Source organism: Takifugu flavidus, chromosome 4, assembly GCF_003711565.1.
Source record: "Takifugu flavidus isolate HTHZ2018 chromosome 4, ASM371156v2, whole genome shotgun sequence".
Taxonomy (NCBI): Eukaryota; Metazoa; Chordata; class Actinopteri; order Tetraodontiformes; family Tetraodontidae; genus Takifugu; species Takifugu flavidus.
In genome coordinates this window covers 17383915-17520562 of record NC_079523.1, presented here as the reverse complement: position 1 = coordinate 17520562, position 136648 = coordinate 17383915, and the positions used below count along the sequence as shown (strand labels likewise).

The window sequence follows — 136648 nt, the reverse complement described above, 5'->3', positions numbered from 1 at the left end:
TCACTTGAATCCTACCGCTCACAGACTCTGACTCCTATGACTCCCTATGTCAGTCTGCTGCTGCTGCTTCTACTCGGCCTCTCTCAGGCACAACCTGTCAAAGAGGAAGGAAGCAACGCAGTGGATGAAGAGGCGCCCGTTGACATCAGCACCAGAATTCTTTCCTCTAACAATGGCAGCAAACAGATCCTGCTGGAAGGAGACTTAGTGGCACCTAAAAGCCGAAATGCCATGAAGTGTTGGTCCCAGAGCTGTCTGTGGCCAAAAGGTTCCAACGGCTTGGTGGTCATCCCCTACACCATTAGCAATGTGTATGACAACTGGGAGAGGGACACTATTGAATATGCCATGCAGTCCTTCCACAGCACCACCTGCATCCGCTTCGTGCCCAGGACCAATGAGTACGACTACATCATGGTGGAGAATGGAGACGGATGTTACTCCTCTCTGGGTAAAGAGGGGTACGGACAGGTGCTTTCTATCAACAGACAGGGCTGTGTCTACTATGGAGTCGTTCAGCACGAAATCATGCACGCTCTGGGTTTCCAACACGAGCAGACCAGAAGTGACCGCGACTACTACGTCAGGATCAATTGGGAAAACATCTACTCCGATATGGCCTTCAACTTTTACCTGCAGGACACCAACAACCTGAACACTCCATATGACTATGGCTCCATCATGCACTATGGAAGAACAGCCTTCAGTATGTATAATGGTGTGGAAACCATCACCCCAATCCCAGACCCCTATGTTCAGATTGGCCAAAGGGAAGGCATGTCCTATTGGGACATCCAGAGGGTCAATCTGCTCTATGGCTGCTAAAGACAAAGTTCTCATCCAACACAAATGAAATTATGTCCCACCTTTAATTCTACTAAACTATGACATGTTTACTATTGATCTGTTGTAGATTCTTTAGTTAAATCAATGCAAATCCTGCAGAATAAAGTTGAGTTTGAGCACATTATTTCTTCTTTTGCCTGTATTTGTACTTCTAGAAAACTTTAAAATAATGAGTCCGAAGGTAGCGAAACAGATAACATTTTCTTACAATCCCAAATGCTATTCCACTACAATCTGTGCAATTTAGAGTAATAGCAAATAAGTTTTTTTTTTCCTTTATCCCTTTCTAATGCAAATATGCTGAAGATCCACCTACATCTTTGTTGAATCTCCTCCAGTACCATGTCTGATCTTCCTCCATCTACTCACATATAGTATTTCACTCCTTGAACCACCTGACTCTTTGAAATCTCATCTGAACTTGCTTCCGCTAGTTCTAGCAGAAGCCTGCCTTCCCTCTGTGCCCCCTTTGTCTTTGTCTTTGTCATCATCCATTCTTCTGTCACCACTGGGATGATTATTTTATCCTTTTAGACTGCAGTGATGATCATAATTCTAAAAAATACTGACCAACTCAACCACATAAGCAAACTCAATATCACCTTCGCTCCGTCTTCATTAACTGACTCTGTAGAAGACATTGATTCCTTGTTGTTTTTATCTTTTTCAAATTAAAAAGTGATAAAATGAACATTCTCCTCATTGGTTCAAAATCAATAGAAACCAAAACATATATTTGTCTTTAGGTGTTGACAACTTGACTGCCTTCCTCAAACTCCATGGTTAAAAATTTGGGTGTCATCCTCAACAGTGCTCTTATTTTTTTTATTCCCATATCAATAACATCACCAGGTTTGAATACATCCACTCAGGTAAAATGAATTCCTTGAGCCCTTCTCTCACCCCCATACCATTTCTATCCTCATTCCAAACCTTGTCACTTCTTCCCTGGGTACTGCAATCCTCTTGGTTTGGTCTCACACAGAAATCCATATATGAACATCAGCTGATTCATAATTCAGCTGCCCTCACCATCACTACTCCATCCACAACGTTAGTCCTCGCTTAGGAAATGATTAGGAAATTACTGACGCGGCATGATGCTGAAAGATTACTCCATGCATTTGTTACTTCCAGATTGAACTACTGGAATTCAATATTATCAGGATGTCCAAACAATTCTTTGAGAAGCCTCCACCTGATCCAAAATGCTGCAGCTAGAGTTCTGACAGGTATTGACAAAAGAGATCACATAACTCCTGTACTGGATTCTCTTCATTGGCTGCCTAATAAAACTGCAATATTTTTAAAATCCTTCTTCTGACCTACAAGGTCCTCAGAGGCCTAGCTCCATCCAACCTGGAGGAGCTAGTGACACTTTATCATCCAAATAGACCGCTCTGCTCTCAGAATGCTGGTTTACTTGTGGTCCCCAGAGTCTCTAGAGGTAGAATGGGGCGGGGGGTGGCAAACATTCAGCTTCCAGGCCCCCCTGTTGTGGAACCAGCTCCCTGTCCAGGTACGTCAGGCTGACCCTATCTTTACTATCAGATTAGACTTCAGACCGTCCTCTTTGAGAAAGGTGATAGTCAGTAATTATGTAGTTCAAGTTATTGTTCTAGTCAGACTAATTATCATATTTAGCGGGTAATTATTAGATTAACGTCGTAGCTATGCTGCTTGAGGTCGAGTCTGCCGGGGTCCAGAAACATGATCACCTGACAGGCCTCTGTCACCCCAATGGTTCATGGCTGCCTCTCCTCTCCTCTCCTCTCCTCTCCTCTCCTCTCCTCTCCTCTCCTCTCCTCTCCTCTCCTCTCCTCTCCTCTCTTTGGATCTATGTACAGCAGTAGGGATGGAAAACCTGAAAAGATGAAAAAAAGGTCTTCTGACAAGGTTTACACAGCCAACTATTGAAACATCTTATTTTTTATGCTGAAGTGTTGCTTATTCTAAATCAGGACACTTAAATCCTTAGCTTTAACATGTTAGTGCTAATTACTATGGTGACCTTATCAACTGAGATCAGCAATTTGAAGAAAAACTCTAAATCTCATCTCATTGACATCATATGTGGCTTAACTCTTTGAAAGCACTGTGACAATGAAATAGAAATGTCTGTATTTTTGACATTTATTTGTTTGGATTAATGTAAATATTTCACTGAAGGCAAATAAAAACTGGGTGCAACCCAAGTACCTGAAAAAACACATAATGCTCACAAAACATGTCCAACCCAGAAAACCAACTGTGTTCATGATCACTCCGGATAACCAAACATGTTGGACCAGAAAAGTCCTCCTAAAAGGTGTATTCAGGCCTTACTGTAAAGATCGCATCCCATAATCCTCCAGGAGACACACCTGTAGAGGAGAGTATAAAAACTCTGGCCTGACCTGAACAGCACATCAAGCTTCAAGCAGTCTCTCCACATCTGCTACCTACAGAAGCTCCACAGCCACCTGAACCACCTTGAAGATGACTCCCTATGTCAGTCTGCTGCTGCTGCTTCTACTGGGCCTCTCTCAGGCACAACCTGTCAAAGAGGAAGGAAGCAAAGCAGTGGATGAAGAGGCGCCCGTTGACATCAGCACCAGAATTCTTTCCTCTAACAATGGCAGCAAACAGATCCTGCTGGAAGGAGACTTAGTGGCACCTAAAAGCCGAAATGCCATGAAGTGTTGGTCCCAGAGCTGTCTGTGGCCAAAAAGCTCCAACGGCTTGGTGGTCATCCCCTACACCATTAGCTATGTGTATCAAGACTGGGAGAGGCAGATTATTGAAAATGCCATGCAGTCCTTCCACCGCACCACCTGCATCCGCTTTGTGCCCAGGACCAATGAGTACGACTACATCATGGTGGAGAATGGAGACGGATGTTACTCCTCTCTGGGTAAAGAGGGGTACGGACAGGTGCTTTCTATCAACAGACAGGGCTGTGTCTACTATGGAGTCGTTCAGCACGAAATCATGCACGCTCTGGGTTTCCAACACGAGCAGACCAGAAGTGACCGCGACTACTACGTCAGGATCAATTGGGAAAACATCTACTCCAATATGGCCTTCAACTTTTACCTGCAGGACACCAACAACCTGAACACTCCATATGACTATGGCTCCATCATGCACTATGGAAGAACAGCCTTCAGTATGTATAATGGTGTGGAAACCATCACCCCAATCCCAGACCGCAATGTAAAGATTGGCCAAAGGGAAGGCATGTCCTATTGGGACATCCAGAGGGTCAAACTGCTCTATCGCTGCTGAAGACAAAGTTCTCATCCAACGCAAATGAAATTATGTCCCACTTTTAATTCTACTAAACTATGATATGTTTACGATTGCTCTGTTGTAGATCCTTTAGTTAAATCAATGCAAATCCTGGAGAATAAAGTTGAGTTTGATCACATTATTTCTTCTTTTGCCTGTATTTGTACTTCTAGAAAACTTTAAAATAATGAGTACGAAGGTAGCGAAACAGATAACATTTTCTTACAATCCCAAATGCTATTCCACTACAATCTGTGCAATTTAGAGTAATAGTAAATAAGTTTTTTTCCCTTCACCCCTTTCTAATGGCAAATAAATGCTGAAGATCCACCTACATCTTTGTTGAATCTCCTCCAGTACCATGTCTGATCTTCCTCCATCTACTCACATACAGTATTTCACTCCTTGAACCACCTGACTCTTTGAAATCTCATCTGAACTTGCTTCCACTTGTTCTGGCAGAAGCCTGCCTTCCCTCTGTGCCCCCTTTGTCTTTGTCTTTGTCATCATCCATTCTTCTGTCACCACTGGGATGCTTCTTTTATCCTTTTAGACTGCAGTGATGATCATAATTCTAAAAGATACTGACCAACTCAACCACATAAGCAAACTCAATATCACCTTCGTTCCGTCTTCATTAACTGACTCTGTAGAAGACATTGATTCCTTGTTGTCTTTTATCTTTTTCAAATTAAAAAGTGATAAAATGAACATTCTCCTCATTGGTTCAAAATCAATAGAAACCAAAACATATAATTTGTCTTTAGGTGTTGACAATTTGACTGCCTTCCTCAAACTCCATGGTAAAAAATTTGGGTGTCATCCTCAACAGTGCTCTTATTTTTTTTAATTCCCATATCAATAACATCATCAGGTTTGAATACATCCACTGAGGTAAAATTAATTCCTTGAGCCCTTCTCTCACCCCCATACCATTTCCATCCTCATTCCCAGCCTTGTCACTTCTTCCCTGGGCTACTGCAATCCTCTTGGTTTGGCCTCACACAGAAATCCATATATGAACATCAGCTGATTCATGATTCAGCTGCTCTCACCATCACTACTCCATCCACAACGTTAGTCCTCGCTTAGGAAATGATTAGGAAATTACTGACGCGGCATGATGCTGAAAGATTACTCCATGCATTCGTTACTTCCAGACTGAACTACTGGAATTCAATATTATCAGGATGTCCAAACAACTCTTTGAGAAGCCTCCACCTGATCCAAAATGCTGCAGCTAGAGATCTGACAGGTATTGACAAAAGAGATCACATAACTCCTAAACTGGATTCTCTTCATTGGCTGCCTAATAAAACTGCAATATTTTTAAAATCCTTCTTCTGACCTACAAGGTCCTCAGAGGCCTAGCTCCATCCAACCTGGAGGAGCTAGTGACACTTTATCATCCAAATAGACCGCTCCGCTCTCAGAATGCTGGTTTACTTGTGGTCCCCAGAGTCTCTAGAGGTAGAATGGGGGGGCCGAACATTCAGCTACCAGGCCCCCCTGTTGTGGAACCAGCTCCCTGTCCAGGTACGTCAGGCTGACCCTATCTTTACTATCAGATTAGACTTCAGACCGTCCTCTTTGAGAAAGCTGATAGTCAGTAATTATGTAGTTCAAGTTATTGTTCCTGCTGGAAGGAGACTTAGTGGCACCTAAAAGCTGAAATGCCATGAAGTGTTGGTCCCAGAGCTGTCTGTGGCCAAAAAGCTCCAACGGCTTGGTGGTCATCCCCTACACCATTAGCAATGTGTATGACGACTGGGAGAGGCAGATTATTGAAAATGCCATACAGTCCTTCCACAGCACCACCTGCATCCGCTTCGTGCCCAGGACCAATGAGTACGACTACATCATGGTGGAGAATGGAGACGGATGTTACTCCTCTCTGGGTAAAGAGGGGTACGGACAGGTGCTTTCTATCAACAGACAGGGCTGTGTCTACTATGGAGTCGTTCAGCACGAAATCATGCACGCTCTGGGTTTCCAACACGAGCAGACCAGAAGTGACCGCGACTACTACGTCAGGATCAATTGGGAAAACATCTACTCCGATATGGCCTTCAACTTTTACCTGCAGGACACCAACAACCTGAACACTCCATATGACTATGGCTCCATCATGCACTATGGAAGAACAGCCTTCAGTATGTATAATGGTGTGGAAACCATCACCCCAATCCCAGACCCCTATGTTCAGATTGGCCAAAGGGACGGCATGTCCTATTGGGACATCCAGAGGGTCAATCTGCTCTATGGCTGCTGAAGACAAAGTTCTCATCCAACACAAATGAAATTATGTCCCACCTTTAATTCTACTAAACTATGACATGTTTACTATTGATCTGTTGTAGATTCTTTAGTTAAATCAATGCAAATCCTGCAGAATAAAGTTGAGTTTTAGCACATTCTTTCTTCTTTTGCCTGTATTTGTACTTCTACAAAACTTTAAATTAATGAGTATGAAGGTAGTGAAACGGATAACATTTTCTTACAATCCCAAATGCTATTCCACTACAATCTGTGCAATTTAGAGTAATAGCAAATAAGTTTTTTCCCTTCATCCCTTTCTAATGGCAAATAAATGCTGAAGATCCACCTACATCTTTGTTGAATCTCCTCCAGTACCATGTCTGATCTTCCTCCATCTACTCACATATAGTATTTCACTCCTTGAACCACCTGACTCTTTGAAATCTCATCTGAACTTGCTTCCGCTAGTTCTGGCAGAAGCCTGCCTTCCCTCTGTGCCCCCTTTGTCTTTGTCATCATCCATTCTTCTGTCACCACTGGCATGATTCCTTTATCCTTCTAGACTGCAGTGATGATCACATTGGTCCTGGAATTTCTTAAGTTCTGTACTTCGACCAATCCATTTCATTTTGTACATTATTCCTTTTGAAAACATGAATAATGCTCTGAGAAGCCTCCAGCTTATCAAAAATGCTGCAGGTAATGTTCTGACAGGTACTGACAAATGAGATCATATGACTGCTGTGCTGCCTTCTTTTCACTGGCTGCCAGTTAAATCTAGAATAGTTTTCAAAGTTCTTCTTCAGACCTGCAAGGTTGTCAGACACCAAGCTCCATCCTATCCAGAAGAGCCAATAGTACCCTATAATCCCAATAGACCGCTCCATTCTCAGAATGCTAGTTTACTTATGGTCCCCATCATTAAAGTAGAATTGGTGGCTGACTCCCTCTCTACTTTTAAGATAAGACTTTCTCTTAGATAAAACCTTCCTCTTTGAAATAGCTTATAGTACAGAATTACTGTAATGATCATATTTAGAAGATCCTCTAATCATTAGGCTACCGTCTAGTTATGCTGCTATCGGCCTATTTCGCCAGATACAGAAACATGAGGTTTTTGTTGCCTCTCCTCTCCTATAATCTCTTATACTGATAGCCCATTTTAATTAACGTATTTAAGTGATTTCTTTCTTCTCTGCCCAGCCAGCCATTAGCAGGAGGGTCGCTTCATATGAGCCTGGTACTGCTCAAGGTTTCTTCCTGTTAAAGGAAAGTTTTTCCTCGCAACTGTTGCTTGTTGAGGGTCAGGTCCTGGGTTTCTGTAAAGTACCTCGAGACAATTTTGATTGTAAAAAATGCAACGATGATTTGATTTGGATTTGAGCACGCTGATTTTGTTTATCTACTGACAAGCAGGCACAGACTGAACTCCAAAATGCACACACGAGCAGAACTGAACTCGGACTGGTGCTGCCAGCACAGCTGTGGATGGGAGAGCGAGAGAGTACAGGTGCGCGTAGAATCAAAAATTGCAAGTCTAAACACCAGAATGAGCCGACCTCAGACCACATTGGTTTCTCAATGAACTGGCACAGAACATAGGGAAGAAACCGGCTTTTAACTGGCAGACGACGAGATGATGAGAAGCAGCTGCCCAGGTAAGGTGGGAGGAAAAAACAGATCTCGGCTCCGCCCAGCATGGAGCAAAACATACACACATGGGGAGATACCAACAAGACACATAAGGGGCAGGGGAGATACAGGCACCAAGAAGTAACACTAACAGAACCCACCCCCCACCCCCCTTCAACGGGAACCTCCTGGATACCAGGATGTTGTCCCATTGTAACAAGGAACAAGGAATCCACGAGCGTCCTCGGATCCATACCCCTTCCCAGTCCACCAAGAGTTGGAGACCTGCACCATGCAATGCACCATGTAGGCAGAGTGATTATCAATAAACCGGGGGCGTGGAAGGTGGGGACAGAGGACTGGTGGAAAAAGGGTTTAAGTTGTGACACATGAAAGGGGGGATGAATCCTTATTGAGTCTGATCAGACAGCGAATGGACGAAAATCCTTTTGATGGGTAACGGAACAAAGTAGCGAGGTGTAGTTTTGCTCGACCCAGTAGTCAAGGGAACATTGTGGTTGGACAACCAAAACAGACTGACCTGGTTGAAAATGGGGGGCTTGCGGCAGTAGTGGGCAGAGCACTGGCTGGTGTTCTGAGCATGCTACAGGGCTGCCCGAATACTCCTCCAGACCTCCCGGGTCCTTTAGATGAACTGCTGTATCTTGTTCATGCACAGCAAGTAATGGGGGGTTAGCCTAGGGAGGCCTCAAAAGGGAATAAGCTGGTAGCAGAACTGATGAGGGAATTGTGGTCATATTCCACCCATGGGAGATGAGAGCACTATGAAGATGGATGGGTTTTATCAACACAGCATAGGGCTAACTCCAGGAATTGACTAGCCTGTTCGATCTTCCGTTGGATTGAGGGTGAACTGGGGTACTGTCAGACACCAGATCAGCGGGAATGCCATGAATTCGGAATTCGCGTTTGAACAAGAGGTTAGCGTTTTCCAGCTCTGTGGCCCTGTGGGGAGCTTGGGCAAGGCTTAAAAATAGGCAGCTTTGGAAAAACAATCTACAGTCACCAAAATAACTATGTTACCTTTGGACACAGGAAGGCCAGTAAAAAAGTCATCATGATGTGGGACCCTGGTCTACCAAGGATGGGTACATCTAGAGCAGTCTCGCTGGGGCTTCATGCCAAGCCTTAATCAATGCAAACTCCCGAGCTTCCCTGTCCTGAGTAGGCCGCCAGAAGTAGCAGCGGATAAGGAAATTGGTCCTGTTCATTCCAGGGTGGCAGATGAGCTGGGAGGAGAGCCCCTATTGTAAAACCTAAGAACGGACAGAGTTAGGGATGAATATACAATTGGATGGTCCAGTACCTGGATCAGGGTGGGATTCTGTTGCTGAGCCTCCCTGACAGTCTGCTCCACCTCCCAAGTGAGCATACCCACCACTCAATCAATCAATCAATCAATCAATCAAAACCTTGTTCAGGACACAGATAACTTCCAGAGGCCCTGTAGTCCAAGGCAAACTGACAGGGTGGAAGGCGATGGTAAAATCGAATTGGTCAAAGAATAATACCCATGCTGTGGTCTCTCCATATGACAAAAGGTTGTGGTGCCCCTAGTGAGTGTCGCCACTCCTCATACGCCAGCTTTAACGCCAACAGCGCACTGTTCCCCACATCATAATTCTGCTCGCAAGGGGTGAAACTACAAGAGAAAAAGACACAGAGGTTAAGTTGATTTTCAGGGCCAGTGTACTGGAACAGAACTGTACCCACCCCCACATTGGAGGCCACCATAAAGTGTTTACTGGGGTTGGGCTTGACCAGGACCAGTGCTGAGGAAAACCGCTGCGTCATGTTCAAAGAAGCCTTGTTTGCCTCAAGTGATTAACTAAAGCTCACATTTACAGAGGTGAGTTTAGTAAGGCATGAGGCGATCTTATTGTAGTCTTGTATAAACTGTAGTGTATTTTTTCCTAGGCTTAGAAAGCTTATGTTATTTTAACTATCTTCTAAGAATGTGAACAATGTAATGTGTTATATTAAGAGAAGACCTCAAGACATGAAGTCTATGGAATAAGGAGAGTCTGTGCTCTAATGATGATCTGGCAAATGTCATAATAAGTGATTGATGAAGACTTATCTGTTCACAACTGTCTCAATGATGTATGAGGTGTGATAACAATGAATATAAAACACTGTATGAAGTACTAACAAAGTCTGCACCTGTTTTTAAAAAAACAAACAAAAGAGAAGCATTCCTAACACCAATAAAAATGAATGATGGGAAAGAGTAAACACAAAGGGGGAAGGCACTGCCATTTTAGACACCAATAGAAAAGGTTTATGATGAAGTCACATCAAAGTAATCCACCAATAGAAACAAAGTGTTAGGTCTGGGTTTTCTCCGGGACCCGAAAGCAGGCAAAATGCAGTGGGAATAATGTCCAAAACCAAGTTTTATTAAAAGATCAAACAACCACTAGCTCAGAATGATTGCCTGAGAAAATGAGGGTTACAGGGGCTTTTCTGTTCATTACCCGAGCAATGATTCTTTCATCCAGAGCGGAGGCTGTTATGAGTGTTGGAGGGGCCTCCAGCGAACAGCCGATCTGAGCTGCAAGATTCTCATCAAGCAGATTGTCCTGGGCTCTGGAGTCATCCAGAGATCTAAAAGAGAAAACCCCACTCACAACACATAGTGAAGGTGATAGATGGAGTCGATTTAACAGCTGGGCCTTGGCCCGTAGAACCCCAACCATTACTGACGGGCCCGGTCTTTTGGCCGCAGTGTCCACGCCGAAACAAAATGTCCAAGTTGACCAGAATACAGACACTCACCTGCTTGAATCCTGTGGAAACGCTCATAAGGTGTTAATCTGACATGTCCCAGCTGCTTTGGCTCTTGCTCCGCACGTTGAGCGAAAGAGGGTGAGGTGCCGCATAACTGGGCGAGTGTGGTTCATGTATGCTGTGGCATGGGGGACACCAGGGAGGAAGCAGAGGTGTGGATGGCTCACTCCCGACATCTTAAATGGTTATCCAAGGAGATGGTGAGGGTGAGAAGGATATTTAGGTCATGAGGGCAAGCTCTCCCAAGCTCATCCTTGCTCATCTGTGCAGGTTTCCTGACAGAGATTCAAGAGATGAGTGGCCACATTACCAGAACGGTCAGGGTGATCGGAAACCATCTGGAAACTCTCTTCCGACTCCCCATACAGCAATGACCGGACCAGACCAGACCAACTGCCTCTGTCCAAGCTACGCCTTTCCATGGAGTAAGTTGACAAGATAATTTACTTTGGAAACATCTGCTGCAAGCAAGAAGGCTATTGCTGGAAAATCAAACTGCACTGGAGGAGAAAACAACAACACTTCTCCAGGTCACCCTAGAAGGGCTCGGGATCACAGACACGAGCGTCTCACAGCGGAGCAGCCCCAGCCCCGCTGTTGGCAGATTCTGGGTTAGGAAAAGCTGTGCCAGTGATCAGGTGAGCGAAAGCTTACAAAAAATCGAAAGTCTAAACACAAGATTGAGTCGAGCTAATTAGGTTTCTCAACAAACTGGCACCGAACCTGGGGAAGAGACCAGCTTTTAACTGGCAGATGATGAGCAGCAGCCACACAGGCAAGGCGGTGGGGAAAAAAAGGGTCACGGCTCCGCCCAGCTTGGAATAATACAGACACACATGTGGAGATACCAATAAGACACACAGGGGGCAGGGTAGAGACAGGGACCAAGAAGGAGCCCAAACAGATTTACTGTGAGCATGTGAAAACACCTTTTGGGCATGATGCACCTTTAGTTACTGATGAAAATAGATCTAAACCACTCTGAGGATTCAATCAAACAGCTGTCAATTAGGCAATTTTGGTTGTAACAGACGTAATATAAATAAAAAAGCAACTGAATAATATCGGACCTTTTAAACCACTGGTGTAAAAGGCCATATTTATCATAGAATGATTTAGATTCCAAAAATTCCTCTAAAACTCCATGTCTTACTTTATAAGCCTTCATCAATTGGGTGCTGAAGGCCCCTAAACTTTATATAACCCCAATCCTGAGCCCTGTGCACTTAAACAATAAACTTAATGAAATAGCATTAAAGACAAATAAAGAATAGTAATTTTCTGCATTTGCTCCTCCTGTACTATGACTGCTGAGATGAATGGACATAAAATGCAGAATAAAATCTTCAGGAATGTTTTATTTAAGTTGCACATTTAAGTTTTAAGTTGCACATTTACAGTTAATCAGAATAATCCGATTAAGTTAAGTTAACATTGTTAAAATAATACATTTAGCAGGGTAAATGGTTCGTAGTTCATATGTTTTTGTTATGAGATTTTGTAGTGTTAAATCTTAAAATAAATAGTGCCCGTTGTCTACTAACACCTTGATGACAATTGGACAGTGTTGTCTTCCACAATGAGAGTAGAGAGTTAACTGGAAGTTCTGAGAAAGTCCTAGAGAACAGAATTGAGTCTGAGGTTGATTCACATGCTAAACAGGACTGCTGCATCAAACCAGGAGGAACTAATGAAATGAAAATCCTTCATTTCAACATTTCCCTAACCTGTTCATGTTCTTCCTGGAATTTTGAATCCTTACAGATCTGACCAACAACACTTCAGGTCTGAAATCGGAGCTATGCTGTGCTCCGCCCTAGAGAGCTTTAAAAGGCCTGGGGACACCTGAGACACCTCATTGTGCTCAGACATCATCTGCTTCACTGCTTCCTCCACCCGTTCAGTTTTTGCATCCATTTGTTATTCCATAATATTTTGCTTTAGTTTGCGTCTCTTTTATCCCTGTACTTCCATCATGAGTCTCAGCCGTTCCAAGAGAATTAGCTCCAGCAACTCGGTTCGAAGCAGCAGTGGTGGACTCGGTCGGCTGAGTAGCTTTGGTCCAGTTCAAGGTGGATTCAGTGGCATGTCCATGGGCAGCTCTCTGTATGTAGGCACCAATGGGTATCTCCAAAGCCCTACAGCCCCACTCACACCCCTGTCAGTTAACAAAAGCTTACTGGCTCCCCTGAACTTGGACATAGACCCAAACCTTTTCATAAACCGGACTCATGAAAAGGAACAAATCAAGAGTCTCAACAACCGTTTCGCCAGCTTCATTGACAAGGTAAAGCTTTATTTCTTTTCTAATTAGTAATGCTATATATGCATCTTACATTGTACATCAATTTTCCACTGATGTCATACCTGGTAAAATATTTTGATATGCACATGTGATTATGGTCTTTTAAGTTTATACTCCCCACAGCTCTAACAGTTGATTCCTTTTTTTATACATGTCTTATTAGTGTCAATTGTTGGCAGTTTTGTTTGTTTCTTTGCAGATGAAATACCTCTAGGAGTAGTTTGACAGAACAACATCATGTTGTGATTTAAAAGTTAACTGCTTCTATATGAACAAATTATGAAAATGCACAAGTTGTTCGGGTTCATACCTCAGATCAAGACTGGACTAATTCCTCATCCTAAACTTGAAATGGAGAGTAAAATAATAAATGCATGGGAGCTTGATGTAAATAGGGCACCACAACCTGCATTTAGTTTGTCGAGAAAAGAACGGCTCTATGGTAACCTCAGATATCGACACTGTACCAGCTACATCGTTCCTTTCTCACGGATTAGGTAACACAGTCTGACAGTAGAGACATTGTTCAGCTCTGCAAACCAGCAGCGATACGTTTCACTGTGGGAGAGACAAAGAGCTTTTGTCTAAATGCACAAAACCGACTCTGTGAAGAGGGTTAATGTCCCAAACAGCACCAAGATGAACAAAAACACCACCTAGGCCAGAGATGCACAATATAGAAAATACCTATATCCGCATCCATGTGTGAATTTGTAACAGATAATTTATCAGTAATCACAAGAACCATTAATGCTCATAGTGACAGAAAGACATTTGAGTTAATTAGCTAATTCCTTTGTCCTCAAAGAAACATTCTAAAAAGCTAAAGGCTCTGAATTAAATAAATGAACATTTGTCATGATTAAATGAAATGATGCCCTCATACAGATAAAAACAATGGCTGCGATAGTAAGGCCACGAGGAAGTGTGAAAGATTGCTGATACATGTTGTTACATGAGCAATGTTCCGCTTTTATAAGGGTAGATAAATCATTAAAAACAGATTCAAAACTATGTCAAATGCTTCCAGGGATTGAAACTCTATTGACATACTTGATATTTTAGCTATGCCCCCCTCTTGTCCTATTGTAATTTGATAAATCAGATCAGATATCTGGTTGACTAGTATTTCAGAGAGAACAGAATAGGATCCTCCAGGCGAAAGTGCAATGAATAATTCTGGACCCCTGCATGAAACCCAAGCCCTGTTCATTCAGAATCCACTCAGGCCAATCAGATAAAATTCCGAAATGGTCTTTTGCTTCCTCAAATGATTGAAAAGGGACTAATGTAGGCAGCAGGTATTTACATATATGTTGCCAAACACAGCCTAATTGGATTAAAGGTCTCTATACCAGCAGCAGATGAAGTTCAATAGCAAATGACAACATACATGTTTCCAACAAACCTCACAGGTGCGTTACCTGGAGCAGCAGAACAAGATGCTTGAGACGAAGCTGGAGCTTTTGCAGGGCCAAGGGGCTCGAGGCTCAAATGTGGAGCCCATGTTTGAGACCTATATGTCTACCTTGAGGTGTCAGATGGATATAGTCAACAATGAGAAGACGAAACTGAATGGGGAACTGAAGAACATGCAAGGCCTGGTAGAGGACTACAAACACAAGTAAGAGCCTGTTGTTACTCCCAGTGAACAAATAATGAAGCCTGATGATCAGCAATGACAGTAAAGGATCTGCTGTAGACACCAGCAGCATCAGGTTTCAACAGGGAAACAAACCCAACAGCTTCATATGATTACACCTTTTAGAGCAACATTCCTAGTGTACTGCCTGAATTTGACAATAAATATGTGCCATAAGGCCTCACAAATATTCCCATTGGGTTTTACGAACATAATACTGTTTGTTTTAGTGAAAAATACCCTTACATATGAATATCATATTGACTTCTTTATAACCATACATGGAATTGATACTTGTTAAACAGATCGTTTGTATGCAACCTTATCATGTCTGTCACAGATACGAGGATGAGATCAACAAGAGAAACAACCTGGAAAATGATTTTGTTATTCTTAAAAAGGTCAGAGTTGGCACACAAACACATTCATTCATAAGTTACATTTCTCTGTTTTAAAGCTCATAAATGTCTTTTTTGGTTCAAGTTGCCAGCTACCAGTTTGATGAACAGCATTTGATTTTCACAAATATTAAAAAATGCATTTATATTTGTTAGTTGGGGGCTGATTGCAGCATCCAGTAGGCCATAAAGGCCCCCACCGAGCTGAAGGCAGGCTGGACTATATAAATAGAATCCTCAGTTAAACTGGAAGCCTTTGATTGAGGTCAAACTTGGGTGATAAAATGTGCTGATGAGTAGAAATAAACGTTCATCCCAACGTTGAAACGCCACAAACAATGTTGGGGGATGTGTAAGGTTTCATTTGTGTGTACTGGTGCGTTCAGGATGTGGACTCAGCCTATCTGGTGAAAGCTGATCTGGAGGACAAGGTTGGCTCTTTAACGGATGAAATCAACTTCCTGCGTAACATCTATGAGGAGGTATTTTCCAGGCTTTCGTTGTGACAACACACCTTTCCTCTTTTGCCTTATTTGCATATTTCTGGTGTTCTTGTATTTTCTTTCTGGACACGGATAAACTGTTTTGGCTAATTGATCTGTCTCGATGTCACAATGAAATTAAATTTGACCTTTTATATTTTTATAATACCTTTAACATTTGGTGTGTGTGGGTTGAATAACAAATATTGTATTGTCAGGTGGAAGAGGAGAGTTTTAATGTTGACATAAGTGTGTCTCAATCTGTAATTTGATGTCAAGGTCATAAGCTGAACTAGAGATTGAGCAGTTTCTTCCTCACCTGCTCACGTGTGCTCATTAATGGTTGATCGGGTCTCTTGTTTCCAACCCCAGGAGCTGTGTGAGCTGCAGGCCAGCATCAAGGACACGTCGGTGGTGGTGCAGATGGACAACAGGCGCAGTTTAGACATGGAGCAGATCGTTGCTGAGGTCAAAGCCCAGTATGAGGAGATCGCAGTCAGCAGTCGAGAGGAGGCAGAAGCCTGGTACAAGAGCAAAGTGAGGATTCCTCAGAGGGTGGTTAGGTTCTATCAGGAGAAAACTCTAACAACATGGCAGAGACTCTGAAAATAACAAGGTGACGGTCGTTGAGAAGAAAGAGGACAGCATGCCGTCAACCGGACCAGATGTAGCTTTCATCTTATAGATTTAACAACTCAAATATATTAAAATTCAACATTAAAACAGCTGTGATTTCTTCACATTAGAAGCAACCATTCCATTTGAGCTTTATTGAAAAGAATAATGATCTAGAATTTTGACCCCTTCATTACAACTCAAGGATAACGTCTCCTGTCCTCCTTCGACAGTACGACCAAATGTCCATGCAGGCCACTCACTACGGGGACAAGCTGCGTGCAGTGAAGGCGGAGGTGTTAGAGGTCAATCGCCTGATCGGCCGTCTGCAGTCCGAGATAGAAGCTGTCAAATCACAGGTAGTAAAGCGGCGACGGAAGGTGCGGTCAATTTCTGGAGGGCTTATTTCTGTCCTCTCTCAGCGTGGCAATCTGGAAAACCAGCTAACTGAGGCAGAGGAGCGTGGAGAACTGGCCATCAAAGAGGCCAAAGCCCGTGCCAGGGACCTAGAGGAGGCTCTGCAGAGGGCCAAACAAGACATGGCCAGGCAGCTCAGAGAGTACCAGGTGAGCACGAGTCATGGGAGGGTGAGGAAAAGAAACAGAAGGAATTTCATCCCTTCATCTTAGCTGGGAAAATAGTTACCATGCATAGAAATGTAATAGTTCTTCATTCCTTTTACAAGTGATGGGTCAGTCGTTTACAAAACATTTACAAACTTTTCTGCTTTCCTTAGTTTAAAATTCAATTTGATGCATATAAATGAAACAAGAATACTTTATAGAATTTTAAATGGTAAAACATTTGTTTGAATCTATTTTTTGTTGCCCTTAAAAAAAAAGAAGCACCTATTGGGCTGCAGCTATATGCATTAATAGTTATGCAATAGTTGCTTTTTATTTGAGTTTAAGGACCCAAATGGACCTGTAGAGTTTTAAGTAGGCCACTAAAAAACTGATGTCATCATTTTTGGTGTTATCATTTCTATTACATGTGTGTAGTACGCTTGTGTATAAAACTTAATGTGCGGTGTTAAGGTACATTTAAATTTGCATTTATTCTTTAACATGGCACATGGACCATTAGCTTTGAGGAGACTGCTGGCTGATCAGGCTTAAAAATTCTGTGATGCTCATAAGATCAGTGGTTTAAATGCTCTAGTTCATTCTCCAACAGACAAAACTTTTACTTTCTGACTAAATGGAATATTTTTATATTGCTATTAACCTCAAAAACAAAAACTCTGACTTCCCTTCTGCTTTTTCACCCGAAGGATCTGATGAACGTGAAGCTGGCTCTCGACATAGAGATCGCCACCTACAGGAAGCTGCTGGAAGGAGAAGAAGACCGGTGAGAGAGCCAGAACAGAAGTGCAATTGTGTTTCTGTCTCTTTCCATGCATCTCAACGAAAGTGGGTCTTTTCTTCCAGACTCGGGCAGCATTCCGTCCTCAACATCCAGACGCTTTCAAACTACAGTAAGTGGGAGCACTGACAAACAGACACAGTTACAGCTCTGTGGGGTGGCAGGGCCCTGATATTTCCTCCTAAAGATCTCAAATGTGAGAGCTGGTGTTGCAGATCTAAATGTGGCTCCTGAGTGACCCTTGTTGGTAGAAACAGCTTTTAAAAACTCCCTTCATATTAATCCCATTGCTTGTTTGAGATGGAAGAAAACTCTCCTTTAACAGGAAGAAACCTTGAGCAGGACCAGGCTCATGTAGGGGGACCCTCCTGCTGATAGGGGGGCTGGGTAGAGAGAGAGAAGTTGTGGTAGGAGAAGGGGAAGGACAGGTAGAGGAGAGAATAGGCAGAGATCATAGAGATACATTAATAATACAAGCTGCTGTTATAAGAGTATAGTGGGTCATATAACAGCACAGCTAAGATGTGACCTAACGATTAGACGACCCCCTAAGTATGATAATTTGTCTGTCTATGATAATAACTGGAACTACAGAATTAGTAACAATAAGCTTTTTCAAAGAGGTAGGTTTTAAGCCTGATCTTAAAACTAGCAATGGAGTCAGCCTCCTGTACCTGGACAGGGAGCTGGTTCCATAGCAGGGGGGCCTGGTAGCTAAATGCTCGGCCCCCCATTCTACCCCTAGAGACTCTGGGGACCACAAGTAGACCAGCATTCTGAGAGCGGAGCGGTCTATTGGGCTGATAAGGTGTCACTAGCTCCTCCAGGTAGGATGGAGCTAGGCCTCTGAGGACCTTGTAGGTCAGAAGAAGGGTTTTAAAAATTATTCTAAATTTAACAGGCAGCCAATATAGAGACACCAGTACAGGAGTTATGTGATCTCTTTGGTTGTGTTTGGACCCCCTGATAATAAAGAATTACAATAGTCCAGCCTGGAAGTAACAAATGCTGGACTAACTTTTCAGCATCATGGTGGGTCAGTAGCTTCCTGATCTTTGTGATGTTCCTAAAGTGAAAAAAGGCACTTCTAGAGACTGTTTTAATGTGTGAGTTAAAGGACAGATTTTGGTCAAAAGTTACTTCAAGATTTCTCACAGAGAGACTAGACCAGCGGTCACCAACCTTTTTAAAGCTGAGGGCTACCTTAAGATTCCCAAATGGCTTGAGGGCTACCAGCTCAAAACATATGTATAAACAAATCAAGAAATCAAAAGCATACAATATTCACACAAAAAAAAGCAATAATCATAACTTTAGGACAAGTACTTGTAAATGAATGTGGTTATGTTTCATTGTCAAAGTGACATTTATTTTGTGCAAATAAACATGTCACAATTTCATTTAACAAAAAACAGAACTTAAATTGTTTTTCCCAATACATGAGATTGAGCGGTATAATCAATGATGTATTAGCTAACAAAGGCAGGAATAATTGTCATGCGCAGCCTTGCCTAAGGGCTCGCCTGGATTCTAACCGATAAATGTCCGCACCAAAGTCAGTGGCATAAACCACTGACCTATCCATCTGTATATACTGTAAATAATGTGAATACATATGTGTGAAACCCTAACCCTTTCAATAGAATTTCCATAAGGCGCAGCATTTTTTTTTTTTTTTTGCGAACCATAAGGGCTATTTTTAGAACAAGTCCAGCGGGCAACTGAGAAGGAGCCAACGGGCGACTGGGTGCCCACGGGCATAGGGTTGGTGACACCTGGACTAGACCTTCCTTCATCTCTTTGTCTGATGTGCAGGTATTAAAAGTACCAACGGATACCAGAAGAGCAGCATCTCTCCTCCAAAGCTGCTTGTGAAGACAACTGAGACCAGAGACAGTTCCAGATTCAGCACCCACTGAGACCCAGGCCACACACCCACTCTACAGCAAATGCTCGCAGGACAGTCGGAGGACTTTCACACCTCTTACAATGTAGCTCAAATTTTAAAAAAATGAATATATCAAATGTTCTCTCATGATCCTACACTGCAAATCTATTTAAAAAAGAAACCCTGAAGTATTGCATTGACTATATGAGTATTCAGACCTCTCTGACCCTTGAACTTTAGCTCCCATGTACATTGATTATAGTTGATATTTTCAATATCATTATCACTATTATTACGGCTAATATTATCATTGTTATTACAGTACAGCATAAAGGCCACAACATAAGGAAATGTGGTGGGAAAAGGGTCTGAAAACTTTCCAAAAGCTCTACAAATTTACTCCAGAAAAATATCCTACAGTTTATTCAACTACATTTCAGATCAAAGAAAACTTTCGATTTTTTTTTTTTTATTTTTTTTAAGTTTTGCAGCTTGGTTTCTTCTTTCTTCTTTCTTTTTACTCACCAGATGGTAATTTTTCAGTAAGAGTGTGAGCGGTCAAGAAAACAGGGGTCAGAATTTTAATGTGATCCAAAAACTCACCAAAGAATGAAATATTTAAGTTGAAAACTGTTATTAAGTCAAATAATTGTGTGAAAACAAAATGGTTACCTTGTTGGAGATTGGCCAGCTCATAACGGGGAACGTGGTCTCAGTGTGCCTGTGTGCACCCCACAACGTGCTCCTGATCTCCTCCTCCAGCATCTGGCAGCATCTGGACAGTCTGTGGTGAGACAAGACGGTGTCTGGTGTCAGGGGACAGGTGGACTTGTGGACTCGGGTCGCCCTCATGAAGTTTGAAGGTTGGCTGTAGGTCATTTTGAAGGGGCCGTGGCAGGAAATTCCCTTCACCTAAAACAGGAAATGACCAGCAAACCATTCCTAATAGTAATGTGTACCACACAAGTGTAAACATATAGACTAGTATACAGCTAAAGTATATATATGGTTAATTGAGATTGATCGAGTAGATGATTCATTAAGTATTTGAGACATTAATTAATCAAATATAATTTTGTGACACACATAGGGTAGTAAATGTATTCATCTTGCTGTACTCACCATTTGGGTTTCATTAGCTTAACTTTAGTCTGTGGAAGGAAATGGTGACACATTATTTGGGGTGACGTTTAAAAATTCTGGTTTTAATGATTACCGTATATTAGATATTTATAGTTTGTGGTTTTATGATACCTGCATGAAAACATTGTGTTGTGTATATACATGAATAAAAATAGAGGTGAAATCACACATCTCTGATTTTATCCTTTTTTTCATATTGGATTGCGATGAAACTTGAAATTGAGATTCACCTGCGGAAGGCCTCCGTTTCTGGGGATTTTTAGTTTCCATTTGAGTAAATACGTGGTAAATCAGCTGGAAATACAAACAGTTTTACACAAAGTTTCACAGTTACAATGTTGTTCAGACCCAAGGTGTCTCCTCTCCTCTCCTCTCCTCTCCTCTCCTCTCTCCTCTCCTCTCCTCCTCCTCTCCTCTCCTCTCCTCTCCTCTCTCTCCTCTCCTCTCCTCTCCCATTAAAAGAGAGAGGTCATTAAAGAGAGAGAGGTCATTAAAAAATAATTAGTAGTACTAGTAGTTTTCTGAGCTTTTGCTTCTCTCTTTCACTGTATTTTTACGACTTTACTTTGAAAGGCTGATTTCCTTTCGATGCCGACCGCCGTTTTCGCGCCAACCCGTTGCATTGTGGGACGGGTAGTTGGCGGAAGTGTGGCGGCAGTGGGGGAGGGTTCAGCACCGGGTTGGTGTTTACAGTGTCTATTATTGATGTTGTTTTGCCATTTTCCTTTACGTTTTTGGCCAAACGTATACTTGCAGCGATGCGGGAAGAGCAGTCGTTAGACTCCGGGTCGAGCAGGATGGAGGAGAGTTCGGTCCGGACAGTTTTGGAGAAGTTGTGCCAGGAGCTCAACATGGACGAGCAGACGGCTACCGAAGCCATGCAGAACTTCACTGCTATATGGGCTACACACACCTTAGAGGTAAAGCTAGTTCCGGGTCCACTCGTCCAAACCCAAGTCTCTCTGTCTGTCCCCATGTCTCTGTCCGCTCCTGAGATCTCGATCTGTCTCCCTAATGTGTCTCTAAAGGCTGTAAACGTTGGACATATTCCTTCAATAACAAACTGCAGGATATTAAAAACACGGTGGTCGTGCTTTTACATTTGTGATATATATATACATACACACCCCTCTATATTATTATGTCATACACTGACATTACAGCTGTAATACAACAGTTCTTGTGTGTCCATGAAACAAATCCATGTACCAGTGTTTTGGTGCCCAGTCCTGGGGTCGATAAAGGTTTTGCACAGACCATGGGGCTTGTTTTTATTGTTCAATAGTTCTTATTCAGCATCTGCTGGGGGTGACTGATGTTGCTGGGTCTTGGCAGGGGGACGTGGTCCACTGGTTGGCCTGCTCCTTGTATGCAGCCTGTCGCAAAGGATCAACGCCCACCGTTGGCAAAGGGCTGATGGAGGGGAACTGCGTCTCCCTGACGAGGATCCTGCGCACTTCTAAACTCAGGTCAGCCGCTGTTGACTGTCACTTTCAGTTGTTGTTCTGTTTACTGCAGCGCTGTGCATTTAGGGGGCTCCTCTCACACTCGTAACCATCTCTCTCAGCCTGATCCAGTTCTTTTCCAAGATGAGGAAGTGGGCAGATATGTCAAATCTCTCCCAGAACTTCAGACTTCGATTGAAGCAGCTGGAACGCAACTTTGAGGTCTCCATGGTCATTTTCCGCAAGTTTGAGCTCATTTTTGTGGACATGTTTCAGAATCCTCAGGGAGAGGAACCCCCACGTAAATCACGTACCAGGAAACACAGGCATGGCATGTGTGTGCAAGTGCACACACACACACACACACACACACACACACACACACACAGACATCCCTACACTCATACACTCTCTAGCACTAAAATGACGACTTTGATGTTATACTACATTTGTAAGGTGTTAACAACATATTTCACATGTGCTTTTTCTTCATTCCCAGATTGTTAATGATGTAAACCAAATAAAGCCATTTTATTCCTCTCTAGCACATCCATAGTGATGTTGTAAGGAAACCAATGTTGATTTGACACGACAGATGTTTAGCATACTGTCACACCAATACTGACGCATTAACACTGCAACATACTGTACAAGAACTGATATTTTTCTAATTATGTATATGTGCCGCATGCTTTTCATTTGTCAACAAGCAGTTATATAATACAAATTTAATTTCTTCAAATGAAAGCAAAGCCCAGTCATCCACACCTCACTAAATGTCTTCCCTCTGTTTTGCCTTGCAGGCGCCTGCCCTGTCACATCACTGATGTGTTTAAGTTCTGCTGGACTCTTTTTGTCTACGCTAAAGGTACTTAAAAACGCAAAAAAGGTTTTTACATACAGACATACAGAGCTGGCAGAAATGTTCAGGCATTGTGCAGATGGTTGCTCTGAGCCCAACGAATGCCAGAAGTCCTTCAGTTTAGATTTAATATTTGGTTTGTCCACCTTTTGCAGCGGTTATCCATTTGCCAGTGTGTCAGTATGTTTCCTTTCTTTCCCAACTCGCTTCAAAGTCAGTCAACAGTTTGAGTTCTGTTTTTTAAGTCCATTATCTTTCGTCTTTTAGCGGTTTCCTTCTGAGGCAGGTAGTTCTGATATACCAGGCCGTGTTCCCCCAGTCCACACTATAGCTGGGGCTAACGTGGCCCGTGCTAGATTAGAGCCTGGATATATTAGGTCTTGGGCCAGTTCACTCTCTGTGGTATGAACTGGTATTTCTTAATTTTCCAAATATTTATTAGGCTTTCAGCTTTGTCTGCTAAGGTAACCGACTTAAATCTTGACCACAACCTTGAATACAGAGACGTTTATTACTTCAAACTGGAAGGGCAAACTATACTGGGCATTAATCTGGCCTGGTACACCAGAAATATTTTAACAGCCAATTTAACAAAAACAACAGAAACCTCTGAACTATGCCAAGTTTTGAAAGAATTTTGGCCACTATTGCATGTGAATTAAGGTTTCATGCTTCTTAAAATGATTCAAAACTGTTACTTAAGCAGTTTTAATAAATGATAGACATTGTAGCACCGTCCCACCCGAGATGGATGGTAAATAAAAAGATGTTTGTGTGATTAAAGGCAACTTCTGTATGATCGGGGATGACCTGGTGAATTCATACCACCTGTTGCTCTGCTGCCTGGACCTGGTGTTTGGCAACGCCCTGCTCTGCTCCAACAGGAAGGAGCTCATCAACCCCTCGTTTAAAGGTGGGTCCACTCCACAGAGAGCTTCTGAAGACATTCTGGGCATGATCCAGTTGATTTTCCGCTCTTTGCGTTGTCGAATGTTAGCTCGGTTCTGGACGTAACTGAACCAGAAAGACGTTCCACTGTATCGTGGCCGTGCCTATATATATTTTTTATCACACACACAAAATGACCTCAGACGGAGGCAAATAAACATTTTTGGGAGGCTTTGGAAGCTCAGGGGGTTCTGCGTGCTGTGTGTAGGACTGCCAGCGGCGTACCATGCTGATGGCCGCGCTGCGCCCCAGAGGCCTCCCTGTGTGTTGGAGAGGTTATGTGAGCTGCATGACGGACTGGTCGTAGAGGCCAAAGGCATTAAGCAGCATTACTTCAAGCCCTACATCCAAAAACTCTTTGAGAAACAGGTACTGAACGCATCACCTATGTTTCAGAAGGACCTCCATTTACAAGCACATCTCATTAAACTCTAACTTTAAATGTTTAAATCCTAAACAGATCCTTAAAGGTAACGAGGAGCACCTGACCGAACTGTTGGACCCACAGAACTTCATTGAAAACAAGTGAGGCCCCGTGGGACCGCCAGGGTGCTCCGGCTGTTGCGTCAATGTCTTCACCAGGTCTTTTTCCCCGCAGCAAAGCCTTAAACAAGGAGTACGAAGAGTACGTGCTGACCGTGGGAGATTTTGATGAGCGTGTGTTTCTGGGAGCCGACGCAGATGAGGAGATTGGAACTCCGCGGAAGATTGTTCGGGACTCGTCTTCCTGTCAAAAGAATGTGGAGAAGGTAAAAGAAGATGTGCTGATTCTATTATCTGCACGTAGTCCCAACAACTCTGAATGTTTTAACACTATTTCGTTTGATCTGTGTGTGTTAAAACACTCTGTTTTTAACATTTCTTTTAGCCCGCTTCTCTCCTTCCATCCACGCCTCTGACCGGACATGCTTACCTGAAAGAGAACAAGGTACTGGGGACGCCCATCTCCTTGGCAACCCAAAGCGTCAGCCGGTTGCAGAGCATGGTGGCCGGCTTGAGAACGGCTCCCAGCGAAAATCTGATGCAGATCTTTAAGTCAGTATTTTTTAACGGCATTACACTGTTTGTAGTTCACGATTCAATGGTGGTTATGTGGTTAGAGGCAATTCACAACCAGAAACAGGTTACCAGTCATGAACGCTTCTCTTAAATGGATTTAGTTTGTTACGTTCAATCAATTTACCAGTTTAATCTTATGATTTTTCAGTTCAGTGTCATGAAATTGTCATTTTATATTCATTTCACATTTAAGTAGACTGTGTGTAACTTTTTAAATAACACTAATGGCCATTGATGGACTTAAAACCGGAACATCCATCCATCCATCCATCCATTCTCTGCGCTTATCCGGGGTCGGGTCGCGGGGGCAGCAGCCTAAGGAGAGAAGCCCAGACTTCCCTCTCCCCAGCCACCTCCTCCAGCTCATCCGGAGGGATCCCCAGGCGTTCCCAGGCCAGTCGAGAGACATAGTCTCTCCAACGTGTCCTGGGTCTCCCCGGGGGTCTCTTACCGGAGGGACATGCCCTGAACACCTCACCAGGGAGGCGTCCAGGGGGCATCCTGACTAGATGCCCAAGCCACCCCATCTGGCTCCTCTCAACGCGGAGGAGCAGCGACTCTACTCCGAGCTCCTCCCGGATGGCAGAGCTTCTCACCCTATCTCTAAGGGAGAGCCCAGCCACCCTACGGAGGAAGCTCATTTCAGCCGCTTGTACCCGTGATCTTGTTCTTTCGGTCATTACCCAAAGCTCATGACCATAGGTGAGGGTAGGAACGAAGATCGACCGGTAAATCGAGAGCTTCGCCTTTCGGCTCAGCTCTCTCTTCACCACAACGGACCGGTGCAGAGTCCGCATTACTGCGGACGCCGCACCGATCCGCCTGTCGATCTCCCGCTCCATTCTTCCCTCACTCGTGAACAAGACCCCGAGGTACTTGAACTCCTCCACTTGGGGCAGGATCTCCTCCTTTACCCGGAGAAGGCACTCCACCTTTTTCCGGTCGAGAACCATGGCCTCGGATTTGGAGGTGCTGATTCTCATCCCAGCCGCTTCACAGGCGGCGGCGAACCGATCCAGTGATAGTTGGAGGTCACGGGCCGATGAAGCCAACAGGACCACATCATCCGCAAAAAGCAGAGACGCGATCCTGAGGTCACCAAACCGGATCCCCTCAACACCATGACTGCACCTAGAAATTCTGTCCATAAAAATTATGAACAGAATCGGTGACAAAGGGCAGCCCTGGCGGAGGCCAACCCTCACCGGAAACGAGTTCGACTTACTGCCAGCAATTCGGACCAAACTCTGACACCGATCGTACAGGGAGCGGACAGCCCGTATCAGCGGGCCCGACACCCCATACTCTCGGAGGACCCCCCACAGGACCCCCCGAGGGACACGGTCGAATGCTTCTCCAAGTCCACAAAACACATGTGGACTGGTTGGGCAAACTCCCATGCACCCTCGAAGACCCTGCTGAGGGTGTAGAGCTGGTCCACTGTTCCACGCCCAGGACGAAAACCACATTGCTCCTCCTGAATCCGAGGTTCGACTATCCGGCGGACCCTCCTCTCCAGTACCCCTGAATAGACCTTACCAGGGAGGCTGAGGAGTGTGATCCCCCTATAGTTGGAACACACCCTCCGGTCCCCCTTCTTAAAAAGAGGGACTACCACCCCGGTCTGCCAATCCAGCGGCACTGCCCCCGATGTCCACGCGATGTTGCAGAGTCGAGTCAACCACGACAGCCCTACAACATCCAGAGCCTTAAGGGACTCTGGGCGGATCTCATCCACCCCCGGGGCCTTGCCACCGAGGAGTTTTTTAACTACCTCGGCAACTTCAGCCCCGGAGATACGAGAGCCCATCTCCAGGTCCCCGGGCCCTACTTCCTCACTGGAAGGCGTGTTGGTGGGATTGAGGAGGTCCTCGAAGTATTCCTTCCACCGATCCACAACATCCCGAGTTGAGGTCAGCAGCACACCATCACCACTATACACAGTGTTGACAGTGCACTGCTTCCCCCTCCTCAGACGCCGGATGGTGGTCCAGAACCTTTTCGAGGCCGTCCGAAAGTCGTTCTCCATGGCCTCACCGAACTCTTCCCATGCCCGAGTCTTTGCCTCGGCAACCGCCGTAGCTGCACTCCGCTTGGCACGCCGGTACCCATCTGCTGCCTCAGGAGTCCCACAGGCCAGTAAGGCCCGATACGACTCCTTCTTCAGCTTGACGGCATCCCTCACCGCTGGTGTCCACCAGCGGGTTCGGGCATTGCCGCCACGACAGGCACCAACCACCTTGCGGCCACAGCACCGGTCAGCTGCCTCAACAATGGAGGCACGGAACATGGTCCACTCGGACTCAATGTCCCCCGCCTCCCCCGGGACATGGTCAAAGCTCTCCCGGAGGCGTGAGTTGAAGCTCCTTCTGACAGGGGACTCTGCCAGGCGTTCCCAGCAGACCCTCACAACACGTTTGGGCCTGCCAGGTCTGTCCGGCATCCTTCCCCACCATCGGAGCCAACTCACCACCAGGTGGTGATCAGTTGACAGCTCCGCCCCTCTCTTCACCCGAGTGTCCAGAACATGCGGCCGCAAATCCGATGACACAACCACAAAGTCGATCATCGATCTGCGGCCTAAGGCGTCCTGGTGCCAAGTGCACATGTGGACGCCTTTATGTCTGAACAAGGTGTTCGTTATGGACAATCTGAGACGAGCACAGAAGTCCAATAACAAAACACCACTCGGGTTCAGATCAGGGGGGCCGTTCTTCCCAATCACACCTCTCCAGGTCACACTGTCATTGCCAACGTGAGCATTGAAGTCACCCAGGAGGACGAGGGAGCCCCCAGAAGGGGCACTCTCCAGCACTCCCTCTAAGGACTCCAAAAAGGGTGGATACGCTGAACTGCTGTTTGGACCATAGGCACAAACAACAGTCAGGATCCGTCCCCCCACCCGAAGGCGAAGGGAGGCTACCCTCTCATCCACCGGGGTAAACTCCAATACACAGGCACTGAGCCGGGGAGCAACCAGAATTGCCACCCCTGCTCGTCGCCTCTCACCATCGGCAACTCCAGAGTGGTAGAGAGTCCAACCCCTCTCAAGAAGACTGGTTCCAGAGCCCTTGCCGTGCGTCGAGGTGAGGCCAACTATATCTAGTCGGAACTTCTAAACCTCGCGCACCAACTCAGGCTCCTTTCCCACCAGAGAGGTGACATTCCATGTCCCTAGAGCCAGTTTGTGCAGCCGGGAATCAGACCGCCAAGGTCCCTGCCTCCGGCTGCTACCCAAAACACAATGCACCCGACCCCCTTGGCCCCTCCTGCAGGTGGTGAGCCCACGGGAAGGGGGTCCCATGTTGCCTCTTCGGGCTGCGCCCGGCCGGACTCCATGGGCAGAGGTCCGGCCACCAGGCGCTCGCCAACTTGCCCCACCCCCAGGCCTGGCTCCAGGAGGGGGCCCCGGTGACCCGCATCCGGGCAAGGGAAACTTGGCACCAATGTTGTTCCACATCATTAGGGGGTCCTGGGCTACGCTTTGTCTGGTCCCTCACCTAGGACCTGTTTGCCATGGGTGGCCCTACCAGGGGCATATAGCCCCAGACAACGGAGCTCCTGGGATCATTGGGACACGCAAACCCCTCAACCACGATAAGGTGGCAGCCCAGGGAGGGGTAAAACCGGAACAGTATACAAATAAATAGTTCTATGCAAGTTATTTTTTAAAGCGCAAGGGCATTAGTAAATATAGTTATTGTATTCTCAGTGTTGCTCTACTAGCGTGCTAATTAATCAACACATAACTCTTTTGTTCTTTCTATTCTCACTTTTTCCAGTTTGTGGTTTATTGTCTTTTCTTTATAGTTTTAGCTTCAAAAATGGACTCATTGCTAAGTAAATTGTTATTTATCGTTTATTATACACATTTCCTGTCATCTTTAAGTGCTCAAAGCACTTTTACAGGACCTTCAAAACCAGGAACGGTGAACGTGGTTGCAGAGAAGTTGCTTATCGAGCAAAGTCACCGTTGACACAGACTGGGCGTGTAGGTCCAGCGGAGCGGTGGCTGGACCATCTGAGTGCAGTTAACTGTAGTTTGATAAATATGTAAAGTTTATCTTTTACTTCTATGTTGCCAGGTCTTGCTCCAGAGATCCCACAGAGTCCATATTGGCCAGGGTGAAGACACTGGGGAAGACTTTCAAGGAGCATTACGCTCTTGACTCAGAAGACATGCCTACTTCTCATATAGGTGCACCCCCACACACACACACACACAGAATACACTGTCATCTGTGTAAAAACGTATCGTGTGTGATATGATCTCCAACATACAAACAACAGTGGGCCCAGAATTGACCCCTGTAGCACTCCAAAAGGTTTCCTTTGCATGAGATGCTTTAAATCATAAATAACAGCTAAAATAGGTGGCGAACAGGTCCTGCTAGGATTTCTGAGTAGAAAATGATCAGAAGTGTCCTACAGCCAAGGGCCCCTTGTGGAGAGCTTCACTACAATGTGGAATTGGCAAGTACAATAGTGGTGCTTTAAACCGCCTGGCCTGTATGCAGGCTCGCCACACGAGACTCAGACAAAGCACCATGTGGTTGGGGAATTTTTCAGCATCTAGCACTGATATACTTTATATAACGTAAGGAAGGATGAATGGGAAAAATGTACTTAGACATAGAAACCAGCTGCCAGATAACAGGATGTTGAAGGTGAAGGGTGAGTTTTTCAGCAAGACGCACAGCTCAGTTGGGTTCAGAGGAAGGAAATAAAGCTGCTGACATGGCCCAGCCAGTCACCTGACTTGACTCCAGTTGATAACACATGGAAAGGATTTAAGATCAGAGTTCATAGAAGAGACCCACAGGAAGATTTGAAGACTGCTGTTGTGGAAAATGGGTCAAAATCACCCGAGCCATGCAGGTGGCTCGTGTCTGCATACGGAAAGTTGTCTTGAAACATTACCGACAAAGGTTTAAGCAGGAAATACACTCCAGCATCTTCATGTTTACCTTTATTTTTACAGTTACCGTAGTTTTACCATACACGATGTGTTCGATGCTCCAAAACTGACCCTGAATATGCAGCAGCAGGTTCATGGGGGGGTCCTGCTCCTGGCGGCTGGGCAAATACAGGAGGAGGCTTGGGAGGGGGAATCAAAATGGTTACAGCCAACGTTTCGCCACGTTTGCGTTGTCGTTTCAGACTTTGCAGAGAAACGTCTGAAGCTGGCTGAGATCCTTTACTACAAGGTTTTGGAGAACGTCATGGTTCAGGAAATGAAACGACTGCATGGCAAAGACATGAGTGTAAGTTTGAGAGCGTTCTCGTTCATTATTATTGTCCCTTTGAGCTTAAAGGATCCATTGAGGAATGATGGTGAAGGCGGCCATTGTATGCTAAGGCTTTGATTCCAAATGCTATAAATCCACCAAGCACAACGTTTAGCCACCTGCTCAATATTGGATCATTATGATTGGTGCCTCTTTTGCCACCAAACCAGCCCTGACGCATCAAGGCATACTGTCCTCTAGACCCCTGAAGGTGTGCTGCGTGCCCAGTAATGGCAACGTCAACGGCTTTTAATTGTAATCGTAGAATCAAAGGGAGGTTTGAGTCTTACCTTTGCTGTAGTTGATTTATGTGAAGCGTGGCTGTGTTTATGTCCTGCTAATATCGACCTTTCTCACGTTATTAAGCAGCTTTTGTCTGTTTTGGTAGATTTTACTGGAACAGGATATTTTCCACTGCTCCCTGATGGCCTGCTGTCTGGAGGTGGTCTTGTTCTCCTACAGCTCCCAAAGAACCTTTCCTTGGATCATCAACATCTTCAAGTTGGCTTCTTTCTACTTTTTCAAGGTCCAAGTGCTCCGTCTCGCATTCACTCAGTCAGCAAACTGTGAGACCTCCATAGTAAGTGTGAATTTGCAGGTGATCGAGGTGTTTATCCGCTCGGAGGAGGGCTTGTCGCGTGACATGGTGAAGCATTTGAACCAGATTGAGGAGCAGGTTCTAGAGAGCCAAGCGTGGAGCACAGACTCAGCCCTGTGGAGCGCCCTGCAGGCTGCTGGCAGCCAGGTTCCCACCGTGGAGGAGGTAAGGCGCTCGACCGTCAAGGGTTGGCTGGGATTTCAGGAAGCTTTTAGGGATTTTGAATAAGCAAAAGGCCTTAAATGTTGACTTGGGTAAAGTCTTGATATTATAGTGACATTTAGATCCTGTAGTTGGTGAAGCACATTTGGCAGCACGTTCAGGCTCCGGTCATTTGAGTCTTTTTTTAATTTTTTCTCCTGTTTGTAGCCAGGAACCTCAGTCGGAGTCACAGTCAGGTTCTTGGTCTCCTCTCTAACCAAGATCCTTCTGCTCAGTTTGACTAAATGAGCATTTCTGGGAAAGGTCCCAGAAGAGGTTTTCTGAGCCTTTTAGTTTTCACACTAGTTTTGGCCACATTTCCCAGTTGAATTCCTCTTCGTCCCAATACTTCTCTTTTATCATTCTTGAATAAGTCAAACTTGTTTAGATCTGCCAAAATAATTATACCCTGTAGTGGAGACTCTCCCTGGTCCCGATGGTTGTGGACCTTTGGACCAAATGTGGGTTAAAACATGGAAGGTAAAAAGCAGGAAGACCAAAGATGGCATTGTCCTCCAGTGGCAGCTGTATCAAAGACAAGATACCAATATTTTCACTTCCTTTTTCTGGTAGAAGTTGTTTTGTTTTTGATTTTTTCATTCATCTCTCTCAGGTTAATTTCTCCTCCAGTCTTGACACCGGTCATGGTCCTGGTTCTGGTTCCGGTTCCGGTTCTACCCCTGGCGCAGCAGCCGGATGTCAGTCCCCTCTGCCTCTGGTCACCCTGTCGCCCATCATCCACCCCCGCATCAGGGAGTTCAGGTCAGGCCTGGGTAGCACACGCAAAGGTGGGCGTTCTTCACCCTGTTCAACCAAAGGTGCTGCCTGGGTGTGTGTGGCCGCAGTCCTAAGGGCTTCTTTCTTTCTTTCCCAGACGTGCCTCCTTCTCCGTTGTCAGTTCATGACCGCTACAGCTCCCCAGTAGCTGGCAGCGCTAAACGGCGTCTCTTTGGTGATGACCACCCATCTCCAGGAGTACCTCATGGTTTGACCCTGATATCACCAGCTAAAAGACTGATGATTGGCCCGAGCAGCACCCTGAAGATCAGTGCTCCAGGCTCCCAGGCGGCTCTGACCATCCCACTTCAAAGTAGAGAATATTTTTTTGGGTTTTTTTTGCTCTTTAGGTAGGCCTCGCATATAAAAAGCCTGCTTTCCTTCTCATTATCTGTGCAATGTTCCCAACTCCAGTTCAGCCATGCGATTCTTCTGGAACCATCAACGCTCAGTTTCTGCTGACCACCTCGCTCGGTCCTGCCGTGGCCCTGGACCCTGCTCCCCCCGATGCCCAGGCAGGAAGCCGGCCGCGGCGCACAGGATCACTTGCTCTGTTTTTCAGGAAGGTAAGAGCCGCACAAGCGTCTGTAAAGACCACAAACTACAGCCCAAGCCTTCTCCCCGAGCCCTCTGTCTGTGCTTGCAGGTGTATCACCTGGCCAGTGTACGTCTGAGGGATCTGTGCTGGAAGCTGGACATCTCATCAGACCTGCGGGGGAAGATCTGGACGTGTTTCGAACACACTCTCATCCACTGCACTGATCTGATGAGGGGCCGGCACCTTGATCAGCTGTTGCTGTGCAGTGTTTACATCATGTCCAAGGTGAGAAAACAGACTAGCTAGCTTCATATTTGGTCAGCAGTGTCCGCAACTCTGATTTAAAAGCCAGTGTTTTAATATATTAACCTCACAAACCTGGAAAAGCATGTTTGAACATCAGCAGTTGAGCAAATGTGAGCAAAGAAAGTAGCAACCCAGCAAAACCTCTGTTAAATGAGGAATATTGCACCGTTACCGAGCATTAGATTCTGGAGGACTTTTTATAACCGGCTCCATCAAAACAACTGGAGGGGAAAGCAGCTCGTGAGGAGGCCTGATTGCTCGGATGAGGCCCTTCAAATCAGCCATTTTTACAATGTTAGGTGCTGCAAAAGATCAAGAAATCTCATTGGAAATTCGAAAAGGTTTAGCTTAACCCTTTCTGTCCTTGCAGATCACCAAAGAGACCCACTTTTTCCATGACATCATGAAGTGTTACCGCAGCCAACCACAGGCCCACAGCCACGTAGGACACCCCTTGTTCTGGAATATTTTTACTTCTTCATTTAAAAAAAAAAAGCCCAAATCAAGACCATTTGTGTGTGTAGGTGTACCGCAACGTGTTGCTGCGTCACCGAGAGTGTGTGGCCGAAGAGAACATGGAGGTGGATCCTGCTTCGGTTGCTGATTGTGAGTATTAAAACGACGCCTTGAAGCATGTAAATATGGTGGCTGCAGGAAGGACTGTAAACGCACAAGAAATTGTTATTATTGCAGTAAATTCACCATTTACATTTCTGTTAGAATAGCTGCGAGTATTTAAAGGGCCTGTTTTTATTGCCAAATTATCCCAATCGCAGTGTATAGAAATACACTATTTCAGTCATGATGTCACTGTTTATGTCTCCCTCAGCGTTTCTACCTACAGAACTTTACACTGGTACTAATACCTAATACACGTGCTCTGTTTTACATATACGAGGGTTCATATTTATGGAAGGACTAAATCAAATCAATCTTTATTTATATAGCGTCTTATACAATCAAAATTGTTTCAAGGCGCTTTCCAGAATCCCAGGGCCTGACCCCAGAGAAGCAACAGTGGCAAGGAAAAACTCCCCTTTAACAGGAAGAAACCTTGAGCAGGACCAGGCTCATGTAGGGGGACCCTCCTGCGGATGGGGGGGCTGGGTAGAGAGAGGAGGAGAGGAGAAGGAGGGGGAGAGGAGAGGAGAGGAGAGGAGAGGAGAGGAGAGGAGAGGAGAGGAGAGGAGAGGAGAGGAGAAGGAGAGGGGGGAGAGGAGAAGGAGGGGGAGAGGAGAGGAGAGGAGAGGAGAGGCACACACAAAAATACACTATACAACAGGCCAGCGGGGCCGGAGGTCATCATGCTTCTTGCGGTTGATGCTACAGGTGTAGAGACTGAAAGACCCGTTAAACGTGCCCCTCTCTGTCTTTCAGATAGCAAACCAGAATAATTCCACGCGTATCTGCTCGTGTGTCTTCTCTTTCTGTCCTTCCCTCCTGCTCTGTCTCTCCCCCCATACGAGCCAGGTCCTGCTCAAGGTTTCTCCCTGTTTAAAGGGAGCTTTTCTTTGCCAGTGTTGCTTATGGAGGGCTCAGGGTTTCGGTGCCCAACGTCTTTTGTGACTTAAAAGCTGACGTTTTGGTCCCTGCGTTCCAACAGCTGCAGAAAAAACGAGCCAGACTTCCGGGGACGCAAATGTCAGCCAGCCAGGAGAGGAGGAACGAGGCGACCTCATCCAGTTCTACAACAGCGTCTTTGTCTTGAAGGTTAAAAACTTCGCTCTGCGCTACGCCGTCAGTGACAGTGAGGTATGGATCCAAGGTCACGTGACCCGGTGAGACGTATGATAACCACAGGCACGCTAACAACCCTCTCTGTCTGTTTGTGACCCTCAGGTCGGAGCTCCTCCTCTCTCTCCTTTCCCATCCGTCAGAGCTCAGCCTCTTTCTCCTCGCCGGGTTTCCCAGAGACACTCGCTGTACGTGTCCCCACACAAGAATTCCACCCTGAGCCACACGGTGAATTCTTACTCCTACAGGATCAACAGCAGCCCATCAGAGGTGAGATCTCCCTCACACACACACACACACAAATTCTATCTTTGTGAGGACAGCCACAGACCTGGTGCCTTGCCCAGCTGCTAACCCAACTCTAACCATCCCAACTAATCCAAATATAGCCAAATGTAACCTCAGCCTACCACATTCTGCTGCATTAGCCGTTACCCATTTCTACTCTCCATCAGGAGTTAACAGCCATCAACCGCATCATCCAGCAAGGCTGCGTGAGCAGAAAGAGGGTCTTCACCATTGAGGGGGACGTCCTGTCGTCAGCCTCGTACTCCCCCACTAAGAGGGCTTGTTCCCAGAGCAGCAGCAGTCCAGATGTGCTGCTGAAGCGCCTGCAGGATGTTGTGTCTGAGCGCCAGAGCCACTGATGCACAAACTTGAGCCGATGAGGACTGTAACTCCCAGGGAGCTGAGCCGAGGCCTCCTGGACAACCGCGTAGTTTAGCCTGAACGCTTTGACCCGGGTGGATCACTAGAGCGGGCCATACACACCACAAGTGATCTCATTTTAGCCTGTTTCTATTTATGTTTTTAAAGAAAATGTGGAGCATTTGCAGGATATGTAACACACCGATCCGACCGCTAATCATGATTTTTTAATGTTGGAATGACTTAATGAGTCATTTGGTGTTTTAAATGTGTTTGGCCAGTTTAGTGCCAGTGTTAAGACTCAATATGTGATACTCAAGCTGCGTTTGAAATTGTTCCATGTTTTATGCCAGCGTATAAAACGCAAAATATTGATTCAAACAGGCCTCTAAAACCAAAAGAAACACACAAATGAATCCACTGATTGAGCTGTAGAAATGTGGTGTACAGAAAGTGCAAACTCAATCTGGTGTTGTGTTACTGCTGAATTAGCATCAGTCCTTTCTGATATCAGGGATTTAAAAGCTGGCCTGCTTTTATTGTTCAATGAATCTACAGATAACAGGAAGACAAACCGGTCCCGACATTAGCAGTGGCCTCGTTTTTAGTTGGTAGTTCTGGAGGTTTTGATTTGATACTTTTACAAGATTTTCAGTGACCCATGTGTTTATAAATGCTAAAGCGGTGGATAGTGCTGTCATAACAGGCTTTCTGCTCATTTATGACCACAGTCAGTGACTCAACGCTGCCTTAGGACTTGCTTATAAACTGTGAAGAAGTTGAACGTTCCCATATGTATTTGTACATATATTCTGTAGTGTGTCCCTACATAGCAGGACCATTTCATCTCTTGAGCTTTAGTAGATCACCATCATCTCAGATGGTTCTTGTTTAGGTTTTACATCAGTCAATCATTGTCATGACGACAGAATTTGGTCCCGATGTGATACAAAGGTGTGTCAGGTTGTGGTCCTAGTCCGGACCCTTCAGGATTAGCACCCGTTTGTCTGTTTCTAACTGTAAATGCTTTTCAAATTTTATTCTTTTTCTTTATGTCTGTGTGCTCGGTCAAAGGAAGCTAGCTGTCATGGTTTAAATAAAAGCTGACTAAAGTAAATTCATGGAGGCTCATGAATCTGACCTGGGGTCTGTGCTGCTTCAGAGCCTTAACCCTTAACAACAGCACCAGCAAACCTGTTCATTTCCTGATGAAGTGAAAATAGCTGCAGACGTACCTTACAAACAATCTCACAAACTCAGAAATACATGGCGACGACACCAGGCAGGACACATTTTTACAAACCACAAAATTCTCCCAAGAATCACAGTTTTCAGCTGAATCTGATCCAACAGAATGACGCTGTTTCCCCACACAGACACATGCAGCAGTCAGTGCTTGAGCCGGTCACTGCCCATGGGTTTGGGTTCTGTTCACCTCTGCTCAATCAATCTTTATTTATATAGCGTCTTTTACAATCAAAATTGTTTCAAGGCGCTTTCCAGAATCCCAGGGCCTGACCCCAGACAAGCAACAGTGGCAGGAAAAACTCCCCTTTAACAGGAAGAAACCTTGAGCAGGACCAGGCTCATGTAGGGGGACCCTCCTGCTGATGGCCGGCTGGGTAGAGAGAGAGGAGAGGAGAGAATAGACATAGATCATAGAGAATACATACAGAAATACATTATATTAAGTAAATTGTGCTGCCGGTGGAACCCACTATTTCCGTTTTTCCGTGACGTCGCAACCCCTTGGAGCGCCAAACTTTCCCGCCAGCTGCCGGACGGTTGTTGCGCGGTTGTGATTTTACCGTATCCCGTCCGATAGAGACAATCCCGGGAAGAGAAGGTTGTGGACCAGCGCTAAAGGGGAGAGGAGCAAGCACTTTACCAATGGGAAGGGGCTGAAGCTAAAGTTTGAGTCAACGGTGACATGACATATATCATGTATAGTGGTCCTTGGTTCTAAATCATATTGTATACGGGCGTTTGGATGTGGTGATCAAAACGCGGGGATATTAAGTGGATGTTGGCTAGTTAATATTGAAGGCTGCCTTGGATGACGCAAATAAACACCACGTACTTATTCGTTTGAATCTTTATATGCACGATTTGATGCATTATTTTTTTTTAAATGTGTAAGGGGGACTTGTTAAACCAGTCATCTATTTAAAATTTAAAAAGATGGATAGTAGAGGATTTAAATTTTAAATCCCCTACTATCCTGATCATTTGTGGCTACTGCTGGTTGAGCTATTCTTTCCTTCTCTGTCAAGCTGTTGATCTGTTGGGAAATAAATAAGCCTGATGACAAATTTGCTACAGCCATTCTAAAAATGACTTGTGCTATGTTTATAGTTCTCATGCTGAAACTTAAGGTCTGTAACTTGTTGGCATGAACTTATTAGAAGAGGACAAGAGAGAGCGACTTGAAGAGGTTTGAACAGCACAACAGAATGGAGAAGAAGCAGTGTGTAGCGGATGTCCTGGAGGGCCTGACGCTAAGCCGACGCTGGCTGCCCGAGGAAGGGCAACGAGGTCAAAACAGAATGTGCAAGGAACATTTTGAAAGATTACAAAGGGAACATAATGAGTTCGGAGAGGAAAGCCAAGGGCCTAATTCAATCAGGACCGCTTGATGAACTAGCTTTTAAAAGTTGAGATGAAAAAGTGAAAATGATGTCTGGAATCCCTTCACGTTCCACGCTACGAGTAGTTTGTTATATCATCAGACTATCTGGTACCCGTCTCTCTGTCTCATGAAAGCAAAGCTGTGCCTTTCACTTCTCAGTCATCTTTTTGGATCACAATTGCAACTGCCAGCAGAATATTTCGGAACACCGCTGACGTCATACCGGTTATACGAGGTTTGTCCCAGCGCTCTTGCTTTGGCCAAGTCGATGAGCTCTAGAGGCCCGCGGTATTTAGACAGTTCTTTCGTAGATGTGCCTGTTTTATTGAGCGCTTTCAAATTTCTATTGAAAAGTGAGACAAGAGCAAGAGCACAGACGTAGCCTGAGTACCAACATCAGCATACCAGGAAATATCCCATTTGTGTAACACCACAAGGAACACTGTCCTTCGTATCAAAAGGTTGGGGCGCCAGAACATCATAACTGGGAACTGTGGTTTCTTAGATGGTGACGTAACATTGGCCATTAGAGGAAACCTCTAATGGATTTGGAGTCCACAGGACTTGCATCAGTACGAATCCATATAGAGTTAATGAGCAAAGCTAGAACTCGGTACACCATACTTCAAAGTACAGTGGGAATATAAATGCTAATCTAATGCCTCTACGATCTAGTCCGTGTGTGCTGTGCACCACTTGTTCCTTTAAGCGAAACATTAAAGAAGTGTTTACAGTGGACTTTTTTTTTCAGAAGTGAAATGACGATTGGCACTGGTGAGCTCATACTTCCAATTAAAAGAAAATGCATTTTCTGTTCCAGTGGTTTTATTACTACATATTGGTTTTAGTCACTGTATGGTTTCCACATCTGTATGTCCATTTTTACATGCTTTTTAACTGCTTTCTCTTTGTTTCCTTTGCACAAGCATGGACAGGACACACAGATTGGTTATTTTTGTGCACGTATGGGCAGATTTGTGTGGTGGCTCTCCATCTTCTTGACTCCTCAACCTCTTTACTCTCATGTTCAGTGCCCCATCTGAAAAAAGGTTGTTTGCCTTAAAACATCACCTCATGGTAACAAAAGATAACCAGAACATTGTTAATACCGGGTTTCCCTTGTAGGCCCCAGGGTAGCAAGTTTGTAATATGTCTTGAATATAAACAAGGATAATGCAACATTAGAATATGAAATTAGTCGATCGACTCACTTGTTCTTCTGTTTAGCTTAACCCTGTGAAGACCTCCTCACTCTTTAGGTGCCGCTTCTGGTGTGAGCCGGGCTCTGGCTGATAGATCTTGCTCAGGACTCCAGGCTCGTGGCACATGGGTGCATGGCCAGGGGCAACAGTCAAAATGGCACTTTTTATCGACCAATTCTCATGTTTCGTCAGATAAATGTAGCGTAGCTGCACACTCACCAATCCAGTGCATCTGTAACATGTGACATATAAGAGTCTTGGTCCCGATTGTGTAGTTTTATGGAATAAACCAATGTTTTTCTGTGAGGTTAACAAAACAGAGAATAGCAAGCAGAGACCATTCGTCCAGTTATCAAGTGTCGACATAAAGGATAGGGACACTTGTCAGACTTTTAAAACCTGAGACTTTGATGATGATTTGTTTCAGAATTTGGTCTCATTGTTCAATGCAGAGTTTTAAAACGCAAGTGAAAATGTTTAAATGTAATTTAAATCCATATTCCAAATCTTGGGATATTACAAAAGAATCAGTCAACATAAATAAGAGACTTGCTGTTTGGCTGTAAAGGAGATTTATTTACTGACACATGCGTGAAGCCTTAACTCCTGTGTCCCTGTCCTGGAAGTGTAGGAGACATAAAGACAGTCTGTTCTTTTTAATCTGTTATGTACATCAATGTGGTAAAAAAACGTGGCTGTGAATCTGATTGAACCTCAGAGATTCATAGTCATTTAACCGACTGCCTTCTGGAGAAATCAGAGGAATCGGTCCTGCGCGTGCGCGATGCGCTCCTGCCCTCCTCCCTCTCCTCTCTCACATGAACCCGCCGCAGCGGAGCATTTCTCGGATCTCCTCTGCAGACATCCGCCGGTAGTTTCCCAGGTAAGAGCTCATCGCCTCACCCATGCTTACATCGACGCACCGTTCTGCGTGTTTGCGACTGCGGGGTGTGATTGCGGGGTGCGGTTGCGGGGTGTTTGCTGGGCTCCAGCCTCGCTCCAGCTGTGCAGGAACCGGCACCTGTCATTGACAGCATCGCTTCTCTTCTCTCCTCCCTCACTGTGTCCATCTCTCATATTCCTCCCACGGACGCTTTTACACGGGCCTCACGTCGGCGCGCGCGTGTTCTGATCGCATGTCCACACGCTGGATGGACAGATGGACACAGAAGACCGGAACCGCTCATTGTTGTCGCTTCCAGAATTTGGCGCAGCGCAAGGTCACGGTGTTTCCGGTGAGCCTGACGCGCGCTAATGAGAACCAGTATTTGTATCAGTATGCTACACGTATCCTACACACGCGCACGCACACACGCACAATGGAGAAGGATGTGTGGATGAGGTAGCTCGGGATGTGATGCAACTGGCGGAGATTCTGGCTGAAGATTGGATCAGAACGGTGTGATCCGGTTTACTGAACTGTGGAGCCTTTAGGAACCCACGGTTCACTGAGACGTACTCATCGGTGAAAGGAGGGAATGTTCCTGTCAACTCAAGGACCGGAAGATGACAGAGGCTGTGACCGTAGCCAATGACAACGGCGCTCCCCGACGACTCCCTGACCTCCTCTGTTACAGACACCATCGGTGGTGAAGGATGCCAGTGAGGATTCCTCCTCAAGCTTTCCAAAGAGATCTCTCACGAGGATCTAGGCGGTCTTTCCGTCCCTGCTGATGACGCGCCCCTCCTGGGACAGGGTGAAAGACAAGAGGCAGCGAGTGAGATCATGAAAGCTTAATTTAATCAGGCATGGTGAACTCCCCAGCCAAGTCTGCTCCTCATCTTTCAGACCAGTATGAACTGGTTAGCAGACACACAACAGTAACCAGTACATCTGGACGTCACAGCAGAAGGAGGCAGGAGGCAAACTGTCTGACCCAGGTCTGGGTGCACCACAAAGGCAGAAGCCCCAGTCTGCTGCCCTGGTCCACGCTGGTTCACGCTGGTCCACACGGATTCATACTGGTTCATACTGGTTCGTGCTGGTCCACACTGATTCATACTGGCTCATACTGGTTCACGCTGGTCCACACTGATTCATACTGGTTCACACTGGTCCATACTGGTTCACGCTGGTCCACACGGATTCATACTGGTTCGCGCTGGTCCACACTGATTCATACTGGTCCACGCTGGTTCATACTGGTTCATGCTGGTCCACACTGGTTCATACTGGTCCACACTGATTCATACTGGCTCATACTGGTTCACACTGGGCCACACGGATTCATACTGGTTCATACTGGTTCATGCTGGTTCACACTAGTTCATACTAATTCAAACTAGTTCATACTGGTTCACACTGGATCATACTAGTTCATACTGGTTCACACTGGATCATACTAGTTCATACTGGTTCATGCTGGTCCACACTGGTCAACACTAGTTCATACTAGTTCAAACTGTTTCACACTGGATCACACTAGTTCATACTGGTTCACACTGGATCACACTGGTTCTGTGGAAGTTAAAAGTCAGACCAGTCGGCTCCTGTAGCTCAGGTCGGTGGGCGGCTGTAGTTCTGTATACGGCCCACGCAGACTCCGACTCAAGTGTCCCAAAGACAGTTAACGTCAGTTTAATTATAAGTACAACAGCATTAAATACAGTTGCCACGCCCCAACCCCAAGTTAACAAGTCACAAGTCTGCCAAAGCCCAAAGTGTCACGCAACAACGCAACTGGTTCCGTTGTGCTCAGATGGGAGCAGGAGGATACGTGATTTCAGGCAGATGCTTATGTTATTTTAAAAGTAATTGTTTTTTACATTTCCCCTGTTTATAAAGGTCATATTTTACAGGCCACCCCGGTGGAGACTCTTCCTCTTATAAACAAACAATTACATTTCTGTAGCGTCGCTGTTAATCATGACTGTCACCATGACGACGGTGCTTTGTTGAGACACTCACAGGAAGTTCCTGCTATAGTTCTACTATATTTCCATATGTATCATGCTGTCATACGTTTTCATTTTTAAGAGTTTCCATTAATCAGTTTTCTTAAAGTTGTCTTTGTCATAAGAGTTAAATCAATTAAGAATTCTTTAGCTATCATGAACTGATTCTCAGGGTTTCAAGGTTTTCACTCTTTTCTCAGTTTTTAATTGTCGGTTAATTACTGTACCTAAAGTATAAATCCAGTCGTATATACTATATAAAGTGATGTTATTTTTGCTACTAATATTATTTTTGTTTTTAACTAATGTGAATGTGCTGGTTATTTTTATTTTTTTGTTATCATTCTGTGAAATAAAGACTGGAGTGGTTGTGAAGACATGAGCATACCCAACAGATGTCTCTGGAGACGTCCGTAGAGCTTCAGGAGCTCCAAGGAAGAGGAAGGCAGCAGGGCATGAGTCCAGTCCCGACCTTGGCGTCCTGGCGAGCAGCCTCAGTGTGCTGCACTGTCCAGTTACTGGAGAACACCCCCAGCCTGCAGGACGACCCCCCACAGCAGGAGTTTCCGTCAATGGGTTGTCCAACGCCAGCGGTAACTAAGATCAAGACATTTCCAGACACAAGTACATGATCGCCGAACGTGTGATTGGCTACTTATGGGGCACGCATCAAAGAGTACGACTGACACACCGGAGCTCCCCAGGAATCCAAAAACTGAATCTCTTTCAACCGTTCAGTAACAATGCAGAACGCAAACCTGAGTTGGAGCTACGCAAGCATTTGACCAGTTAGCATTAACGTGTGTTGGTTTGTTTCCTGGAAACCAAACATATCCTGTTTTCTACAAACCTAACAGTCTGCCACCTCACCAGCCTCCTAGTCTGCTGTTGGGTATTGGTAGGTGCTGGTAGCTACTGGTAGGTTGCTAGCACTTAGTCACTATTCCCACAACTTACTCTTTATACACTGTTCCCGTTAAGGTGTTCTCCGGCCTCCGTGGCTCATAGCACAGGGCTTCTACTGGGTACAAATTCACCAGTGAGGCTGATGCCTTCACCCTGTCCCATGTGAGGTCTCCTGTTTGTGTGACCAAACAGCCTGAAGACCAGATCTGAACCAGGGTTCTCTCCTGGTGAATGAGTGTGACACTGTTAAATCATCTAATCACAAGAGACAACGTTGGATTCTGATTCATGTTTTTTGTCTTTAACAGCAGCATCAGGAGCTCTTGGAGCCTTTTGATGAACAGGAAGAAGAAGGAGGAGATGGCCAGGAAGACGTCACCAAGTTCAGCCCAACCAGAGCCCCCTCCACAGACTACGGCTTTATCTTTGCTCTGGTCTTCTTGGTCAGTGGGATTGTCCTTGTGGTCATTGCCTATACGATTCCCAGAGAGGCCAAAGTAGACCGGGACTCTGTTTCAGCGCGGCAGATGGAGAAACTGGAGATCTACTACGCCCAACTGGGCTCCCACTTGGACAAGTGCATCATCGCTGGCTTGGGCCTGCTAACTCTGGGGGGGATGTTCCTGTGTGTGCTGCTGCTGGTGTCAGTCTGCCAAGGTCAGTTATACCAGCACAACATTGTGTTCATACGACCCAAGAGAACTTACGGCTCTATCAACCTGCGAATGAAGCAGCTGGAAGAAGAAGTGGGAGAACATGAGGGTGGAGACAGAGAGGAGCTTTAATGGAATGTATGTGACCTCAGTCAAGAAACCTGGTGAGGGTTCTTGGTGGTACTTTTGGCCTTTTTTCCCCCTTAAATAAAATGTCACAATGTCGCTTGAGCACATTTGTTCTTGATTGATTCTCCCAGGTGGATCCTGAAGAGGCTGATGTTCTGATGTCAGCAGACTTCTACCCAGAGACTCGTGTTTTGGGCACCATGTTTCTATTTAAACTGTTCATGTCAGGTAATGATTGGTGTTGGAACAGATGGTGCTGTCTGCCCTTGTTAGGCCTTTACATCATGCATAGTTCTGGACGAAAAAGGAGGATGAGGTTCACGTGTTGGTGTCAGCTCTACAGGTCACAGCAGCTTCGGTGCTTCAGTCCACAGAAACTCCACCGGCTGGTTCGGCCAAAGTAAGAAATTCTAGATCAGGCCAGATCACCACACATGCTGTAAACCCGGATCACCAACAAGGTTCATGATTCCACACAGAGAAGATAGTTTAACACCAATGAGTGTCACAGATCATCTCAAAACCCGGAGACCCAGACTCCCATCTCATTTGTAATCAGGTTCTAGACCTGCCACGCATGACTGGGAAGCCAAATAAACTCATACACAGTGGGATCGTTCTGACTGGGAGGTGGTTTTGATGAGCTGTTGTCGCAGACTCAAGCAAAAGAAAGAGATTTGAATCATTTCCTTTATATTTCAATGTTGAGTCCAATGAATAAGAATCATCCAGCTGAAAACACAGGAGAACATTTCACGGTTTGAGAACAGAAGGTTGTTTTCACCCTGCCTTAATGTCCCAAAGCGCTCCAGTTATCAGCGCTGCCGCATCTGGAGGTGATATCCTCTGGTTCTGATACGTGTGTGTGTGTGTGTGTGTGTGTGTGTGTGTGACCACTGTGTGCTCTGCTGTGCTTTGGGTTTTTATCTATTTTTTTTATACTTTTTCAATAGTTTTCAATGGCTATATCTGATTTTTATGGCAGGCTATTGTAGCCCCTCAGGCAGTTACTCAAGTTGACCGCGCTGTTTAATATTCGATGATTCAGCAGATTTGCGTCCGTGATGTCGGTGTCAGATTTGTCGGAAAAGCCTGAACTGTGTCGGTGGCTCTGTGAGCGTTGATCTGTATGTTCACATCGTTTCGCTATTTCTTTTTTATTTTAAAAGGGAACCGCGTGCGGAGATCAGCACAACAGCGTAACCTTAAGATGATGTTTATAAATAAATGAGATTTTAAAAGAGGAAAATCTCAAGTTCTTACTGTGCAGCATCATTTTTCCCTTCCTTCTTCACCGTTTTGTCCTTTTAAGGGTTGTGGGGAAGGGTGCGTATGGATGAGCTGCCACCCCATGGCAGGGCCCTATCTCAGCATTTGGGGGTGGGTTTCATGCTCAAGGGTACCTCGGTGCCACTCTGAAGGTGTCCTGGCACCTCCCACCCCGACCAGAATACCTTCCATGTTTTGTCCGTGCTGGCGCTTGAACCCAGACCTTCGACCTCTCTGCTCTTCCCTCATGGCATCAAGTCAATATGTCAGTATGACGAAACATTTGAAGAACAAGAATCAAATGGGCCTTTTTCTCTTCATATCATGTGACTGTGAAGGTTCTTGTAGCATCATGACCACAATGCTGAAAAGACTAATTAAAATTTGGGGGAAAGATGTGGGATGAAAACGGATTTAGATCATTTCAGTGTACCAGGCTGACGTTCCTACTGTCTCCAAGTGTCCTGGAGTGGCGGGATGGGGTGCTTTGATGTTCCACCTCAGCCAGCCATCAATCATCATAAACCTGTCAGTCATCACTAGTGTACCTGTCAATTATCAGGTATGAACCTGTCAATCGTCAGGTATGAACCTGTCAATCATCAGGTATGAACCTGTCAATCATCAGGTATGAACCTGTCAATCATCTGGTATGAACCTGTCAATCGTCAGGTATGAACCTGTCAATCATGAACGGTGTACCTGTCAATCATCAGGTATGAACCTGTCAATCATCAGGTATGAACCTGACAATCATCAGGTATGAACCTGTCAATCATCAGGTATGAACCTGTCAATCATCGCTGACTGAGTTTCACAGCCTTCACGTTTTGACAGGTGGACATGGACAACCTGCCATCCCCTCTGACCTCAGTCAGGAGACATTTTAATTGGTACAAGACCAAATCCATTTTGAATATTTGAAATGTCTGCGATGTTTCTTTCCTACTATTTTGATAACAGAGCACCAACTATATTTATGATCTGGAAATAGATCCCATTACAAACACTGCAGGTCTGTCATTCGGCTGTGAGGACATTGTTGCACGCAAGGACTCTTCTTCAGGCTGTGTGACATCGGCTTCCATCAGGTAGACTTGGACAAAGACAATAAGTCAAGGTCATATTCCTGAGCAGAGGTCATTAACAAATGGCCTAAACCAGTCCAAAGTCGATGCAAGGTTCCTCCTTTTGGCCCTGATTCACCAGTGTCATCTCCAAACACAAAGATCTTTATTTAAACAGGTTCAAACAGGGTCAAACAGAGACATGCAGGGGTCAAATAGGGTCAAAAAGAGACAGCCATGATCCAAACAGGGTCAAACAAGGAAAGTCAGGGTCAAACGGGGATAAACAGGATCAAATAGAGACATGCAGGGGTCAAATGGGGTCAGACAGGGTCAAATAGAGACAGACGGGGTCAAACAGGTTCAAACAGGTCCACGGTGCAAATGAAAAGAATTCAGTTTAATCATAATTCATTAACTCATTTTTCAGACATATGATTCAACGCCAAAAAAATATCAAAACATATTGAAAAAAAAAAACTAAGAATAAACCAAAATATTTTAAAGGGCCATTAGTCGCTATCAGCACAGTGCAAGAGTTGCATTTAAACAGCATAAAAACATGATTTTTGATATAATTTGCACCCGATTCGACCTGATGTCTTTCTGCTGACTGAATATTATAAATGGCTGCAGTTTCATCAGGTCTCAGGTGGGCTTAATATAACTTAAGTCATCTGTAAATAACATCCGTGCAGATTTCGCACCGTGGATGAGCCACAGAAGAGTCTCTGAAGGTGTCTTCACCCTCTTATCAACATGGCTGTGATCTGCTGTGGCAACGTGTAGACGATGAGACCGAGGAACAGAGTGAGGACGGCCAGGATGACCAGGGCGATGATGTACTTCTTGAACTTCTTCCAGATGAGGAAGATGAAGGTCTTCATGGGATTGACGAACCAGTTAAAACTGGTGGTAGGACGACTAGAAGGACAGAAAAACCAGGCTCATACAGACGGAAGAATCAGTAACTGTTGAGGAGTGTGTGTGTGTGTGTGTGTGTGTGTGTCATACTTGGGTTTTTCCAAAGCTTCTGGCTCCTTGCGGGCCCGTCCCACTGGATTGGCCTCTGCCTTCTCTAGCGTGACCAGCTGCAGCTCTGCCTCCACCTTCCCCTGCACAGAAACATCTTGTGTTTGGCTCCTGCTTACTTGAACTTCACCTCCCCAAATAACAAAAGGATTGATCGAATGAATCAGATTAATTTAGCGTAAAATTAGCTTTCTACGGCTTCCTCGGTATTCTATAGCAACCATACTGTGTGAGAGAGCAAGAACAACTGCTGTCCGTGTGCTCGGTACCATGAGCAGGAAGGTGTTGCCAAGAGTGTCGGTGTACTCGATGTCTTCCTGTTTCATGTGGCTCCACTTGTCCTTCCTCTTCCTCCCCCTCTTTTTTCCTTTCTTCTTGGCCTTCTGTCTCTCCTTTTCCTCCCTCTCAAAGTCCTCAGCAGTCTTCTGACGCGTCAGCGGCCACCAGCCTTTCATCTTCTTGGCACGGAAGATGGAGAATCGAGGGCTCGCCCAGTCCTTGGCCAGCTCAATGGTGCACTTGGAGGCCTGCTTTGCCCCTCGCACCATGTCACTCAGGTTTAATTCAATGCAACCTGATCAAAAAATAAAAGAAATAAAATAAAAGTGTGATGGTCCCCTGTTATAAGACTGGAACAGCTGACACACCCTGAATCTGACTGGGAGGAGCATTTAGGGAATCACTCAAAACCTCAAATCTGTGTCTCACCCAGGAAGTCGTTGGCCCCGATGCGGTCGTAGTCCCAGACCTGCAGCACGAGAACTCCTGGCTGTCGAAACGTCGTCTCCTCGAGGGAGAAGAAGGACTCCTTTTTCTTATACACCACTTCTTTCTACAGGGCAAGCAGACATCCATTTACACTGAAAAACAAATCTTGTAGGTTTCTATATTGTAAGAAAAGAACACACAGAGACGACATTAGCAAATTAACTTTTTAGCTGATTCTATAAATTTCTACCCCAGATTTGCCGGGAAATGTTTCGATGGTTGATCCATGTAGGTTAATCTGCTGCTTCTACTCTTGATTTAATGATTGTATAAACTACAAAACATTACCGCCAGGAGATCCCCCGACTGCTCAGACACCCACTGAGGCACTCAGACTTGAACGAAGCACTGAATTCAACATCAATTCTTAATCTACAGGTTTTACAGGAAATTTAGCCTGACTGTGTTTGGACAGAAGGAGGCTGAAGGTGGCACTGGGGCACATCTGGTAGAAGCTGTCATGATAAGACATAACACAACTCATCACTTGATAACAAGAAATGCAAATGAACTGAAAGTTTCTTTCCAGTAAAGAGCAAAACTAATGCTTTTTTTTTTTTTAAAAAAAAAAAAGGTCAACTTGTCGTTCTGAGCATTTTCAGTGTTGAAGTTGTAAAAACTGAAATTGTCTTTATTTTTTTCCACACTCACCAAAACGTTTCAAAAGATTTAACAAGGCAAAACAACCAAAGGGATGACATCACGTTGTAATTAGGAAGGGGGTTAAGCTCAAGGTTGCTATGGCGACGCTCGTAATTCCCACTTGGAGTTACTGTAAAATTTTGATTTGTGTTTTAAACATTTGTCTTAGCAAAGATTATTAACGGGGGTTATTTTTTCCAACTTCCATATATGTGAAATATTCTTTTGAATGAGTGTAGCAGGTAATCCTGCCTGGCCAGATGTTCCCAGACATGTGTGTGTACCTCAGTGGGCAGATAGTCGAAGCGGAACACGAATCTCCAGTTGAAGTTTCCTTCCCCGGTCAGCGAGTTGAAGTGGACGTCGGTCTCCTGTTTGTCGTGTTCCAGCCCCTTTATCCACCTGCACCAAAGACACAGCAGAATCCGACAGAGACTCAGTGACGAGCTCCTACATGACATCGTCTGGAGAAAAACCTCCGACTGAAAACAACCACGTGTGGATAAATTAACGTTAAATCCTATTTCCAGTGCAGAACAGTCTGACTGAGCGTGCTGGTGTAGTTGTGCGCTTGCTCAACCCTTTGACGTAGATGTCTGAGGATGGATTTCCGGTGAAGGGATTGACATCTTCCAAGAACACATCGTCAGTGTTCCAGATGATCACGCGCAGCTCGTACCTTCATCAGACAACAAAGAATATTAACATCCACCGCTCTACTGTTCGCCTGAACTCTTCAGTAACGGTGTCGTGACACTGACTGTATTGGCTGACGGGGCTTGATGTCGACAGTGGGCGGAGCTGGAACATCAGTAGGAAACAGGTCCACCCACATGTGGAGGTAACCCTGAAAGACAGAACCATCGTGACCTTCAGCACCAGCCACCTTGACTTCACTGTTCCTCTGATCACCTGCGGTAATCCAGGATTGCTGTAGCTCTGCAGCGGGCGGATTTCCACATGTTCCGGGACCAGCGGGATGGCTCCAGAAAGGAACTCGTTCATGTCGCCCCAACGATGGAGCACGCTCAGAGCTGCGTGTTCCTCCATCTCTGCCTCCTCCTCGGGAGTCCGATCAGCCTTTCTCAGCAAAGCTGAAAAAAGAGAAGCTTCAGAGGAGGACGCTGATACTGAGACTCTGCGAAACTTGTTCCTGCTGCTTACGGGGCTTTAAGGGCAACACAGTATTTTGCCTAGTTGGCTCTTACCCTCCGGTACGGCATCGGGGGGGATTTTGAAGATCTTGTTGAGGACTTTGACCTCAGATGGTCGATACTCTGGAGGTGCAATGCCGTTGCTCCTGCAGAGTTCAGCCAAGATGGTTGTCGGCTTCTTCGCGTCACGCCACTTATTGTAGCCATCGCTGGACAGTGGAGATGTTTCAGTATAGATTAGCACATGGGTAACCATGGAGATGAACTCCCACATTGGTCGCACATGCACGTAATGTGCACTGGGGAGTTTGGATATATGGTTTACCACAACTTTTGTTAAGAATAGCCTTATTGTTTGCTCTAGAAACGATGCTACTGTAGTATTACCAGGACTCCCTTACTCAGTAGTACTCACACATCATAGTATAGAGCCAGGCCACAGCTGGCTCTGTGAGAGCTATAGAACCGGTTCTCCAGGTCGATCCGCGTCTCACCGATGATATCATCTGTCCCCACAAGATCATGGTCCATCACTCTGATGCCCAGCTCTGTGTCCAGCGGGAAGGACACCGTGAATTCAAACACCCTGAAATATAATCCGCACACGGTCAGACAGACAGTCTGGAGCGGTCCACTTTGGAAAGATGGAGGAGTTCCGAGTGGTACCGACTCTCCAAAGGTGGGGTTCAGCTGTTTAGGGATGTATCGATCTTTGGTGTCAAGAATTTGCTGGCCGACCTTCAGCACCAGGTAAGGGTCCGCTTTCCCATTCGGGTCTGACGGAGCCAGGTTTGTGGCCTAGAGGGCCAACAAAAAAGTACATCAGTGATGAGGATTCATCCAGATTACAGCAGCTCCATCCTAGAACAACTGGATATACACTGAAAAAGCCTTTTGGAATTGAACCCCTTGGATAAACCATTATGGATTTGGCCATTTTGAAAGACAGAATATGAGTTTGATACCTTGATGATGTAGACTCTGGCCAAGACTTTAATGGCTGAATTTATTGGGATTCCTTTTGTGATCTCACACTTTGTTTCATCTGTGTCGTCTTCATCTATGGGGTAAACCAGGAAGGATCCCTGACGGGGGAATATATCGCTTGAGAAAATGAAGGTTTCTCCGAACCCATTTGGTAATATTTCAGGACACAACACCTTGTATTTGCCCATGAACCTCTCCTCTTCATCGTCTTCAAAATCCTCAGCATTTGCTCTGCCTTTATAGAGCGGGAAATTCTTCAGCCAGTCCTGGAACTGACTGAACTCTGACTCCAGATCATATCCATAGAGCTAAACACACAGGCAACGAAACAACAGGTATCAGGTCATGGACAAACCCATGCCAGACCCACAAGACAGCAGATTCTAACTCTTCATCTCTCATCGTAGAAGGAAATGAATGGATTCAAACTTTTTTAAATTGCTCTGTGTTGTTGAAAACGGTTAATCCATCGACGAGCAACAATCAAATTCCACACTGATCTTTAACCTGATGCCAGTTCTGACTGGCGGCTAGACTGGGAACGGTGTTGAGAAGAGTTCTCACCTTCAGCGTAGCGATCATTTTGCGTTTGGGAGGCTCCACCTCTTCGCTATCGTTATCTTTATCGTCATCCTCTTCGTCATCTTCAATGTTTGCCATTGTCAGGTTTCGTGCTTCTGCAGAAATGTAGAATCGCCACAGCTATTTTTCCACTGCAGGACCATTCAGCAGGAAGCACAAACTATTTCAGAAACAATAATCTGATTTAATGGGGTTTTAATGATGCTTCTTAAAATGCCCCGCCTTACAGCTCGTCTGAGCCATCAGAGCAACACAACCAATGAACCAACAAACAAACGTAAACACATTTGTTCCTCGCTAAAAACTAGATCTAGAACCTAAAAGGCCCTTTGGTGAAAGATGAGCAACAGGCTATCAAGGCTGTGTGAGCAAATCCTCACATCTAAAACAGGAATTAAACACCCATTTTCTCAAACAGCTACAGATAAACGACCCGATACTTGTGGCTAGTTTAATCATCAGAGTTTCTCCATCACTAAGACCAATCTGTTGCCTCAACATGACTGAATGTGAATGATAGAAATAAGAGTTTAGCCTGCACCGGTCTCTGCCTGCTCCTCCATCTCCCTCTCCTCAGCAGCCTGCAAGTAGTTCACACAAAGTCACACAACTGAATGCATTCACGCTCACAAAACCGACATATCAGATGGTTTTCTTTCTAATTGGTTTCTCACCTTTCTCTCGATCTCCTCCAGGGAAGCGTAGTATTTGGACCACCAGTCTAATTCCTCCTTCTCAGGTGGCTCCTCCTCAAACTCCTCCGACTTTTTCATTAGTTTGCTCAGAGGAGACTGTGGGAAACATGCGCTCAACAGTTCATCTTCGATCACCCAAGAATTCACTTTTTTTCTGAGAAACGAGAAGTGCGTACGATACATACGCGAACAAACTTGAGAGGATTGATTCTTGTGTGCATGATTGGCAGACCAGCCAGCCCGATGTTTTTCACTACGTTCAGGCGGTTGACCTTCATCGTACTCTCCACCACGAGGGTAGCTAAAAGAGGAAAATGGTCTTGAACACGGCCTTTAAAACACTTTGCAGTAAAGAGATTTTTCCAGAGGAGACAGAACACTGATAAGAACTTGTTTGGTTAGATAAACACATTTATTGGACATAAGTCAATCAAACAAGTAAAACTATACAAGTTGTTGAGGCATCGCTGTATAAAATACGACCGTGAACTCGGCATCATTTCCTTCTCGGCTCTTTTACCGTTTGTTTTTCTCCTTTTGGGCTCATCGTCCTCCTCCTCTGGTTGCAACCCAGTCTCAGCTGGAGTATAATCCATTAGACTCTGGACCACATGAGACCCGACCAGAGCGAGTCGACCAAATGCCCGCTGCTCCAACACAAAGATGGTCAGAGGAGGGTGGAGGTAGGCCTGCTCAGGCAGCTCCTGGTTGGATCCATCACAAAAAAGGACTTTAGCTCTCAAAGCTTTCCCATCTTGGCAGCAACCTCACACAACAGAAACTCACGACGTCCATGAAGCGGACCATCTCTTTGAAGTTAGGGTGAAGTTTAAAGTTTTCGATTTCTTCAGACTCCAGCTGATGTCCCGCACACTCCATTCTCATGAAGGGACGGGACACCTCAAACAGCTCCACCCGCTTCAGCTCACGCAGACCCCAGAAAAGCACCTAAGGGTGCGTACACACACACACATGCAGAAATCAGAAAGTATGATAGAAACAGTTACACACATGTGGAACATGTCAGCAGCAGCATGAGTGAGACCTCAATCCTGAAAGTCTTCAGCACGGGACGAACGCCATCTGGAATGATGTAATATCTCTCATCCTCTATAAAGGTCAGCTCTTGAGGGTCCACGCTCTTTGGGAGACAAGGCTGCAGAGGACAAAACACACTTACTTTTGCAGAGAAAAGATATTTAAGCATTCATCAAAATTCCCGTTGACTGAAATGGTGGGTTCTTAATCTGCTCACATGCCTGCGACGCCATTTAAATTCTTAAGCAAAATGGGAGTCTGAAATACTTAAAGAGCAACGAAAAACAAATTCACACCCTAAAACAGTAAAAGACCATGTTTGTGTGTGTGTGTGTGTGTGTGTGTGTGTGTGTGTGTGTGTGTGTGTGTGTGTTCTACCTAGGTCTGAACCCCCTCAGTCAGGCCATCATAAAAACTGGCTATGGGTCCTGACTGTGAAATAGTGGCAACGATCAGCTATCTCCTCTACATGGATGAGATCATGCTGTATCCCAGAAATGAGCGAGACATGGACTCACAAATCCACCCCACCAAAATCCAGAGCAGGGTTTGGGTAAATCCAGCCCACGAGGGCCAGATTCAAGCCAGGTTTTTTTTGTTATCCTACAGGTAAAACCACGCTTCAAATCGTCAAACTGAGGACTAGATTTGCCCATCTCCGATGTGGAGCAACCACACCGTAGCCATCTGGACTCAACCAGTGGGGCCGAGCTAGGACCAAAGCTATCTTAAGCTATATTAAGACAATAAAGATTAAGAGAACAGCTACAAATACCTTGAGATCTCACAGGAAACATCAATCTTAAAGAGCTACCTTGTTCTGATGCCTGTTTTGGTAGGACTCCCTTAGAAACACATTTTAAATCTCAGTGGTGACTCTACCTCCAAAGAGTAAAGTCCTGGGGAGTCAGTTGAACGCAAACAACAGGGTCCGTGCCGTAAACACCAACTCCCTGCCCACCATCCAATACCCCACTGGAATAACAAGCTGGCCAAAGGAGGAGATAAATGCCACATATTGGATTTTTTGTCGTGTTTGTGGTACTTCATAAACATTTTATTTATGGTGATCGTTTCAATACATTTGAGCCCCTGAAGTGAGGAGACTTTTTATAAAAATGGTTGGAATTCCTAAATGAATCATAGGATATCTTTGTTCAAACCCTTGAATCAAACATAGAAGTCTGCACTCCAAAGCCAAATCCAAAATGGTGGCAAGCAAAGCCCAAACCACGATTGTGTCCCTGTCCAAATATTTCCAGGCTCAAGTTTGACTGAGCCGTTAAATGATTAATAACATATATGTTGAAGTCATTTTGGTGCTACAATGAACATTACTGCCGAAACACTAAAGCTCCAACACAACAGTAACAGACAATCGGAGAAACGGGTCTCACCTCTCCAAATGAATAGTCCAGCTCAATCAACTCAAAGGAGGCCAACAGCTCACCCGCGCGGATCTTCCCCAAGTTCACATCATAGAAACGAAGGTGAGACTTCTTATGCAACTGATCCACAGTTTTAAACTCTGGTTCTGTGAAGGCCCGACCGAGTGGCTTTGGGGCGCCCTGCAGCAGGGAGAGACGGGTGACGTAAGACCGAATCCAGAATGACGAGGCAGTTCAATTTTTGCTGAAAATAGGAATGCCAGTGCAACCATGCTGCTGTGGCTGTAGATGTTGACGATAATGAGGGGCGGATCTTGTCTGAGCTGCTCGGGTGTTCCCTCCAGCAGAACTCTGTCAAACAACAGAGTCTCACACCAGGCTGGAGACAGCGTTTCATGCAACACCTGGGCAGACATGAAATTTATTGAGCATTTTACTAGTTTTAGGGGTTGTTTAACAGCTTACAGTAGCTAAAATCAATCTACAATGATCTTTCCATCTCCACAGGAAGCGCTACCTACCCTGGTAACCAGACACTGAGTAGAGAAAACGACCTTAGCAAAAGGGCTGGATAGACCATTATCTTCAGCTGCCATCAGACCTCGTCCCTGGTACAGGTGACATCGCAGCTGGAAGTACCGACTGTCTGTAGTGAGGTTTGTTCCTTCAGTTGAGCAGGAAGGGCGACTGGTTGCAGGATGCAGTCGGCTTACTTACCCTGGCAGGACAGACTGAAAGGAAGCTTCCTTAAACCTGTGGGAACCAGCTTCTTCTGCTCTTCCTCTTCCTCCTCATAAACTGGCAGAAACTCATCTGGCAGGTTATTGAGGGCCTCCTTGCTGTACTTGGCCAAACCCAACCACATGTATACTTCCAACTTTGCAAAGATCTCACTCACTGAACCTCCTGGAGACTGGACAGAGAGAATGTTCATTGTAATAACAGAAGAACTTCTGACTCCATTATAAGCATGTGATTGGCTAATATTCCTATTAGTAGAGTGGGATTAAGGGTTGGACCGAGACATTTGAGATCCATTGTGTGACACCCACAACATAGATGACGTAATCAAACACCACTAAAAACATGAAAAGTGGAATAAGTTAGAGCTGAAAAATCAGCTGTTCCATGGGCAACTCTGGCTTTTTCGGAATCAATGGGATTGTATAAAAATGTTTCCTTTTAAGTGGGTATTATTTTCCTTTCTTTTCAGATCAATCAAAGCTTTACTTTGAATTATTTACTCCTGTTTGGATTACTGAGAGCAGATCCATTTTCGGTACACATTGTAGTTCTTCAAATGTTTATGGTTCCAAATTCGACCTTAGAGAGGCTACCTTGATGTAGAGGGTGGAAACTCGGCCACAGTTAGATCCTCTCTGCTCCTCAACCAGTGAAAAGAGGATGGAGTGCGCAGGAATTCGTACATAAGCCAGTCTCTTGGTTCCCCGCAGTAACCATAGAAACACATCTGGTATTGTAGACTGGGGCTGAAAAGAGCAAAGTAAACCTTAGAAATTTGCTGCCTCTGGTTGTTGCTGCCGCACTTTAAGATCCCTCTAATTTTATTTATTGTTTGTCATTTCTTCATTGCTTCGTTAATACTTGTAATGGTTTCTTTAACTATTACTCTGTTATGACTGCTATTATTACTATTACTAGTGTTATAAAATTAGTATTATAGAGAAATTGTTATTCATATTACTACTATGATATATGGTTACCCTTATTAATACATTATCATTACATTTATTATTCAATAGTCTTTTATTCTTAGCATTATACCATTACAATAATTTTACTTTTACTAATGGAATACTAAAGGAAGACAGTTTTTGGTGATGTTCCAGATTCCAGATGGGCATTGATCTTTAATCTTCCAAAGATCAGAGCCAAAGGGCTTTTTTTTTGTCAATTTTAATTTATTTTGTTGGGGTTTTTCTGATGCTGCTGTAATGATCTGCTGTGGGATTGCTTAAAACGACCTTTATATCAATAAAGGAAGATCTTTTTTGGGAGCCTATGCTAACACTGGCTAACCTCTTTAGCCAAAAGGCGGAGCGTCTTCAGGAATTTCCTGGTTTCTGTAGAACGTTGCTTGACTGTCCGCCTGGTGACTCTTTTTCTTACTCTTACCGCCTGTCTCGCTAGCAGGATCTGGCAAGTTGGATGGTAAGTGAGATGGAGAAGAGACAGTTTGACAAAGAGACAGAGAAATGGTGGAGATAAAACCAGAGAAACCTGAGGAAACATTCACCAAATTCTTCTTGATGAAGTTCCTCCGGCATCTGTCCAGCTTGTTGGGCCGAGAATGAGACCTCCTTTCTGTCAATACAGAAAACTGCCTGCAGTGACATAACAAGGAAATGTTAGCTGCTTCTCAAAAGGAAATAAACTGAAAACTTAAACTAACAGAGACGTACTTGCAGGTGGCCAGCAGCTCGAGCAGCACCTCCACCAGACGCTCTTTTGCTTTGCTCCTCGGCCTCCTGAAGAGACGGTCCACCTCATCAAGGCCAATTTCCTGTTAAATAACAGGGACCACACAACAGAGAAGAGGCTGAAGCACAGAAACATCACACATCATTGAACTTGTGCCTCACAAGACTCTCACCAGCCTGTCGGCCATCTTGGTGAGCCAGTTAGCCTGGTAGAGGCGAAAGTTGTGATCTTCAAACTGTGTCCAGATAAAAAGGCAAGGCTTCTGTCGCACCGAGGCTGGTTGTAGAGGAATACAGTGGAACGACCTGCAATAAAGTCAGATGGAACGTTCACTTAAAAGATGACATTTCAACAAGTAAAGCTGACAATCACTTTTGAAGAAATCATCTCTGTTCAAGGATTTATGAGAGGACCCCTGAAAGCTCCTGCACTCTCTATTTCGCTATATAATCAGCCAGATGAATATATTGGCCACACAGAAGAAGCAACTACAAAGTGATCAGTTGCATAGGTGTGTTTACCTGTCGTACTGAGTCGGCTCCGGTCTCATGGCATCAGACACAGACCTGATCTCAGGTTCAGGATTCAGCATGTCCATTTTGTCCAGCTCGTCCTCTGACTCCAGGAGACTTTTCCCCTCCTCATTTAGATCCTCCCTACTACTTCTCAGGTCATCTCGACTCCTACTCAGGTCCTCTCTGCTCTGATTCTTCTTGGATCTCTTGACCTCAACTGCCTTCCCACAATTCCCTACAGAAAGCAAATCCAGGAAGGCCTCAAGACCAAAAATAAAATGTTCACATGAGCCTCAACTGTTCAAATGGATATTTGGCAACGCAGCCAAGCAAATTTAAATGTAATATCTAAAAGTGTGTTTTCATTAAATAATGCCCACCCCATCATTTGGAGAGTCTAATTCCTCTTTGTATTACTCGTTATGAGGAGATGCTATAAATAATCTCCTATCTACGGCTGCGCTAAAGCCGCAGCTGGCCCAGTTAACACCAATGAAACAGCTTTAACAGGAAGTAAGCATAGTCCATGTTTATAGCTCATTCAGTGGCTATAAAATACTTTTCTCACCAATGGAGAGTTCAAATCTCACTGGTTTAGTTCCCACAGATGGATCCATCATGGTGATTTCAAATACAGATGCAAACAACAGGAAATCCTCTTTTTCTCCCAAGAAACCCTGAAGACAAGATAAAATAACATTTTTGGGAACATAAACTGAAATTGCAGCATGTGATTATGTTTGTTATTCAATAGTTGCAAGTGCAAATCTATCAGATGTATCCCAGTCAGAACAGGAAGTTCTGGCAAAGGGATTGGATTTTGCTATCCCAGCAAAAGAAGCACTCTGACACAAGAAACTACCAGAAACAGAAGCAGAACAAATCAGACTGAAAGTATCAGCTGGACTTGCCAGTGGCAAAACACCACCACCTAACCTGACGGTTCAGAAGAGGAGGGGAGTAACAACACTACAAAGGGATCTGAACGCCACAATCTTGCCTGCAGACAAGGTAGGTGCACCGTGATCCTTAACACCGCTAACTACACCACCCAAACATTGAGTCTTCTCAGTGACTCGACCACCTATGAGAGACTGAACCATAAGCCCCACCAACACCTACAAAAAGAAGATAATCGAGTGCCTTCAACAACTGGACAGAGCCATCGACAGGAAACTTTCCTACAGCCTGGTTTAAACACTCCATGTATCTACGGCCTCCCCAAGACCTACAAGGAAGGCATCAAGGCCCAATAGACCGCTCCGCTTTCAGAATGCTGTCTACTTGTGGTCCCCAGAGTTTCTAGGGGTAGAATGGGGGGCCGAGCATTTAGCTACCAGGCCCCCCTGCTATGGAACCAGCTCATCAGACCAGTCGTCAGCAGCATTAACTCCCAGGATTTTGCTGTCAAGATAAGGACTCTCAAATTAGACACAGAGCAAACCAAAGTTTTCAATGATGTCACCTCCTCGCGGTTTGCCTGCTTCCCAACTTCAGATGCAGTTACCACAGTGAGGAAACATCTAATCCAGGACCCTAACCCTGACCCTGACCCTAACCCTAAGAGCTGAAACGTCTTTGAAAACCAACAAAAGTCTAGTTGAATTCTCTGAAGCCAAGATTCACTTAAAGGGTTAACAAGAAACAATGCCTATTTGGGCACAATCTGGACGACACTAAACAACAAAGCTACAGGTCAAAATGAATCAAGTTTATCTTTTATTCAGAAACTAAAACTCACCGTAAAAACACACCATTAAAAAACAGAAACACTCAATTTGTGGAAGCAGATTCTGGACAGATGAAACCACATTAAACTTTTATCAGAATGCTGGGGAAAACTGTGCAGAAGGAAATGAGGAGTAGCTCATCCAACACAGAACGCTTGTTAGATGTTGCCCTGGACAGGCCTGACCTCGCAACTGCCCCGGGTGACTGACCTCAGGCAGCGGGTGGGTCTCCTCGACCACCACAGTTACAGCCTCCGGTACCTCCGGTCCTGCCTCTTCAGAATCTTCAGCTGTTGCTCCAGCAGATTGAGCTGCAAGTAGTTAGAAAACACTAGTCGAAGGAGCTGGTATGGTCATTTCGATTGAATGAATTTAAAAAGTGCTGAATACGATGGATGGATGGATGGATGGATGGATGGATGGATGGATGGATGGATGGATGGATGGATGGATGGATGGATGGATGGGTCGGTGGGTCGATGGATGGATGGATGGATGGATGGATGGATGGATGGATGATGGATGGATGGATGGGTCGGTGGGTCGATGGATGGATGGATGGATGGATGGATGTGTGGGTGGGTGGGTGGGTTGGTGGATGGATAGGTGAGATGAGACCCTCTCTTCCCTCGTTTCCCCCTGTTTTTTGACTGACCTTGCTTACTCTCCTTCTTGGTGCTTCTCTTCTTCAGTCCCAACCTTCCCAGCTTTCCTTTCACCTTTTGGGGAACAATTCATGAGCACACATTCATGAGTCAATGAAATCAAGTTTTGTTCTTTGAAAGGAAACAAGTTGGTTGTGGTTGCTTCAACCGCCAATGTCTTTATTGGAGAGTTTGAGTTGGACAGAGGTGAATATTAAATGTTTGAACTGAGAAGGTTTCTGTCAGAAGATCTATAGTATGAAATATCTGACGTAACTTCCTGACTCACCGATGGGCCCCCCTATGGTGGAAGTGCTAACACTGATCTGTGTAGGTCATTTAAACTGGGTTTAGTTCCCACTTTACTGCACCTTGGTGGAGAGGCCTGATCTTGAGTCTGTGGTTACAGATGAATGTGAGGAGTAAACCTCCACAGCCAAAGCCAGGAGGATTCGGCCACGGTAGAAGATTCCTTCACCCAAACCCTCGTTCAAAGCCTGAAATAGGTTGGTCCATTTTAGATTTCAGCAGTTTCTAGTTTGTCCATGTGTTTGTTAATCCATAGATCATATTCTTTATTCTATAGAGATATTAGATATCAAGTGATATCATACTGAAGTAAAGAATCATCACTCCTTTGACTCTGTAGCCATCAAGTCTGTAATAGTATGGCTTACCTGATGTACATCTCTGAGGGTGGAGTTCTGAGGAGAACCATATAAATTAATCCAGCTTGGACCAAAGACTGGGTTAAACCCTATAGAAAAACAGTTGTTTCCTTTGAAAAATGCACCTTAAACAGTTGGTTAACTCAAAACAGAATACATCACTTCAACGGCACCAAGCATCAGGGAACTAGAATCCCACCTATCTCTTAACTAAACAAATATGGACTGTGCACTGTACCATTCCTGGTAGGGTCGGAAATCTGCTGCAGGTCCAGGAAGTGTGTGGCCAGGATGATGTCTCCCATTTTTGCATCATCCAGGATTTGAACTCTGATTCGCTGAGCCAGAGGAGGAAACTGCTCGATGAAGGAGATCTCTTCATTCCAAACCGGAGCGCTGCTGGCAGTGACAACTGACGTCTCGCCCTAGGGTTCCACGAGATACCAAAGATTCAGGCCCGACTCGTGTTTCATGACCAAATCACATAAAACCGTAAATGCCATATAAAGAACAAGGATATCAGGGGATATAAACCACTGATATCCTTTGGTATCCTCAAGTCTTTAAGCACTGTAACAAAGGTTTCCTTCAAGTGTCCTCTTGGGGAACATAGATGGTACCTGCAGGTCCATCAGCGGACCTGCAGGTACTTCTGCGTACCTGTTGTCCAGCAAAGGTCACTCGTACATAGGGGTCAATGAACACTGTCCGGTCTGTGACCATGGCAACCTTGGCCATTAGTCCTGAGTCCATGGTGGGTAGGCCCTCGGCCTTGTAGATGCGGATCTGAAACCGAGCCCAGGGGCGCTCAGAGACCATACCGCGCGGAAGCATCAGGTTCCTGCATAACCAAAAACAAACTGTTCCGTAACAAAGATGCAGCTACGACAGAAAGCAACAGTTTAATTTTGTAAATACAAGGTCAATGTAAAGGTCAACGAGGTCACATCTGTTTATGCTCTATTTAGTGATAGATTCTCCTCCTGACCACTGCAACGTTGATGCGTATTGGTGTGATGTGTCCTACTTTTCAATGTCATCTTGCGCTCCAGATGTAGAGGCGGGGGGCAGACTCGGGGGGCTCAGGGAGTCCCCCTTCATCAGCACGTTAACGCTCATCTTCACATAACCCTTGATCCCTGACCTGGTGTCTGCCGGGTCGGTGAGGGGGGCCCACTTCTGGTAGAAACGGTGGTCTGAGATGACGGAGATCATCGGAGAGATCCGAACGTCAGTACAGGGGTATTGTGGCAAACGCAGTGCGGTGCGAGTGCTTACGGTACCTGGCTGTTTGTACACTGTGGAGAGGTCAATCTTAAAGCTTCCAATGTGGGACAAGAGGAAGGCCAAAATCCGCCTGTGGCACACCTGACAAGCAACCAAAGGGTCTTTCACAGCGCTTACAGGAGCAGAATCGCAACCACTGAACTTACCTTTGTCTCTATGACTTTATCAAAGAGGATCTCAGGATACTCTTGAAACTCAAACTGGAAGTTCTGAAAGTGGACACGCGATAAATGTGTTTTCTTTTAAAGTGCTCTCTAGAGTTCTGAGATGTAGAGTACTACTAGAGTACTACTACCACCGATTCTGTTGTACGGTGTAACAATAACCTGTCTTAAAGTCTCCTTTGTTCTCCAGGATATTACTCTACCTCGTTGTAGAAGGGGCAGTTGGTAGATTTCTGGGTCATCGTGTTTTTCTTCTGGTTTTCCACACGAATGAAAACGGCAGGGTTGATGTTCACGCCGACGAGCTTCCGGGCCTCAAGGACGTTCACGTTCACCTGTACGCATGTGCACATACACGGCGTAACAGTGGTGAACAGGCAAGAGGAGAATTGCCTCACTTGCTTTTCCTGCAGCCGCTCACAGGTGTGAGGAAAGGAAATGAATTAAACGACCTCACCTGGAAGCTGCGGATTTTGGGCGTTGCCGCGGCAACACTCGCAGATATGGGCCTAAAACGACTACGCACAGAACGTTGACAAGGTGTCAATTTCATAACATATAAGAAGCCAGAGTCGTGCAGAGATAGAAGGTCTGACCTGAGCAGTGGAGTTAGGATGACGTTGGAAGCCTCCAAGTCCATTAGGTCATCATCGTAGTCATCACCCTCGTCATCCTCATCGCTCTTGACCAGACTCCGCCCCAGACGGCGAGCCTCTCGATCCATCTGACCCACATGGATGACTTTCTGCTGACTGAGAGGCGGCGGAAAGAGGGTGAGGAGTTTGACCACGACTCATGTTCATCAGTTCGCCCCCCAAAACCAAACCCACATCAAGAGTTTGATGAGCACGCACACACAACCAACATGTGAGATCAGCGATCCACCGACGCCTCACAAAGCGTGCTCTTTGTTAACGAGAAGGGATCCTAACATCTGACTAGAATCCCATCACCAGATCCCGCAGGAATACCGAACTGGAGCCATAAATCTTCCTTTATGGGCCCTTTTTGGGCCCCTAACCATCACCTACAGGCAGCTACACTCTCAACGTTCATGTTGACCATTATTTCACAGTTAAAATTGGCTTCTTTCATGACCCAGATTGCTGATTTGATACTCTCGGATGAGACTGACGATGTGTTGCTTTATTTTACTGTATAAGCTCAACTAAATCTGCCCGTCTCATGCGTGCAAAGGAACCCAATGTGTGCTGCATGCACATTCTTTACCTCTCTGGATCAAGAAAGCCTTCATTCCTGAACATTAGATCCGGGCTGGGAATGCAGAAGAAAAACAAACATTATTTTCTGTCAGGAGATAAAAGAAAACTGCGTTTATAATGTTGCCAAAACAGAAAAAAGGGTTAGATGCTTCCATCGCACGTCATGGTGACGTTCTTCAGCTGTAGCCAAAACCTGTTTTTAAAACCTTTTAACTTTAAATTAGTTGTGACTTCTTTAGGAGACAGACGAAAACTGAAAACAACATGCGTCTTCATCATTTACACTAGCACCAGAGTGCTGAATGCTAAAGAATTCATGTTTGTGTGTGACAACATCTCACTCTTCTTCGTTTCCAGTTTGGAGGAACTCGTATCCTTCCCAGTGTCCTGCTGCTCCTTCAAGTGGATGATAAACAATCTCCATCTCGATAAAGATCTACACAGAGAGCCTCGTCAAATAGTGTCTAATCGCCTCCACAAAGGTAATGTTTATCCAGGACAGAACTTTATATAGAGACAAGGATCGTGTCATTAAATATGTTAACAAAGGTAACAAGAAATGTTTGTTTACGTGATTAATCAAACTCCACCAACTTTACGGACATTTTTGAGCAGTTTTTTCCTTTCATCTTTCACCGAAAACGTTGTGTTTGTGACCTTGTGCTGCTGGAACGTATAGCTTAAACTGAACAGTGTTGCTAGCCTTTAGCTAGCTGTTAGATGTAAACAATCATACATATTTATATTGGGCTCCCAGGCAATATTTAGATTGGGGGTGTAGACTATGTTTAGACTGTTTAGACTGGAAGTGTGTGTGTGTGTGTGTGTGTTTGTGCTCTTACATTTGTTGGGCTGAGGTTGGAATCAGTGAGTGGCTCACGCAGCCACATCTTCCCTGAGGACACCACATGCTGGAGACCGATGACCAGTTTACCGAGTAGTCTACATGCACGTGCACACACACAGAAACATGTTTAGGATCAGACCGTGCGTGTGTGTGTGTGTGTGTGTGTGTGTTGGCACCTGTGGGAGAAGATTTTGCTGCTGTTGTAAACGCTGATGCACAAAACTTCATCACTGACCAGTTTGCCATAGTGAGGCCAACGGAAATGCTGAACACACACACACACACACACACACACAACACACACACACACACACACACACACACACACACACACAGTATTGTTTTATGTAGACTCCATGAACTCAGATTAAACAGATGACGTCAGAGCAGCAAAGTCAACAACAGAAACGATGAATTTCTCTCAAATACGAGTTCATATTTCTACCCACTCCTTCTTCAAGGGACAGAAGAAAAGAAGAGAAAGATAATGAGAAAGTCTGTGAAAGAGTAAGTGGGGGGGCACCTGATCCCTCACACCTGAAAAACAAACATGGCAGCGGTGTTGCTCTCCTTCAACGGCTTATTAATAACCTGTCAAACAGGAGGTGAACGAGTGAACGGGTGGAGGTTTGAACAGACTGTTTTTGGGTTTTTGATCGGAAGCCCTCTTGCCCTTTCACCCCCACTGGCCAATCAGAACACAGAATTAAACAAATCATGTTCGCCAACCCTCTACAGGCAGAAACAAGCTTTTATTAGGATGGAAAACAGGGATCGGCAACCTCTTTGTCAACTCTGACTGACCTCATTGAAGATGGCAAAGTTTTCGCACTGCAGGACTCTGGTTTTGTGGGTGAACCCTGGAGAAGACAAAAAGAATATGGCTTCATGTGTGACGGCTTTATTTCACAGTCTATTTCACGTAAAGCAGCATTAACAAAGGCAGTTAGGAACTATATTCTCACTGTAGTAGCTGAACCCGGGTCGGTTAAGGGGCACTGAGACTGTTCAACAACTCCCCAAGGTGGGTGAGGTTTGCCCCAAGTCCCTCAAGGCTTTGTTCTAGACTTGTTCTGACTTTTACACCTCTGCAATGTTGCATACACCTGCAGGACTCCTGGGGTGATGGACGAGAGGGGACCGGATTTTTACAGTTGTGGGGATCAAACACAGGTTTTACCCCCGATCTGGAACCCTGGATCAGCTCCCCACGGTCTTGAGGCGCTTTGGGGTCTGTAGGATCAGGTCCCAGTGCTCAGCCTTAGAGACCAGAGCACATTAAAGGGAGCCACCTGAGGTGAAAGTGGTCACATTGCCAGAGACAGGAGTGTATCCTGGACAGGTTGCCAAGGCGACACACACTTATGGGACTGGCAGTCTTGCTAACACGCACGTCTCCTCACAGCACAGGCAGAAACCCACAGCATGTAAACTGGGCAGAAGATGCTTGTGCTTCACAACAAGCTGCTCCAGTCGTCAGTTTTACAAACTTTGTAAAGGTGAAACATCCATCGGGGTGTCGGTAATTAGCCGCAAGCGTAAACGAAACAAAGAGTTTCATGTTAAAGCTGCCATCAACTGTGTTCCTCTATCAGAATGACGTCATAGAATGTTGTTGCTTCTTTAAAGGGCAGAAAAGGCATCAAAGGACCGAGACCAGTCCTTCATATCGTCCTCTTATACGAGGAGGTTTGTCCATCTGGCAGCATCCAACGGTAGCTGACACTAACCTCTGAAGGTGAGTTCCACCTTGCGGTCAGATCTGCCCGGCAGGTTGGTGACCCTCTGCAGGGTCACACTGATGGACATGACGATACGACCCGAGGACGTGCACAGCCGTCTTCAGCGGTCCACACTACATTCCAAGCGACCGGCGTGCTGGCGTCTGGTCAAGCGTGTCTCCCGTCTGTAACTGGATGACGCTCGAGTGTCTCTGAGACTCTACCAGAAGTCTGAGTCCGTTAGGGCAGTTGATGTTTGAGAAGGCAAATAAAGTCGGCGAACTGGTTTCTCTCCCACGGGCAAATAGACACAGAGACGGAAAGACGATTGCGTCATTAAACACAAACCAACCCACATCCCAGAAAACATGGTTGAATCCAGAAAGAAAAGAAGCACTTCAATAATCCCCAAGGAACCTTTATTACTGTTACTCACACGTTAGGCTCAAAGAAGACATGCGAGGTGCTCTGACGGGTGGACACCTTGCTCAAAAGCACCTTGGTAGTGCTGTCCCAGCATCACTCTTGCCACCGGCCCACTTTTATAGATGATTATACTTTAAAAGGTTCTATATTTGGTTGTTTTTTTTTGTTCCTAGGGGGCAAAATATAACGTATTTACTTAAAAGTTGAAAAACCGCGGGCACTGTGGGACACCTACTGTCCATAAAAGCTAAGGGAAACGTGCACAACAGGATGGGACCCAACCAATCAGAGGGCAGCAGTGGGAGGAGCCAAAGGGCGCCGAAAGCAGCAGCGTCTCGCTCACACCTACCAATTGGCTGCGCTAATGTTTAGCTGAACTAGCATCCGAGGGGGAAAAAAACCCTCTTAATTTATTAATTCTGTATTAAATGTGTGATAAATCAGTTAAAACTCTGACTAAAGGTGAGCGGCAGGAGCCGCCTCCAGCTCCTCATCCACACACTGAGACAAGAGTTTTCTTTTACCCCAAAATGCTTTTATTTTTGCTTGTTAACAAGTGCTGGTACATGATGTTAATGGTTATAATGGCGTAGACAGCCTGGTTAGCGAGGAGCAGTTATACAGGTGCTATACGTCTGTGTAACTCAGCATGTACCCAGGAAGGACTCAAGGACACAAGTCGCACCTTTTCTGGCCTTTAGACACCAGATTTTGTTTCAATCAGCGGCCCATGTGGTACATTTTGGCAAGACATATTTACTCGATGACGTCACAGCATCATGTGACAGACAACCCAAGACAGACCGTTTGTTTGTGCCAAACAGGGATTTCGCCCTTTTCGGCTTCACGTGGAGACACAGGTGAACCACACCCGATCAAATCTGTTGACAAGAAAGCAGGACAAAGAGTTCAGCCGTGAGCGGCGTTGGCTGATCCCGACACGCGGCCGGGGTTCGGGGTGAAGGTGCAATCGTAATCTTTGGCAACGGCGAAGGTTCAGGGCTTGGATCCAGCCCCTGGGTGAGCGACACGCTACTGGCCGATGATGGAAGGTGACAACAAACCCTCCGGGGAACGAGCTGAAGGGTTACAAAAGTTGGCTAGCAATTAGGAAAAAAACTAAACGTCGGACTTTCACACACACAAATGGGAAACACGCTTGGCCCCGTTAGCAGATTAAAAGGCTGCGCAGTGGTTAATGTCTGTGTAGATTCTCAATCATCCAGGTCATTGTATCCAAGGTCGTTTTCTATGTCAACTGGAAAACTATAGACATAGAAAACTACCTTGGACGCAGCGGTTATTCCTAATACAAACATGTGATTGGGATGCACGTGGAATGTGGAGACCTGCCCAGCGTACTGAACAGTGTTTTAGACAGAAGCGTGTTGCAGTCTGACCTGCGCTCTATTCAAAGGCTGTTTACACACTGCGCTAACACATCTAGACGGCAGCGTGCGCACGCTCGTGCACGGCTGAGCTAAAACTTCCGTGGGTAAGGTGGGACGTGGTCTTCATTTCCCCCTTTGTTAGAAAAGAACTGCCTTTGTGGCAAAAGTGCAAAGCTCGTCTAAGGAACCGCTGACTCAGCAGATTCTCACGCTATTGTTTGGCACTGGTGAAAAAAAAAGGCACCGATAACATGCATAGTTATTGCTGAAGCAGCAGCAGCAGAAGAAGAAATACAGCATCTATATTATTGCAGTCAGCAAGCAGAGAAAGGCTCTTTAAAATTGGACTAGTTGGTCCATCGTGTTGCATTTGTGCTCAGCAGAGGTGGGGGGGGCTGTAACATTATTCCTGGTCCCTGACAGACGCCGACTGCCCTACGAGAACATCGGGTCGGGATCTTCTGGTGGAATGAAATGAGAGGGGCTGCCTTTGTCCGCCAGATGAAGCTACTCTTGGCAGGTTTATGATTTGGGAGCAGCTTTAGCTTTAGCTGGTTCCAGGCCTCTCATTTTGAAATAAGAGACCAGCTGGTTGGGAACCTCGGCCAGGACCGACTGGGCCAGGGCCGACTTTGATGCCTAAAACAAACCCAACAAAAAACAGGAGCGTCACGAAATGACTTTAAAATGGAACATCCAAATACATTTCCTTACTTACGTCTTTGAATTTCCTGTATGGGACAAACTGGACAATGTCTCTGGCCACAGCCTCCCCTACTGTTGACCTGAGGACACCGTCGTCGCCGTCCAGAAGTTCCATGGCCTTGAAGTCGGCCGGCCCCACCCCCACGATGATGATCGACAGCGGCAGCAGAGAGGCCCGGACGATGGCGTCCCGGGTCTGATCCAAGTCGGTGATCTCGCCGTCGGTCAGGATGAGGAGGACAAAGTATTGCTGCAGAAGACACGCCCACTTTAGACTGCTCAGGGTGAGGGGTGTGTGGTGTTTCAGTGTGTGTCCTCACGGAGGCGCTGTTGCTCTGGGCACCGCCGGACGCAATGGAAGCCACGTGATTTATGATGGGCGAGAAGTTTGTGGGCCCGGAGAATTTCAACTGGGGCAAAACCATCCGGTAGGCGTCGACGATCCCTTCGATGCCTGAAACGTGAGGGGGGAGCGTTAGCCCCCGCGCGCCGCTCGTTCCCCGACTGGAACGTTGTTACGGTGAATGTGGGAGCGGAGCGCTTTACCTTGGCAGTAGGGGTTAGCAGGGTTGAAATTGAGGGCAAACTCGTGGTGCGCAGCCTGCAAGATCAAGAGCAGCTGTAAAGGTGCGACATGTCCAGCTCTGAGCAGAGCTGGGGGGCTGTGGACGGACCGACTGGGCGGGTTGATGCACTGACCTGGTAGTCTGGGGGCAGCTTAGCGCCAAAACCAAACGCTGGGAACAATTTATCACTGTCAGGAGGGAGAAGAAGAAGGCGCGTCAACATCTTAAGCCATGTGAGTGCGTATTTATGCGTTGGACAGTTTCAGGGGAAACCCCAGAAGTTCAGAACCCCCCCCGTGGCTTTGACCTTGACTACCCCAGACGCTAATCGTGTCCAAACAGCTGAAAGAAAGAAGCGTGCTGAGGATACTAACGTGTCGTAGTCCTGAATGACCTGACCCACGGACCACAGCGCCGACAGGTACTGATTGAGCCCATCGGGGCTCATGTAGTGAAGAGAGTTGGGGGAGCGGGGGTCCCCATTAGAACCGGTGAAGTCAACCCCCACCTGCAGTGACGTGGCAAAACATTCGTTCAATCAGGGATAAAAGGTGCAACAGTTATTTACAAAGCTCTTCTCTTACAGTGAAGTTGATCTGGCATCCTCCCATCACGTAGTCCAGGAACGAGTATTGAGTCACCAGCTGCAAAAACACAGAGGAGGAGTCAAAGTTTAAATCTCTCCGCCGTCTACAAGCACCCACAACGGGGGTCTCCTCTTCTTAACCACCTGGGCAGTACTCTCTGTGCTTTTAAAAGGTTCCAGGGAACCTTGGGGGCGTTTACCTTGCAGCTCTTCACAGAGACGACGCCAGAGTTTGTGTAGCTCTTCTTCTTCTTCTGTTTCTCTGGGTGGATGCAGTTGAACTCCACCTTTCAGACAAAACCTCAATTTAACCACCCTTGACCAGCCACCATCCCATAATCACCTATTGAAGGTGTAAAACCCTTACAGGTGAGCCATGGGCTGTCTTCTGGAGCTCAGACACTTTAGTGGTGAAGGAACCGATGAGGTCATGAGATCCATCGCTGTCGTAGTCGTGACAGTCCACCTGCAGAGAGGGGGGCGGGGTGGGTTCCAGGTGACTACTCAAACATTTCAAGGGTCGTTTCCGGTAGAAACGGCTTTGAAAGCTCCGACCTTCAGAGGTCTTTCCAGGTCGCTGGAGCAGAACGTCTGGAGAGGGACGGTGAACTTCTTCCAGGTGGGATTCAGGTTGTTCTTCACCACCTACACACACAACCATGTCTGTCACCATCACAGGACCATGATTAAACGAGTGTATCGCTGGAGTTTTGGGGTATTTGCGGGGAGGCTATTGTGTAATGACAGACAAATAGAGACGCTTCCTCTTAGAAGTGGGCACAGAAATGTATGCATTTAGAAAAGCCCAATTACCTCGGTCCTGTGGACCAACTGCCACTTCCCGTCGGCTCCTTGTTTGAAAATCTCCAGGAATGGATCAGACTTCCCAAAGGTGTCCTGAAGAGAAGAGCAGCAGGATCAGCCTCATCGTACACTGAAGCATCCTCACAGGGAGGACTCGTGTGTGTGTGTGTGTGTGTGTGTGTGTGTGTGTGAAGATCACTTCTTAATTTCACAGAATTAACCTGAGGATCCGCCTGAAGAGAGCCATCTGAACCCTATTTTAACACACGTTTAGACAAGCAGCCATGTTCCTCATAAGCTTCAGTAAGTTACCGCAGCCTCTTTCATGCAGGTAGAGCATAGGTGTCAAACTCTGTCCCGTGGGCCAAATTTGGCCCGCAATGTAATAATATTTGGCCCGCAAAGCCATACCAATTGACTATTAGAGCTGGCCTGCTGGTATTTTATTAAATATAAATAAATAAATATATATCAGTACCATGTTCTCTGCCCTGCTCCATGAATGCCTTGTTCCAGCAGCCTATTTGACATCAGGCAGCCCTGGTTCCCTGACGCGGGCCTTGTTGACCCCGGCAACGTCCGAGCCGGTATGACTCTATCAGTTAATGTTCCGCTCATACCGAGGTGTAGGCATATATGCGTAAGGAGCCTTGCCTAAGGGCTCGCCTGGATTCGAACCAACAACCTTCCGCACCAAAGTCAGTGGCGTAAACCACCGGCCTATCCAGTCGCATGACCGCGCAGAACCCTCAGACTCCCAGGCCTCTGGTAGAGGGCCGGAGTCTGAAGGAAGGAGGAACCGCCCAGGAGGGCGAGGAAGAGATTTTTTTTTTATATATAAATAAATAAAAAGTTCCCTGTTATAGCTGGAGGAAGATTTTTTTCAATATCAATGTTGGCCCGTGACTTTGTCCCAGTTTTGAATTTTGGCCCACTGGGTATTTGAGTTTGACCAGAACCAGCATCTAAAACAGAATCCTCTCGGTTTCCAAAGAGCAGTGTTTCACGAAGGAGGGAGGGAGACTTTGACTGGAATTAGTGGCAACTGAAGCCGAGAAAGAATAGCAGCAAAATAACAAATAAACAATCTTGAAAGGTGGGAGCAAAGTTACCTTCTTGTCAAGTTTTTTGGCCTCCAGCTCCAAAACAATCGCTCTGTTGTCCGTCATCTCCTCTGCTGTTACCTACACACATAAAGCTCTGATTATTTAATGATCCCAAGAAGCTAAATATTGTTTTAATCATTAGATATTACATTGTTGTAGCACAGAGCCAAAACTCCATGATACCAGTAAAATGTGCAATAATTCTGTTGTTGTTAACACAAGGACGAGTTGACTTGTAATTAAACAAATGTGACTTTACACAATGGAGGTATCTCACGAGATGCCACATGTCAATGTATTCCAGACAGATTAAGGCGTGTTTGCGACACACTGACTTGTACATACAGTAATAGTTCCTTTGCCGGCAGGTTTCCCTTTTTTAAGCTGCAGCGGTCTGGTCAATGTTTTACTGGAAACAATCTGAAACACAATCATGAGACATCATTCTTTAGACCGGCCTTCAGAATCAGAATACAGTTTAAGCTGTACTTACACGATCAGTCCGACAGGGGGCAGTGTAATAATGCTACTGCTGATTTCTGGTAGAATTCTAGTGGTTTCTAATTCTTATATTTGCAATTAGTTCTAAAGGCAAGACAGTCACAGCCCTGAATCATGTTCTGGAGATTATTCTCCACCTTTAAAAAACATGAAAGCTCAAACTGGCCATCCTAAACCACCCCCCCCCCTCCCCCCTCTGTCATCATAACATCACCTCCTTTTCTGCTTTGTCCAGCCCAGAGAACCTCAGCAGGGCTCTCCTACCGGGGCGGTGCAAGCCCATCAAGACCCCACCCCCAATCAGACCTGCCCTGCCTCTCCTCATTAGCTCCTCATTAGCTTTTATAGCAGCAGACACCAAACTGGAACATCCTTGGGAAAGCTGACTGTGGTTTGTAGTGGCTATTACTCTGCACCGAGGCCAAATTTGAGGAGAGACCTCAGACACAGTATTAGGCGACCCGCCAATTCCTGTATAAGTCAGCAAAAAAGCACACCATGTGACCTTTAAACTCCAAGATGTCTGGACTGTTATGGCTTTTCCTATGGTCCTTGATCATTTTATTAAACGACCTGAATTTTAAACCGGCATAAATTTTGATGGAAACAGGTCCGTTACCTGGCCAAGTGTGACCTCCAGTCCTCCCAGGTAGTCATCATCACCCAGGTCAGAGCTGGAGTTGTCAATGTCGTAGATCCCCAGCTTCAGATTCTGAACAGCCTCAAAGTGATAATCCAGCCGAAGGCGCTGGCTGAAGGACGGGTCGGACGTGTTCTTTATACGCTCCGTGCGACCCAGCTGGCAGACGGAAGATATCGTTTAGTCAACCCAACATTTTAATTCATCTCAGAACACTTAAGGGAGGGGGGACTGCAGTAGCACCTCTGTCCACTTGTCTCCCCCTGAGCTCTGCAGCAACACACACAGTGGGTCAGACTTTGATCCCACGTCCTTATCCAGCAGGTTAGAACAGGAGACCGTCAGCTCCACCTTTGAGACGCAGTCCGCCATCTGCAGGGCCACAGAAACACCTCGAGATTAGGTTACACAAATAAACCATCGTATAAGTATGTCAACAGGCAGTATGAGACTGCTGAATTCAGTATTACCAAGTATACCGGTACACCATAATAATCTGACAGGTGTTGATGGTTTCTAAAGAGAACAATCACCTCGGGTCTATTGGTTAAAAATCCAAAAGAAAATAACATTTTGGAACAGAAAGCGCTTGCAGGCATGACTGTAGCAGTCCTAACTCCAGGCTCATAAATGCATATATGATGTCTTGAGATGTTTAAAACTGAAACCTTTACTACTGTTCACACCCAACAGCAGTAATAACCATTAACGCCCACTAACAACAGCGTTCGGTAAACCAGCACAGCCCAAAACACAGACGGATTCCCCCCAGTTGCACCAAAACTGAAGAGGCCTTAACAGGTGAAAGAGGTCCAAAGTGAGAGCCGGTGGGAGCTGGGCGGAGAAGTGGAGGGTTCTCGGTTCAAGCCCGATGCCGGCAAAACATGGGTGCTGTTCTAGGTGTTCACAACACTGCCCAGGTACCCCTGAGCAAGGTACCCAAACACTTGACCTGGCTGCTTTGGGGTTGGGTAAATGCATTGATCTGCTTAAAGTGATGAGTGCGACGTTTATAGAATAGAGGATGTTGGAGGAAAAACCATTTTAATTCATACTAGACAATAACTTCCAAGTGTTAGTTCCATCAAAAGTTCCTCCCATTGTTGCACTTTGGGGAAAGTGGCTGAAAAGACACTTTTAGTTCTGTTCAACACACATTTGACTAGACAGAAAGCATATGAAACACCTCCTTTACATTAACACAGCAAGAATCCGTCATGTATTAAGATATGGTGTGTTACAAACTAGAAATTCAACTTTTTTTTCAGGTGAGACCTCACCTGAACACATAGCCCACGATAGGAACAAACGTCTTTTATTCTTTTCTCCAACAAATGTACGAATATACAGCCGAAAGCCCCAAAAGAAGCTGCGTTCTTGAGAAAATACAGAAAATGTCTGCAGCTGTGGGCAACGCCCACATTCTAAAGTCCTAAACCCAGAAACGGCGTTAAAAGAGCACGTTTAGAAGTGAAGCTTTGAGGGGAAACGTTCTCTGTAACTCCGTTACACACACGTTGTTTTAGTACAACACGCAGAAAAGAGACAGAAAATCACCTTATCCGAGTTGTTTTATCTTTACACAGCACAGGAAGGAGCGGCTCGTCTGCAGAGCGACACGGAACAGGAAGCGGAAGTGAGCCGACGTCACTTCTGGTGGGCACCCCCAACCCCCAACTCTAGCCATAACTTTAACGGTCACACCCTACTAATAAAAGCAGCTATAAATTCTGTATCTGGCGAACTAAAATGTTCAGACGCTTTTAGTTAACAACGAGATTAATTAAGCGATCACCTCTGATTTGGCAGACGGTGGAACGAGCAAGTTCTGATTGGACAAGGTGGCTGTCAATCACCACCTGTCGTCAGACTGAATCATTGACGGAATAAAATAAATAAAATCTACACAGAAAATAGCAACGATGACAGAAAATGCACAAAGCTCACATTTTGGGGGGGGGTGGGGGGGTAAAAGCAGCAATAAAAGGATAGCAGCATCTGGATGTTTCCAAATTCACTGAGTAAGGTCACAAGATATACATAATGTATATAAAACCTCTCTTTATAGATATGCAATGTTTCTCATACACAGACACGTTTGAAACACACCTGGCTCAGCTCGTTGTGCAAACCACATCTACAGCAAAACATTTGCATCCACACTTAATCTGCCCAGCACCTCTGCAGTTTACTGAAGCTTCACCACAAGTCAATGTTAATAGAAATCTAAGATCTAAGAGAATACCACCATACTACAGCGCCTACATTTGCATCCTTTAATGAAGGCCATCATTTTCAGCTTCCAGGGAACACGTAACTGATCAAATCAGTCAAATCAATCAAGACAGGATCAGTGATAAAAGCCCCAGTCGTACACACAAAATTAGCAGCCTCGTCAAACAACTGAAGACCTGTCACCAGATTGTGAACATTCAGGGACTGGACACCGTCTCCCAAATGTTCTCCCAACACTTCTTTAGAAAAAACGACAGAGTCAGAGTCACCTGGAAACTGTAATATATGCTGATATACCAGCGGCTCCTTTGGGATTAGTGGAGTTAGATTTAGATCAAAGTACACCCTTCTTCAATTTTATCACTTTCCACATCTCTTAATGAACTGTCTGGTCCCTGACAGTTCATTAAAGACAAACACGACCCACAAAATAAAAAAACCAAAACCAAAATGAAGGCCAACAGGAGAGGTGTGTGTTTAAAAAGCAACGCACAACCGTCCAAAAGGATTTACTGTAATTCATTTGGGCTCCTAATTTATTGTGAAAAGATTTAGGCCCTTTGACAGCTTAGCTTTGGGTTCACTGAACATTTATTGAGGCAGGGATCATATTGTGAATTTTGAACGTTGAGGCATCACACCTTGCTTCAACCACTTGGATGTAGATTTGCTTTTAATCGTTGACCTACAGGAAGTCTTTAGTAATAATTTGAACATTGATAAAGTGTCGGCTCTGGTGCTGTGGCTGCTAAACAAGCTCACATCGTCCCACCGTGTGACCGACAGGCTGTTTCAGCGATTTGTGCTTACGTGCTGTTTGATGCAGCTTTACGAGCGACCTTGCTCTCTAAGAGACGGTCGAGTCATCCTGCAGCCTGTCACATGCTAATGCTCTGTAAAGTGTGTGGCCCCTGGCTTTCCTAGGATTTTTATGCACAATCTGAGTGGCAATCAGTCTTTTGATGGTGCAGAATGAAGTCATTTTAAAAAGATTGTAGCTTACAAACGTGCCATTACCGTACAGTTAGTGTAACGGTTGGCTGTAAAGCAGAATGTGTGAGGTATGCACACATTCCCTTTAGCTTCATCTACGCCCAGCGAACACACCAGGGGTGTGTGTGTGTGTGTGGGGGGGGGGGGATGTGCACGTCAGTGTGGGGATTTATGCAGAATGTTTGAGAGTAAATGTTTTAAAATGCAGAATTGCTCAGAAGCTAGCATTTCAACTGGACCGCTCATTGAATGTGATGACGTTAACTCCTAATTCCAGACATTACGGGAGTTCTCAAACATCCTGCTGATTAATTAACAGCATTTGATTACATGACTGCAGCTTATGGAAGCCTGTGGCAGGATGGCTAATGTAATTAGGGAATATTTCAAGCTCATCTGAGGCAGTGACTAGGGTAATAATAAGGATAACTATTCTCACTATTGTAGAAAAATATTCCCATTGAGGGAGGGTGTACTTTATTTTCCACGCCACGGCCTGGTGATTGACATGCCTGACATGTAGTCTCTCGCTCTGTGTGTGATCCATAGTAACAGGGCTTAGCACACAGCCGACACACAACAAATCCAGCTTTATTACACAGCACAGATTCAAGACCACAACAGTGTTTGATGAACTCCATTCAAACAGCGTCTTCTTCTTCTTCTTCTTCAAGTGTGTTGGTTTGCAAACAACAACTGTGACCGACCAGCACCAGCCAGCACGGCGCATTAGCGCCACCGCGGGGAGACAAAGCAGAGACCGACGGGAACCGAACGGGCCTTATTAAGATCAGATATGCATGTTCTCCAATCAAACCGGTCCAAGGATGATAGAACCCCACCACATGCTCCACCTCTGGAACAGAACCACTCTCTGGGCTCATGCCAAAACTTGATCATTTCTCCTCAAATGGCAACGCTCTCCATGTCAGGAGATGACTGAAAAGAAAAAGCTGCTCACGGTCACCTCACCTTTGTGTTACTCACCTGCACGTACAGGATTTATCAACACATCATTGGACCAACAGCTGAATATCAGCCATAAAGTAAGTGTACATCTGCTCCACATTGACCGGGCCACGCCGTCTACAGTTCAGATTGTTCTTCACGCCACGCCCCGCGTCCATCACACATTCAGCCAGCAACAACCCTACTGTCCAATCGGACACCTCAGGCCATTATGACCTGACAATTCACCTTTACACACATCCACCACCAGTCAGTGTACCTGGTTGAAGGTTAACCATTTCCTGAGCAGCAGGAAGGGCCCTCTTCTGGGGAAAAAAAAAGTCTTCAGCTATCGACAACGGGTGCATTTACTGACCAAAGCCTTTCAGTCCTTTGCTTCCTCCCCTCATTCGGCCAAGAATACACCCTTTTCAAGTGTGCTCACAGTTACAGGACAGGGGAAAAAATACTGGACTCTCCACCAAATCAGATACTTTACTTCTATTCAAAGTGCATTTTGCATTTTGAACTAATTTTGGAAATACAGGAAGCTAACATGGGGACCATTAGTAGTTTGTAAAAACATTACATGGAGATATCATTTATTTTAATAGGGTACTGATGAATGTTCCAATTGAAAGTTTTGCTCTATAAATCTTTATCTTTCGGTGCTTTTTGCCCCATAACCCTTGATTTTTTTTAAAGGCACATCATAGTACTATCTCTTGCTTTATGCTGTTGCATGTGCCGCAGTAACATCCGTCATAGCCAGACAAGATAAATCCAGTATATATTAAAAACACTTCTCTGCTGTATTAGGCAGCATTTTATTCAGCAATGAGGAGAAAGAAATTTTGGAGCGAATATCGGAGCGAATATCAACTCGTTTGCTGAAATTACCAAGATTTTTTTTTAGATTTACTCGTTTTCTGCTCCCTTGTATCCCTCTGAAACATATGGCGTACTGTATATAGATGTTAGCAATAATGCTACACTAGTCTTTGGGCTGTACCAAGGGTGATATGCAGGAGTACCTCAAGCATGTAAAACCAGCACCAGTTGTTAGAGAGTACTACCAGTACACAAGCTCTTTACCTGCTTGCACATTTGAAAAGGGTCTCGTCATTCTGTTTGCAGAAGTGAAAGGAGGCAAATTTTGTTCATCCCTTGGTGTCGGTGCATCGTTTTTTAGCTAAAAGGTGTCGTCTAATTTTATTGGAAAATCAGCTGAGCTACGAGCGCCCTACCATGGGGGCAAGATAGGCAAGGCCACACCCCCACCGTCCACCTTGCCCCACCTCTCAACCTGCCCATTAGCATTTATAGCTGCACAAAGCTCTTTGTGAGAGTGGTTTGTAGAGGACTGTCATTCTGCCCCAATGCCTGAATTTAGGGATCAAGACCTCAGAAACAGCATTGGGGGACCCCCAAGTCCTATAGGAAAGCCTCCAAAATAAAGCGCACGGTGTGACCTTTAAGCATTAGCTGTGGAGATGACTACAACTGCAGTGTGAGGACAGCTGGAAATCCTGATGACAACCACACGGTACAGCTCCGAGTCTGGGCTTGATATTTTATGACTGGCCAAGATCGTCACTGGACAGAAGACAATTTCACTTTGGGACTCAATAGTCAAATCTATATTTTTTTTAAAAATAAGGTCATTAATCAATGCACAAACCGATACCATTTATTGGCACCAGAGAAGTGGAGCGGTGAGCCTCGGTATTCCAAACCAAGCAGTCCAGGTTTTACACAAAAAGAAGATGGACTCAAATCACGCAAATCGACATGAACAATAGGATTCATCTGGCAGTGGAGAGCAGACAGTCAGACGGGGCTAAACGCACAGGAACAGTAGGAATATCCTTTTATTAGCCAAAGCAAAGGAGACTCCACATCACGTAAGATATGGTTATACATGATTGTATACACTGACAGCAGAAACAAAGCCGAGCCTAAAGGTGAAACATTAAGAACATTTAAAACATGCTATGAATACAACAAAGACTTTGCAAGAAAAAAAAACAAAATAACCCAAACCCTACAGACTTCATTTGCCCGCTCTACAGTCCAAGCTGCTAATGAGCATGTAAATATGCTGGGAATAAAGAGGGGTTAAAGGTGGCACTGTGACAAAAAAAAGGCTCAGCAACCAAAAGTCATTATTTACAGAAACAAACGGACAGCATTCGTCATTCCGATATCCACGACACATTACGGCGTTGATGCGAGATTCAGGCGAGCATTCACCATAGCAACAGGGATTTTACAATGGCAACGAAGCGCTAGGTCAGTATCTTTTATCCACATTTCACCATAGCAACAGAGCTTTACAGTTGATCATAGCAACACAGCTTTTCAGCATCATTTTATCGCAGCAACAAAGCATGTTTGTAACCAGAGCGGCAGCATAATAATCACATCGTAGCAACAAAAGAGCGATTTTGACCCGCCACATAACGAAGAGCTTAATTTGTGATGATGTCCATAGAATTAGCAGGTGGGCGAGCTGTGAGAAGGAAAGAAAGTTGCATCTTGACAAACCGCGTGCGATCTGCCTGCCATCATCAACACACACACACAAAAATGACACGAGGCAGGGCAAAGTTCAAATGGAGCTACAGATAAACTTCAGTCCAGAAAACAAGAATTTGTATTAGCCGTTTTCCACGTCAAAATACTAAGACTTTAGCCCAGGCTTATCTTGACCTTGCGAGCTCCAATAGGCCTATCATTGAGGTCTAGCACGGCAGCCGTAGCCTCCTCGTGGTTCTGGAAGGCCACCATGGCTTCACCTGTTGGTAGGCCTTTCTCACTAAACTGAAGGCAGACTGAGCCTGGCACCACCTGGTAGCCGTAAAAGAAGTCCATAATTTCATCCACGGTAACAGTGAATGGCATGTTCTGGAGCTTTACAACCGTTGGTCCAGCAGCACATTGACTGTTGGAATTAGGGGTTCCCCCAGGCTGACTGAGGAGACCATCATTTCCTGGGATAAACACCTGCTGTCCACCAGCACCTCCAACAACTGGACGTCCTTGGTGGTTATTAGCGGCTCCTCCCCGACTTTGGCCTCCGCCACCTACTTTTCTGTTGGTATTGTCAAAGGGTACCAGACCTCTGAGTCCATCCTGGCCAAACGGGGCTCCTCCAACTGGCCCGGGCCGAAAGCCCGGTGGCTCCAACATCGGTGCTCCCGGAAGCCCAGAAACAAGTGGGGGGGCTACACCCAGATTTACCTCCCCCAGCCCTGCGGCAAGAGGAGGCATTGGAGGAGGGCCTGCCAGTCCGTTTCCAGTGGCTGAGAATGGAGTGACGAAGGGGGCATTATTAAGGTTTCCCATAGTGTTTCGAAGAAAAGTGAATTCATCACCGCTGATGGCAGCAAACGGGTTCATCTGAGAATGCTGGGCATTAAGCTGGGCTTGTTGGTTCTGGTTCTGATTTTGGCTCATCTGGTTTTGACCGCGCTGGCCTCTCTTGTTTTGCGGAGGAGGATTCCTCTCGATTTCCTTCATCTGCTCAACAGTCACCAAGTGAACAAAAGCATCGCGACCATTGAGTTTTTGCCGGTGCAGTCTCTCTGCTTTTCTGGCGTCTTCCTCGCTACGAAGTTGGAAGATAGACTGACCCAAACCATTGCCGTGGCTATCTGTGAGAACCTTAAGGCTGTCTTCGTAAAGCCCCACCCCCTCCAGGAAGGCACGGACATCCTTCTTGGAAATGTTGTAGGGAATATTGGTGATGTGGACGCAGTTTCGGGGATTCTTTGAGCCATCTTGGCTCTTCCCGCCACCGTGAGATGCTTCTCGTTTTCTGATCGCATCTATCTTTTCAAGCATTCCCTTTCGGCTGACTGGGTGGACCTGGATGAAGCGGCTACCCATGTACTGCATGTGAGCACCCAGCGCGGCCTTGTGGTCTTGTTCAGTTTTGAACTCAAGGAAGCCCTCTCCAGTGGCTCGACCATTAGGTCCATAAGCAATGTAGATACTGTCCTCTATGATGGCCAAATTGTTGAAGAACTCTTTGATCTGTTTTTTGTCCGCTTCGTAGGGGAGGCCTTTCAAGTAAATGCAAAACTCTTGCCGGTGGGGAGATCGTGACCTTCCTCGTTGATCCCTTGCTTCCACCCCCGAATTATTACGGCAGTGCTGTTGCAATTCGATATTTGATTTGTTGCCACTGTGTGAAGCCTGGCTTGCTGTACCGTCATTGATGCTGGCCCATTGCTGCTCAGAGCCTGGATTGATTTCAATGAACCTCTGGCCCATCATGCCTCCGCCCCTCTTCACAGCTTCAAAACTCTCCTGGGGCGAAAAGAACTTAACCATCGCTTTTCCAGTATGTCGGCCCTGTGCGTCCTTTAGAAAGCGAACCGCATCCACACCCAGACCCCTGAAGAAACCTCTGACATCTACCTCTGTGCATGCGAACGGAAGGTTCTGTAAGAGGACAAACAACTCATCGCGAGTCATTGCTGCCGCTCCACTGGCAGCAGCTGCAGCTTTCATGTGGGCCTGGAGGCCAAGAGAGGCCAGAGGAGAAAGAGGGTTAAACAGCATGGGGTTGGGCGTTCCAAGGGGGAGGCCGGAGGCCAAGCCTGCTGGGGGTGGCAATGATGGGTTAAAATGAGGAAGAGATGACACATGAGGGAGGTGGGACATTGGAGGAACTGGAGGTCCTTGAGACAGTGGAGACACAGTTGGAACAGGGGGGAGGGAAGACACTGGGGGAGGGACTGGAATTGTGGGTAGTGAGGGGATCGGGGGCATGGAAGGCATGCTTGGAAGCGGGGGTATAGGTGGAGGGCCTGCACTGAGAGATGTCAGAGCTGTGGTGATTGTGGGGGCAGAACTGTAGCTCGTAGCAAAGCTGGGCACTATGCTGGCCACTGCCTTGTTGCTTGGAGACTCCTGAGAGGAACTTGCTGCTGTCACTGAGGCCTGGGTGTTACTGAAAGCCTGGTTGCCGTGGTTACCGCTTCGGCCACCTGCCCCCGTCTGCACCGTGGGTATTTGCGCCACTTGCCGGTTTGCATTTCCCGTGGCAGTTGCAGCCGTTTCTGCGGTACTTGTTCCAGCCTCAAACCTGCGGCGGCTGAGTTCAATCATGCTCTGCATTTCAGTCTTGCTGCTAAGCAACAAAGACACTTTTGAGCCCTTAATGGACCCACCTGTACGCATCATTCCCAGTCGGGCGTCTTCATCAGTGGCAAAGACGATGAAAGCCTCACCATGTTCACCCCCAACAATATGCACTCCACCATCAGGGATTGTGAGGCCAGAGAAGAAGTGCCTGATGTCCATGGTGCCGGCCACTATGGGCAGACCTTGCAGCCTGATGACTACTGCCATAATGACTGCTAAACAGCCTTATAACCTGGGGAGAAAGCAATACTACTGTCAGATGAAAAGCAGAAAGAGGGCAACCAGTGGTTTCCAGATGTTTCCTTGGGAAACCTGCATCAGGCAATTAAATAAAAGTAAAACAAACCCTTCACAACTTACACCGTGTAAATGTAAGTCTCGGTAGAATTGCCTAGCCATAATAAATTTGTTTCAACTCTGCGTGTTCGTTTGGCTTCTGACATTTGGAAACCAGTGGCACTTTAGCTAACTTTATAACGGAAGTTGTAAATACATTTATACGACAGTGAGTTTAAAAAAAGGCTAGGATCAAATTCCAATGTTTCGCTGGCTTGAAATAAGTAAATAAGACATCAGAATGTACAAAGTTAAAGCATTTCAATGTTGTGCTGCCTGATTCTGGGAAAAATAATGCCTATTGTCTTGGCCAAAGTTATAAATTTCTTGTTTTTTGGTCATCGATCATGTTTAAATAACAGCAAAGTCCTATTTGAACTTTGATTTATTGTAAAATAAATTTATAAAACAGCGGCGATACCAACTAAAACCTTCGGGGAAACCGTTTTCGTTAACATGAGTACATAGCGCCCGCCATCAATGCCTACATGTAATATGATTTTATTATGGGATATACCCTAAAGCGCGTAAAAAGACCCTCATCTTTGGATAGCCTTAAATGATGTAGAGTGAATGCTCATTTCTATATTGAATATTTTACGACGAGAAAAAATTCCTCAATCAAATCCATCTAGGACATGTCAGCATTACACTATTTTATAATCAACATGGAATGCTCTCTTCCACAAACAAAACTAATTTAGTGGCTAAAAATTGCAATCAACAAACAAAGCAACAATCCACTCTGGAATAATAAGAAATAGAGTCCAAGCTGAGCAAACCTCAAATGGTTGTTTCTGGTTACCAAACAGAAAATCAGCTAAGCACCACTTTAGCCAGTGTCCGGGCAACATCCCACAATATTTTCCCAGGAGCCTTATCATCACGTCAACCGGAGCAAAAGCAGCAAAAACCAAAGCAAGACAATAACTCCAAACATCAACATTTTAACAGCAAAGTCAAGGAGGTGAGGACAAAAGAAACACCAGCGACAAAACAGCAGCAGTTTGCATTAGACAAATCAGAGCAACATCCCCGTCTCAGGCAGTAGAGCACCAAAAAAAAAGCAGCTGACATGAAAATAAAGCCAAGAGAAGAGCACCATTAGCTCACATTTACGCTGCGTCAAAAAGGACTACACACCCGTCAAAATGCCAGGGTTTTGTGATATTACAAGAAAGACCAAGAAAACTCCTGTCAGAACGGTTCCCACCTTTAATGCCACCCAAAACAAGCTGAAATACTTTTTGTGGGGGGGGGAATTCGTAAGATTCAGACTTCTGCGTTGAGCCGTCCTCAGATGGACCTTACCGATGGACTCTACCCTGGGCTCTGGTTGGGCCATTCCAAAACCTGTTGAAGCCATTCTTTGGTTGATGTCTAAAGCTTGAACAATCAAACTGGTCACATGGCCCTCCACCCTGGGACACCGGTTCCCGAACCCTGACGCTGCCTCCACCACGCTTCACAATGGGGCCGCTGGTCTTCGGAAGCTGGATGGTAAATACACCTTAAAGTTGTAGGCAAAACCGGGATTTTACCAGATGATAACGTCATACGTCGTGCCACCTAACACGTTCGCAGAACACACAACGCTGTTGTCACATGTAGCACGCAGTCGGTGCTTCCAGCAGCTCGTCTAATGTTGCTGGAGGCCCCTTGGAGGCCACCCTTGCCACTTTTATTCTCTCCTTTTCACCAATTTCGGAGGGCGCCCAGTTCTTGGTGACGTCGCTGTTGTACCATATTGACTGAGCTGAATCAGAACCTACCCTCCGATGCTTTTGCAATCCAGTCCTGAAAGTAGCAACTAGGAAATGTCGGAAAAGTCCCTGATATGATTCAAGTGTGGGCAGGTGGACCCTGGCAACTATTTCACACGAGTCTGAAGAGCCCGATCCTCAGAGCACCACGAAAAGGTTTGGGTTGGTTTTCTGATTTAACTATTCGCTTTAGAGGTCCCATTAAAAAGGCGAGAAATGTTCTGACACTGTTTCTCTTGGTCTAATCTGTTTACATCACAAGATTTTAGCATTTCATCGGGTGTAGATTTTTAAACACAAATGTACAAAAAAATAAAAATAAACCACCATTATGTCCAACTGAGCAGCAAGAAATGGAACAAACACCGAGCCACTTTTGTAATATTAAAGGGCAGCATAGTCATAGTTGGTCATTTCACCGACCTTTAACCTTTTATTCATTCTATAAAGTGTAAACAAAACCAGCTCCAGTCACAAACCACATCAGCTCAATCAATTTCAGTGATTCCCTTTTTCTTGATTTCAACCTGATTAAAAAACATAAGCAACAGCAGAGAAAGGATCCAACACAGCAACAGCCAAAGCCGGAGAGGCAAAAACTGCAGATGCAACAATCAGAAACCCAGGAGACACAATTCTTCGCACACCAGCAGGAGCAGCATCTTTTAACACAGGAAAAATCGCAAAATCAATGAGCCAAAGGCACCGTCGGGGTTCCATTTCACACTAGATGCAGCTCTCCTCAGGAGTAACCAACAATAAGAGGGCAGAGGTGATTAGCAAACCTGATGTACACGTTAACTCAAGGCCACCACAGTAGTCAGTGTGAACCAAGATGCACGTAAATGCCCATGAGGTGCATGGCCAACAATATCTCCAGAAAATACTTTAAACAACCACAATCTGCAGAGGCACCTGTAAATAACCGCACTGACTTGCACGCAACACGCGTCAAGTTTTTATAAATATGAAATGAAGCCAGAAGAACAGTGGAGCCCATCAGACACAACCAAGAGCGACGATGGCGACACGTTCGCGTCCATCGGAAAGCCCAGACTCCGTTCACTCACTCTAGACATTCAATTATACCGATATATCGGTAGATCTGACCAGGTAAAAGCGTCACGGTGCATGATGTAAGCGGTCACCAGAAAATAGGCAAAACCTGAGCTACCTTCACCGCCAACATTGCTCATCTCACGCATAGAAAATCAATGCAGCTTCGTGAATGACGGCCGATAGCCCGTAGCAACTCGCCACCCAAACAAACCCACACATTAACCCAATTCATCAATGTAATGAGCATGTTAGATACACTGTGACTGGTCGTTAGAGTAATAGAGGTCTAATTTAGCACCCGGTAGAAATGTGAGTGTAGTTACGCTAGCTAGCGCTGTTTTAGCTGTTGTTTAGCTAGCTAGGAACAATGCTTTGTGCGCAACGGAGCGAAGCAGGATGGCCGCTATCAACGGCTCATCTTGGCCTCTCGTCGCGAGTGCATCACCCAGTGGACTGACACTGCTGGATTCTTACCGAGAAATCTGTCAACAAAGACAATGAAGTTTAATTCATTAATGTTCTCTACTCTTCTCTCCTCTCGTCTCTCGTCACGGTGTACAAAATGTCGGCAAACACCGCGATGAGGAACGAGACTTTGTTGACGTCACAGAAGGTCGCTCCTCCCCCTCCTTCTTCTTCTTCGTCTTCAAGCCCGCAGGTGTTAGTTGTACACTGCTGCCCTCTGCTGCGCGAATAGCTGCAGGTACAATTTTAAGCCGGCTTTTAATAGACACAAATACCTACACATCAACCGAGACTTACCTGTCAAAGGAAAAATAAAACTGAAATTTCTACTGTGTTCTTGGTTCATTCTTCACAGGTGATCATCAAAAAGGCCACAGACCACAGCGATCATGGCCTTCATTCTGTGGCTTTGATTGTGTTTGTTTCCTAACCTTTTCACAAACATTTAGTCATGTTTGGGCCCCACGAGGATGTGGTGGTTAAGCCAAATACTCAAGAGTTTTATTGGAAGCACTGCAATAACAACCCTCTCCCTCCGTTTTCCCATTTCAGCAGAGCAGAAGCTCTGGAACCGACCCGGTCAATTGTACAGGAATGTGCAACAATAAATACTGATCTAAAATATTAGCACCTTCTTTTCTCTCATACCCATCAGGGTCACCCAGCTACACCCATTCACAGAATAAAATGGGCCCTTCTATGCTTTAAATCACATGCACGTTTGAATATCATTCCCTGATGTATAGCTCCTAATGAAAAAAATAAAATAAAATGCATAATAGGGTGATTCTTTATTGAATACTATTGCATATAATAGAATTACAAAATGGGGACTATGCAGTAGTCTGACACTGGTTCAACTGCAGACATTATTTAATATCAACCTCAGCTTAAAGAACAACGCTGGCAGAGTCGTGATGCTGCTGCCCCGGGATGCAAACAAGGCGAGTCAACACACTTGAATTTCAATGAGTCAAAACCAGCAACGCTGACGGGAACGTGCTAAATAATTCCATTTTGTGTGGAGGCTCCAGCTCGTGACAGCTGAAAAAACAAGTTAGTCGGCTTGCTGTTCCGCAGCACATTTAATAAGAAATAGCTTGTTCTTTATTCATTTTTCGTCGATTAGGATAACCACAATTCTGATGTTACATAAAGTTAGAAGACAATACATACAAATAGGAGATCAAAGGGAAATTAGGTGTACGAACTAATGTGTTTACTGTTGCAACAGCGTGAATGCAAGTGGATTTTTTCCATCTGGGAGCTTCTACAGAGACGAAGACTTCAAGTCAGACAGGGAGTTTGTGCGTGTTTGTAGACGGAAAGGAAAGAAGCTGGTCTATTTGCTGAATCCGCAGGGAGCCACAATCCTTCCGGATGATCAATTGGGAATCTAGTGCTGCGCCCACTTGATGCTCTTGATATCGATGCCTTCCTGAACCATCTCCCATAGAGGACTGATGGACACAGACAGAAATGATGAAGTGGGCCATTCTATTAGGACAGGATTCAAAATGGGACCGAACTGACCTCATCTCCCTCAGTCTGGAGACATGGAAGATACATTTTTCTGCCGTGTAGTCCACTTCTTCTTCTGTGGTGAACCTGCCAATACCGAATCTGCCAAAAGGACAAAAAGGATTGGAGAAAAAAATGCGGGCACGGGCAGATTAGCCAGTCCTGGTCCTGGTCCTGGTCCATCCGCCTGTGGCAGCGTTAACTCACAGAAAGATTCTGCTCAATGCAATTCTTACACACTTTGGTTTAAACCAACAGGATGCTCGGCGTGCACAACTTTAAAACTATTGCTTTATTTCAGATTTAATGTGGTTTGGGTGATGTCTAAATTAAGAGGTTTTTTTTAATGAATGAAGACCATTGAATGAAGAAAAAGAAAAGCCAGAACATTTAAACTTCAGGATACCTGATAGACGAGTGAGCCAGATCTTCATCTGCTCCAATTGCCCTCAGGACATATGAAGGCTCCAGAGACGCTGATGTACAAGCACTGCACACACACACACACACACGCGCACACATTACAAACACATTTAATCTGTTTAATTAAATCAGCTAAACCGTGGAGAACCATAATGCTGTCATGCAAAGCTAATGTGCTCCGAAACGACATCGGAGTCAGAAGCAGGCTGATGGTTCAACGCCCAGGGTAACTGACCTCCCAGATGACAGGGCAACATCCTTCAGCGCCATCAACAGACTCTCTCCCTCCACATAGGCAAAGGACAGGTTGACACAGCCTGAAATGAACAGTCTCATTTATCTACTCAGAGTAAATCAATATCTCCTCATTCAATGCCTCTTTGACACCAAAACTGTTTGGTAAGAGGCATTAATCCCCTTTCTGAAAGGGAGAAAAACATGTGTTGAGTGACAATGAGCAGATTTAAACAGCTCAGCAAAATCTGTTTGACATGTTGCTGAGCTGCAGAGACAATCTGGGCATCAGCAGCTGAACACCATAAACATGTAGCTATGTAGCTATGTGTGTGTGTGTGTCAATGTGTGTACCAGGGTAGCGCTGATTCGGGTCTCCGTTCATGACGACGTCCGGTATTGCAGACATGATCTTCTGGACCAGGCGATTTGCTAGCATGGACACCCTCTGATGATCGTACTGCTCGCCCGTGCACAAACATAAACACCGGGGGTCAGAACGTGCCACCATGTCGGTGACCTTCCAAGGGATTATCGTGGGTTTCACCTCTATCTCCTGCTGGGCGACGCTGCAAGCGGCTCCCAGACCAACGGCCAGCGGGGTGGGGACGGTTCCAGAACGTAACCCTCGCTCCTGCCCACCTCCGCTCTGCAGCGGCTCCAGACGAACACGGGGCCGGCGTCGCACGTACAGGGCGCCTACACCTGTGCACACGTGCATCGGCGGGCCGGTGAGGAGGAGTGGATCAGGCCGAATTAGCCGGCAGATTTCAACGTTATTCCGGCGTTTCAGCCTGGTTTTTACAGCACCGAACCGCTAAGGCTCACCTTTGGGCCCATAGATTTTGTGACCGCTTATCGACATCAGATCAACCTTCCAGTCCGACACATTGATGGGAATCTTTCCAACAGCCTGTGCAGCATCAGTGTGTAAGAAAACTCCTTTAGAGCGGCAAATCCGACCTGTGGAGGAAAAAAAGGGGGAGATGTTTAGGAAGGAAGTTTTTAAATCAGCCAAAACAGGAGTGTTTCAGAAATATGATTTCTCCTTATTGGGGCGAGTAGGAAACATGTAGGTGATGCCATGGTTACCAATCTCTTCAATGGGCTGCTGGACTCCAATCTCATTATTGACAGTCATCACCGACAATAAAGAGGTGTCAGGACGTATGGAGGCCTCCAATAGCTGTCCAGAGAAAAACAAATGCACATTTTGACGACAGTCTCTCTTCTGTTTGGTGTTCCTGCAAATCCAGCACGTATACCTCCAAGTCCACCAGTCCATTCTTCTGAACCGGCAGGTAGGTGACACTAAAACCCTCCGACTCCAAAACCCGACATGAGTCCAAGACGCACTTGTGCTCCGTCTGTGTGGTGATCACGTGGCGTTTCTTGGACTGGTAGAAGCGGGCGACGCCCTGGAGGTGGGATAAAGGGGAGAGGCGCGATCACTGTCCCGGTTCTGACTGTTCTACATGAAGGCTGCTGTTACCTTCATGTCAGGGTGTGGCAACACTAACCAACACAATGGAATTAAAGAGGGAACAATTTCCTTTTTGGTGCACAGAGTTGTAATAAACTAGAAATAAGGAGTTTGTCTCTTTAGAATTCAAGTCTAATTCATTAGAATTCATTATTATCAACTTTAGGGAGGAGATATTGGTGAAAATGACTACATTTTAAGTATAAGCTATAAAAAAAACCTTTACCCCTAAACTGGAGGAACATGTACATTTATTTGGCAACTGGTTTCAATTCTATATGGTTGTAATTAATTTTCCATGAAGCTGGATGAAATGAAGTGGTAGGGAAGAGTAACCTTGATGGCCATGTTGTTGGACTCTGTGGCGCCGCTCGTGAAGATGATCTCCCTGGGATCTGCTCCAATCAGATCGGCCACCTGCTGCTCGGAGTGAAAGGCAACCCTCAGCGGCATTTTTCATCAAAAAATAAAGAAATCAAGGTTTTGTACCCATCATACCAATTAAATCTCGTTACCTTTCTTGCTGTCTCCATTGCCGTTTCGCTCTCCCAGCCGTAGGCGTGTGTCCTGGAGTGAGGGTTACCGTAGTAATTAACCTGGTAGGGCAGCATGGCATCCAGGACACGTGGATCCTACTCATGAGTGCACACATTAAACAACAAGATTAAGTATCCTTTCCCACTGATGATTCCACCAACAGGTTCTGAAATGGGTGTAATGGTTACCATAGGCGTCGTGGCCTGGAAGTCCATGTAGAGAGGGCGGAACTCATCTTTCTCCAACTCATGTTTCTTTATCAAATCTGCAGCAAAAAGCTAATTTGAGTAAATACCATAACATACTGAAAATGGGATTTTGCATTAACTGGAAAAATGTATTCTTATTTTTAAATCTATGTCTACACACACTGCTTATAGATCCATTTCCTGCAAATATTTAGTTAGAAACCAAAAGAGATTGTGTGCCTGTGGAAGCACACATCCATTACTCCACGTATCCATAAATACACAAGCAAATCCATGTCTACTTTCTAACCTATTAACGAATTAAAGGTATTAGCGGACTATTACCGATCTGTTAACTTGACAATCAGTGCAAGTGTGACAATGGATGAAACTCTACAGTCATTAACGTTATGACAACTTTTTTTAAAAAAGCAGACTTTACCGCTATATTCAGTAAAAACCCTCGTTCTGTTTACTTTAGTCCCCAAATTGTTCATCTGACCATTTTACAACAGCGAGGTTTGTTGCTATGGTAAACTGCGTCACTTTGGGATTAGCTTGCATGCTAGGTCACTTTAGCCTAATAAGCGTGACTTGCTATTGCGTGTGTTTACCTTTCTGCAGAGTAGCGAGGGCTCTCCGTTCATGATTTAGAGGGAGATGGATCCATGAGGCCGGTTTATAGAGCTGGGAGAGGACTTTATTGCTTCGAGACAGCATCACTAAGACCTAGTGAGCTCGCTTTTACGATAAACAGCCCCTTTGATAACAAACAGCAGACTGAATCAACAAACATCATGAGCAACAGTCACGTCAGCGACGCGTCATTATTCGCAGTGATGATTAAAACTTGCCATCTTCACTTTAAGTTCTGGGTGTAATGTAAACATTGTGAGGCATCTTACCTTGATCGTGCACTCACCGATGCGCCGGACTCTTATCTGCTGAAGTTTTACGTATTCCAGGTGTTGGAGCAGCGCAGGGACCGGAAGTGGAGGGCGGTGTTTCCTGTCTACTCCGGTCTCTCATTGGCCAATAACAGGCGTGGGCGTGTTTACTGATTGGTTACATGTTATACGTCACACAGCATTATGTAGACACGGTTTCATAATCTTTAAACTTCTGAGACCGACAAACAACTTTGGATAATAAAGTTACTTTAATAACAGCAAGTGCTGTTATGCCAAGTGAATTTCCTCAATATGTATGGCATTTGTAATGGTAAGGAATGGAAAAAATAATCACAATGGGTCAAAAGTAAAGTGAGGTTGTGTTTGGTGCCCATAACCCCACAGCGACAATGCCATTTGAAATAAAACTTGAAAATACGTCTAACATCCAGAACCTCTTCTCAAGTCATAATTCACAGTCTATACAAATACAAACTGTCTTTTTAAAAAATGTGTTTATGTTGTACGTCAAACTGTCAGTGCACTTTTCCTTTAATAACGAAATGGTGAGGGCAGCGATTCACATGGATGTGCTGTCAAAGGTAAGTGCTGTAACTTTTTGGGCAACGGTTAATATCATTAGAATGATAGTTTTATGTACAGATTCCATACATGGCTATACATATTAGTGTCCACCATAACATTATGACCACCTGTGTTTGAGGGTGAGCTTGGGTGAAAGGATGGCTGACTGAGGTGACAGACCAGTGACTATTATTCCGATTCGAGGATCAAGGCACTTGTTGAGTGAGACAAACAAGTTGTTTTCCTTTGTCTTGTGCTTTCAGGGGTGCAAAACTATGATGACAAACACTCCAAAGTCACAAAAAGTACCAGTAGTATAGTATATAGTAGAGGGGGTTTAGTAATACAAGGTTACATAATATAGTTGGGCACCACATGATCAAATCCCCTTAGCTGTGATCCTTGGAATATCAAGTGTCAAGATCTCAACAGATTCTTTAAACGTCATATTTGCTGTTTGATCCTCAGTCTGTGTTTTCAACTGTAAGTTGCAGGATGGGGCCACGGTAGATCGAAGATGTTTGTCCAGCACATCCCATGAACGGACTGATTGAGATTTTGGAGAATTTGGAGGCTAAAGAGACACTTCAAGTTGCAGTGCTCTTAAAGCCTGAGCCATTTTGCTTGGCGGTAGGGTGAAACATGCTGGCGAAGGAGACCACAGCCATCTGGCACAACCATTATGTCCGCAATCGTCAAATTTGATAGTATAATACAATGGTTCCCAAACTGGGGGGCGCGTCCCCTGGGGGGGCACAGTGAAACTGCAGGGGGGCGTCAAAGAATTTCCTGCTATATACTCCAGTCCAGCTGGTGACAGTAATGCGCCCGCACCGGGTTTGCAAACCATAATAAAACAAGCAAGAAGAACGAGCAGCGTTTGCAGAAACCGTAGAAGAAGCCGAAGTCGAGTGATAAGTAAAGAAGGACAGGTTTGTTGTGAAAGGCACAAAGCGAAAATCAGACAGCAAGTCAGGTGCCACAGGCGATGCGAACATCACAACAACGGAAAGGAAAAGGGTAAAAGTAAGAAAATATGCCAAGGGATATCTGTGCCTGGGCTTTACGCGCACCATGATCGGCCAAGAAGAGAGACCGCAGTGCGTTGTGAAAGCACAACGTGCTTCTTACAAGGTAGCCTTCAGAGTCACCCAGTGCAAAAAGGCGCACACCATAGCGGAGGAGTTAATACTACCCGCAGCTATTGACATGGTTTCAACTATTATTGATGAATCCACTGCCAGTAAACTAAAACCTATCCCCTTGTCAAACAACAGTATTTCAAGACATATAAGTGACCTCTCTGATATGGAAGAGCAGCTTAATGAAAAGATAAAAGATGGTCGTTTTGCTCTGCAAATGGTTGAGGCAACGGACAGTAATAAAGACAGTCTGTTAATAACATACGTCAGGTATATTGATGTGGAAGATATAAAAGAGGATTTGCTTTTCTGCAAATATATCCCTAACAGAGCCACTGCAGAGGAGCTTTTCCTAATTATTGACCCCTATTTGAAAGAGGCAGACCTGAAGTGGGAGGACTATGGGAGTCTGTACAGACGGGGCTCAGGCGATGGCTGGTAAACACAGTGGACTGCAAGCTCTCATCAGACACGTCTCCCCCAAAGCACAATGGACACACTGCCTGCTTCACAGAGAGGCACTTGCTTCCAAAGAGCTAAGTCCTGAACTGAACTCAGTGTTGACAGATGTCATCACAACAGTCAACTACATAAAATCCAGACCCTTGAAATCCAGAATCTTATCTTCAATATGGGAAGAAATGGGATCTCAGCACACAGCTCTGTTGTGGCACAGTGAGTGTAGATGGCTTTCACGAGGAAAGGTCCTAAATGGACTGAATTTACAGTTGCAGGTACCAACACTCATCTTCCACAACTCACAGACAAAATAGCTTCTTTCACAAAAAAAAGAAGATGTGGGAGAGAAGGCTTGCAGAGGAAAATGTGGACTCCTTTGAAAACCCGAAAGCATACCTTGAAAAAAATGAGCTGGAAAATACAATTCTTCCATGTATGAAGACTCATGCCCTGCAAAAGCACCCTTGAGGTATTTCCCTGAGGATTCTGCAAAATATGACTGGATACGAGACCCCTTTCAAGCAACTGCACCTGCAGACGTCAGTGCCACAGAGGAAGAACAGTACATTGACATGACATCTGACTCAAGAAAGCCACTTCACTGGCTGTGCTTTGGAGTGGAGAAAGACTACCCACTACTTGGCCAAAGAGCTATGGACATACTGTTGTATATAAATATTGTATTGTAAATATTAATTTGAACTGAGATGCCAAATTCCGGTTAAAACTGTGTTTGTTATTCTGGATTCGTTCCAGTGTTCTGGATCAAATCTGGTCTGAAAAGGTGAATTCAGTTTAAATTCCTCACTGCTGTTCAACATGGAGAGTAGGAAACTCAGTGAGGAAGAAGAATCCCAGTTAAAGCTCTTCATCAGGATGGAGGCTCTCTGCTGCTATGATGTGAGCTCTGTATATAATTATATTTTTAAATTGAGTTGGAAGTTTGTTAGTATTGCTATTTTTCAGCATAACAAACAATAAAAACTGTAAAATTGAAATGTGAAGTGATATGTACATATTTTAGAAAGAAAACATCTTTATGTATTATTTAATTTATTCAAAACAAAGGAGGTGAAAATTATTTGGGGTGGGGGGCTTACAATGTTCTTATATCATCAAAGGGGGGCTTGAGAAAAAAAAGTTTGGGAACCACTGGTATACTACTAGATGTAAAAGCAAAGTGTTGCAGTCATTATCGGAGGAGGGCTCCTTGCAGCCACACTCCAGACCGAGGGGGGCGCTAACGCACCAACACTGAATCCACCTGAAGAAAACCGCGTCTGACTGTGACAGCGGCTATGGTTAGAAACTCCAAACTACATTTTTCGAAGAGATAATTAACACATTTAGAAGACATTTGTCACGGCGGCGCTTCTAACTTCAAGGTGAGGGTTTGGCGTGGCTTTTTCTTACAATAATGAAATAAACTGCAAGCTTTAGGTGCGGCTAGCAGGTCCAACGTCATTGCATGGTTCGAGTGGATCACAGCAGTTATGTTTGATAAGGCTTAACAAAAACCAGCTTTAAATCACAGACCCGCCATCACACCATGGTCTTTGACAGCGTTGTGTCGCTTCAGATTCATGCCATTCATCGCTGGTTACTTCTGCCCCTGCGCCTAACCATGCACAACAAAGATATTGCCCGTTAAAGTTAACCGACCCACGCTGCATGGCATTATCAGAGATCAATGTTCTGGTGCTGCCCACCATTATGACGTCGTTATCGATGGTGTTTGCAAAAGGTTGAACCTGTTTGAGGTTTAATAGTCCAGGGGTCACTAAGAAACACTCCCAGGAATAAAAGAAGTTGTGTTGAATTGTCAAATATTCTCGGATGATGAGTTTGTTCCTGTTGTTTTTATATCGTTGGAGGTGACGCCATGGTGTTGGAGTCCACGATGACGGAACGGCTCGGCGTTTGACACGGCCACCGCCTCAGTCGCCTGCTGCCGTCATGGGAACGACGACGAGCGAGCCATGCATCTACGACAAACTGTCGGAGAGCATCGACATCCTCCGCCAGTCCGGTTACCGCTACGGCATGTCGGAAAGGGAAATCGAGAGGTTCATCAAGCAGGTGCTGGAGACCAACGAGCCCAGGCGGGAGCCCCCTCAATTCCCCATCCTGAGAGCCGCCGTTAAGGTCAGGCAGGAGGATTCTACCAGCGCAGGACCACTGTTGAGCAACTTGTATTTTTGACATAGCTCTTGGTGTTGCCATTGCCCCTGTGTTCTCTGCAGTTTATGCTGGTAGTGGGTTTCCTGTTGGTCATGGTGCTGGCTTTCACATACCCCCAGAGCACCCCTCAGTTAGGCCTGGTCAACCTGGACACTTATAACTGGTCGTCGCCACTTAGCCATGTCCGCCTTCTGTCTCTGCCTATTGCCAAGAAGTACAACCTGCAAGGTTCGAAGCACATTCTCTCCGCCTCTCCTCTGAAATGGTCCCACAAACAAACATGCACAGGTCGGAACGGCTGAACTATCAGGATGGAAACACACGTTTGTAGTCCAGCACGGGCAGAACCATTGCAACTCCAGAAATATTTGGACACAGATTTGTCAACGCCACATTTCTTTACAGTATTTTGCGATGCCTCCGTTCATGTGTTGAGGGGTTTAACAGGGAGCACTGCTGACGTGCCACACTCTCCGGTGTCGCTTCCAATGATTGTGTTTGCTCCAGGTTTCCATGAACGGTGGATTTCTCGCTCTGGAGGACAGAATCTGGTCAATTGTTCAGTTTGCGCGGAGATCTACTCGGTACTCGAAGTCCCTGAGAGCCTCAGAGCGACCATGACCCTTCGGCGGGGGGCACAACTCCTTCTACTAAAGGTCAGATTAGGCCCACTTGACATCCTCCAGCACAACTATTTAATATTATTCATGTTTGAATATTTGATCATAATAATTTAGTGGGTGTTTGCAGGGCGGGGGGTCCCTCACTGTGCGGCGGCAGCAGCTTGAAGAGCTCTACTTGGCCCATTCTGGCTCCATGTCCATCCTAATGGAGGCGGATGACCACAACGTGCATCGTGACAGCCCGGAATTTCCAGAAGGACCTGCCAACTTCACGCTGCTCTGGTACGTACCCTGCAGGCAGGGCTCGTGGCTTCACCTCCAGCTCACACCGTCCATCCTGTCTGGTGGAAGGAACCCTTCAGTGGTGCCGGACGAACAAGTCCGACTTGAATTTGCTTGGATGTTCCAGGCGGTTCAGCCCCAGGACCAGAGAGAAGGTTTTGAGGTGGCTCTTTCCAAAAGCCGAGCTCAGCCTGTTGCTGGACAGCGCTGGAACCACCGTGCAGCGTTGCCTGGTCACCCACAGCACAAGTTCTCAGAGCAAAGTGAGTTCACGTGCGCTCTCATCCTCAACGGAATGGCTCCGTTTGGGGGGTAAAGCACAGGATCTGAAGGAGCTTTTAACGCTGAAGTGCTGCTGATGTTTCAGGGTGTTGGAGTGTCTGGCTGGCTGGTGGTGGGGGAGGGTCTTCCAGCGGTCCGGGTTCTGCCCGTCCAACAGTGTCAGAAGCATTGCAGCTCCTTCAACCTGTGGCTGAGTTCTGGAGACATGGGTAAGGGGCTTTTGGGGGACCGGGGTCTGCCCCACAGCCCCCTACGCCACACAACAGCGTTCTGAAATGGTTCTATCAGAACCAGCATTAGCATCTTTAGCCATTTGAGCTACAGTAGCTTCTCACTTGGGTGGGACCACCATGACCCTGGTCCACCACGGTTCCATCCTTGACCTTTGATAGATCCACAAGTGGCCGTTTTTGTACGAAACTGTTCCCAGAGGTCGCGTCTATAGCTCTGGTGCACACATACATTGTTTTATGGCTCTGGATGCTCATGTGATGCTTGTCCTCTGTCCCTCAGTCTACGCTGACCCCCGGTACTGGAAGATGGAGCTGTACCCGAGTGGAGGCCAAAACATCATCTGTGACGGCTCTGCTGCTCTACGTTGGGAGGATTAAAGATGCTGCTCGGGACTGCAGATTGATGTGCATCTCGAATGTGAATGTTTTCTTTGCTAATGTGACTTTTGGAGCTTTGAGCGCCGCGTGGCCTCGCCTACTGATGCCTTAAAAGCTTCTGCTCTCCCTTTTTCTAATCCCAGTTTCCTCTGAGCTGGACCCACACACAGTGGACTTAAAATGGATCAAAGCAGAAGATTTAGGAACTTAGTTCTCACATTTAACGGCCGAGCATCAGTGGACTTTGGACCGTCGCTTGGATCTGGTTATGAAACGAGGCCACGGCGACGGCGCCAACCACAGCACCAACTGTGCTCGTTTTCATTCCAGTATAAAAACCAGCAGGGAGCCTTTGATGGCTGTTGGATGGAGGACGACCTTCACGTGTCGTGACCTTTAAAACAGCGTAACGTATTCAGTTGACTAATATAAACGTGATTGTTGCAAGAAGCCGCCGCCCAGGCCCGTTTGATGTTAGCAGCAGCAGCAACGTGGAGAACCAGAGTCACATTCAGGAACCTGGTTCTATCCAGGACTCTGGCCCCACCGACACCGAGCAAGTAAACCTGCAACCACCACGGCAGGAGTCCACGACAGAAGGTGTATTTATATTATTTAGGGGAAGTTTTGACTTCCTCTAATTTCAGTATTTATTGTTCTGATTGTGTGTATTTACGGTACGTTGGAGCCGTTAATTTGAATGTGGTTTGGTGGGTTTTGTGCCGGTTGAGTCCTGGTGGGTCACGATCCAGCTCGACCACTGTTTGCCAAAGCCGTTTGGTCCGAGCTTCTCGATAAAAATCACCAAAATGCACAAACCTTTACACTGCTTGGGACTGCCGGAGCAGCAGTAATGCTTTTAAAATGTTCAATTTCAATAAAAATGACAGATTTTTAAGAAAAGTAGTTTTTTTTATGTATTTAAAATGACAGTTTGTAGTAAACACCTTTATTAGTGCGGCTTCCAAAAAGCACAATCGCTACACATCGCCTTAAATACAGCAGTTGTATAAATAAAAACAGGAATTTAGAAACCAAAAATGTGTGAAACGGCAATTTTCCGCATTATTTGGCATCATTTGGATAAAGTAGGAAAAAAGACGTGATCAGAATCATCACGATGTGTCAGATGTTTGGTTTTTAACTGGCGTTTGAAAGGTTAGTTTGGAGTTTACTGACATTTTAAAGGCTACGACAACAACAATATAAGCCTCTGGAGCGTAGTTAGAAAAGAGTTCCTGCAGGCTGGTCCACTGCTGGTCCATCCAGCCCCCCTCCTGCCCCCTACCTGCCCCCGACCAGCAGCGGGGACGTTTCTGAGGGCGTCTGGTTGTGGTAATGTGGCCCATTGTACAAGTGCCGGCTCTGCAAGTCCGCTACTGCACGCAACTTAATTTTCTTTAGTAAAAAAAAAAAAGGGATGTAAAGAAAACAAGTCAGTAAGACACAGTGCAAGTCACGCTAACAGATAACGTATATGACGGGGTGTGTGGAAGAGGACTACCTGAAAGTCCCTGATGTAGGTGAGGAAGAAGCTGAAGAAGGAGAAGGCCAGAGACCACTCGGACACCGTGCTGATGATATGAGCTGTGTAACCCTGAGGAAGACACCGCACCCACGCCCGTGAGGGGAAGAGACAAACCCACAAACAGCGTTCTTAAAAGCGGAAGAGGCCTGACCTTCTCTCCGGGGATCCAGTGCAGTTTGTGGGTCACGTCCACGCCCGCCAGGGTGCTGTACATGATGACCGAAGAGACGAACACTGAGGAGAGGTCAAGGGTCACAGCCGTCTGTCCCTGGTTTAGTTATAACCTCCCCTCTGCTCAGAAGGCCAGTCCATTTTAGAAACCTGTTATGGCTCAGTCCACCATCTCAGGTGGACTCCCCCCCACGTCCCCGCCCCCTCCAGGACGACCACATGATTACAGGATACTGCTGATGATGCTGCACAGTGTCCACACTCCGATGGCCAGGCGAGCCAGGTAGACCGTCTTGCTGTGGAAGTGAGGCTGCATGTGGAGTGACAGCAGGGTCTGAACCAGGATGTAGAGAGCCCCCACGCCGAAGGTCAGTACGGCCCCCACCAGGTGTACCGAGAACAGCGTCGTTTTCTGCTTGGACGGAGGTTCCTTAGTGCTTTGATGCCAACGATCGGATGGATCCAGCACTTCCGGCACTCACCTGGAAGTTTGCAACCACGCACATCCCGAGGGAGCTGATGAGGCCGAGCACCAGCCCGACGCGGTTTAGTCGGCTCAAACTGGGGCTTCCCTCGGCCGTCAGAGCCCCCACCTGCTTGTAGCGTACGTACACCGTGGCCATGCCTGGGCGTTAAAAAAGAAAAGAGCTATCAGTCAGGGCTTGACCGCCAGTCCTTCAGACCCCCGAATCTTTTACAACAGATCAGAAAAAGGCTCCGCGTGTTGCCAAGAGGCTGCGACAAAGTATTAAAAAGCTTGTTTTGCAACCACTCGAGACGCCCCGCACATGTAAGGGATGAACGTTTCTCCCAATCGAGGAAACGAAGGCGCCAGCTCACCTAAAAAGGAGGAAACGTCCAGCATGATCCCGAACACGCACCTCTCCGGCGCCATGGTTCCCATGTCGCTGCAACACACGTCACACGTTTAACTTACAGGCATGCAAAGAAGAAAGACCACAGGTGTCATTTAATGCACATAATAAACGAGAGAGAGAGAGGGCACCTGATGTACGGCAGCAGAGGGTCCACATGGTTCAGAACCACGGCTGTGATGTAAGCGAGGCCGAAGGATGCTGCTGTCCAGACGACCAGTGCTGCAGGCAGCCAGCAGAGGCCCTGCTGGAACCACCACATGACCCTGCGGACGCCAAAAACAGGACTCCCATCACCGGCCGCCCTCGACCCACTTCCTCCCTGCTCATGTCTACTTCTCTGAAGGTTATTTCAAGCGGCACATCCTGTGACGGCAGGAAACTGCTATGACTCTACAGGCTGGTATCTATAGATAATGGCTGATTTGCCTGGCCAACCCTGAGCTCTGCAGCCATCTGGTCCTCGCATCCTCTCACAAGGGCGCAGATGTCACCAACAAAAGGAACTAGCTTGATCGTGCTTTTATTTTTATGCAAAGCTTAATCCTTATGATGCAGATTAATTTATGCAGCCTCACAGAGGAACTAATGTAAGATAAACTCCAACTTTCGAAAATATAGCAGCTGTTTTAATGATGAAATGACTCCTACAGACACTTCAACAACAAAAAGATAGCCTTTCGTTGCAAGCTATTGGAGGTTTTGGAGCATTTCAGGCGTCCTTCTGATTCTTTTGACACGTCAGGTGAAACAATAATTGCGTTTTAATGTCTTTTGATGATGCGTAAAGAGGAAGGATCGACTTCTCCAAAAGAGATGAAAGAACGTCAAACCTCGCTGGAAACATCGGACAGTAACTTCAAAATAAAGGGGGGAAAACACCCAAAAGTCCCTAAAATTGTTTGAAGTAAGTTCAAGGAAGAAAAGAAAGAAACTTACCTCGAATCAGCCTGAGAGACAGTTCTAATGTAATGACAGTCACGTGCGTCCTACAGCGGCCCTGACGTCACCGAGAGGGCGATTATTGGTAACCATTAAACTGCTGATCGGAACTGAGTCAAACCTCTTTAATCCATGAGGAAAGAGGAGAAATGTGTGACTTTATTGATCCTCAGCTTCTTCACCTACTTTCGTTTCTGTCTAATAGGGCAGGACCGGTTTGGTGCGCATGCGCAGAAAATAAACTTCCTCTTCCCCGAGTTTGGTCTGGAAGGTCAGGTTTGTTCAAAAACCCAGTTAGTTAGTTAGCTGGTTAGTTAGTTCGGTCAATGGCGAACTCTGTAATCGTTCACGTTGTTTCAAGCAGTTATATCATTATTATTTATTTATTTTTACCATTTTATTATTGAATATTGAATTGAATTGCTCGTTTTGGAAGGTTTTCTAAATGTGCAAAACCCAAATCGTCAAGGCCGTTTTACTATTAGAGTAGTTGTGATGAGAGACTGAAGCTTTTGCTGCATCACAACTGAGAATTTGTCCAGTTTGTCTACACAGAATCATCTAAACTAATGAAAGTTGTACAATAATGGCAAACTACAGTCCATGGGTAACATTTTTAAGGCAACATTTAGTAGATCATTTCTTTAGAGTATCACTTGAATCCCTGTAATCTGTTGAAATAATAATAATCATTAATTTGTTCCACACACCGACTGGTTCTGGATCAATTCACACAAATTAAACATCTCTAACTTTGGTGTTGCTTCCAAGCTAAATAAGAGGAAAATAAGCAAACGGGTGTTCCTCAGATTTTTTTCATAATGAACTTTAACATTTTGTCATTTCTAGTCATACCTGAACTCTTTCTCCATAGATGTTTCTCAATATGACACTTTAAATATTAATAAGTCATTGCCAGATGGGTAGCTGCAACTCCAGCTGGAACTCATTTCACACTAACTGAAATTGTTAATTTAATTGTTAATTTCTCCACACAGACACATCTTCAATAAAAGAATGCAACCTCAATTTATGATTTACATCTTTATTCTATAAATCACATATTCTTAATTCAAGGTTAGAAGGCAACAAGAAATTTGAGGATAATGTTTGGTTTCATGTGAAAAGAACCTTTTAGGCTTTTGTGCCGATCTGGACTCTTTCCACAGTCAACGCATCAGATTTGATGTCTTCTTGACCATTTTAACAACTGGTTAATATCTGCAGATGGAACAATGGGCCAATAAATTAAAAATACACAAACGTCTTCCCCAAATGAAAACAGGTTCCAGGCAAAAAGCAACATTACACACTGAGAAGCAGCAACGTGACGTGAAGGTGGCAGAGGAAGCAGGACCCACTTTAACATTTTCACTTGTCAGTCAACACCTGAACATCCAGTAACACATTCAGTCGGAGCTGTGTTTGCTTTGGAGTCAACCGTCGCACAACCGTAGCAGCATTCAGAGGCAACGAGGAGACGCGCTCGCTCGCTGTCAACATACTGGCAACATCAGCCTGCAAGTGCGTTCCGAGTCTCACCGGACACCACAAACACAGATGGTTTAAGACAACGTTGAACATCACTCATTGTTCAGCAAAAAAAACGCCATTTTATTGGATTTTTCATTGTTTGAAGAGAGAAAAGCCATTTTGTTTGTGACGGCACAAAAAGTCAGCTGACATGTTATTGCTCTGGTCTGGTGGTGAAATCTGTTGATGAAAATAATAATAATAAAAAAAACAGCTTGAAAAGTGAAGGAGAAAACCTTTTTGTGGACCTGAACCTCCATTCATTTCATTACTACTTGACCTGAGCACTAACGTAACACCAAACTCAAGATTTAACCTTAAAACACACCCATCTTTGTTCCTAATACCTGCAAAATCAAGGGAAAATCTGACAAAATATAGATGATTTTTCTTTAAAAAAAAAAAAAAAACCCATAAAAATAATGACTTGCGTAGTTTGATGCACGGCCTTCTAAAATGGAGATTAAAAAGACGTTAGAGCCCCCCCCCCCACACATGCAGTGGCGTTGCCGAGGGTTACGGCTGGTTTCATAACATCTAAATAAAGGCGCTTCTTATCGAAGACAAACAATAACAAGAGTAGAGAAGGACGTGGGATCACTTTAAAGTTGCTACTGTAATACAGCCGGGTCCGAACTGCGCTTTAACCCCGGTTTTTATGGTATAAAGAGTTTAAAACAGACAGGACTCTGGAGTGTTCCTATTGACACACAATTATCCCTTTACTCTTACCACCTTTTTTATTTAGCATTTTCCCTCGGATATCACACGCGCCACCCAGTTACAGCTTTTTATTCCAACAGAATATGTTTAAGACACTACATGGAGTTATAAAATACGGATTTATGGTACAACGACGTGGAGTGAATCCCTCGAAGCCAAAAATAAACATGTACGTCCAACTTAGTGGTTTTGGCAGTGAATAACTGGTGTACGGAAGTGGCAGATACATAAAAAGAAGGATGAATAAATGGCAGCACGTTTCGTTTTGGTGCGAAACATTTGCCGAGAATTTAGCTTTAAAAGTCATATGAGTGGAAAAAAAAAAAAAGGTTAATGAGAGTTAACTGGAAAGAGAAGCACAGAAATTGTTAAGTTTGATATTTGCAGAATGAACATTATGCAAATCTTGTTACATATAAAAGAAGCAAGGTTTGATTCAGTTCCTATACGTTTTCTATGGAAGGACCCTTAAAAGACATTGAAGCTTTTTTCTTTAACACAGTTAGTAGCACCTGTGCCCTTCGCAAGTGTAACCTTGAGTTTTTCCATCCCTGAGGCAGAATATTGACGTGAATTCTGCACCAGCGAAAAAGAACCAAAGAGAGCAGGACACCAGTATCTCAATATATACCATTTATCCTCACATTCAGTTGGCAACAGCACGCCGTCGCACAATGCATCATCCCTACGCTGGACACGGTGGGACACACGGGGAAGCGGGCTGGACAGAGTCAGGCGGGGCGTGTCTCTAGTGGGAGGCTGAGGTCAGCACTGAGCAAGGCTTGATTTTAAACACACAAATGTGAAGATGGCAGGCAATCTGGTTGCAAACACTGACACAGTAACGCACCAAGTCAAAGAACGAAATCACCTGCAGGGGAGAGAACAAACAAGACACGGTCAGCTTTGGTGTGTGTCGGACAAGTCCTCTTCACCGCCCTAAATATGTAGGACCACTCCAATAACGCCAATAAAACCCATCCCCTTAATTAGATATTGGTGGAATCCATCTTAGAAAAACATCTGAGTACTTCTACGTTCCTCTCCACATACATTTATATCTGCATTTTATTGCTTTAAGCACATTTTGGGTCCACGACCGCCTGGGCGATGAGCGACGGCTCTTTTTTTTGGCATCACGACACAACGAGAAAAGTGGGTTTGATCATTCTAAACATCCAGAGTGTCATCGGGAACTTACCAGTGCAATCCACAGCACAAGGTACTCGTCAATAAAACTATTGAAATACTGATCCAGGAACAGTAGCCCCGGTCCCAAAAAGACTAAATCGTGAAGATGCATCTCGCTTTTAGTCATGTGAGCTACCTGTAGACAGACAGAGAAGCGTTAGCCACGCAGCGTAATAGCGTCAGCTGCTAAATGTGCTACACTTCACACAAGATTTCTACAGTATTTGATCAACAGGAGTTATTTATTGTGCACAGGCCAAAGCAGCAGGAAGATGCTCCAGTGCTGCATGATGGGGAAACTGGTTCGTGCACTGGAAGAGCTGAGCTAATCACATGTGTGCTTGTTTCTTGACAATGGCAGGCTCACGTAGAGCTGCCAGCACATGATGCTAAAACAAAGACAGTTTCCCAACAGTCCCGGGGGTTAGAAAAGACAACAATTATCACAACTTACAACTAATTTATTTGTGATTTTGGCTGAGACAAAGCCAAAGGCCAAGATATAAAGACACGGATGTTTCTCAAAGAGCTGAACAGCGGATTTCTTGTATATCATCACGGCCAAAATTATAACTGAACCAATATGTAAGACTGGAGAGAGGACACTGGTTCCCTGAGGACAGAGAGAAGACAGTGAAAAGACAGGAGGTTAAAATAGAAACACACTTTGGAGCCGTCATCAGCTGGTGACACAACAACATCCGAGACAACATGTTTGACAACATATGAACAGGTGGAGGCTGCTTCCCAATCCACGGAGGAGTGGACGCACACACGGACCAAGCTACAGGTGGCGCTACTGTCCGGTTCAGTCTGGTTAAATCCTCTTTAGCTGCAGGAAACTAAAGACTTGATGGTGTAGAAATGCAAGAACGGCCTCACAAGCACTCATCATCTGAGGTGGACACAGCGACTGGACAGATGAGTGGGACCTGGCTGGACATATCGGGGACACACAGAGCAGCTAGCTGCTGCACAGCATCAGCAATGCTGAATCAATCGATCCGAGCTCGGGCTCATTACGCGGACAGAACTTACTGCTATCGTGGATCCGTTTTTGCCGACACCTCCTGTGAAAATAACTCTGAAGTAATTAGTGCAGGAGAAGATGGCACCTAAAAAAGTACAGACGGCAGGAACCATCTTCATCTGGATATTTAAGACGGGAATCTGGAATCACAGACAGGCCGCGGTTAGCAGGAGGGAGCGAACGGCGTGCACATCTGCTGCTGGATGTGGTCGACGCCGCACTCACCGGTGACTGCCAAAACGCAGATCCTCCCGCGGCGGCCAGTAGGTACAAGGTGATGATGAAGATCTGCACCTCGGTCACATCGATGCTGGACGGGAGAGAGAAAGGAGCACACGTTTGACCTTTGACCTCCTTCATTTTCAGGCTCCAGGCTGCCCCTGACTCCGCCCACAGCACTTAAATACCCTTAATGACCTCACAGGTCTGGAAAAACGGTCACGACTCAAACCTCAGGAGAATCCTCCTCACTCCTTTAATCGGCTCCTCACCTCAGGAGAATCCTCCTCACTCCTTTAATCTGCTCCTCACCTCAGGAGAATCCTCCTCACTCCTTTAATCTGCTCCTCACTTTAGGAGAATCCTCCTCACTCCTTTAATCTGCTCCTCACCTCAGGAGAATCCTCCTCACTCCTTTAATCTGCTCCTCACCTCAGGAGAATCCTCCTCACTCCTTTAATCTGCTCCTCACCTCAGGAGAATCCTCCTCACTCCTTTAATCTGCTCCTCACCTCAGGAGAATCCTCCTCACTCCTTTAATCTGCTCCTCGCCTCAGGAGAATCCTCCTCACTCCTTAATCTGCTCCTCACTTTAGGAGAATCCTCCTCACTCCTTTAATCTGCTCCTCACCTCAGGAGAATCCTCCTCACTCCTTTAATCTGCTCCTCACTTTAGGAGAATCCTCCTCACTCCTTTAATCTGCTCCTCACCTCAGGAGAATCCTCCTCACTCCTTTAATCTGCTCCTCACCTCAGGAGAATCCTCCTCACTCTTTAATCTGCTCCTCACCTCAGGAGAATCCTCCTCACCCCTTTAATCTGCTCCCTCCAGATTAAAGACTCTGTAAAGTTTTTGTTTGAAGGCCACTAAACATCCTAAAACATTGTTCTTGACAAATGTCTGAAACTTTAACCGAATATTCTTATCGTCAGAATACACTATAATCAGACTTAAAACTAACTTAATGGCTCTTTTATATAAAATCGAATAATGTTTGCTGTCGAAAGTGAAAACTAGTAAAACTCTCAGATTATTATTGCAAAATGTAGAAGTGTAGTGGAAGCAATTAGTGCTGACACCCCATAGTGACCATTCGACTCATGACCCCACGGAAAACTGCTTATAGTTGCAATTGTCACCTCAACGACTCATCAAAGTTCATATCAGCAACTTTTCACTGCAACAAAAATCCCGAGGAACTTCGTAAAAGGCCGTGAGACTGTGAAGTGCAGGAACCGGTCAAGCTCAGCAGGCCTGGAACGCCACTCGGAGCGCAGCGTCCTGACATGAGCATCAGCGCTGGAAAAACTGGCCCCATCTTGGTTTTTTAGAATTGTTAAAGAACACGCAGCTCTCTTCTACTCACATGCCGAAGCGCAGCGTTCCCGACACGTAGGTCTGCCAGTGGGCGCAGTAGAACATGAACATCCCAGCAAAACAGCAGAAGAACATCCAGTCTGGATTGGTACCCATCTGCACTGCTATGCAGGTTCCCAACACCACAAACACTGCAGAGGCACACGGGGAGACTTTCAGAAGGGGTAAACCCACAGAAATGCCATCCCATAATGAACCGACCAGTGGAGAGGGAGTCACATCCGTGGTCAAACAGCTCCCCCAGTGGAGAACTGCTGTTGGTGCGCCTAGCCTGCTTGCCATCGATGGCGTCTAAGGACTGGTAAACAAACAGGCCTACGGCGCACAGCAGGTAGGCCCAGAGAGGAGCCTGAAACAAGGAACATTCCCCGATGAGCGCTCATTCAGGACACAATGGCTGCACACGACTGTGATTACCTCTGGAACACATTAGCGTGAGCACACATTGTGGCTTCACCAATTATAGCAGGGCTGGGCAAATCCAGTCCTCGAGGGCCGGATCCAAGCCGGACTTTCTGTCCTACAGGTAAACACTCACCTGGGGTTCCATTTACCTTGGTGAAAGCGGTTTCTCCCTGGTAGGATGCAAAACCTGGCTGGATTCCATCCTTCATGGATTGGACTTGCCCATCAGAGGAGGTCAAATCCAGTCCTCGAGGGGGGATTTCCATCCTACCAGGCAGGAAATGCTTTCACCAAGGTAAATGGAACCCCAGGTGAGAGTGTTGACCTGTAGGACAGAAAGTCCGGCTTGGATCCGGCCCTCGAGGGATGGATTTGCCCACCCCTGAATTATAGGCTTGCATATTTGATATTTTGGCCACATCCCAACACACAGTTGCACAGGAAAAGTTTCAAAAGTCCTTCGTAAAGCGAAACTAACGAGGAAAAACTGGGAAGGGGGGGGTAAAGTGACTGGGAGCAAATATTACAGCAGACATCAGCATCCGCTGGTTTTAGCCGATGGTCTGAAATGCAGAGAAAAGGCTTTTTCCTTCAAAAGGGAAGCGCAACAGCGGTCGACTGGCTACATGACAGCATTAATGTGCTGCAGGTGAAGACAAACCTGCTCGGTGGCGGTGGGACAGTAGTACACAAGCACGAGCGTGGTGAAGACGTTGGTGGCCAGGCCGATGATGGTGATGAGGTTCGGGGCGATCCAGGGAGGCACTCTTCCCACCAACCACTCCCAGTAACGCTGCATCAGAGGCTCCAGCAAGGAGCGTCCAGAACTGCTGTACCTGCAGGGACGAGGCACCGAGCGAGTCAGGAGCCCAGCGCTCACCCATTCTGAACAGACGCTCACCTTTAATCGCGCCGTATATAGCAACGAGTCTCTTTTGTGTTTGCAACGTGCGCTACAGATAATAACACATTCAGGCCATTATCCTCATTTCTATGGGTGGCTGCAGGTTGTAATGCTGCTGGTCTCGCTAAGAAAGACCGCAGTCACGTGGCTTTGGCTGCATAGATAAGGCAAAGAGCTTTTTTAGTACTAGAAGTAAGAATTTTATGCAGACACACACACACATGCTTTAACTTTTGCATACTGCTGCTGCAATGTGTGACTTCCCCTGCCACTGCTTTACCACAGGGCCGCAATAGCCATTCTGTGTATTGTGTAACAGATGTCAAGTCTCACCCACAGGTCACAGATTTGGTGTTGCATCCATGTCCTGCATGTCGGATCGAAACCACTGAGGTAAAACTGGGACTCACCTGTGCTCTTCCAGCCTTTTGAGCTGATGGCGGGACAGGGGGGGAGAGGGCAGTTCGATCAGCCTGCGTAAAACCCCGGTGGACAGCCAGCAGGTCGCCTCCATGCCCACACTCTGCCCGGCGTCCTTGTCCCTTCCAAGGCCGCGGCGAGAACGCAGGCCGCCCGCATGCTGCTGCCCCGTCGCGCTCATGGAGCTCTGCTACCCGCTGCTAACGATCTTCCTGGAACAGCTTGTCTACAGTCCTGCGGTGAAGGCATGGACATCATGGCAGAAAACACGTCACTCCTCTCCTCCATACTGCTGCACTCCACTGACAACATCGTGGAAACACGAATTCATCGATCGATCGGTCAATCGCCGCCAGGAAAGCGGACTAAACAGCCTGTCAACAGCACCAACCAACTTGTAGTCGGTCTCAGCTGCTCGCTAACAGTTAGCTAAACATAGCATTAGCCGCGTTGATGGTACGACTCTGACTACGTGCCAGTCCGGGGACTTAAATATGTTGGCGTCTCTATCCAATATGTTATCGGGCTGAAACACCGGTGCTCGTTTATGTGGTAAAAACATCTACGCCATTAACGGCTCTGGAGAATGCCGCAGCTAGCTTAAACTAGCTTGACTTGCTAACCCAAAGACAGCGACAGTCGTAAAAACTCAAGGATGTAACAGTGACTGACCTGGCTGAATTTATTTGAAAAAAAAAAAAAAAAGGAGCGACAGTCCGGCGTGAGCGGTCAGGGCGCTTCAATCCGACACACAGTTACTTTTGGTGGATGTGTGATCCAGAGATGCTATTAATGACTTAAAAAGGGACGTATACAGGTGTTCGTAAACCACCGCGGATGGTATCACTGAAGTTGTCAGAGCAGCAGGCCGTCAACGTTCGCCAGCCCGGAAATCTCGCGAGACTTCCGTAGTGGGCGGGAAACCAGATACCCTGAGTTTGGTTTGCCAGGCAGCTCGGACCCGCTGAAGCAGACACTCAGAGCCACGCATGCGGCCACAAACTTTATTTCCCACAAAATAAAACCACAGGCCATGGACTCCATTTTAATTGCATAAAAACATCAGTCAACAACACATGGATTTTTACAATATTTAAGCTGAGTTCTTACCAGTTGTTGATGGTGATAACTGGAAAGACATCGCCACACATTAATATCGGTCATGGGGTACATCTCATAAATACAGCTAAATCAAACAAAAGACTGACTTTGTTGCCTTTCCTCTACAGCAGAAATGAAACATGCAGCATGTCTTACGTAATAAACTATCCTATCCAGGTTGACCATACAATAATGGCTAAAGTGTAAATTAACAACACATTTTAACAATGTTCTTTAAAATACATTTTAAAAGCACTGTATTTAATCCCATGCTATTTATTGTAAAGCTACTGATTTTTGATACAAGCTCACATGTGTTCATGTTACCGTGACGCCACAATTTTTACTCTCACATGGACAACAAGTACTGGTCATACTGGTTCACCAGTCATTGACCACAGGTGCATTTCTATAGAAGACAGTGGAAGTTATAACAAATTAAACTCTAACTCTGCTTTTGTATATATTCTGTGTATAGATTAAATCAGATGAGCATAGAACACGTAAATATGTTTCCATAAACTGGGTCACTAGTTATATTCGTGCACAAACATCACACCAGAAAGAGCAGCAATGGGACGTCCGGAACAACCGTTACATCAGACTCAGCAGCTAAATGTAGGTTTTTCTCAAAATTGTGACATTTTTCATCTGTTGTCGTTGCTGAGTGAAGATAAATAGAGTAGCACTTGACATCTGGTGGCACCTGACAGCCAGGTAAGATGAGGAAACAGTGGTTTTGCTTTCTGTTCGCCACTTTTTAACCGTCTAATCTCGGTGTCAGATCCTCCATCTCTGCCCATCCACATATGTTACTCAAACAGTGACAAACATAACCATTATTATTATTACTATTACTATTGTTGTTACTACTGTTATTAATATGATTATCACTGTTGCAGCTAGCTCCTGCAGCAGAGTGACGGTTTTCTCAGGCTTCTGGCTCTGGGAGCTGAGTCAGGTAGGGATTAAAGAAGCCCCTCAGGAGACTCTTGACGGCCGGCTGGGCCGAGCCCAGGGAGGGATTCATGGCAAGGTTCGACACCTTCACCGGGTTCAAAGCGGCAGAGCGGCTCTGCGCCGTGTGGAGACCCTCGATGGCGCTGGACAACCAGAAGAGTCGCTTCAGACTCTGGATGTTGCGGCCACGGTCGTGCATCAGCTGGTGTTCAGTCACAGACCGGCGGCTGCGGTGAGAGAGGAGCAGGGACCTCTTAGTTGGTACCAGCACCAGCATGGTAACGCTGCCCACATCAATAACAATATGCTTTATACTCTGAGGCCATTTTTCGGTTGGCGGGCCTGAATGAGGAGCTTTGAGATGGAAATCTTTCCGCCTGAGCGGCATTGAGACTCTTCCCGGGACTCTTGGGTCATCTGTGTCTTAGATCTGATAACCCGCTGCGCAGGATGTCTGTCCCCCGTCTAAAGTCGTTATTACACTTGTAATAATGTGTCAGGAACCATCCAAGTCACAGCCAATGTCAGTCTACCAGCAGGAACAGTTTAGACTCATCCCTCAAGATAACCGGAATGTTTTTGGGGCTGTCGGCTCAACCGGGGGCACCTGCAGAACCCCCCTCAGGCACCGGAACACCTCCACCCTCTACACTAGAGCCCCACAGGAGGAGTGCAGAGAAAAGCACCTGAAGGGGGTTCAGAGCCGGCAGCCGGTAGAGACGCTACAACAGGAGACCTCACCTCTCGTCCTCTTGACCCCGGCAGCTCGTCAAGACAAGGAGCACGATGGCCAACCGCTGCGCGCACCCATGGTATGCCTGCATCTTCTGCAACACACGCCGTCACGCAAACATCAGCCGGGGGTTCACTCCTTTCAGCGGTTTGCAGGTTTTCCTGTAATCTTGTTTGAAATGAAAATGTTTAGGGGATAAAAGGCAGCAGCAAAGCCAGCAAGGCGCCTCCTCACCCATCCTGGATATAACAAATCCGCTCAACGTGCTGCCACATGCAGCTTCAGTGTAATCTCCACCTACAATGGGCAGCATTGCATAAACAGCACAAACGCAGGGGAGTGAGCGTTTGTGCCGATTTAAACATCAGCAGAATCGATTCATTACATTCCCATTTTAACATGCAGCTTCATAAACTGTCGTGACCTCTAAATCTGCTGGTTGATAATGTGGAAATCACGCAAATCCGCCTGGAAAGGACCTGACTCGGTCTCTCACTGGGGCTTCAATCGATAAGAATAGCACATTTTCTTCAGGATACTCAAGGTCACTTCACAAAATAGAGTAATGAATAATTAATTTAGAATCACATCAAACGGCGTAAAGCTAAAGCAGCATGAAGGGATTAAAGAGAGTTGCTGAGTCTGGATCTGCTGCCGCAGAACCACCCAGAAGTTTGCTCGAAGGATTCTCTTCCCTCTGACTAAAACCCCATTCATTTATTTAGTTTCTAATCTACTTTGTCTTTTTTATTTCTAAATTTCGACATCACAAACTCTTCGTCCTTTTTCAGATATATTTTTCTTTTTTGCGTTTGTAAGAAAAGAAAATCCAGGGCGGTTTGATCAGGTCTCCTAACGAAATACATCCAATAAAATAACAATAAAGGTGAAAACACATTGTTCTACATCTAATCTGCGATATAACTGTGCCAATGTGTGATACAAGACTGAATCATTTCTAATTTCTCAGGCTTTTGATATAAATCTGGTGAAAATGGGGCATTTTTACAACTGTCTTCAACAAGTTAAAGAGGATGGATCTGACTTCGAGGGCTTAAGGGTCGAGGACATTGGGGTTGCTTGAATGAGGAAGGGAGAAACATCTTTAAGGGAACTTAAAGGCAAATCTAAGATTGGGGATCGTTTCCTGGGCGATGAAGGATGGAGAGATCAAAGGAAAAGTCTGCTATCACGGCTGGAGAATTTTGACACCCTGACCCCCCCTTCCCCCGAAGCCCCACAGGGTAGAGAATATTTTAACATGATGATAACGACTGCTTCATTTATGAGAGCTAACAGGGAACGTAGCACCTGCTGGGGACCCAGGATGATGGCTGAGCTGCTTCCTCTGGTTTCAGTTTATTTAGCTAATTTCTCTCCAAACTCCAGCCGTGGAGTAATATTGATCATTTTTATCATGACTGTTGCGGAACAAATCAAAACTTTGAGAACAAAAAGACAAAAGACATCTTACAAATACAATAAAACAGTGTCACATTATATGAAATAAAAGATAAAAGACGACTTACTGGCTTTGTTGTCTAGGTAGTAAACCCAGTCTGCTGTTGATCAGATATCAAAGTGATGCTAGCCGATTCAACCTGAGACCTTTTATAAACCATCCACAGACACCCACCCACACACACACACACACACGCATGTGCACGCTATTCAGAACTCCCACAGGCTTAAGAGTCACAATAAATTCAAAAGAAGTGTTTGATTGATCAAATGACGTCATCACTCAGACAATGTTGTATAGCAATGGAAGAGATTTAAACACACACACACACACAAATGCAAATGCAAATGCAAATTAAAGGTTTGTACAGGAGGATAAAATTCGGTGAGAGATTTTGTATTTTCTGTTCTAATCTGTTCCTTTCAGTGATTAAAATGACTGACAGAGGAATGGTAGTTTAATTGTGTGTGTGCGTGTGTGTGTGTGTGATCTGATGAACGTCAGCAACCATCGATGTAGGAACTTTTCTCTGGGTGTCGTTAAGATGCTTGTTGCTTGGAGCTCTTCTCCAGCTCGCTGACATCACCAAAGCCCGTTGACCTGAATCACCTCCTGCCGCCGCCACGGCCGCCACCTTCAGCACTAACGAAGTGCTCTGCCCGTAGCTGCGGTTCCACGACAGTCAGGCTTAAATATGCAGCCGCCTTGACAACATCCTCCTCCCAGATGAGTTTCCCTCAGTGAGAAATGCAGGCTTGTGTTGGAGGATCGGTGATGGAGCTGCCAGAACATTCGGAGGAACGTGTGAAGTGGGAACTACCGCCCAGTCTCCCTTCTCCCGCTCCTGTCTAAGACCAAAGCGGTTTTGAACAGATGACTGAGTTCCTGTCAAGGAACCTCCTTCTGGGCCCGGATCTGATCTGGTTTCAAGAGTGGCTCTAGCACAGAAAGGGCTCTCTTGTCTGTGACGAGACCCTCAAAACTTTTGGTACAGAGGCCTGGACCATACCAGCAAGCTCCTCACAATGTGGATGAGCAGCGGCTCTACGCCAAGCTCTTCCTGGAGGGCTCCCTATTGCTAAGGGAGCACCTGGTCACCCTGTGGAAAATCCTCAATTGTGCCACCTGTGTCCAGCATCTTGTTCTTTCGCTCCTGGCCCAAAGTTCCAGATCTCCGGAGTCTTTCTTTACCATGACTGATACAGCGAGCACATCACTGAGGTCGTTGCACCCATCCACTTGTCGGTCTCACTCTCCATCCTCTCCCCACTTGCCATCAGGACCCCGAGCTACTTAAACTCCTCCAACTGAACTCTCCGCCGACCTGGAGCCTCAAATAAAGCTGCCTTAAACTGGCCCCCGTGACTAAGAGTGTTTGTTTGTTGACAGTTTTGAGCTTCTTTCCCTCTTCAGGTTTTGATTCTGTGAAGACGTCTTTTCAAATCATGTGAGGACCAAGTGTGTTTGACATGTGCACAGCCCCAGCAGGCGTCTGAGCCAGCCGGTGCCTGCTGGGAGCTCCAGTTCCATATTCTTTATGACATGAAACTTTTCAAGTATTCTTCACAGCCAAAAATGAAATAAAGGCAGAAAATCAACCACTGCTTGGTGGAACCACAGCTCGACACGCTTGCTCTTCATTATGATTACACTGTAAAAAAAACAAACTGCCTGTATCTTATAAAAAATAAGGCAAGCGTTTGCATTGGTCTTTTTAAGTTGAGTCAACTTCAAGGCTTTTTTAAGTAGAATGAAAATTATTTTATTACTTTACATGAGCTCATCGGAATTAAGTTGAGTTAAATCAAAACTACTGAATGTCTAGTTGGGTCAATCAAGAAAATGAAGTTTGTCCAACTAGAGATTAACAGTGGTATTGGTTTAAATCAACTGGAATTTTATGAGTTGATTAAACTTAATTTTCTTGATTGATCCAAATAGGCATTATCAGTAGTAGTGATTTAACTCAACTTAATTATATGAGCTCAAAGGCTCATATAATAGAATAATATCAATCAATCTTTATTTATATAGCATCTTTTACAATCAGAATTGTTTCAAGCCGCTTTCCAGAATCCCAGGGCCTGACCCCAGACAAGCAACAGTGGCAGGAAAAACTCCCCTTTAACAGGAAGAAACCTTGAGCAGGACCAGGCTCATGTAGGGGGACCCTCCTGCTGATGGCCTGCTGGGTAGAGAGAGAATAATGAATAATATCATTTTCATTCTACCTAAAAAAGCCTAAATTGAGATGAATGTACTTCTGGTGAATAAACTGAATAACCCTGACATTCATCTCAATTGATTAATTATACTGTAAAATTTATCATTAAAGCACACCATAGATAAATAGACTTTCTAGTGAAAAGCAAGAATTTCAAATGAAGAACAAGCTGAAAAGAGATTTCAAATATTTATTTTTATTATAATTATGATTTAATTATTTATTATAATTTCTGGCATAAATATAGCCATACTGTACAAAATTCAGCATAGCAAAGATGGCACAGCGGTAAAAGTTAGTTGACCGACCGAGCAAGCGCGCACACACACTTGCGAACACGCACACAGACACACACACACGCACACACTCTTCATCCTCCCCCTCCCTCGGCCTGGCAGAAACTGGCTCAGCTGCGTTGCCACAACACTTATTTCTTAAACGTATAGCTCTGTCTGAAATCTCACACCCTCCATGTGGCTGCAAATGTTTTTTAAAAAACCCATCAATCTCAAACTGAAAATAAAAATTCTACTCAGCTTGCTCAGCAAATTAGTGTACTTGGATGATGGTTTGGGACACATGACGTTCATGCCAAGAAAGAGCCTCTGATAGACTTCAAATGTGTGCACCAGTTTTGCAGGATATTTCAGCTCAAGAGCATCAGTCCATATCAGCTTTATACTTCAAGCTCTGTTGCCATCCACAGAGACCTGTCACAGCTGTGGGCAATCATGCCCGTGAGCCACCTCACCCCGCACACCTGTTGTGCATCAGGACACTAATGAGCCCCTTTCTTAATCCCCGGAGGCACACCTGCTCCCTGCCAGATCGTTATTCGTTCCCGATGACTTTCCAGCGTATTCCTGTTTGCCTGCCTGCCCGGTTCCGACCTTGCCTGTTCCTGACCATTCTGTTTAGCCTGCTCCCCTGTAAACTCCGTCTGCCTTCTGCCCGATCTCAACCTTGCCTGTCCCCGACTATTCTGTTCTGCTTGCTCCCCGGAGAATCCTGTCTGTTGTCTGTGTCCGACAATAAAGCAGTGTTCAGCCAGACTCGTGTGTCGCATTTGGGTTCTTATCTGGTTCCTGACAGAGACCATTGAAATCAAATCAAATCAAATCAATCTTTATTTATATAGCGTCTTATACAATCAAAATTGTTTCAAGGCGCTTTCCAGAATCCCAGGGCCTAACCCCAGACAAGCAACAGTGGCAAGGAAAAACTCCCCTTTAACAGGCAGAAACCTTGAGCAGGACCATGCTCATATAGGGGGACCCTCCTGCTGATGGCCGGCTGGGTAGAGAGAGAGGAGAAGGGAGACGAGGGGGGGCAGGTAGAGGAGAGAATAGTTAGAACATACAGAAATACATTATATTAATTGAAATATGCTGTCGGTAGAGTCGAGTTGAGTGGGTTGCATGGTCGAAGTCAACACAACCAGGACCTACGATTGCTGTCCAAGGGATGCAGCAGCTGCAACTTTCACCACCCAATCCGGTGATAAATCCCGCCGCCAACGAGGAGGAGGTGCAAGGATCCCAACGACCGCACCAGGCCAATGTCCAGCGGGAACGGAAGCCACCACGATGGGGAACCCTCGGCTACCAGATGAATCCAGCTGTCACCTCCGCGCCCACGGGCCTGGAAGCCAGCGAGCCGGCACCACATCCCTCCACGGCAGCCCGCATTCATCAGTCCCGCAGCCAAAGACCCACACCACCAAAGGCAACACTCACCGGCAGCCACTCGATCAGGAGCAGGGAGCATCAATGAAGCAGCCACCCTGCGCTCACCTCTTGATGGACTCCGCCATACGTCCGGACCAAACCCTCGGGAAAGAAGCGAGTACCCAAAGGCGATCACACCAGCGGCCAAACAATGTCTTTCCTGCTGTGACACAAATCATGAATGGTTTAACGATCCGCAGGACATTGTCAGCCAGCGACCAAAACGCGATGTGGCAGCCAGAAGGCAGACGGAAAGAACCACCCAGGAAAGAAGAGTCAAGGCGAGAGCAAGGGAGGTCTCAGGGCGAGTGACTGACACGCGAGTGGTGTGCAGGCAGGGCCTATTACAGCCTCCCCCAAAGACTATTAGGCTAAGCTGGGGGCAGGTACTGCTACACATTCTTTCATTTTGAACAACAGGACAAATAACATCATAACATCCCATTACAGCTCAGCTTTTAATAGCATTGTTCCCAACACAAACTGGTTCTGTCCATAAATGCAGACTGGTCGTCCAAATCTTGCAAAACGGCTATATTTTGTACCCAGCGAGTTCAGAACTGAAGAAGCTCTGGATAGAAGGCAAAATGTCAAAAGAGAAGAAAAACAGTCCAGTTGACAAAGAAAACTACCTTGAATAAACACGCAAAACACAACAATGGCTGGGATCAAAGCATATAGACTTTGTTCAGAGTCAAAACATTAAAGAAACACCAAAGCCATTTTGAAAGACATACATGAAGACATCAAAGTCAAGATGGATGAAAGAATCTTGGCATGAAAGACAAAGGTATAGTCAACAAAGTTCCCCTGCTCAGTATACTAACAACTAACCACTGTGCAACATTGGCTGTTGAGCTGTCATACAGACGTATCACCATTAGCATGGAGTGACCTGGATGATGAAGTCCTACTGATCATGGAGAGGCCAGAGAACTGCATGAACCTGTTCGAGTACGACAATGGCCAAATAGATGAAGGCCTGGCTAAGGTAATAATGCTGGCTATTGTGTTACTGTGGATCACCTCCCACTGCTGCAGAGCTCAGTCTGATAATATCTTTGGATGTTCTTTAACTCTTCTTTCTGTCCATCAGGAATTCATGAGGCAGCTGGTGGAAGCTGCAATTCAAATACATGAGGCAGGCGTCTTCCACGGTGATCTAAAACTAGAAAACATTCTCAACCAATTCTATGATGCTTGGCGCATTCCTCGAGTGCGCATCATTGACTTTGGTTGTGGCTGTTTTGTGACGCTGGGATATCGCAGCTACGCCGGTACGGCTGAACTCATGCTGACGTCTGATTTGGAGACTTTTATTTAAAACCTTTTTCTTTTCTCACAGGAACCTCTTGCTCTTGGTCTCCAGAGTTTAACCACCAGGAAACCTATGAAGCTGGCCCGACCACCGTCTGGCGACTCGGCTCCATCCTCCTGCAACTACTAGTGAAAATACTGACTTGTTCACAACAGGGATGCAGCACTGCGTAAATTTCCTCACCATAAAGAAGTTAAAAGTGTCTGAAGGTAAAGAGATGCCACTGCTTCTTTTCTTTATTAATATTTTGCAATTGTGTGAACTTGTAATTAATGAATGCAGCTTTCGTTCTAAGGGTCACTTTTCTCTCTGTCTACCCTCCTCAGGCTGTAAGAAGTTTTTGAAGACCTGTTTGCTATTCAACCCGGATCAGTGTATTACCCTGGAACAGATGTGGTACCACCCGTGGTTCCGTTCAAGTATCTTGCCAGAAGCGCAGCCCTGAGGTCATTTGACAGCCGATGTTCCTCTTTTTTACTTTACTTAATTTTCAGGAAATGTGAACCTTATAATGATATGTAACCCTTTATGACTACTGCCTAAATAAACACATTATTATCCTACATCTCACAATACCTGAGCAAATGACTGGTGTCTGGTCTCTGGTTTCTAAGTAACTATTTTTGTCATACGCCCAGCCCAGATGGGCCAACATGGGGACCATGTGGTGGACTTGGGGCTAGGTGAATGCTTTTAGAGGTTGCTCAATAAATGTTACCCATGTTTTGTGTCGAACTGCTGAAAAAAACAAGTTTTCCAAGTCTGAGGCTCTGATCCAAAAGAAACCCAGGTGGCCTTGACAGATGTTCATTTAGTGTAAATTTGAATAACACGTCATTATTTGTTGAGAAGAAATAGAGAAGAAAAAAAATCAGGCTTTTCCAACTGTTGTTAATTTTGTTAATTCAGTGATCAGACGAGCATTTGTCAGGACCAGTGTTAAGTGTCTCTCCTGTACAGGTTTTTGTTCTTGTTTTCATCATGTCCTGTTTTATTTTGAACTGGTGGATGTCATCCGCATCTTCCTGACAAGTCTTCCTCCTGTGTAATTGGGTAACGTCTCTGTTCCGTCTCCCTCCACCTCCTCTTTTTAAGCCGTTTCTTCCCCCCTTCAGTCTTGGATCATCTTGTTAAAGGGGAGTTTTTCCTGCCACTGTTGCTTGTTGGGGGTCAGGCTCTGGGATTCTGGAAAGCGCCTAGAAACAATTTTGATTGTAACAGATGCTATATAAATAAAGATTGATTTAAGTTGCTGTAAAAGCACTTTGATGTGCTGAAACCATAGAGCCAGGTTACTCTGCCAGGACTCGGGAAGCTTGACATACAGCGAAAAACCTCATGGCTGTTGGTGCTAGGAAGACATGGCTGAAGAGGAGACACTGTCTTCTGTTGCCTTGAACATGTTCAATGTGGGGTCACCAATGTGGCAGGATGAAGAACGACTCCAGAATCTGAAGTGGTTGTTTTGTCAGTCTTCTTTGAATGCCAAAACCTGAATGAAGGCATAATAAAATGCTCCAAGACCATAACGGTGTGAAACAGGAACACCTCCCAACCCATAATCAACTTGGGTGAGAGGTATACTCACTTTGATTGTTTTTTGGTCAGCATTTTGTTCATTTTGTTCCATTGGACTTTCTGCAGTGGGGCTTGGACATAACTAGTTGTTAATACCCGCAGAGATGAATACTTTGTTAAAAACCTTTCTTTTGGATTTTTTTTACAAAAAGAAAAAGATTTAAACATCAAAATATTTTTAAGTGGGGCAAGAATATTTTAGGGGGACTTTAGCATCTTTGAAAACACATGAGAATACATTTGAAAGATACCAGGTAAGAAGTCCAGTCAAATTTAATGGCTTATTCTTGTTTAGATTTGCATATAAGCATTGTACGTTTGCTATGGCATGCAAATTTGACAAAGTTTAGTAAAAGTAACGATGTAATATGCTGCTAAACACGATGTACACGTATGTGTACAGAGGGACCGAACCCCTATTTTTTTCACTTGTGAAAAAAAAAGTGAAGCCTCACGAAGCACTGAGGCTTCACCACTTCACCACTTTCCTAACAATTGTGTCGAAAAAGATTCAAAGCTTCGAGACTTCAGTGATGGGGACATCTGGTGGACAACCGAAGCCATAGAAACCTCCGAAGAGCACGACTGAAGCACCGGCACTGTTTCAATCCCATGACGCTAATAAAAGTTCATTGTGTGGTCATCCAGGTGTTTTGTTCATTCATACCAAATAATGATTATATTTCCATTACAATAAAATATGCAGATACTCCCCCCTTACTCTAAAGATAAAGATAATGGTTTGTCATTTGTCTTATGTTTGATTTGGAATGATTTTTCACAGAAGCAGAACAGTTATTTGTCCTCACAAACTCTAGAATGTCGCTTATTGGTGGTACTTGGCATGAAACCTGCCAAAATACTCTCACTCTTCAAATCTCTATCTCCTCACAAACCAACAATTTTATTTCCAGAGCGATTTTCTCTTCAAAGAGCACTTGAATTGCTCAGTGTAATGGATGGGGACACGTCAGATTTAGATTTGTCTGACAATGATGATGACATCCTGGATGCCAGTTATCAACCCCAACCTCAGGAGCAAAGCAGCACTGAAGATGAGAGCAGTGGTGATGAGTACCCCATTCCACATCCCACTGAACAGAGCAGGGGACGTAAACGTCTCCGTGGCGAAGATAATGGTTAGCCAAGACTTAGTGGATATTTGTTTATTTTAGGGCTTTAGGGCTAAGTAAATGTTTTAGAGGAGTACATAAAGGTACAGCACCATTCAATGTTTCTAGCAAAATGCCAATTTTCAGGTTCAGGCTCTGGCACGGCCAGATCCCACACTCCCAGGAGTAGCTGCCGAACTCGGCATGAGGCTGATGGCTCAAATGATGGCCCAGAAGAGCCAACAACAGGACCAAGCCCTCAGGGACAATCTTATAAAGGTAATAATAATAATGGTTCTTATTTTGGCATGCCTTGAAGGCAAATCATAAAATTTCATATAAATGTTCACTCAGATTCAACTATGTTATGCACTAATACACCTCAGTGAATTGCTTGTGTGAGTCACTTCGCAATAAGCACAATTTGTATTTTGATTCTTGTGCAGGACGTGGAATGCGCTGGAGGGCAGCTCCATTTATGCCAAACCTAGTGGAGTTTACGAATGAGGATGAAACGGAGCATGACCGGAATAGCTGGACCCCACTGAACTATGTGGAACAGTATATAGATCACGATTTGATAAAAAACATAGCAGATTGCACAAACGCTGTGTCACTGAGTAGGAGTGGGGACCTACTCAGAACATCAGTAGATGAGGTCTACCATTTTTTTGGTGCCTGTATTCTAATGTCCTGTCTCCCATACCCCAAAATAAGAATGTACTGGTCCAGATCCCTCAGTGTCACTCCTATCACTGAAAGATTCACTCGGGACAGATTCTTCAGACTGAGGCAATCCTTAAAAGTCCTAATTGATGACGATGTGCCAGAAGACCTGAGGAAGCGGGACAAATTCTGGAAGGTGCGACCTTTCCTAGATAGGATTTTGCAAGGCTGCAGGTCTCAGACTCGGCCTGAATGCGTATCCATAGATGAACAAATGATTCCTTTCACAGGAGCCTGTCCATGTAGGCAGTATTTGCCCATGAAGCCAAACCCTGTTGGCATAAAGAACTTTGTTTGTGCCACAACAGATGGCATTGTGCTGGACTTTGATCTCTATCAAGGTTCAGCTGCATTGCGCGAGCAGGTCGAAGAACCAGAGGGTCTGGGTTTGGGAAGTTTGGTAATGGCTCGTCTGTGTAAAACCCTGCATCGTGGCACAAAAGTGTATTGTGACCGGCTCTTCACAAGCACCCAAGGTGCGGAGCAAATGTTGAAAAAGGAGCTGTACATTACTGGTATAGTAATGAAGAACCGGGTCACTGCAGCAGTGCAGAAGTTACCAACAGATAAAATTATGCAAACTTCAGGAAGAGGAACTTCAAAAGAAGTTTCTAGCGAAGATGGACAGTTGTGTGTCGTGAAGTGGTTTGACAACAAACCAGTTCTAATGATATCTGCTGTTCATGGGACACAGCCTGAAGATACCTGCCAGCGCTGGGACAAGAAACAAAAAAAATATGTGTCTGTCTCCCGACCATGCATTGTTCGGGAGTACAACATCAAAATGGGTGGAGTTGACCTTATTGACAGAATGATTAGTTATTATCGAATGAGCAGCCGTACCAAGAAGTGGACAATTAGGATGCTAATGCACTTTACAGATCTGGCTTTAGCCAACAGTGCCCCATGTGTTTCGTCCGCAGGAGGGCTAATGCACATCTCCCAGAGATGGTAAATATGAAGAATGCCACATGATGCAGAGCAGCAGGCTGCACAGGGAGAACCCGAGTGCGTTGCGTGACCTGCAAGGTGTTCTTGTGCATACAAACCGAGCGGAACTGTTTCTTAGAATTTCATACATAGCTATGTTTGTATGTGTTATTAATAATCTGTTATTTTTTATTACAGTCTAACCTGTTCAAAACATGTTCAAAACTATGTTTGTATGTGTTATTAATAATATGTTATTATTGTCATTATAGTCTAACCTGTTCAAAAAATGTCCAAAACTATGTTTGTATGTGTTATTAATAATGTGTTATTATTGTCATTATAGTCTAACCTGTTCAAAAAATGTTCAAAACTATGTTTGTATGTGTTATTAATAATGTGTTATTATTGTAATTACAGTATAACTTGTTCAAAACATGCTCAAAACTATGTAAATAAAGAGTTTTTCATTCTATTACACAAAAACTGTATTATTGATTTTATTGTGCTTTATGGTAATTCAGACCACATATGTGGCCATCATTTTTCTCTAAAACTACATCATGTAAAAAGATGATGCTTAGTTTTTATACTTATTGGGTTCCAATAAGTCCAAATAGCAAAGAGAAATAAAAATTGCATATCAAAACAAGAGCTCGGGTCTTAAGAGGTTTTAAAGCAAAACATTAAAAAATATATTTAACTGGGTGTATAATTAATAGCTTGAACAATATCTTACAGTTTAACACCAAATACAAACAATAACATCATGTAATATAATTTTAAAATTATGCAAATGGTCCCATAACATAGATCATTAAAAATGACAAAAACACAAAAGAAACTACACAGTAACGCTATACAGGCAGAGAACACACTTTTGATGGCAAAATCAATCAATCAATCATTTTTATTTATATAGCGTCTTTTATAATCAAAATTGTTTCTAGGCACTTTACAGAATCCCAGGGCCTGACCCCAAAGAAGCAACAGTGGCAAGGAAAAACTCTTGAGCAGGACCAGGCTCATGTAGGGGGACCCTCCTGCTGATGGGGGGGCTGGGTAGAGAGAGAGGAGAAGGGGGAGTAGAGTAGAGTCGTGGAGAGGAGAGGAGAGGAGGGGAGGGGAGAAGAGAGCAGAGGTAGAGGAGAGAATAGGCACACATAGTCCACAGAGTACATACAGAAATACATTATATTTAGGAAAGTAGGTTGCAGGTAGGGTTAGGTTGAGTGGGTCGGCGGGGTCAGAGGTCATTATGCAGCTCTGACGGCGGCAACACCTGCAGATGAATACAGAAGGGGGGAGCAGAAAAACTACACAAGAAATAATATCACTAGTCTATGTGATGAGGAGGAGAGGAGAGGAGAGGAGAGGAGAGGAGAGGAGAGGAGAGGAGAGGAGAGGAGACCATTTCCCAGTGGGGTGACAGAGGCCTGTCAGATGATCATGTTTCTGGACCCCGGCAGCCTCGGCCTCTAGCAGCATAGCTAAGATGTTAACCTAATGATTAGACGACCCCCTAAGTATGATAATTTGTCTGTCTATGATAGTAACTGGGACTACGGAATTATGACACGCATATGAGGCTTACTTTAAACTACAGGCCATGAATATGCGGCTGAAAATGGCAATCGAGCAGCTGCAAGACATTTTAATGTAAATGAGTCCATGGACAGAAAGAAGAGAAAACAAGAAAGTGAAGGAAAGTGAGGAAGACGAAGCTGAGTTTCCGCGGGAACAAAGCAAGGTGGCCCGAGCTGGATAACCGAGTGGAACAGTTGGTTGTAGAACAGCGAACAACTGGAAGGGGCATCTCTACTGTCACCAAAGGCCAAAGCGATTGCTGAAGAAATGGACATTGAGCACTTCCAAGGATGTCTGTCTTGGTGTTTTCGCTTTATGAGGAGGCGGCATCTCTCCATATGTGCAAGGACAACTGTTGCGCAGCGGCTGCCTGCGGGTTACCAGGAGAGGGTGGCCATCTTCTGCACCTACTGCCGCGACAAGATAACCGCGCCCAGCCACATCTATGAGGCAGCGGCGGGCAAGTTATGCCACCATATGCGGGTGGATTGTAGACGCATGGGCCGTGACACCGTCTTCATGTATTGTAAGAGCTTTCACAAAAGTCGGCATCAACGCTGAAGCGGAACCGGTCGGTGAGTCTGATTCAGATGATGAAGAAGAGGAATTCGGGATGTTGGACATTGAAATAGCGCAGCTGTTTAATTCAGATACAGAAGATGAAAACTTTGATGGTTTTGTGGCGTAAGAATGAATATTTTGTTCAATAAATGTGTTGAAACTCACGGTTTTACTTCTGTTGTCATTTTTTACTGTATGTTTCAGCATGCGCCTAATAATACGGTGCGCCTCGTGTATGTTTTAAATACAGAAATAGCATCCGTAACTGAGACTGTGCCTTTTAATACAGTGCGCCTTATGGTCGTGAAAATACGGTACATGCCAGGGCTCCATTAATTTAGAGTTGTTGGCTCCAATGAGAAGGCCTACATTAGCATTGATATGCCGTAAATTCACGTCACTCAGGTAAGACCACTTCTGTAGATGTTGCTGATTGGGAATATTTTCTCTCTGGACAGAGATGTTACAGTGCGTGAAAACTTTGAGTAGTCGCAAGTACTCTTCTCCCGCAAGGTTACACACCTCCAATTCCATGAGCAGATAACTGGTGTTCTCGTGCGTTGTTCTCTCCCTTTGTACTCAATGAGATCTGAGTCGCCTTTCCCTTCTCACTCAGTTTCTTCCTGACGTCCTCCATACAGAACGTGGCTGTACGGCAGTCTGTTTCTCCGGCCCCAGTGTAGCCACACACCTCTTGCTTGGCAGAACTTGGAACTACAGACATCTCTTTATTCTGAGTATTACCTCTGATTGGTCACAGATGTGGTGTTCTTAGTCTCCTCATTCTGATGAAGAATGTCTGGGTGTCTCCGTGAGCACTGTTTGCATATTATTTTCATCTTACAGTTCTGGCTGATATGCCCCTGTCTTAAACACCCGAAACACAGTCCCTTTGTTTTCAATACATCGAGACGTTCCTTGTTTGGTACATCCTTGATCTTGCTACAAGATTCCAATGTGTGATTCCCTTGACAAAATAAACATGGTGTTTCAACAGCATTTCCTGTTTTGGGTGAGTTTGTTTGCTTCGGTGTTGTAGCTGCACTCTTCTTTTCTGTTGTCATATTAATTGCGAAGCTACTTCCTTTTGATACACTCTTGACCACTTTCTCATTTTCTTTACCTTTTCCTGCTGTAGATGGGTTTTTGCCCTGTAGGTCACCAAAAAGTGGATCCGTGATTACTTTAGACTCCCGGTCAATGAAAACAACAAGATCAGCAAACCTTGCTCTGAGTCTTCTTCTTTCCTTAATTTTAAAGGCTTCATTGGACACCTCAGTCTGAAGACACCACCATCCTCATATTTGTAGGATTATCCATTTCCTCCATCAGTTCCACATCTTGCATCGTATTACGACAGCCAGTCAGGAATAAAGCATAGGCTTTAAGTGCTTTTCCGTCTTCAGCCTTGATTGGCGGCCATTTTAAGCTTTTTCGATATAAGCGTTTGCAATCACCAACTCTTCTCCATAATATTCCTGTAACAGTTGCTTTGCTTGTTTGAATCCTCGGTGCGATGGCATGTGCTCGCAACTTCGTACAAGTTCTTGTGGTACTCCTGCAGTGTATTGTTGCAAGTAGTACAACTTGTCTTGTTCACTGTCCGTTTTCTGTTCGATAGCTTGTTCGAAAGCTCTTACAAAAGATCTGTAGGTTAATGGATCACCTTTAAACATTACAACCTCTTTTTCCCGAAGCTGAGCATACCGCTGCTGCTTAACAAGCATCTCAGTAATCTTGTTTTGGTTTTCCATTAATTGCAGAAGGCCATCCATATTTCCATCATGCTGTTGCCTGGCAATGTTTCCTGTCGCATCCTGATGTCCTGCATCTTGCATCGGCATGTATGATGGCTTTCTTCTAGTAGTAGGCATGTTCTTGGAGAGTTGGCTTGTTCTTTCTTCTTTCTTTATTCGTGAGCCACCTGCTGACTGAGAGCAGACATAGCTGTTCATGCCATCCTCTGATTTCTCATACTGTTTTAGTATTCTGACTTGTGCTCTTTTTTCTGCGATAGCTGCCTCTAGTTCCAGTCTCTCTTTTGCAGCCTTAATAGGTGCTTCCTCCAATTCCAGCTCGTGTTTCTTTTGCAAAACTACACCACGTTCCACTAAACCACAGAGCTTGGCTTCTTCAAGAGCACAAACTGATGAATGAGTAGACATGACAGTTGAACGTACAGCACGTGAACTATTCTTGTTTATAGGCAGGTTGGAATTTATCCCCACTTGTGATACACTATCTTCAGGCCCAATCTCTTCCTCTACTTCGTCTTCTTGGTCTGTGGGGTGTAAGCTTGAAATCTCCTGCTCCATCCATTTTTCAATTTCTTCAGTAAACTCACTGATGACCATCATTTTAGGCTCAAACCAGTTCTTAATATCAGCCTCCTTCTCATCTTCAGACAAAAGACCACCTATTTGCCTATTTATCTCTTTAAAGTCCAGCACAATGGAGTTCAACTTAGCCTGCATTATTTCTTGCACTGTTGGCAGATTACCAGCTTCAGTGATCAGACTGCGAACTTCCCTCATTAAAGTTGTGATTCGAGCTAACATTCCTCTTCTGGTGCCAAGTAGCCTGTGCAGTTTATCCTCAATTGCTTTCTCAGTTAACTTGACTGTTCGGTTAGATTCCATTTCCTCAGTGCTATCCGTTTTAGCGTCACCTTCATCCATTTATCTTATTAATAAAGCTGTACGTAAACTGTGTGCACATGAATAAAAAGTATTCCACTGGTATTCATCCAAAAAATGCCTCACAATTTCCAAAACACACAGAGCTTCCAATAACTTTCTGGCTCAGCTTTCAATTAGCACATTAGCATAAATCTCAAGTCACCGAGTACCTAACTAGTGTTAGCTTCTTATTTCAAACTAGCACAGCATGGGCTTCTTTCCGTCTCGAAAAATGAATCCTTAATGGGATTTCAGGTTGTCCTTATGCTTTAGGTGACTTCCGTTCTTTATTGTTAATTCCAAAAGCTTACCACCTCTTTGCTTTGAGAGAATCCTCAGTAGAATGTTGCTCCAATCCAATGCTTGTCCCGTTTAAGTGGCTCAAAACTATTCTTTTAACAAAAAGGTCCATGCTCCATCTTTGAGCTCACTCACTCATTAAAATCCTCCACATACTGCTTCCAGGATGGGCATAATTGCACTGCAAAACAAAAGCACTCTTCAAACTAAAATTCCATTTCCATTTCCATTTCCAAACAATGTAATGAATTTTGAAAGAAACTCTAAATACAAAAATAATGCATAAATGCGAAATACAAACTTAGGATGTCAGCAGATGCACGCAAAAACAAATAAAAATGAACCAATCCGACATCATTGTGCAGTGAGTGCTTGGTGTTTCTTCATGTTTTTCTTCTCTCCTAACTGAAGGTTTCCAACTTTAAAAGGATCCTGTCAAACGATCAAGCCTACGGAGGACCCCTCCGTCAAAACTGTCCGTCTCACACGTCTTCAAAACGGTTCTAGACGCAGACACAGTAGTGCACGTGACAGTATTGTCTACTGGAAGCCTTGCACCAAAAAGCAAGGACATACTGAGCAAAGCATTGTTTGCATGTTTTGATTTTGGGTCAAACATATGAGCAAACTTCTCCAGCTTTTCTTTATTGTGAATCATGCAATCTTGGAAAAATGACAACACCGCATAGTTACAGTCTTTCTCGGTTGATAAGTGTTCATTGTGAGGGTATAGTCAATCTAATAAATACTTTCCATAGATCAAAAATTTACAAGAGCTCCAGATGAGAAATATCATTGTTTAAGTTCAAATGAGTTAGAAATCTTTATCTTTCACATCAAACGCAAATGGGATGTGGTGCGTATTTCTTTGGCCCGGTGTTGGAGGGTTTTGATCACTCCCAACTTCGACTAGTCAAGTTTTAGATCAAAGGAGTTTTAAAAACTTTGAAAGTTTTGACCTTTAAAGTTTTTTTCAACTTACCTAATTGAAGTAGGGCAAAACCTACATACTTTACATATGCCACAGGGGATATAATATACTGTGTACTGAATTGCTTTTCAAATTTACTCAGTTATTTTCTAACATCAACGATGATTAGTTCTACTCGTCCTGCTGGTTTTATTAGCAGAAAGTCAATGGCCCTTTCAGGGTCATTTAGCCTTACTGACAGACCGTTGGTGTCCCAGGGCATCAGTGGCATGCCTATTTCTGCTCCTTGCAGACAGCGGAAAAGCAAGACCTACTACTTGGGCCTTCTGCAAGAAAAGAATCAGGACATAGCCGCAGAGATAAGCAAACTTGAAAATCACATCACAAAATTCAGCATCGATGAAGCTGACTATCTCCATGTTGTGGAGCAAAATAAGACCCTGGCCCACGACATTAAGGACTTGGAGAGTCAGGTTGCTGACTACCATCTGCTTGCTGGGACACCCCAATACCAGACAGACGCTAATAAACTTTACATAGAATACAAACGTCTCAAAATCAAGAACGACAGAGAAACAGAAAGGAACAATAATATTTTCAAGAAAAGGGCAAGAAAGAAGAAAAGGAAGAAGTAGAAGAATCCATGAAGAAACTCCAGAGAACAAATGACATCTTTAAGCAGGCTTTAGAATCAATGTGCCCTTCAAAACAAAAAGAGTATTTCTCTTTGGCAACAGCAAATTTGGAACATTTGGAACTGCTGAAAAAAAAGGATATACTCCAAGAGGAGATGGACCTCCTTGTGAAACGAAAGGAGGATTATGAAGCAGAGCTGGCCCACAACAGTGACAAAAGTGAAATGTTAACACTGTACAAAGAGCTGACAGCCAAGTGGGAAACTCTGCAGGCAGGCAGGAAGGCTCAGGATCCACAGGGGATGGAGCCTTTAATAAAAAAGATGGAGAAAGACTCCAAGGAGCTTGCCAGCATCGAAAAACAGCTTGCAGATCTCAGGGACAAAGAGAACGAGATGAAACACAGGATCCACCCATTCCGAGACTATATGAAGGAATATGACATGTTAAAGATGAGAGAGGAGAAACTTGACCAACTCCTGGAATCAGTTGAGATTGCCAAGGCTGCTGAGCAGGAAAAAATCCCTCACATTCAGGGGAAAATTGCCTCTCTTTCTAAACGTTGCAATAGCTACGTCAGGAACTGTTGCATGGATAGCGAGACAGCCGAGAGAAGCTGAAAAAAATGATGACATTGGTGGTCAGCAATTCAACAAAGGCCATCCAATCGGAGAGCAGCGCCAGGAGGTTGGCACCTGAAATAGAGCTTCTGCGTCAGGACCTGAAACGGGTGCACGCATGGAAGTCAAAAGTTTGTCGTGATCTGAGCAGCCTGAAGGAGCAAAGCAGCATTGTCGAATCTGAGCTTGGTACCCACAGAACCCAGAGACGCTCAGCACGCAAGAGTGAGAAGAAACTGCACGAGGAGTATGAACTACTGACCAAACGTCAACGTTACTTCAGGCAGGTGCTGGAGGACCTTAATCATGAATTTAATAATCTACGAAAAGAACTGAGGAAAACTGAGGAAAAACAAAAAACTCTAGAGGTTCTCAGCGGTCTTTCAAAGGCAAAGTCCTCCTCATTGGCCCAATAACAATGCTGCTGAATGACAGGAAGAAGGGGTGCTGGGGATGGAACCTCCCACCCAGGTTTTAACAGTATAAACAGACAGACACAAGCGACACAAAAAAAAAACCAACACATACCGACCAGTACCTCCAGTTTGACTCCTACCACCCACTGGAACACAAGTTGGGAGTGATCAAAACCCTCCAACACTGGGCCAAAGAAATACCCACCACATCCCAAGGCAGGAAGAAGATACAGGACCACATCAAGACAGCTCTCAAAACCTGTGGTTACCCAGACTGGGCCTTCACCAAGACCAAGAAAATAAAAAGCTTAATAATTTCCAATTTGTGTTGAACTCCAGAAGATGACGAACGGATTGCCCTGACTTGAAGCTCCGAATGAAAAGAATGTATCGCTGCTGTGCGCAAATGGGCAAATTACTCTTCATTAAAAGAGGCACTTACACACTTTCGATTCGCTTTTTTCAAAACACAATAGAGAAACTCACAAATTTCAGTGGGAACAGTGTTGTTGGTCTCCTTTTTTTGCCAGCGCATCAATGTCTGGAGGTAGTTTTGTTGTGGCAATTCTCTGGATAGATCGGAGGTGTTGGTCTGTTAACTGGGATCTGCGACGGGCTTTGTTGACATTCATGACGCTGAACGTCTGCTCACACACGTAGGCCGAGCCAAACAACGCCAGCATCTTCTGTGCTAGCCTCCGGAGGTTTGGAAACGGTCTTCATCAAGTGAAGCGTAAAAGTCATTCAGTTTAAGAGACTTCATTCAGAGACTTATTCTCAATTTCTCAAATTGAATGTGTCAGTAAGATTTCAGAGAAATTTTATATATATAATTTTGCATGTTAAGTAGAGGCAAAGTATTTTGATACTTTTTATGAAAAAATACAAATAAAATTAGGTTAAGTACAAGAATTTAAAATGTACTAAATCTACATTACGGATGTAGCACTTTACAGTGTACATGTATACAAGGTTTAAGTTTGTAATCGGGAATTGTCCCCTTGAAGTGGCTCAAAACTATTCGTTTAACAAAAAGGTCCATGCTCCATCTTTGAGCTCACTCACTCATTAAAATCCTCCACATACTGCTTCCAGGATGGGCATAATTGCACTGCAAAACAAAAGCACTCTTCAAACTAAAATTCCATTTCCATTTCCATTTCCAAAAATGTAATGAATTTTGAAAGAAACTCTCTAAATATAAAAATAACATCAATGCGAAATACAAACTTAGGATGTCAGCAGATGCACGCAAAAACAAATAAAAATGAACCAATCCGACATCATTGTGCAGTGAGTGCTTGGTGTTTCTTCATGTTTTTCTTCTCTCCTAACTGAAGGTTTCCAACTTTAAAAGGATCCTGTCAAACGATCAAGCCTACGGAGGACCCCTCCGTCAAAACTGTCCGTCTCACACGTCTTCAAAACGGTTCTAGACGCAGACACAGTAGTGCACGTGACAGTATTGTCTACTGGAAGCCTTGCACCAAAAAAAAGGACATACTGAGCAAAGCATTGTTTGCATGTTTTGATTTTGGGTCAAACATATGAGCAAACTTCTCCAGCTTTTCTTTATTGTGAATCATGCAATCTTGGAAAAATGACAACACCGCATAGTTACAGTCTTTCTCGGTTGATAAGTGTTCATTGTGAGGGTATAGTCAATCTAATAAATACTTTCCATAGATCAAAAATTTACAAGAGCTCCAGATGAGAAATATCATTGTTTAAGTTCAAATGAGTTAGAGTTAGAAATCTTTATCTTTCACATCAAACGCAAATGGGATGTGGTGCGTATTTCTTTGGCCCGTGTTGGAGGGTTTTGATCACTCCCAACTTCGACAGTCAAGTTTTAGATCAAAGGAGTTTTAAAAACTTTGAAAGTTTTGACCTTTAAAGTTTTTTTCAACTTACCTAATTGAAGTAGGGCAAAACCTACATACTTTACATATGCCACAGGGGATATAATATACTGTGTACTGAATTGCTTTTCAAATTTACTCAATTATTTTCTAACATCAACGATGATTAGTTCTACTCGTCCTGCTGGTTTTATTAGCAGAAAGTCAATGGCCCTTTCAGGGTCATTTAGCCTTACTGACAGACCGTTGGTGTCCCAGGGCATCAGTGGCATGCCTATTTCTGCTCCTTGCAGACAGCGGAAAAGCAAGACCTACTACTTGGGCCTTCTGCAAGAAAAGAATCAGGACATAGCCGCAGAGATAAGCAAACTTGAAAATCACATCACAAAATTCAGCATCGATGAAGCTGACTATCTCCATGTTGTGGAGCAAAATAAGACCCTGGCCCACGACATTAAGGACTTGGAGAGTCAGGTTGCTGACTACCATCTGCTTGCTGGGACACCCCAATACCAGACAGACGCTAATAAACTTTACATAGAATACAAACGTCTCAAAATCAAGAACGACAGAGAAACAGAAAGGAACAATAATATTTTCAAGAAAAGGGCAGAAGTAGAAGAATCCATGAAGAAACTCCAGAGAACAAATGACATCTTTAAGCAGGCTTTAGAATCAATGTGCCCTTCAAAACAAAAAGAGTATTTCTCTTTGGCAACAGCAAATTTGGAACTGCTGAAAAAAAAGGATATACTCCAAGAGGAGATGGACCTCCTTGTGAAACGAAAGGAGGATTATGAAGCAGAGCTGGCCCACAACAGTGACAAAAGTGAAATGTTAACACTGTACAAAGAGCTGACAGCCAAGTGGGAAACTCTGCAGGCAGGCAGGAAGGCTCAGGATCCACAGGGGATGGAGCCTTTAATAAAAAAGATGGAGAAAGACTCCAAGGAGCTTGCCAGCATCGAAAAACAGCTTGCAGATCTCAGGGACAAAGAGAACGAGATGAAACACAGGATCCACCCATTCCGAGACTATATGAAGGAATATGACATGTTAAAGATGAGAGAGGAGAAACTTGACCAACTCCTGGAATCAGTTGAGATTGCCAAGGCTGCTGAGCAGGAAAAAATCCCTCACATTCAGGGGAAAATTGCCTCTCTTTCTAAACGTTGCAATAGCTACGTCAGGAACTGTTGCATGGATAGCGAGACAGCCGAGAAGCTGAAAAAAATGATGACATTGGTGGTCAGCAATTCAACAAAGGCCATCCAATCGGAGAGCAGCGCCAGGAGGTTGGCACCTGAAATAGAGCTTCTGCGTCAGGACCTGAAACGGGTGCACGCATGGAAGTCAAAAGTTTGTCGTGATCTGAGCAGCCTGAAGGAGCAAAGCAGCATTGTCGAATCTGAGCTTGGTACCCACAGAACCCAGAGACGCTCAGCACGCAAGAGTGAGAAGAAACTGCACGAGGAGTATGAACTACTGACCAAACGTCAACGTTACTTCAGGCAGGTGCTGGAGGACCTTAATCATGAATTTAATAATCTACGAAAAGAACTGAGGAAAACTGAGGAAAAACAAAAAACTCTAGAGGTTCTCAGCGGTCTTTCAAAGGCAAAGTCCTCCTCATTGGCCCAATAACAATGCTGCTGAATGACAGGAAGAAGGGGTGCTGGGGATGGAACCTCCCACCCAGGTTTTAACAGTATAAACAGACAGACACAAGCAACACAAAAAAAAAACCAACACATACCGACCAGTACCTCCAGTTTGACTCCTACCACCCACTGGAACACAAGTTGGGAGTGATCAAAACCCTCCAACACTGGGCCAAAGAAATACCCACCACATCCCAAGGCAGGAAGAAGATACAGGACCACATCAAGACAGCTCTCAAAACCTGTGGTTACCCAGACTGGGCCTTCACCAAGACCAAGAAAATTAAAAAGCTTAATAATTTCCAATTTGTGTTGAACTCCAGAAGATGACGAACGGATTGCCCTGACTTGAAGCTCCGAATGAAAAGAATGTATCGCTGCTGTGCGCAAATGGGCAAATTACTCTTCATTAAAAGAGGCACTTACACACTTTCGATTCGCTTTTTTCAAAACACAATAGAGAAACTCACAAATTTCAGTGGGAACAGTGTTGTTGGTCTCCTTTTTTTGCCAGCGCATCAATGTCTGGAGGTAGTTTTGTTGTGGCAATTCTCTGGCTAGATCGGAGGTGTTGGTCTGTTAACTGGGATCTGCGACGGGCTTTGTTGACATTCATGACGCTGAACGTCTGCTCACACACGTAGGCCGAGCCAAACAACGCCAGCATCTTCTGTGCTAGCCTCCGGAGGTTTGGAAACGTGTCTTCATCAAGTGAAGCGTAAAAGTCATTCAGTTTAAGAGACTTATTCTCAATTTCTCAAATTGAATGTGTCAGTAAGATTTCAGAGAAATTCTTATATATATAATTTTGCATGTTAAGTAGAGGCAAAGTATTTTGATACTTTTTATGAAAAAAATACAAATAAAATTAGGTTAAGTACAAGAATTTAAAATGTACTAAATCTACATTACGGATGTAGCACTTTTTACAGTGTACATGTATACAAGGTTTAAGTTTGTAATCGGGAATTGTCCCCTTGAAGTGGCTCAAAACTATTCGTTTAACAAAAAGGTCCATGCTCCATCTTTGAGCTCACTCACTCATTAAAATCCTCCACATACTGCTTCCAGGATGTGCATAATTGCACTGCAAAACAAAAGCACTCTTCAAACTAAAATTCCATTTCTTGTGACAGTGGACAGGAAACCAGCTGAAGTGACTTGTCAATTTTTTCAAAATCGGAGAATCGATGGTAGAATTCTTTGTGCAGGTCAGCTAGTGATTTTCCATATTTCTCTGCATTTCGGGTGGCCTCTTTCTGCATGGATAGTATGGGGAAATGAGCAAAACATTTGTTTGATGTTTGTCTGGAGAATAAAATCAGCTTTGATTTAAAGGCTCTCACGTTGGTGTACATGTCGTGCACAAACAGATCTTTCCCTGTGGCTTCATGTTCAGCTTAGTCATTTATGAATATATGTCCACCGCAAACGCAAAGTCACAAAACCAGTTCCTGTTGCTCAGCTTGGGGAATTCGTCAGATTTTCCCATCATCTCCAGAAACAAGCAAATCTCCTCTTTAAGCTCCCACACTTGTTGAAGCACTTTTCCCAAACTTAACCAGCAGACACGAGAGTGGTAAAGCAAGTCCTGGTGATCTGCATGTGTTTCCTCTAGAAAGGCAATGAACTGATGATGGTTGAGTCTCCTTGCTCGTATAAAGTTCTCCAGTTTTACAACAGGAACCACGACATGATTAAGAAGCAGTATGGACCTACCCAGAGATTCCAGAGAGAATGATGCAGTGATGGAAAATAACATCTTGTTCAGGGTTTTTCTCTTTCACCTTATCCTTGATTCTTTTCAGCAGCCCGACATTTTTTCCATTTACATTTGGCGATCCATCCGTGGTGACATTGGCAAGTTTACTCCAAGGTAGCTTCTTTCTCTCGATGACACCTGACACCTGTTCATACAAGTCCTCTCCTCGCATTTTTCCCTTCAGCGATTCCATGCTCAAAAACCCCTGTTATTTCAATGCTATCACTGATGCCTCTGATAAAAATCAGGAGCTGAGCAGTGTCTCTTATGTCGTTACCTTCGTCCAGTGCTTGTGAATATAGCTTGAAGGACTCCACCTTTTTGTTTAACCTTGCTGACGATATCTTCGTCAATCAGTTCTACTTGGGGAGTCACTGTCTTGCAAGATAAAGTGATATTTTCAAACTTGTCTTTGTTCTCTGGACACAATATACCTGCTCTCTCCACCATGCATTCTTTTAAAAACTCACCTTCTTAGAAAGGTTTGCTTGCCTTTGCTAATTTAAATGCCAACAAAAAACTTGCCTTGGTGCTTGATTCTTGAATCGCAGCTTATCGGAAATTTTTTGCTGATTCTGTAAATGCACTGCAAACCTCTGAGCAGTAGCCGCCCGTTCTTGTGTTGACTGCTTGCTAGCATAGTTTGCATGTTTCGTGGAAAAGTGAGGGCTGATATTATACTCTTTAAAAACCGCAAGACTTCCTAGGCAATGCTGTATGTTATCATACATACAGCATTGATCAGACTTCAGTGAAAAAATATTTGTGGTCCATTCTTTATTAAAAACTCAGCACTCACTGTCCACTTTCCTTTTCTTTGGTCCGCTCATTTTTACAGAAGGGCTCAAATGGCAAGTGAAAAGAAGAGTGACGCTAAGCGCCAACAAGGGTCAATTTGTGCGGAGTGCTCCCTCTATTGGGGAAAAGCGAAAATAAACAAGTTGTTTTTTCTTTTAAAAAAACAACAACATTTGGACAAGTTTGGCGGGCCGTAGTTTTCCCGGGTTTTTTTTTTTTTTTTTAATCAATCTAGGAGTTTCTGAGTCATAGTTATGGCAATTTGTTTGGAAGATTTTTCATTTAAGTTCTTCTGCTGCTCGGCTCTAGGTTACGTGGTCTCCTGCTCTAACAACGGTCAAGAGGATATTTCCAGGAGCCAAAGAAATGCCCCCTTTCGCTTTGTGTACAGCCTCAGGACACTGGACTTGCATGGTGAGGAGCGTCCTTGTCTTGATGTCAGTGGCTTGTATCTCTTCCAGTGGCCAGGGTATCATGCCAGCAGGGTATCTGATTACTGGCAGGGTGTAGGTGTTTATGGCCTGGATCTTGTGCTTACCATTTAGCTGACTTTTCAGGACCTGTCTTAAACTCTGTAGGTATTTGGCTGTGGCTGACCTCCAAGCTGCCTCCTCATGGTTACCATTTGCCTGTGGGATCCCCAGGTATTTGTAACTGGACAGGACAGAAGGACAGATACAGACCACCTGGAGGGGTTTCTACAGCCACAGATGGATTCCTCCTCTTAACATATTCTAACATTCACAGAAGTACATATGGTGGGCTTTGTATTAGTGTTTATTATGGGATATTTTTCTGCAGCTAAACATGTTACATTTTATATTTACACATTTGTACCCCTGGACACCTCCCTGGTGAGGTATGTCCCTCTGGTAGAGACCCCTGGGAAGACCCAGGACACGTTGGAGAGGCTATGTCTCTCGACTGGTCTGGAAATGCCTGGGGATCCCCCCGGAAGAGCTGGAAGAAGTAGCTGGGGAGAGGGAAGTCTGTCTGCCTCTCTGCTTAGGCTGCTGCCCTGCAACCCAACCCCGGATAAACGGTAGAGGATGGATGGACGGACATTTGTGCATTTTCAGGTTATTTCATTTATGTATTTTTAAAAAAAAACGTGTTTAGCTGTGGTTCTGTTTCTGGTTGTGGGCCATTTTTTTCTGGTGTGACAATGAAATTTCTCCTGTTGGTCCAGAA

General features: G+C 45.1%; 14 protein-coding genes, 2 long non-coding RNA genes and 1 pseudogene across 35 annotated transcripts; 10 read left to right on the top strand and 7 right to left on the bottom strand.

The window, feature by feature from the left end:
* The first annotated feature begins 36 nt into the window (after positions 1-36).
* LOC130524188 (high choriolytic enzyme 1-like) lies at positions 37-1111 on the top strand. The gene has a single exon (XM_057030040.1). It carries the CDS (start codon positions 37-39, stop codon positions 823-825), a length of 789 nt encoding a protein of 262 aa, XP_056886020.1. The 3' UTR covers positions 826-1111.
* A 1155-nt stretch (positions 1112-2266) lies between these two features.
* LOC130524187 (high choriolytic enzyme 1-like) lies at positions 2267-4125 on the top strand. The gene has a single exon (XM_057030039.1). The coding sequence runs from the start codon at positions 3325-3327 to the stop codon at positions 4111-4113; it is 789 nt and encodes a 262-aa protein (XP_056886019.1). The 5' UTR covers positions 2267-3324; the 3' UTR covers positions 4114-4125.
* A 1466-nt stretch (positions 4126-5591) lies between these two features.
* On the top strand, positions 5592-6522 carry LOC130524011 (high choriolytic enzyme 1-like; annotated as a pseudogene).
* Positions 6523-10406: 3884 nt separating this feature from the next.
* On the bottom strand, positions 10407-12227 carry LOC130524650 (uncharacterized). The gene is made up of 2 exons (XR_008950177.1): positions 10807-12227; positions 10407-10635 (listed from the first exon to the last, which is right to left on the bottom strand). It is a non-coding gene; the product is annotated as an uncharacterized LOC130524650 (long non-coding RNA).
* Positions 12228-12662: 435 nt separating this feature from the next.
* si:dkey-222f2.1 (keratin, type II cytoskeletal 8) lies at positions 12663-20826 on the top strand. The gene is made up of 10 exons (XM_057030955.1): positions 12663-13105; positions 14539-14747; positions 15106-15166; positions 15550-15645; positions 16018-16182; positions 16494-16619; positions 16683-16826; positions 17534-17610; positions 17691-17737; positions 19441-20826. Exons 1-10 carry the CDS (start codon positions 12794-12796, stop codon positions 19542-19544), a joined length of 1341 nt encoding a protein of 446 aa, XP_056886935.1. The 5' UTR covers positions 12663-12793; the 3' UTR covers positions 19545-20826.
* Positions 20827-21287: 461 nt separating this feature from the next.
* Positions 21288-36177, top strand: rbl1 (retinoblastoma-like 1 (p107)). Of its 3 annotated transcripts, none has more exons than XM_057030202.1 (22): positions 21288-21576; positions 21992-22125; positions 22224-22427; positions 22905-22969; positions 23748-23876; positions 24120-24280; positions 24372-24436; positions 24510-24660; positions 24780-24946; positions 29056-29168; positions 30131-30234; positions 30647-30784; positions 30857-31021; positions 31671-31845; positions 31932-32147; positions 32249-32400; positions 32481-32657; positions 33049-33120; positions 33203-33284; positions 34282-34430; positions 34518-34682; positions 34868-36177. In XM_057030202.1, exons 1-22 carry the CDS (start codon positions 21415-21417, stop codon positions 35057-35059), a joined length of 3138 nt encoding a protein of 1045 aa, XP_056886182.1. In that variant the 5' UTR covers positions 21288-21414; the 3' UTR covers positions 35060-36177. The 3 variants fall into 3 exon arrangements, with proteins under 3 accessions (XP_056886182.1, XP_056886181.1, XP_056886183.1); XM_057030201.1 differs by having other exon boundaries at positions 22224-22436; XM_057030203.1 differs by lacking the exons at positions 21288-21576; positions 21992-22125 and having other exon boundaries at positions 22224-22323.
* Positions 36178-39643: 3466 nt separating this feature from the next.
* tmem74b (transmembrane protein 74B) lies at positions 39644-44723 on the top strand. Of its 5 annotated transcripts, XM_057030835.1 has the most exons (4): positions 39661-39774; positions 42182-42379; positions 43001-43509; positions 43606-44723. In XM_057030835.1, exons 1-3 carry the CDS (start codon positions 39676-39678, stop codon positions 43475-43477), a joined length of 774 nt encoding a protein of 257 aa, XP_056886815.1. In that variant the 5' UTR covers positions 39661-39675; the 3' UTR covers positions 43478-43509; positions 43606-44723. The 5 variants fall into 5 exon arrangements, with proteins under 5 accessions (XP_056886817.1, XP_056886815.1, XP_056886816.1 ...); XM_057030837.1 differs by lacking the exon at positions 43606-44723 and having other exon boundaries at positions 39644-39774; positions 42145-42379; positions 43001-43576; XM_057030836.1 differs by having other exon boundaries at positions 43004-44723.
* A 1236-nt stretch (positions 44724-45959) lies between these two features.
* On the bottom strand, positions 45960-66062 carry fer1l4 (fer-1 like family member 4). Of its 3 annotated transcripts, XM_057028993.1 has the most exons (50): positions 65774-66062; positions 65347-65619; positions 64421-64476; positions 63793-63881; positions 63612-63711; positions 63111-63205; positions 62777-62821; positions 62143-62298; positions 62004-62064; positions 61750-61881; positions 61529-61591; positions 61379-61463; positions 61123-61291; positions 60756-60936; positions 60334-60520; positions 60105-60184; positions 59799-59924; positions 59439-59502; positions 58994-59094; positions 57622-57730; positions 57060-57288; positions 56711-56843; positions 56520-56620; positions 56354-56441; positions 56137-56253; positions 55434-55586; positions 54814-55009; positions 54618-54742; positions 54366-54500; positions 54106-54276; positions 52716-52826; positions 52457-52618; positions 52191-52374; positions 51856-51971; positions 51650-51766; positions 51517-51556; positions 50958-51070; positions 50567-50701; positions 50372-50491; positions 50077-50204; positions 49822-49992; positions 49461-49615; positions 49165-49346; positions 49014-49099; positions 48833-48931; positions 48537-48654; positions 47551-47674; positions 47112-47416; positions 46825-46925; positions 45960-46734 (listed from the first exon to the last, which is right to left on the bottom strand). In XM_057028993.1, the coding sequence occupies exons 2-50, from the start codon at positions 65423-65425 to the stop codon at positions 46554-46556; spliced, it is 6174 nt and encodes a 2057-aa protein (XP_056884973.1). In that variant the 5' UTR covers positions 65426-65619; positions 65774-66062; the 3' UTR covers positions 45960-46553. The 3 variants fall into 3 exon arrangements, with proteins under 3 accessions (XP_056884973.1, XP_056884972.1, XP_056884974.1); XM_057028992.1 differs by having other exon boundaries at positions 65347-66062; XM_057028994.1 differs by lacking the exons at positions 63793-63881; positions 64421-64476; positions 65347-65619; positions 65774-66062 and having other exon boundaries at positions 63111-63165; positions 63612-63710.
* A 214-nt stretch (positions 66063-66276) lies between these two features.
* cpne1 (copine I) lies at positions 66277-85175 on the bottom strand. Of its 5 annotated transcripts, XM_057028996.1 has the most exons (17): positions 85025-85167; positions 81479-81624; positions 72306-72434; positions 72042-72221; positions 71267-71341; positions 70928-70999; positions 69825-69908; positions 69567-69656; positions 69379-69477; positions 69212-69298; positions 69010-69069; positions 68800-68933; positions 68559-68613; positions 68406-68460; positions 68180-68313; positions 67873-68109; positions 66277-67793 (listed from the first exon to the last, which is right to left on the bottom strand). In XM_057028996.1, exons 2-17 carry the CDS (start codon positions 81509-81511, stop codon positions 67677-67679), a joined length of 1641 nt encoding a protein of 546 aa, XP_056884976.1. In that variant the 5' UTR covers positions 81512-81624; positions 85025-85167; the 3' UTR covers positions 66277-67676. The 5 variants fall into 5 exon arrangements, with proteins under 5 accessions (XP_056884976.1, XP_056884978.1, XP_056884977.1 ...); XM_057028998.1 differs by lacking the exon at positions 81479-81624 and having other exon boundaries at positions 85025-85174; XM_057028997.1 differs by lacking the exons at positions 81479-81624; positions 85025-85167 and adding an exon at positions 73620-73759.
* Positions 85176-85787: 612 nt separating this feature from the next.
* nfs1 (NFS1 cysteine desulfurase) lies at positions 85788-90438 on the bottom strand. Of its 4 annotated transcripts, none has more exons than XM_057029002.1 (14): positions 90307-90438; positions 90016-90161; positions 89402-89491; positions 89192-89308; positions 89013-89096; positions 88459-88611; positions 88286-88379; positions 88022-88156; positions 87741-87898; positions 87548-87653; positions 87195-87276; positions 86943-87026; positions 86549-86638; positions 85788-86475 (listed from the first exon to the last, which is right to left on the bottom strand). In XM_057029002.1, exons 2-14 carry the CDS (start codon positions 90046-90048, stop codon positions 86412-86414), a joined length of 1290 nt encoding a protein of 429 aa, XP_056884982.1. In that variant the 5' UTR covers positions 90049-90161; positions 90307-90438; the 3' UTR covers positions 85788-86411. The 4 variants fall into 4 exon arrangements, with proteins under 4 accessions (XP_056884982.1, XP_056884980.1, XP_056884984.1 ...); XM_057029000.1 differs by having other exon boundaries at positions 89402-89478; XM_057029004.1 differs by lacking the exon at positions 90307-90438 and having other exon boundaries at positions 89192-89311; positions 90016-90164.
* A 3274-nt stretch (positions 90439-93712) lies between these two features.
* c4h6orf89 (chromosome 4 C6orf89 homolog) lies at positions 93713-97359 on the top strand. Of its 3 annotated transcripts, XM_057029507.1 has the most exons (9): positions 93720-93862; positions 94352-94622; positions 94721-94886; positions 95166-95314; positions 95409-95563; positions 95691-95826; positions 95931-96054; positions 96359-96496; positions 96600-97359. In XM_057029507.1, the coding sequence occupies exons 2-8, from the start codon at positions 94434-94436 to the stop codon at positions 96454-96456; spliced, it is 1017 nt and encodes a 338-aa protein (XP_056885487.1). In that variant the 5' UTR covers positions 93720-93862; positions 94352-94433; the 3' UTR covers positions 96457-96496; positions 96600-97359. The 3 variants fall into 3 exon arrangements, with proteins under 3 accessions (XP_056885488.1, XP_056885487.1, XP_056885486.1); XM_057029508.1 differs by having other exon boundaries at positions 93713-93778; positions 96359-97359; XM_057029506.1 differs by having other exon boundaries at positions 96359-97359.
* A 30-nt stretch (positions 97360-97389) lies between these two features.
* dram2b (DNA-damage regulated autophagy modulator 2b) lies at positions 97390-100189 on the bottom strand. The gene is made up of 8 exons (XM_057029509.1): positions 99970-100189; positions 99162-99296; positions 98996-99063; positions 98638-98780; positions 98390-98567; positions 98136-98218; positions 97961-98053; positions 97390-97854 (listed from the first exon to the last, which is right to left on the bottom strand). The coding sequence occupies exons 2-8, from the start codon at positions 99290-99292 to the stop codon at positions 97741-97743; spliced, it is 810 nt and encodes a 269-aa protein (XP_056885489.1). The 5' UTR covers positions 99293-99296; positions 99970-100189; the 3' UTR covers positions 97390-97740.
* Positions 100190-101001: 812 nt separating this feature from the next.
* On the bottom strand, positions 101002-108645 carry cept1b (choline/ethanolamine phosphotransferase 1b). 2 transcript variants are annotated; one of them, XR_008950044.1, is made up of 11 exons: positions 108448-108645; positions 107766-108009; positions 107113-107287; positions 106248-106395; positions 106036-106177; positions 104675-104759; positions 104458-104589; positions 103874-104032; positions 103430-103555; positions 102873-103099; positions 101002-101685 (listed from the first exon to the last, which is right to left on the bottom strand). XR_008950044.1 is itself a non-coding variant. In XM_057029504.1 (10 exons), the coding sequence occupies exons 2-10, from the start codon at positions 107954-107956 to the stop codon at positions 102977-102979; spliced, it is 1281 nt and encodes a 426-aa protein (XP_056885484.1). In that variant the 5' UTR covers positions 107957-108009; positions 108448-108645; the 3' UTR covers positions 101002-102976. The 2 variants fall into 2 exon arrangements, 1 of the variants encoding a protein (XP_056885484.1); XM_057029504.1 differs by having other exon boundaries at positions 101002-103099.
* A 120-nt stretch (positions 108646-108765) lies between these two features.
* Positions 108766-112212, bottom strand: pth4 (parathyroid hormone 4). Of its 2 annotated transcripts, none has more exons than XM_057029511.1 (3): positions 112099-112212; positions 110578-110663; positions 108766-110063 (listed from the first exon to the last, which is right to left on the bottom strand). In XM_057029511.1, the coding sequence occupies exons 2-3, from the start codon at positions 110658-110660 to the stop codon at positions 109808-109810; spliced, it is 339 nt and encodes a 112-aa protein (XP_056885491.1). In that variant the 5' UTR covers positions 110661-110663; positions 112099-112212; the 3' UTR covers positions 108766-109807. The 2 variants fall into 2 exon arrangements, with proteins under 2 accessions (XP_056885491.1, XP_056885490.1); XM_057029510.1 differs by having other exon boundaries at positions 110578-110737; positions 112099-112201.
* Positions 112213-116432: 4220 nt separating this feature from the next.
* LOC130524296 (uncharacterized) lies at positions 116433-117865 on the top strand. Its single transcript, XR_008950100.1, has 4 exons — positions 116433-116973; positions 117079-117259; positions 117328-117509; positions 117627-117865. It is a non-coding gene; the product is annotated as an uncharacterized LOC130524296 (long non-coding RNA).
* Positions 117866-119140: 1275 nt separating this feature from the next.
* LOC130524010 (uncharacterized) lies at positions 119141-128338 on the top strand. Its single transcript, XM_057029706.1, has 3 exons — positions 119141-120269; positions 120437-121631; positions 127996-128338. Exons 1-3 carry the CDS (start codon positions 120110-120112, stop codon positions 128336-128338), a joined length of 1698 nt encoding a protein of 565 aa, XP_056885686.1. The 5' UTR covers positions 119141-120109.
* Positions 128339-128493: 155 nt separating this feature from the next.
* On the top strand, positions 128494-134638 carry LOC130524009 (intraflagellar transport protein 74 homolog). Its single transcript, XM_057029705.1, has 4 exons — positions 128494-128849; positions 131530-131705; positions 131958-132751; positions 134516-134638. Exons 1-4 carry the CDS (start codon positions 128494-128496, stop codon positions 134636-134638), a joined length of 1449 nt encoding a protein of 482 aa, XP_056885685.1.
* The last annotated feature ends 2010 nt before the right edge of the window (positions 134639-136648 follow it).

Bases quoted from the DNA above. Each gene is read 5' to 3' on its own strand.
- fer1l4 (XM_057028992.1), bottom strand. From the start codon at position 65,425: ATGTCCATCAGTGTGACCCTGCAGAGGGTCACCAACCTGCCGGGCAGA. The intron at 61,882-62,003 runs GTGAGGTCGTTT...ACATGCGTACAG, and splicing joins CCAAAATCCGCAGCTTCCAG to GTGAACGTGAACGTCCTTGA. The intron at 60,521-60,755 runs GTACGCAGAAGT...GTGGAACCCTAG, and splicing joins TGACCTTTGCTGGACAACAG to GGCGAGACGTCAGTTGTCAC.
- LOC130524188 (XM_057030040.1), top strand. From the start codon at position 37: ATGACTCCCTATGTCAGTCTGCTGCTGCTGCTTCTACTCGGCCTCTCT.
- LOC130524009 (XM_057029705.1), top strand. From the start codon at position 128,494: ATGGACCTCCTTGTGAAACGAAAGGAGGATTATGAAGCAGAGCTGGCC. The intron at 128,850-131,529 runs GCAGGAAAAAAT...TGCTCCTTGCAG, and splicing joins GAGATTGCCAAGGCTGCTGA to ACAGCGGAAAAGCAAGACCT. The intron at 132,752-134,515 runs GTGCTGGAGGAC...TGTTTCCTCTAG, and splicing joins GTCAACGTTACTTCAGGCAG to AAAGGCAATGAACTGATGAT.
- si:dkey-222f2.1 (XM_057030955.1), top strand. From the start codon at position 12,794: ATGAGTCTCAGCCGTTCCAAGAGAATTAGCTCCAGCAACTCGGTTCGA. The intron at 16,620-16,682 runs GTAGTAAAGCGG...GTCCTCTCTCAG, and splicing joins TAGAAGCTGTCAAATCACAG to CGTGGCAATCTGGAAAACCA. The intron at 16,827-17,533 runs GTGAGCACGAGT...TTTCACCCGAAG, and splicing joins GGCAGCTCAGAGAGTACCAG to GATCTGATGAACGTGAAGCT.
- cpne1 (XM_057028995.1), bottom strand. From the start codon at position 81,599: ATGGCAGTAGTCATCAGGCTGCAAGGTCTGCCCATAGTGGCCGGCACC.
- cept1b (XM_057029504.1), bottom strand. From the start codon at position 107,956: ATGAGCGCGACGGGGCAGCAGCATGCGGGCGGCCTGCGTTCTCGCCGC. The intron at 107,288-107,765 runs GTGAGTCCCAGT...TCGTCCCTGCAG, and splicing joins AAAAGGCTGGAAGAGCACAG to GTACAGCAGTTCTGGACGCT. The intron at 103,100-103,429 runs GTAAGTTCCCGA...TCTCCCCTGCAG, and splicing joins TTGTGCTGTGGATTGCACTG to GTGATTTCGTTCTTTGACTT.
- tmem74b (XM_057030835.1), top strand. From the start codon at position 39,676: ATGCGCTCCTGCCCTCCTCCCTCTCCTCTCTCACATGAACCCGCCGCA. The intron at 39,775-42,181 runs GTAAGAGCTCAT...CATACCCAACAG, and splicing joins ATCCGCCGGTAGTTTCCCAG to ATGTCTCTGGAGACGTCCGT. The intron at 42,380-43,000 runs GTAACTAAGATC...TGTCTTTAACAG, and splicing joins TGGGTTGTCCAACGCCAGCG to CAGCATCAGGAGCTCTTGGA.
- pth4 (XM_057029511.1), bottom strand. From the start codon at position 110,660: ATGCAGGCATACCATGGGTGCGCGCAGCGGTTGGCCATCGTGCTCCTT. The intron at 110,064-110,577 runs GTGAGGTCTCCT...CTCTCACCGCAG, and splicing joins CGGGGTCAAGAGGACGAGAG to CCGCCGGTCTGTGACTGAAC.
- LOC130524010 (XM_057029706.1), top strand. From the start codon at position 120,110: ATGTTTCTAGCAAAATGCCAATTTTCAGGTTCAGGCTCTGGCACGGCC. The intron at 120,270-120,436 runs GTAATAATAATA...ATTCTTGTGCAG, and splicing joins TCAGGGACAATCTTATAAAG to GACGTGGAATGCGCTGGAGG. The intron at 121,632-127,995 runs GTCCGCAGGAGG...TGCTCCTTGCAG, and splicing joins AACAGTGCCCCATGTGTTTC to ACAGCGGAAAAGCAAGACCT.
- LOC130524187 (XM_057030039.1), top strand. From the start codon at position 3,325: ATGACTCCCTATGTCAGTCTGCTGCTGCTGCTTCTACTGGGCCTCTCT.
- nfs1 (XM_057029000.1), bottom strand. From the start codon at position 90,121: ATGCTGTCTCGAAGCAATAAAGTCCTCTCCCAGCTCTATAAACCGGCC. The intron at 87,899-88,021 runs GTGAGCCTTAGC...ACGTGTGCACAG, and splicing joins CAAAATCTATGGGCCCAAAG to GTGTAGGCGCCCTGTACGTG. The intron at 86,476-86,548 runs GTCAGTTCGGTC...TGTGTCCATCAG, and splicing joins TCCAGACTGAGGGAGATGAG to TCCTCTATGGGAGATGGTTC.
- c4h6orf89 (XM_057029508.1), top strand. From the start codon at position 94,434: ATGGGAACGACGACGAGCGAGCCATGCATCTACGACAAACTGTCGGAG. The intron at 95,564-95,690 runs GTACGTACCCTG...TGGATGTTCCAG, and splicing joins GCCAACTTCACGCTGCTCTG to GCGGTTCAGCCCCAGGACCA. The intron at 96,055-96,358 runs GTAAGGGGCTTT...TCTGTCCCTCAG, and splicing joins GCTGAGTTCTGGAGACATGG to TCTACGCTGACCCCCGGTAC.
- dram2b (XM_057029509.1), bottom strand. From the start codon at position 99,292: ATGTGGTGGTTCCAGCAGGGCCTCTGCTGGCTGCCTGCAGCACTGGTC. The intron at 98,219-98,389 runs GTATCCTGTAAT...ACCTCTCCTCAG, and splicing joins ACTGTGCAGCATCATCAGCA to TGTTCGTCTCTTCGGTCATC. The intron at 97,855-97,960 runs GTAGTCCTCTTC...TTTTTACTAAAG, and splicing joins CCTACATCAGGGACTTTCAG to AAAATTAAGTTGCGTGCAGT.
- rbl1 (XM_057030201.1), top strand. From the start codon at position 21,415: ATGCGGGAAGAGCAGTCGTTAGACTCCGGGTCGAGCAGGATGGAGGAG. The intron at 21,577-21,991 runs GTAAAGCTAGTT...GGGTCTTGGCAG, and splicing joins GGGCTACACACACCTTAGAG to GGGGACGTGGTCCACTGGTT. The intron at 33,285-34,281 runs GTGAGTATTAAA...GCGTTCCAACAG, and splicing joins TCCTGCTTCGGTTGCTGATT to CTGCAGAAAAAACGAGCCAG.